At 41.1% G+C, this 121,896-nt stretch overlaps 2 protein-coding genes across 2 annotated transcripts; one reads left to right on the top strand and one right to left on the bottom strand.

The window, feature by feature from the left end:
* Positions 1–8,592: 8,592 nt before the first annotated feature.
* Positions 8,593–17,584, bottom strand: RWDD4 (RWD domain containing 4). The gene is made up of 6 exons (XM_089669637.1): positions 17,425–17,584; positions 12,690–12,770; positions 11,863–11,972; positions 11,626–11,776; positions 10,255–10,372; positions 8,593–8,733 (listed from the first exon to the last, which is right to left on the bottom strand). The coding sequence occupies exons 1-6, from the start codon at positions 17,446–17,448 to the stop codon at positions 8,672–8,674; spliced, it is 546 nt and encodes a 181-aa protein (XP_089525763.1). The 5' UTR covers positions 17,449–17,584; the 3' UTR covers positions 8,593–8,671.
* Positions 17,585–17,888: 304 nt separating this feature from the next.
* TRAPPC11 (trafficking protein particle complex subunit 11) lies at positions 17,889–74,047 on the top strand. Its single transcript, XM_089669635.1, has 30 exons — positions 17,889–18,044; positions 23,584–23,808; positions 23,881–24,050; positions 25,808–25,878; positions 28,063–28,177; positions 28,431–28,530; positions 31,166–31,239; positions 31,893–31,989; positions 32,081–32,214; positions 33,124–33,271; positions 34,225–34,318; positions 35,921–36,000; positions 37,194–37,272; positions 39,723–39,777; positions 40,026–40,171; positions 40,833–40,894; positions 40,979–41,111; positions 42,917–43,047; positions 44,839–44,994; positions 46,941–47,128; positions 47,219–47,367; positions 50,329–50,450; positions 56,235–56,354; positions 57,289–57,354; positions 61,859–62,015; positions 64,464–64,575; positions 66,711–66,802; positions 67,862–67,995; positions 68,172–68,339; positions 72,905–74,047. The coding sequence occupies exons 2-30, from the start codon at positions 23,605–23,607 to the stop codon at positions 72,947–72,949; spliced, it is 3,402 nt and encodes a 1,133-aa protein (XP_089525761.1). The 5' UTR covers positions 17,889–18,044; positions 23,584–23,604; the 3' UTR covers positions 72,950–74,047.
* Positions 74,048–121,896: the final 47,849 nt, after the last annotated feature.

Genomic DNA, 121,896 nt, shown 5'->3' with positions numbered 1-121,896 from the left:
CGTGGGAAAAAAAAAAAAAAAAAAGACAACAGTACATGAAATTATCCATAGGCAACAGTTTAAGTCTTTACAGGTTATCAGTTTAGAGCTGCACAAGAAGCCTGGCAATAGAATTATTGCTCTAGCTCTGACATTTATGGTGATACCTCACGTGTGGTGCAATTTCCATTTACTTATGCGTGTGTACTTCACTAGCATGGTGAGATGGATTCTGTAAAGGGACTACAGACCGTGACCGAGTTTCATGTTACACCCTTGCTTCCAGACCACGATCCCGCTCATTACCCATTACCTTAGCTTGCTTCCTGACCACACCTCTGCCTTCCATTCTGCCTAATACCTGCCCTCTTAGTTTTCAGCCTCTGTCCACATCAGACCCTGTCTCCAGGCTTTTGTGAGTTCTGGTGTTTCTTTGTCAGCTCTTGTTACATTCTGCCCCTCTATTATATCTTTACCTGGTTCTCCAATGATCTCCTCAGCAGTCATCTACCAGAAGTGATCAACTGTGGACCAGACTCTTGGGACACATACCCCATTGTACCTTTTCACTTCCTCTCACCATTCATGACGTGTTTGGCCCAGACCTGTAAGGAATACCCTTTCATCACTCTTAAAGGATAAGTTTACCTTTTGCAGGGGAAAAAAAAATGTGCATTTATTATTATTTTTGTTTGCAGGAGCCTGTAAAGCATTGTACCAGCAGATAGCTGGTGCCATGCAGGTCTCCTGCAGACTTGTCAGTATATTGACTTGCCTGTACGGGATGTAAGCGCATGCAAATATAATGACAGGAAGAATCAATGAACTACCACAGCACTCACAATCATTTAATAAACATACACCTTGTGTTTCAATTGGAATAATACATTTTGGCTGCCGCTGTTCTCTCTAGCTCTGATATCTTGTAATGTTTCCACCATTTTTCAGGAAAGCTGAGATGCCTTCTGTGTAGATGGCCTTGTACCTACATGTGATGGAAATTCCCAAGTACTAGAAGCATTTAGCTTCCTTTTGGAAATGGAAAGAAGTGAAGACACCATTTCTTTTGGTTGATATTGAGGGCTTTCTTTTTTGTAGTGATTAATGTGTAACAGTGTACTGTTCAGTAGGCAGATCAAACTGGGCAATGGTCTTATTGGATTTGTAGAGAAGAGAATGGTCAGCTTGGACATTTTATAGTTGCATCCCAAGACTACTAGAGCCCTTAACATTTAGATTTTGACAAATTGCTATTTTCAAAGGTTAAACAGCAAGTGCAAAAAGGAGAGGTAACATTAGGCAAACTTGGCACATTCTGCTTGTGATGGAAAACCTTTAAAGACTGGAAAACTGCATTGATGGTTAGAGGCTTTGGAAGTAGAGTGCCAACATTCTCAGGACCAGAACCACATTTTTCTAGGATAAATAATTGTAAGGCCACCTAAGGCTATGGAAGCCTTTTGTCCAGGGATAGCAAAAGGTTTGATATCTTCTAGCGAAATGGATGAGATGGAGTCGTGGACGTATATTGGCCACAGATAGTTTGTTGGGCATTACAAACCTACCAAGTCTTTTCTAATGATTACACGTGTATCTTTAAGAGGATCTGTTATGTGAAAAGAATCGGAGCTGCGATTGCAGGCCTCTCTTTGAAACTGCTAAATGCATGTGTTTGACTTTAGTTAGTAGGTTTTAGTCACAGTACAGGCAAGCTGTAAATGAGTGATAATTGTAAGAAGAACTTATCTCTATAACTGTTCAGGGACAGTAACTTAGACAACACCAAGGTTAAACATCAGCATGACAGCCAGGGAACTAGCATTCTCAAGAGTTCAGTAATGGTAACCTCCATTAATATCTCATGACAGTGTTCCTTTTAGTCTGGGGGCTAAAATGTTGGCAGCGTTTGAAATCCAGATTGAACAAAAGATATTGGAAGAAAGTTAGAGGAATTAGCCATGTTCGTAAGGGGTGGCAGTAGCATATATACTGAAGCAAATATTTTCTACATTTCATGTCTTCCAACTTCCCAAATTACTTCTCTAGTGCTGCAGAACTTGATTACGTTATTAATTTTATATCATATAGTTGAGCTTTAAAGATACCATGTCACCAATTTACAACATTGCAGGTAAAAGCAAAGAAAATAGAAGAAAAGCAAAAGAAAAAAAAACAAAATCAAAGATTTAAAATGCTTGCTTGAAGCGATTTCCTATCCATATTTTTTTGTTTTGTTTAATCACATGGAATGTGCACTTAAACTTGATAGCAAATTTGACTTCTTCAGTAAGAATCAATTCAGTATCATAATGTCCACACTCCTGGCACATTATAGTCTTCTCCTTTTCTGGGAGTGTTTCAATACTGTGTGGTAACCCAGTATCTCTGGCCCTCCCATCACCTCTCTACATAATCTTTTACTGTATTTAGCAGCTGAGGAGCATAGGGGAATACTATAGAGTGTCACTTGAGGGTTAGCTTTCAAGATAGTGGCACCCAGCAGCATTCTCAGGGTGTTGGGATGTCTACCCATGGGAGGCTTTTACAGAAAAAGAACATGCATAAAATATGTTAAATGTACATATAACAACTTATGGGAAGAACTATAATGGTGTTGGGTAAATTGTAGTTTATAGACACAGTTTTTGAGACATAAACATTTTACACAGGATGTACCCATGACACAGAACTCACAGGACATTTTCTAGAGAGAAGCTTTTTGCTTTTAAACAATTGTCCCCATGAAATTGTGTGAGCTTCATCTAATGAGATTTTTTAAAACAATAGCATTTTTCATCTGGAAGTAAGAGGAAATCAGAAAACACATAAAAAGTAGTTGAGCTCTCCACCTCCTCGTTAGACATAACAATACGAAATATTCATGCATTATGTCATATTTACCTAACTAGGAGGAAGAAAAAATGAGTCAAGTACAAAATTACTTCTTTAACTTTTTACTAAAGTACTCCTCAACTGCCTACTTTTTCTTGTTCAGTGATTCAGAGCATATTAAAGTCACTGGATCAGAAGGGCATCTGTAAAGTAGAGGACACCAATGGCAGTCTAGATATTTCTGTTGTTGTAGGTCTTTTTTTAAAGGATACGTTCACCCATACTCGGGGTGCAACATGTTACATTTGACCCCCCGATCCCCCATTGTGATAGCTAGTGGGGATCTTCTCTCCCACACTCGCTGTCGAGATCTGCCCAGCCGCATCATCCATTCATGGTGTTCTATGAATGAGAAGTTCCCTATACTAGCTGTCAGTATTTGAAGACAGCCCGGCTGTGCGGGGCTTCGCCCGCACAGAAGCGTCATTCATTCACAGAGTTCTGTGAATGAATGAACTACAAGTCCCAAAAGCCTTTGCAGCTTGTAGTTCTCAATGAACTACCTTGGTGCTGTTGAGTACTTATCCCTTAAGAGATCATTAGTAAAAAGCAGCACACTTAACCCATAACACATATTGTTAGGCACGCATTTAACCCCCTGAACGCCCTAGATCAGGAGCTCCAAGCTGTGGCCCGAGGGCTGGATGTAGCCCTTTGCTAGTCTTTATCCGGCACTTGGGGCACTATTCCTCCCACTGACACCACTCCCACTGATATGAAGTAGTATTCCTCCCACTGACACCAATCATGGGGCACTATTGATAATACTTATGTGGTACTATTCCTCCCATTAATACCAATGATGGGGTCTCCTCTTCATCCTACTGACCACCATCCCTGAGGCCATATTTATTCTCAATGATGCTGGTCCCAAAACATTTTCTACCCCCACTGGCCACACTTTGGCCCTCTTAAAGTCTGAAGGACCTTTGTTTGAAACGTTTGGAGACCCCTGTCCTAGATGTTAAACCCTTCTCAGTCAGTGCCATTAGTACAGTGGCAGTGTATAATATCACTGTATTATTGTCACTAGTGATGCCAGTGGCAGTTAGTCAGTTCCCCCCAGTGCCAGTTAGTGTCAGATTGCCTGCAGTACTATCGCTGTCCCATTATATGCCACTGATCACCACAATTAGTATTATAAAAAAAATTCCAGAAAACCAATCAATATACACTTATTGGGATTTTTTTTTTTTATCAAAGACATGTCGCAGAATACATTTTGGCCAAAATTTATGAAGAAATTAGAATTTTTTTTTATTAAATATGTTTTATAGCAGAAATTAAAAAAATATTTTTTTCTTAAAAATTTTCGGTCTTTTTTTGTTTATATTGCAAAAAATAAAAACCCAGTGGTGATCAAAAACCAGTAAAAGAAAGCTGTGTGTGTGAATAAAATTATATAAATTTAATTTGGGTACAGCGCTGCACAATTACCAGTTAAGTAGCGCAGCGTAGTAAAGCAAAAGATGGCCTAGTCATGAAGGCGGTAAAACCTTCCAGAACTCATGAGGTTAAATAAACCTCAGTGTAACCGAAATGTTCCAGTTCTGCATTTTATAAAAGCAAAGGTTTCAAAAGTAGAGAGAGACCTTAGAGAGTCCTTCAAAAAAAGTAATCTGCGTTTTCTAAAAAGATGCTTAAATCCATAATCAAAGCAATATAATAACGCAAAAAAAAAAGTTCTTCACCAAGTGAATGTACAACAAACACAGCACCCTTTATTAAGGAAGCCTACAAAAAGGGACTTCACTTATAAAATGTGGCCTCTTTAATAAATTACTTCAGTAAATAAAAAATATATAGAAGATGAACAGTAACCATGTTGTGAAGCATTAAAATGTTCTTCTTGTTTTTTTATTCATCTTCATTGGAGCCAGTCTTAGCAAGCTGAAAATAGAAAAATACCTCTAGTTAGGAAAGGCTGAACACTTATCACCACTGTTGACCACTGTAAATATAACTAAAAACGGAAATACTTTTTTTAGGTTTTGAAAAAGTGGAGTGGGATTAGATCTGTTGGGTTCATACAGCTGTCAGTGTCTCTGGGTGTTATTGAGATTCACCTCATCTATTTATGTTTAGCGCTATCATTGAGAGTGAAAGTGAAAGATGATCACAAATTTTGAGTTGTCACCAGAGTAGAAATAGAGAACAAATCTTCCAATGATATACAACTAGGGATTCCCTCTTTGGAGGGGCTTCCTCTCATTTCCTGCTTCAACTATGGCACAGGAAGTAAAGGAAAATCAATGGGACACAGCAAACAAAAAAAAAAAAACCCCTGACAGCGGTTACGCTATCCAAGATGAAAACAGATGTTTTGCCTTAAGTTCTACTTTAAGAGAAACCAATATTTTGTTTTCATTTTTCACACAAACGTGCTAAAAACTAATAAAAAGGTGCAAAAATCTGCTGCAAAAAAATGTTTGTTTTTTTTTAGTTTAGGTTAAAGTGGAGGGATTTCCACTCACTTCCTGTTGTGGCTATGAGACAGCAAGTGCATGGAAATCTCCCCAATTGAGAACAGATGGCAGAAACAAACCTGCAAAAGGTTATAACCTTACTCCCTTAGGCTGGCCATACATTATACAATCTTGAGGATTTTGCTTTAGATTTACCAAAAACCATGTAATATGAGGTCAAACCTATACAACACTTTCAGTTGTATCCAATTAGGCAGGCCCTTGCACTATATAGTTGAAGGTAAATCTAAAGGAAATTGGACAGAAAATTTTATAGTGTATGGCCAGCCTTACTCTATCAAAAATGAAGAAAAAAAAAAAAAAAATGTTGGCGTTACTTCCTTAAATCCCCAATACAATATATACCTTCTGAATGCAGAGAACCCCTTGGTAGTCGCAATTATTTATGTTGCACAATAAGTAAGCACCTTTGGGGTTCTGTACAACTATCCTGATTAGGAAAAAACCTCCCACGCTGCCAATAAACACCAATAATAAAATCTAGGGAAGCAGCAAGCACCCAGCTATATAACCAAATAGAAACAGAAAAAAAGGGGCAGTGGGGGTAGAGGGTGCTGCACTACCAAACCTGGAGGGTTCTAAACTAAAAATAATGGAGAGGGTGAAAACCCACAGAGACCATAACGCATGTATAAAGCTACATCAACAACGTAAATGCCACTTGGTGTATCAACAAATGTGACAAAACACAATTATGCACATACTTGGCTATAAACATGTACTCGCTATAAACATGTGCCAAGAGACTCACGGGAGAAAAACAAGTGATCTATGGGTAAATAAATAAATCGGTGTAACAAAAAACAATATCAGGAAAACAAAAAGTGATATATATCAGTGCAAAATGAAAAGTGAATGACAAAAATGTCAAAGGAAACTAATAATGAGTGAACATAGACACAAAAAGATAGATAAACATATGTGGCATGAATAATGACATTGATTGGACTCACTCCACATACACAGCACTAAGAGCAAAAAGGGCGCCATTCTCCTCACACAAGACTACCTTCACATTAGTTGGCTGTGCGGTGCACGCTTTCCGTGAGGGGGATACCACCACTGTTGCTGACGGTCGATGCTTCAGGATTAGTGTGTAAGGCCCCAATGCTGATTTGTTTGGTTTTGAGTGCCCTGAAAGTGCGTTGGCCCCTAGGGGCCGCAATGTGGAGGTGAGGAGGCAATTTAGCTGGTGATGGATTGTTTACCATACAGATCACTCTCACTATCACTGATCCAAGTCTGCCGTGGAGTCTTATTTTTTGGACTTTTCACATATTAATGCTCTGTGGACTATTACACCATTGTTTGGATTTATTCACTATTTGTGGCGTCCTATATGCCATTATAATACGTGGTTTCTGTGTTCATTTAATATTAATTTTTTACTTCCACTATTGTATTATTTGTGGTATTCACAGGTAGTCCCACACTGGGATTTATTCACCCTGCGTTTATCATATATTGATTACTGGTACAGCTTTTCTTCATTATATATCTCACAATTTTTTACTTGCTGCACTTATATACAGTAGTGCACTTATAGAATCGAGGACTGTTTCGTTTCACATATGGCAGTGCACTTGTGACACCCACCGTATTCATAATTTGTGATACCAATTTCTGCCATTATTCATGCCATATATGTTTATCTTTTTGTGTCTATGTTCACTCAGCATTAGTTTTCTTTGACATTTTTGTCATTCACTTTTCATTTTGCACTGATATATACACCACTTTTGGTTTTCCTGATATTGTTTTTCTGTTACACCAGTTTATTTATTTACCCATATATCACTTGTTTTTCTCCCCGATAGTTTCTTGGCCCTTGTTTATAGCGGAGTACGTGCATAATTGTGTTTGTCACATTTGTTGATACACCAAGTGGCATTTACGTTGTTGATGTAGCTTTATACATGCGTTATGGTCTCTGTGGGTTTTCACCCTCTCCATTATTTTTAGTTTAGCTCCCTCCAGGTTTGGTAGCGCAGCACCATCACTTTTTTCTATCCTGATTACTTCTAAATGTAAGCTGGGAACCTTCTCAGTTTTAAAACAAGCTTAAAGCCACTATAATTATATGATAAATACCAAGAGCAAGATTTGCCTAATAAATAAAGCATAAACTTAGAGGCAGAGTCATCGCTCTGTGTAGCTAGCATGAACGGGTGAGCGCTGGTGCACTGACTGCAGGCTGGCAAGGACAAGACATGAACAGCTGGGGTGTGAAATTTAGTGACGTTGCAATTCACAATGTGACATGTTGCGGCTCTGACAGCAAGGCCCCTGCCAATCAAAGGAAGCAAGACCGGAGTAGGGGGCGTGTCAGCCAGGTCTACAGGAACTCCTGACATCCTGTAGCTCCAAACAAAAAGCTGAGGAAGGCAAAGTGACCACACCAGCAAGGATCTGCTTCTGTGGCGTGGTCAGAAAGCAGAAGGAAGAGAACAAGACTCGCAGAATCATTAGATATCTGATGCTTATTCTCAGATTTCCAGAGAAAAAAAAAAAGAAAGTCACGTGAATACTGGTTATTATGGGCAGAGGAAAGCATTTACATAATTTTATTAAGGTTTACATTCACTTTGTTAAAAAAAAAAAACCAGTCCCTGAGCTCCAGTGAAATGACTATCTTGTAAGGTTTTGCTGTGTATCTTAGGAATGATGTACCCTGTTTGGGAAGGATATTTTTAGTCTTCCCTCCCACTATGTGATGAGTTTAGTGTTCGGACAAGTAGAGGATGGAGACTACTATGACAAATTTTTACACTGGCAGGTCAATAGGCAAGATGAGGTAATGGGAACTGAGCTATGTAAGTATATTGGGTTTTTATGTTTGCTGGTCATATTTCAATGAAACAATTGCTGAGTGGTGTGATACAGACAGCCAAAAATATAAGGCGACTGACTGTTTTAATACTAGTCAGGTGTCTTAGCACAGGAAGTATATGCTGACCCTGGATGATGCCTTGACAAAAACTGCACTGGTCTTCTGGCTAGAAAGGAAAATGAAGGCATTTTCTGGAGGAGATCTGTGATCTCTCTGGAAAGTTACAAATAGTTGTGTTACACAATACTTAACATGGAAAATATATCTGCTGTTAAGTTACACCCTGACTTTAAACATGTTAATGACACTCAAAATGTACAAATAATAGGTTTTCTACTTACATGCTGGATTTATATGAATCACGGAACCCATCAATTTGATGGTGAAGACATAAAGAAGGAATGAAAAAAAAAAAAAAAAAAGACTCAGATAAGTACTCAGATACATAAAAGGAAAGCCTCACTTCTCACAGCACCACAAAACCTTAACTTATTACCTTAATAACATCAACCCAGTTCCATCCCCGTGGTAGTTCACCTCTATGATCTAGAAATGCAAAACACACCAGTTATTTTATCACTCGTCAGCAGTCCTACAGACTCTTATAACATTATCACAGCAATATCACATTACATTTATATTCAGTGGGCAGTAGTGTTAAAGGTTATAGTATGAATGCTGCAGAAAGAAAAAAGAATCTGCAGTGCCCATAGCAATGCAGTTTTAATATTTACAATTTGCACACAAAAAAAAAAATTGTGCCAGGCATCTCTAAACTACAGAAAACCAGCTACTTTTCCCCTTGTTTTATTAATTGTCCTCACTGTCAGAACCAAGTCAGGATTGTATATAATTTATATATTTTTATATAGATTTTATATAATGTGAGCTACAACTTTCATTCTGTGGTTGGCTCTGACAGCACAAGTGGCTCAACAGAAGTTGATTTTTCAATAGACATTTGTCAAAGGAGTCAGGTGGAAAATTCTTTACCAAACAATGTCTGGATCTAATTAGATATAATCAAAGTTCGGGTTTTCTGACATCGGCAACTGCAGCTACAGTAAAATGGCCACCACTGCAATTGCTCCCCAGTACAGAGGCCATTGAGGGTGTATTTTAAATCTTTGTGACTACTTAAGAATATATAATCGCTACACACACACACACACACACACACACACACACACACACACACACACACACACACACACACACACACACACACACACACACACACACACACACACACACACACACACACACACACACACACACACACCTAAAATATAAACACATTTTCCTAGAAGATTGGGGATAGTGGAAATATATTAGTGATGGGAAAGAAACCTGTACTTTGCCAGCAGTGAGGCTGTCTAACCATGGCTATACACTGCTCTGTTTAGGTCAAAGCCTAGAAAAATGGGAATGATAAGAAAGGAAATTCCCTGTTAGGCATAATGCATGGATTTTCTATCTGATCATTATTTGTTAAAGCAGAGCTCCACCCAAAAGGGGAAGTACCGCTTTAAGGACTGCTCCCCGCTCCCCATTAAGGATTGGCACCTTTGGGAGGTGGGGAGCGGGTACCCGAATTTGACTGGTACCCGCTCCCACTTCCGATCTGATCGCCTAGGCGATTGGAAGCGGAAGGTGTCCTCCCTCCCTGTAGTCTTTTGGGACACGTGACAGGTCCCAGAAGACTATAGGGCCATTTAAGAAGCACAGCTCTACTCACACATGCACAGGGAGTACCGGCTATAAAGGCACAAGCTGCAAAGCTGGGTGCCCATCACTGAAGATGCTGGCCTCCTGGAATACAGGACGGCCGGTGAAACAGGCTGCGGGGGACACACCGTGGGACAGGTAAGTGGCTGTTTTTTAAAAGTCAGCAGCTACAGTTTTTGTAGCTGCTGACTTTTATTTTTTGAAAGGGTGAGTAGAACTCCGCTTTAAGATATCATCCAGGTGGCATGGGAAAAAAAAAAGTTGTACAGTGACCAGATTACAGCATTTAAGTGGCCATTGTGAGATTTCCCCGCATGATCACATCCAAAAGGTACATACCCGTTTTGTCTGCTAGTTTGCGTTTTTGTGCTTTTGTCAACTGCTCCTTTTTGTCTTTTTTCTTACTAGAAGGAGTTATGTTTGTTGGTTCTAGGGTGCCGTCACTTCCTGCTAATGTCTGGAAAAGAAAATAGGTCATACAAAATGCAACATTATTTCAATCCATTAACAGATTTCAATTAAAAGGAGTCTGGAGGACAGAATTATGCATGATGCCATGACAGATTTGTTCCTAAAGGGTTTTGGGGTCATCACTCTGATTATGGCTTTGCTATAAAGCAAGTATGAACCCCTGTTATGAATACTTGTTCCAGGACAGTGACTCAATTGACAGTGAAGCCAGAATAACAATGAAGGCTCCAATACCTGCACCTAGCATTGTACAAGACATCACACCAGCGTTGTGGTCAAGAAAGCTGAATTCTAATTAATGCACTGTGCATACCATCTTGTTTCATTTTACTACCTTCTTTAAAAGCCTGTGTATTCACAAGGATACATGTTAGTTTGGCCATTTCAGGGAAAGAAATACTCAATGTATGCATCTGGTAGAGAAGGTATAAAATACAAATCTGCTTTTTTAATAGCTGATGACCTCTTGTGGTCAATAACAAAACTAACATTGTAAAAAGGTTTAGAAGGTGATGGTATGTACTTATATATGGATTCAGTCTGAAAAAAAATAAATTCAGTCCATGAACTGATATTCAGGAAAGATGTCAACTATGGCAAGATCACAAAGTATTGTATATCTGATTTTTTTGGTTTACATAAGCTACCACAAGCTGTTCCAGCAAGATTTTCACAATGATTATGGGTAGCTGATTTTCACATCACTACACATTAAAGTGGTGACATAGGGGTCAGCAGTAGGAAACTGTGAGCGCTGGAGGGCTCCTGAAGGATAAAGTAAAGTATATGTAAATCCAACATTTTTTGGGAGAGAGGGAAGATTTATAGACTCAGATTTACAATCTGTTAAATCCAAAATGTACAGTTGTCATTGAAAAGGAAAGTGTCATTGTTCCAGTGACAATATTTCCCCTGAATTCAGAGAGAATTCTTCTTACGTCCTTTAGTGTTTCCAAGACAGGAAAGTAAGAAATAATTTCACCAACTGGACACAGTCAGTGGAAAAACAATTGATGTTTTAACCTTCACCTTCACTATCCAAAACTAAAAGAAAGGCATTTTGGCTTTAGATATACTTTACAAACCATGATACACATACAGGATCCAGTGTCTGGCAATCATTTTGAGCAAAACGTTTTATGCATAGAACACTGTATGAAAACTCTGGGAATCAACATATAGTTATCTCATACTTTTCTTCTTCACCACCAAAACATCATACGTGTGCCAAATACTCACTAAAGAGTTGTTGAATGGCTGGTGACGTTCCATTAATTCCTCCTTATTGTCTTTGGCATACTCAAATAAGGTATAACTCATGGCTGTACCAAGGTTGGCTTCCACCTGTTCTTGTAACTTGTTTGCGATACTCTGTTTGACCAGTGGGGAACTGGAACAGAAACCCCAAAACATTATTAATATTACATAAAATGAGAAAACACAACATATCAAAGGGCTGCAAAAATATACACTTACATCTGATTGTTAAAAAAAGCATTCATGGATATATTTGGTGCAGTTTCTGGATAGGTTTCTGGCCAGGATATTTCAATCAGAAAGGCCTTAGTGTCTCCCACGTCACCAACCTATATGTTACAAAATGGAAAATGATCAGCTGTTTTATACGCACGGTATACAGTATGTGTGCTGGAGCTAATGCAAGTAGTCAAATTAGTGCGTGAATCGCCGTGTCTGTGCTGTGACAGCATGGGGTTTATTTACTAAAGCTGAAGAGTCCAAAATCAGACTCCCTTCTGCATAGAAACCAATCAGCTTCTAACCTCAGCTTGTTCAATGAAGCTTTGGCAATGAAACCTGGAAGCTGATTGGTTTCTATGCAGAAGTGCGTCTGATTTTGCACTCTCCAGCTTTAGTAAATAAACCCCCATGGGTCTGGTGCAGAGGCACTTCCTTTCGGTTCACGAGATCCAGCCGTCTGACATGCAGGGCCGCAATGATGTCACTACTGCGCATCCACGCAGGGGTCCCAGGCCACGGCACAGTACTGTGAAGGAATGTTCCTTCAGAGCGCATGCGCCGGCTCTAAAAAAAAAAAAAAAAAAAAAAAAAAAAGAGACAATATCTTCTAAACGTTTAGGAGATACTCATTTTACCTACAGGTAAGCTTTATTATAAGATTACCTGTAGATAAAAGTTAAAAAAAGGAGTTTATTACCACTTTAATATACAGTATGTATTGTCTGTACACACTGTATTAAACAAAACAAACAAAAAAACCCCAAAAAAAACAACAAAAAAAAACCAAAAAAACAAAAAAAAAACCACAGAAAATCTAGTTTTACCCGATACTGGAAGGCGGTGGGCCCAAGCTCCTTAAAACTTTCATCACCTTCATAGATAGACCTTAGAGCTTCCAACTCCATCTAAAGAAAAGCAAATAGTGACAAGATGGTTATGGGAATTTCAGTGCATTGTCAGAAAACTGTAGATTATAGGCAGAACATTAGCAAAGGGCAGCAATTATGTCACTGGCTATCTACAAACCAGATAAGCATTTAAAGTGGTTGTAAACCTCAGACATGAAATATGAGCAAAGCATATCCCGCTATAGTGTGTACTTCTCAATTAAAAGCATTAGGTGTGATATCTGTTTGCTGCTTCATTCCTCTGCTATCATCATGAATCACTTCTGACAAGTTTTCCTGACACCAAGAGAAAAAAGGTGACAGGGCAGGGAGCTACAGCACGCAGCCTGTGACTGTCAGTGGTGTGTCCCTTCCCTCCAATCAGGTCTTCTCACTGAGTGTAATTTCAGCTCCCCACTTCCTGCTATCTGAAACCACTTTACGGAGGAGAGGCAGCACAGCACTGTGAACATCTAAAGAGGGTGAACCTCATTTTCAGGAATATACAGGAATAAAATGAGCTTTTAAAGAAGAATTCCAGGTATGGCATGTTTTACATAGTTATATTGGTCCAGCTTGGACCAATGGAACTATGCATATACCATACCTGTGAGATCTCTCTAGAAGCTGGAAATCACTGAAGTAGACACGGCTACTCTAGTGACCTCCATTTGCATCCAGGTCTGGTGCTGAGCAGCTGCCCTGCTGTATTCTAAACTCAGGAAATTGGACACTTGGCACGGTCGCCATTCAGAGATCACTTGCATTTTCGCAATTGATAGATGCGATGAGGAGGAAGGGGGGCGATGTCATGCTCTCCAAATTGTCCAATTGGAGAATGCTTTGGACACACTAAGACAGGGCTCTGAATCTAGGAACCAGCTAAAAAAGTTAGGAGCCAGTTTTGTTAGCATAGCGTGGGTTGTCAGCTCCCGGGCAAGCAACTTTTGGGCAACAAGCTTCATTCAATGCGATTTGCCGCAAGACAATCACACCAAATCCACACTATGTTTTAGGAACTATTGAAAATAATGGCACCTGAACTTGCCTTTACAGTGATTCTGCCGTGATCCCAAAATGCCCAAGTGTAAATGCAGCCACCCTGGTTCACACATATGCGATTCTGGGTAAGTTTTCAAACTCACAGATTTGCATGACAGGCTAGATATGACGTGTTTCTATTGAGGTGGTTCATACAGATGCTATCCACAAGCATTTGAGTGCCATTATGAAAAGGGTCCTATGCGAGTTTGTAACGGCGCGTTCCAGACTCATACGTGATATAGTAGAGTGGCATGTGGAGATAAGTGTTCACATGGGATTGCTATTGACAAGAGTTTTTGCACTGAAGTCAATAGGGGACGCAGTTTGGCACTGAAGTCAATAGGGGATGCAGTTTGGCACTGAAGTCAGTGGGACGCAGTTTGGCACTGAAGTCAGTGGGACGCAGTTTGGCACTGAAGTCAGTGGGACGCAGTTTGGCACTGAAGTCAGTGGGACGCAGTTTGGCACTGAAGTCAGTGGGACGCAGTTTGGCACTGAAGTCAGTGGGACGCAGTTTGGCACTGAAGTCAGTGGGATGCATTTCTGCATTGAACTCAATGGGATATAGTAGAGTGGCATGTGGAGATAAGAAGTCAATAGGGGGCGATTTTGCACTGAAGTCAATGGAAGGCAATGTGTGAACCCAGGCACCAGTACTCAATTTCTTGTCACCATGGCAACATGGTGCCTGGGAGTTGTCAAGAAAATGCAAAGTGATCTCTAAATGGCACCTGTGCCCAGAGGCCGACCTCCTGTGCTCAGAATACAGCAGGGCAGCTGCTTGGCAAAGGAACCAGAAGCTAGTGGAGGTCACTGAAGTAGCCAGGTCTACTTTAGTGATTTTCAGATTCTAGAGGGATCCCACAGATATGATATACAGTATGCATAGCTACATTGGTTCAAGTTGGAATCCATTTTTTAAGAAGCATTTCTTACTAAGGAAGTTCATTCTATTCTGTGACTGTCAGTTCAATAAACTGAGATTCACCCTTCTCTAACGCAAAAAGTGCTCTGTCTTCAGTCTTTACTTCTAACACAATGTCAATGCACTTCAAACCACTTTCAGAGGTGTCTACTGCCAACATGTCCAAGAAATGGCTCCTAATAGGGAACTACAGAGAGCCTGGGATAGTCTCAAGCTGACCATACACAATGACATTTTAAGGCAATTTCAAACATGTTTAATCAGCTTTAAAAGTAAAAAAAAAGAAAAAAGAAATTGAAACAGATGACGGTGATAGTATTGATTGTTTCGTGGATCTGATTAATCCTACTGGTAGCGGATTACGTTTTTGACATTTGCAACTGATGCTGACTGTAAATGCCAAGTGCTTGTCACAAAATAAAACTGGCCACAGTGACCCAGGAGGTTGTAGGTAGAGCTTATAGGAGGCGAAATTCAAAAGACATATTTTCCGTCAATGTGCAGAAAATCTAATGCACGTCCTATTGAAAGCAAGTAATCAGGCTTTCTTGATAAGGCACCCCCACCCACTGAGCTGTGGGTCCAAGCCCTGGGTAAGCTTTTTGTCAGTGGTGATTTGTTACTCTGGCCTGAGCACTGCATCCTCAGAGGTCACATGCTCCCCAGATACCTGGAAGTTCTGGCTGAATAGGGTTGGGCAGCATAGTTAGCACTTCCACATGGCAGTACTAGGATCATTGGTTTGAATCCCAAACAAGGCACCACTTGCCTGGAGTTTGCATGTTCTCCCTGTGCCTACGTGGGTTTCCTTCGGGTACTCCTGTTTCCTCCCACACTCCAAAGACATGCTGGTAGGTTAAAGTGGAGCTCCACCCAAAAGGGGAAGTTCTGCTTTAAGGGCTGGTCCCCTGCTGACAGGTACCTGCTCCCACTTCCACTGTGAATGCTTAGGTGATCGGAAACAGAAGTTGTCTTCCCTGTAGTCTTCTGGGACATGTGACAGGTCCCAGAAGACTACGGGACCATTCACAAAGCACAGTACTACTCGCGCATGCGCAGTGGGCACCCAGCTGTGAAGCCACAAGCTGTCCTGTCAGAGCCGGGTGCCCACAATGAAGGTGCTGGTGCCGGGAACACAGGGTGGCGGTGAAACTGGCTGCGGGGGGGGCGGCAAACTGCAGAACTGAAGCACAGGTAAGTGTCCATTTTGTAAAAGTCAGCAGCTACAAAAACTATTTTTTCACTGGAACTCCACTTTCTAAATTGATCCTTTCTAAATTGACCCTAGTATGTGTATGTATGAATATGAGTTAGGGACCTTAGATTGTACACCCCTTGAGGGTTATGGAATGATGGGAATGTACAATATAGATATCTGTGTAAAGCACTGCATAAAATTCATGGCGTTATACAAGTATCTGAAATAAATAAATATCAAGGTGTGTAGGTTGATGGCAGAGATCCTGTCACTGACCTAAATGAGAAATGTAACATTTTCTAGGTAACTATACACGATTGCATGAAGAAAAAAAAAAACAAAAACCGCTGCAACGCATTGTGTCAATTAGGACTCACGCTCACTGCCGCTCTTAAACTCACGCTTTTGGCGTTTTTGCTAAAGCCCCTGAACTCAACTCAAATGCCTACGTGCCCATGTACACACAGACTTTTACCAGAGTTCAGGAGCAGCAGAGTTTAGAGACAGTAAAACGCTCCTCTCCTGAACACAGAAGAATTGCACTTAGGAGGAGTGTTTTGGAAAAAAAAAGCCAACACATCAAAACGTGTGTTAAAGCTTGGCGCATTTAGTGCTTGGGTGTTTTTTCATTTCAAAGGCCAGGATACATTTAACAGCAACAATCTTTTCTTTTTTTTTTTGCTGCCAGAAGAAATATGTCAAGGGCAGTTATCAGCATCTAGTGTGCACATACCCCTTAACAAGAACAGCTGGAGACACAAGACTGCTGAAGTAAGAAGAAGGTAACAGCATATATGCAGCAGTACCAGAAGCATAGTACCAGAAGCAGGTGCAGGCTTTGCCAGGCGGCGGTAGCCAAAGACACGGCCAGCTGCCACCACCGGATGTGGCCACCTGCTGCCGCACGTAGCCACCTGCCACCGCACGTAGCCACCTGCCACAGCTGCCGCCACTGGACAAAGCCAACTGCCACAGCTTCCACCGCTGGACGTGGCCACCTGCCACAGCTGCTGCCACTGGACGTAGCCACCTGCCACCGCACGTAGCCACCTGCCACAGCTGCCGCCGCTGGACGTAGCCACCTGCCACAGCTGCCGCCACTGGACAAAGCCAACTGCCACAGCTTCCGCCGCTGGACGAAGCCAACTGCCACAGCTTCCGCCGCTGGACGTAGCCACCTGCCACAGCTGCCGCCGCTGGACGTGGCCACCTGCCACAGCTGCCGCCGCTGGACGTGGCCACCTGCCACAGCTGCCGCCGCTGGACGTGGCCACCTGCCACAGCTGCCGCCGCTGGACGTGGCCACCTGCCACCGCTGGACGTAGGCAGCTGCCACTTACTGCATACATGCAGCTGTAGTAGCAGAAGCATTTGGACAATTGTCAGCATCAGGCTACGTCCAGCAATGGCAGCAGCAGGTTATGTGGAGTATGGGAGGTTTGGGGAGTTTATTACTAGTAACACTGCAGTCTATTGAAGTTGTAAGGACACAATGTGGGACTCACCTCTTGGTCCTCATTAGCAGTCATGGTGTAAGCAGAGCGGCTGCTACTATTCCCAGATAACAGCGCTGATCCCCTAGCTCATGGGTGACAGCTCACGGACTTCTACCATACACAACGCCAGCCATTGCTCCCACTCCACACTTCTCTACACTGCGCATGCCCGTTGCCGCACGTCTTGTGTCATGGCGTCTCTCGTCAAAACCCTACGTTCTGTAGGGCAGCCATTTTTATTAGGGGAAAAATGCTTTAAAACATGTATGCATAGTATATATATACTACTTATAAGAGTGACTTTCTTCTTAACTTCCATTCGCTTAAATACAAATATATGATCACAGTGTAGGCATGTTATAAATTCAGAAGGGGGGGACGGACACTGTGAAGTTTATTGTAGTTGAGGGATGTATGGATGGAATGGCGAGTTGCCCAAAGTGAACATGGAGGCGGCAACGGCGGATGTCCCGGCGGGCAGTGCGGTGTGTCAGCTGACTGCCGGTGTGAGGTGGAGGAGGAGAAGGGTGCACAGGCCGAATGAGAGGAGCTGTGTATGGGGGAGTTGTGTGGTGACAGGCCGCACACTGGAGTCATGTACAGAGGAGAGGACACTGCCCTCTGACCAGGTAATAGAGACGAGCCATCACGGTGCTGCCATCATGTCTACACGCCATTATTCATCGTGAACTCCAGAAGCCACAACCCACACCAATGCAGCGGTGTGCTCCTATATAGACACTGACGAGTGTTTTCTATAGAACTGTCGTAGGTTCTGGAGTCAGCCATGATCCCCCCTTGTCCTCTTCCACAGGGAGAGGGGTCACTGGAAGCCAATCAGATTCTGCCTCATACACATGTGCTAACAGAGCAGCATGGATGATATCAGAGGGGGGCACAAGTCTATTCCTGGTTTTTTTTTCTGGTACAATAATTTGTACTGTTGCAGCAACAACCTATCATACAGGAGATGACCCTTGTAGGGGAAATGCAACAAAGAAACGCGTCACGTAGGCATGAGTGAAATGTGCGCAACAGTTATTTTAGCATTCAATATACTAATTGGCAACCGCATGGAGGGAGCCGGCGATCTACATGTGTTCCCTGAGTCTTCTGGTCCAGGGACATGCCAGGAAAACAAAATGTGATGAGAAGGGGGAGGGTAGTGAACTGATTTGCTGGTCCTAGAAGGGAGGAGAGTAAAAGAGGGGGGGGGGCTTCCTACAGGCTTTGGTGGTGGTAGTATGAGCAGTCAAAGGTTGCCCAGGCTGGTCGGATGCAGAGTGGGAAGGGCATACGACCAACAGAAATTCTATTCTGTAATGCAGTGCTTTTCACCTGGAAGATAATAGAGGGCCTCAAGTGCCACTTCCAGAGAGCCACACAGGAGCAGCACATTTCTGCACCTCAACCCCCAAAAACTCTGGTCCAGCTGCATGTTTTATTAGTGTATTGCAATGCACATTGAAGAAACTGAAATACAGTAACCAACAGCATTGGTGTCATTGGATGAAATAACTCCCAGCATTGCTGTCAGTAGATGTAATAATAACCCCCAGCATTGCCGTCAGTGGACGCAATAATAACCCCCAGCATTGCCGTCAGTGGACGTAATAATGACCCCCAGCATTGCTGTCAGTAGACGTAATAATGACCCCCATCATTGCTGTCAGTAAATGTAATAATACCCCCCAGCATTGCTGTCAGTAGATGTAATAATACCCCCCAGCATTGCTGTCAGTAGATGTAATAATGACCCCCAGCATTGCTGTCAGTAGATGTAATAATGACCCCCAGCATTGCTGTCAGTAGATGTAATAATGACCCCCAGCATTGCTGTCAGTAGATGTAATAATGACCCCCAGCATTGCTGTCAGTAGACGTAATAATGACCCCCAGCATTGCTGTCAGTAGACGTAATAATGACCCCCAGCATTGCTGTCAGTAGACGTAAAAATAACCCCCAGAATTGCTGTCAGTAGATGTAAAAATAACCCCCAGCATTGCTGTCAGTAGACGCAATAATGACCCCCAGCATTGCTGTCAGTGGACGCAATAATGACCCCCAGCATTGCTGTCAGTGGACGCAATAATGACCCCCAGCATTGCTGTCAGTGGACGCAATAATGACCCCCAGCATTGCTGTCAGTGGACGCAATAATGACCCCCAGCATTGCTGTCAGTGGACGCAATAATGACCCCCAGCATTGCTGTCAATGGACGCAATAATGACCCCCAGCATTGCTGTCAGTGGACGCAATAATGACCCCCAGCATTGCTGTCAGTGGACGCAATAATGACCCCCAGCATTGCTGTCAGTGGACGCAATAATGACCCCCAGCATTGCGGTCAGTGGACGCAATAATGACCCCCAGCATTGGGGTCAGTGGACGCCATATTGACCCCCAGCATTGGTGTCAGTGGACGCCATATTGACCCCCAGCATTGGGGTCAGTGGACGCCATATTGACCCCCAGCATTGGGGTCAGTGGACGCCATATTGACCCCCAGCATTGGGGTCAGTGGACGCCATATTGACCCCCAGCATTGGGGTCAGTGGACGCCATATTGACCCCCAGCATTGGGGTCAGTGGACGCCATATTGACCCCCAGCATTGGGGTCAGTGGACGCCATATTGACCCCCAGCATTGGGGTCAGTGGACGCCATATTGACCCCCAGCATTGGGGTCAGTGGACGCCATATTGACCCCCAGCATTGGGGTCAGTGGACGCCATATTGACCCCCAGCATTGGGGTCAGTGGACGCCATATTGACCCCCAGCATTGGGGTCAGTGGACGCCATATTGACCCCCAGCATTGGGGTCAGTGGACGCCATATTGACCCCCAGCATTGGGGTCAGTGGACGCCATATTGACCCCCAGCATTGGGGTCAGTGGACGCCATATTGACCCCCAGCATTGGGGTCAGTGGACGCCATATTGACCCCCAGCATTGGGGTCAGTGGACGCCATATTGACCCCCAGCATTGGGGTCAGTGGACGCCATATTGACCCCCAGCATTGGGGTCAGTGGACGCCATATTGACCCCAGCATTGCTGTCAGTGGACGCAATAATGACCCCCAGCATTGCGGTCAGTGGACGCCATATTGACCCCCAGCATTGGGGTCAGTGGACGCCATATTGACCCCCAGCATTGGGGTCAGTGGACGCCATATTGACCCCCAGCATTGGGGTCAGTGGACGCCATATTGACCCCCAGCATTGGGGTCAGTGGACGCCATATTGACCCCCAGCATTGGGGTCAGTGGACGCCATATTGACCCCCAGCATTGGGGTCAGTGGACGCCATATTGACCCCCAGCATTGGGGTCAGTGGACGCCATATTGACCCCCAGCATTGGGGTCAGTGGACGCCATATTGACCCCCAGCATTGGGGTCAGTGGACGCCATATTGACCCCCAGCATTGGGGTCAGTGGACGCCATATTGACCCCCAGCATTGGGGTCAGTGGACGCCATATTGACCCCCAGCATTGGGGTCAGTGGACGCCATATTGACCCCCAGCATTGGGGTCAGTGGACGCCATATTGACCCCCAGCATTGGGGTCAGTGGACGCCATATTGACCCCCAGCATTGGGGTCAGTGGACGCCATATTGACCCTCAGCATTGGGGTCAGTGGACGCCATATTAGCCCCCAGCATTGGGGTCAGTGGGCGCCATATTAACCCCCAGCATTGGTGTCAGTGGACGCCATATTAGCCCCCAGCATTGGTGTCAGTGGACGCCATATTAGCCCCCAGCATTGGGGTCAGTGGGCGCCATAATAACCCCCAGCATTGGGGTCAGTGGATGCAATAATATTAACTCCCAGCATTGGTATCAGTACTATTAACATTAATACACATTGGTGGTCAGTGGCAGTGAAATTTACCCCACCCACCCTGCATTGATAGTGGCAGTGAAATGTTAGCCTCCCTCACATTGCCCCTGTATTGGTGCTCAATGTAGTAATAGTTTACCCCCTCCTCATTTGTAATGGCTGTGAAAATGTTAACCTCCCTTCCATCCTCCTGTATTGTGGTCATGCCAGTGAGATTGTTAAACCTCTCATTCTTCCCCCCTGCACTGGCAGTGAAAGTGTTAACCAACCTCGGTGATCACGTACCCATCATACATTCCCATGCTGCTGTTTCCTTAGGCTGGGAATGTACTGGTACTGTGGATGGAGATAACTCTGCCCACAGTACACACTCTCTTTCAGTTGCAGGTGTTGAAACAAACAGAGTGTTCTTGTACCTGGCACCTCGCTACTACTCTGCAATATGATTGGTGCCCAAGAGCCCCCAGGCTGCATGCAGAGGGTTGGTGGGCCGCATGTTAGCCACCAAGGCTTTAAAGACTCATTCACACTTTGCGCATGCTAAAAGACTGTATTTTAGTATGCAGATTGCTGTTCCTTTGGAGTCCAGTGAGGGGCGTTGTGATGCTCTCTTTCAGCTTATTGCACTATCTACATTTTTTTTTCAACTTTTTTGAAGCGTCTTAAATAACAACTCACTCAGATCTGTACACCGCAGTGTGTGATAAGCGGTGCAATGCAATCTGCTGTGGGAAAATGTTACATGTCTGCATTTTTTTCACAGGGCACCGCACATCACCACTCGTGGTGTGGATGGGGCACTTAGGAAGCCGTTGTTTTCTATGTATCCTTTCTCAAGTGTGAACTTAGCTTTACTGTGAGATGAATTTCAGTTTCCCCTCTCTGGAGAGCTGTTATGTGACAAAATGAGGTTTCCATTGTTCCAGGACGTTGTTAAGACACTCCCAGCCGATGTTAAAAATAAATAAAGGCTGGCTGAAGGTGTCTTAGCAACGTCCTAGCAACAAGGTAGGATGGGATAATGTAATCTCTAGGAGCTTTCAGTCAAGCTTTGGGAGGTACATAAAAGGCCTACACCTATAGCAGGGGCATTATCCAACTTTAGTCACAGCCACACAGTTTTTTTTTTTTTATCTACAAGCGCCCCCTACCTGCATAAGGTGTTTTGGTAAAGGTGAACTAACCCTCTAAGTTTAACCAGTTGCCGACTGCAGATAGCCGAATGACGGCTTCACTGCGGCTGGCCAGTTCTGGGAGGGTGTTGTATGACTCTCCTGCGCACCCCCTGATTGTTGTCCTATGGACACAGTTGATCATGTGACATGGTAAAAGGCCAATCACCAAAGGCCTTTTACCACGTGATCAGCCGTGTCCAATGACACACTGTTTACCGGGAAATGCAATTGCTGGTTATCGGCTGCACTTTCCTCACGCTATCACAGCAGTTGTCAGAGGAGGGATCGGCACCGATCATCAGGGCACTGATGATCAGTGCCACCCACCAGTGCTGCCCGCAAGTGCCCAGCAGTGCCACCCACCGGTGCAGCCCAGCAGTGTCACCTGTCAGTGCCGACTATCCATGCCCATCAGTGCTGCCTATCAGTGCAGCCTCATCAACGCACATCAGTGAAGGAGAAAAATTATCTGTTTGAAAAAAAAAGTTTTTCTTTGTTTCTATTATAACATTTTGCAAATTTTTTGCTCTTTTTTTTTTTGTCTACAGCGCAAAAAAATAAAACATCCAGCGGCGATTAAATATCACCAAAAGAAAGCTCTATTTGTGTGAAAATAATAACAATTTTATATGGGTACAATGTTGCATGACCGCGCAATTGTCATTCAAAATGCGACAGCACTGAAAATTGGCCTGAGCAGGAAGGGGGTATAAGTGCCCTGTAGGCAAGCGGTTAATTAAATGGATTCATGTAAGCTCCAAGGAGCAGGGCCCTCCTTTCCCTCTTGTATTGAACTATATTGTTGCTGTATTGTAAAGCGCTGAGCAAACTTGGCGCCATATAAATCCTGTATAATAATAATGTACACTGAGCTGTGAACTGTTCGGAGTGTAGTACTAATGTGTGTGAAATTGGGTTACATTTGTGAGAATGTTCGGGGTGTAGTGAATAAAGTACAAATGCACCAACAGCAAAATTGTAGAAGCATTATTTCCTATTGTACTTATTGGTTTTACAATATTTTTTTTATATTGAGCTGATGTGTAATTTACAATGATAGGGGGGAAAAAACTGAAGTGGACCGTAGGTGAGTTGTACTTCTACATTTAGAGTTCTTAACTTGTATTTGTTTTTTCTTTTTTAAGGTTTGCACCCCTATTTTAAAAATGGGTCCCACGCAGTGGGATTTCCCTGTGGAGCTATGCTGTCGTCCAATGGCCTTCGTGACCCTCACTGGGCTAGATGTGACATACAATGCTGTCCACAGAGCGATTTGGGATGCATTTTGCGCCAACAGAAGAGCAGACCGGGTGCCCATCTCATTTAAGGTCCTTCCTGGTGATCACGAGTATCCAAAATGTAGGACAAAGGTAAGCATATTCTGTGACTTTACACAACTCTTTAAATCTTGTGGATAAATAGTAATTGTATTACTTCTTCAGAGAACATCATATGAATGGTACATTCCTAAAGGCATCCTCAAGACCGGATGGATGAATAAACATTTGAACCTGGTACCTGCTCTGGTTGTTGTGTTTTATGAGCTGGATTGGGACGAGGCCCAGTGGAAAGAGAAGCAGTCGGAATGTGCAACTAGGGTGGAAATTGTAAGGTACAGAACCCAGACTATTTCTGTCTACAAACGTTTTAGGGTCTATAATCTTAATGTTGCATATATTTGGTAATGGTACATTCCACTCAAAAAGGCAATATTAAATTCTTCGTGACCAGAGGTTACAGTGGTAAAAGCCCCAAAACAAAAAATTATTAAATTGCTGCTCACCAATTGTTAAATGTGGTGACTGCATTAGCTTTGTTATTTAGGCTTTTTTTTCTTTATTTTCACCTGTGTTTCAGCCAGTAAAGCTGGGTACACATAGCCAGCTTTTTTTTTTTTTGTTTAACCAGGCTGCTGAACAGAAAAAACTGACCGCTCCCCTCATCAACCTAAGCTCCCCTTCCCCACCAGAATACAGTGATCATTGCTCAGAGCCATTGGCTACAATCTCTGATCAAATGCTGGTTTTCCAGCATGCCCGTTTGACAGAAGCTGTTCATTAGGTCTGGCAGCTGTGCACACTGACAGAAAGTCGTCTAGTTCCTGCTAAACCAGCCTATTTTCGGCCCGTATGTTTTGGACTTTAGTCTGTTATTTATGAAATTATTTTAACAGACCAAGCTGTCCAGGCAAAATGGCAGTTAGAGGGTTGAGACAAAAGGGTTTAACACTGAGCCTGGGTTCACACTGATGCGGTGCGGCACGTCACATGTGATTCGCACAGGAACTGCACTGCATTCCTGTGCGAATCACATGGGATTTCTTTGCGTTGCAATTTCAAATTGCATTGCATGTGCACCAAAAAAGTCTGCACCAGAATCGGATCGCATGGGTTTTCAAACCCAGTGTGATCCGATTCTGCATATTGCACCGCGTTTTGCAAAATTATTTTGGGGTGTCGTTAACCTAAAATACACACCCAGAGGGTTCATATGAACGGGGTGCGATTATGATGCGGTGCGGAAATCGCACAGAAACCGGTGCGAATTCTGCACTGCATCGGTGTGAACCCAGGCTGAAGGGTGCTTACAATGGTCTGCTTTTCTTTATGTACATCCTTTATTCCAAAAGGGGGAAAAAGCTACTGCTGTAACTGCTCATAAAGATTTAGCTGGAGCCCAGCTTCAATTTTAGTGAAGTCTATCTAAATCTGCTAGTCTAACACTACCCCCACTTCTGGAAAATGCTGCTGTCAAAAGGTGTCTGCTTTACTACACCCAGAATGGAGAGACCCTTAGATGGGAAGTGTGTTACTGGCTGGATTACAAGGTGAAAAGCCGAAAACGAATGCAGTCACATCATCTACAGATTAGTAAACTGCAATATATTACATTTTTGTTTTGGGGTTTATTACAGCTTTAATGAAGCCTAAGTGCCTAGGGAAAATTTAGTAGCGTCAGTTTAGTGAAAAATGCTAAAGGGGTGCTTATAGCTAGGGGGGGGAACTTTAGCCACAGCTGTATAAAACTACAGACTACTATCAGATTTGCATGGATTATGCATTACAAAAGTGGTCAGGAGGCCTGCTTATGAAACCCTGGAAGCTGCCATTGCCAAGTTCTTGAAAGCAGTGTCAGATCCAGGGTGGACGTACAATAGTGTGATGCTGCCGAAGCCTGCACTACCCTAGGGCTGTCTCCATTTTCAGGTAAGGCAATGGGATCCTTACCTGTAAACGCCTTCTTAACAGGTTCAGAAGAAAGATTTATAATCTGCAATGTATGTCTCATACATATAATAGCCTTGTATTAGCACCATGGGTGATTGAAGGTGAATGTGCCATGCATTATAACACCCTTTTCCTCCTTTAGGCAAAGCTTGCAAGGAAGGAATACAAAGGTTGCTGTGGTTTTAATTCAGAAGAAAACACCATTACCACCAGGTACCTTTATGTGTTGTATAGTAATATTGGACTGAAACAATATTTATATGCCTCACTTACACCTCCTGTAATGTAAGGACACGTACTGTATATTTCAGTAGTTGTATACTTAGCTAATGTTCCACTGATACATACCTTATTGGACAACTGAGGAAAAGTAATTTTATTGAGTATTAGTTTTCCTTATTCCTTCCTCTGTAAATTAAATCTGTAAGATCTGTAGGTAATATGGTAAACATCGCAGCTGAATGTAAAAGAAAGAATTGCTGGCAATTAAAAAATAAAAAAACGGTGTGTGGTCCCCCCCTTTGGGTCTGGTATGGATTTTGAGGGGAACCCCCACGCCGTTTAGCAAGATTCTGCCCCCCCCCCCCTCCTCCTATGTGAATGAGTATGGGATACATGGTACCACTACCCATTCACAAAAAAAACTGTAGTGTGAAAAAAGACAGGAGACAACGTCAATCACGATGCCCGCCGCCAACCCAAAAAAAGAATGCTCTGCTCCCAACGCTGGCTCCCGGCCGTTTGATTTCTCCGCTGGCTTGACAGTTCTTAAATATGTAAGGGACAGGGTCACCTGGTACATCACCTGCGTAACCCCACCCCCGTGTGACATCGACTGGGGCATGCTGGTTCAATGATGTCACACGGGGCAGGGGTCACATATGTGATGGTCCCGCCCTTTACATGCTAAACGGGGCTTCCAGATTCCGATAAGCTCCCCGCCTGCAGACCCCCACAACCACAGCCCAGGGTTTTGGGGAAGAGGCCCTTGTCCCCATCAACATAGGGACAAGGTACTTTCGGGGGGGGAAGGCTCGCCAGGCTGCATGCTCTGAAAAGGATGTGGTATGTATTTTTGGGGGGGGGGGACCCCACGCCATTTTTATTTATTTTTTTTGGCATGGGAGGGAACCCCACCCCATTTTTTTAATTGCTGGAAATTCTTTTTTTAAATTCAGCTGTTAGTGGGGAACTCCGCTGACAGCTGAAACAGCCTTACAGACCTTCCTGCATGTGCGGTGCGTTTTTGGAGCGTTTTTGAGTTGGTAACCATTCATTTAATTGGGAAGAGGTATTTTTTTTTAACTCCCCAAACATGCCTCAAAGATGCTGCAAGCAGGAGTTTTTATACTGCACCGCAAGCGCAACGCCTCAGTGTGAAAACATACATAGATACACATTCACATACACAGGGAAGCAGTTTTCTTGAACTTTTCAGGCATTTTTTTTTAACGCAAAAACGCTTCAAATGATCCTCAGTGGGAAAGCAGCCTTAAGCATTTTTTCTTCTGCCTGTGTTGTTGGTGGATAGGTTCCTTCACTTCTTATTTAGGGAAAAGTTGCCCCCAGCACAGTTAATGGGGGAAGATCTCTTTAAAGCTGACCATACACTGATTGAATTTAGATCAGTTTGTATGGTGTCCACACTCAACAAAACTCGATCAATTGTTTGATTTCTATTGAAGGGATATTCTGGAAAATTTTGCTTGATCAGCAGTTGCAACCAGTCAGCCGCAGCAACCGATCAGGATGTTTTGATAGTGGCAGGTGCTGCTGTCAGAATATAATATCCTGGTGGGGGATTTGGTCAGCTATCTCCATCATTCCACTGGCTGAAGGAAAAGAAACTAAATTGGGTATGGCCAGCTTAACAAAGCCCCAGATAACAGCAAAACATGATTTTGTTCTGATCTTTTCCCTCTCTATCTGAACCAGAAAAAAATAGCCAATATGTTTTTTTTATTTTTTTTTATTTTAAACTTTTGAATAGAGAATAAAATGGTTAGAACCTCTGACAGATTTCTTTTTTTGTTGTGGTTTGTGTCCCATCAGGGTGATTTCCCTTCATTCCCTGTTTCAAAGACACTGCAAGAAGTAAGGGGAGATCTCTCCAAAGTCAGGGGATATCCCTTGTTAGACAGCTGCCACCAGGTTTCTCTATTAGAAGCATCCCCTTCACCTCCTGTTACCATGAGAACTCAGATCTTTTACTTTCTGCCTCGAAGACAGTGGTCACCAGGACTAATAGTGAGGGGGACACAAAAAGCAATAAAGACCTGACAGAGGTTCTAACCCTTCCACATTCTATCCAAAACTGTGATGGAGTCCCCTGTTCATTGTGTGTGGATGTGTGTTATTCTACCAGTTCTCATTTCTGTTATTCTGCCTTTCATTCAGGTGAAGATCTGATTGCTTCAGAAAGAGCTGCCGCTCTTTGCAATGCCTGTGATCTTTCAGGAAAATCTCTATTTGTGCTCCCACACACTGATCACTTGGTGGGCTACATTATTAGGTATGCCGTTTTCTGTTCACATCAGAAATTTATAAAAATCTGAGGGAATCTTGGAGCCAATTGGATCTCAAGTACCATGTTCTATTACAGGCTACAACAAAAAATGACTTAACATTTTGCTGCTGTCACTTTTAATCGAGTTCATTGTATAAACCTGAGCATGCATATCTATTTTACACGGATGTAATTGAGTTTAGCACATTCTTTTATGATCAGATTCTGTACACTCATTATTATTATTATCTCCCTCTAGGTTAGAGAATGCATTTTATGAGCATGCGCAGACCTATTACTACACTGAAATCAGAAGGATAAAGTCCCACAAGGAGTTCTTAAATAAAACCACTCATCAGGTACAGTGATGACTGGTGATGTAAATAATGTACATATAGTAGATGAGTTTGCTGATTTAGTTAAAATTCTGTCATTTTATATTTTATCTTTTTTTTTTTTTTTTTTTTTTATTTAATATACTGTACATAGAATGATTTAAATTGAGGAACCCATATACCTGACCAGTTTAGCTATTTTCAGTTGGATTGGGTGATCCAGTCATGTTTGTAGGTCCTGGCTGACATCTCCTGGGGGCACAATTAAATGGACAGGTTAGAAATCCTGTTCTGTTTACTATTGTTTGCCTGGGAGATAAGCAGTGTCAACAAAATCTAGCCTGTTTGTACTTCTCCTATCTGCTTCATTGACACTTGGCTGAGAGGCATATTTATATAGCACTCTGCAGACAAGTTAGGTTGAGGAAAGTCCTCAAACATTGGATGAGACTATGGGACCAAAAAAACGCATTTGGAGCGATCATCAGATAATCTGATCGTTAGTACACAGCTTTTGAGAGCCGATCATGACAGTTCATCCGTAGGGACAATTATTACTTGTATAGCGCCGTCAATATATGCAGCACTTTACAAATGTATTATACATTCACATCAGTCACTGCCTTCAAGGAGCTTACAATCTAAGGTCCCTAACTCACATTATTACACATACTAGGGCCAATTTATACAGGAGCCAAGAACCTACCAGCAGTGTGAGAGGAAACCGAATTACCTGGAGGAAACCCACACGGGCACATGAAAAACTCCAGGCAGGTAGTGCCAGGGTTGGGATTCGAACCGATGACCCTAGTGCTGCCAGGCAGAAGTGCTAACCACTTAGCCACTGTGCTGCCATGTAATTGGTATAGTATTTATACATAAATAAATTGAGTGGCCAAGAGCACGCATGCTCATAAACTAAAGAATACAATACAGTAGAATACATCACATCACTCTTGATGTTGTATTCTCTCTAAGACTTTTCGTAACCTATTTCTTTTTTATTTAAGACTAGCATGCCAATAAAATGGTTGATCATTCATCTGATTTTCTCATCATGTTTACTAGGCTTAAGAGTGATATCTATTTGGGTAAGCCAGCCATACACTGATGAAATTTGCCTGGTCTAGCAGGGACAAACTGAAGACCAAATTTCGATCAGTATGTAGGCTCCGCTGTTTTGTTTAATTTACTTCTGTTGAATAGACACATTGGAAAATTTTCCATTGATGAGAGGCTGCAGTCAGTTAGCTGCAACTGCTGATCTGTGAACTTTGACAGTAGTGGGTAAATGTCCTGACAGGGGAGATTCCTCCATTCACCTTGTTTGGGTGGATGGAAGAATCCGTTCGTTTTTCAGCTAGCTGTACAAGAAAAAACATTTTATGGCTAGCTTAAGCCTTTGTTCACACTAGTGCAGTGGCAGCATGATGCATTTTTCAGTGCAGTGAAGCCTGGCTTAGAGGCTAGTGGTCACCTGCTTTTTATTGTGCTAATGTTTAACTGCTTCAGCTCCACTCCATAGCAGAAATACTGCTACAGGGCTGCAGCTGTGTGCAAAATCGAGCGTGTGTGTGTGATAGATATATGTGTGTATATATATATATATGTGTGTGTGTGTGTGTATATGTATATATATATATATGTGTGTATATATATATATATATATATAATTTTGCATTTCCAGGTTGGGGTGCCGCCATTCACGGCCGCGGCTTTCAATCACCGGGTTCCGGCCGGTGATTACTCGTCGGCACCTGGTGCTTGCCAAGGATCTCCAACGTAGGGGGAGAACTGTAAATTAAACAGTTCTCCTCCCTGTCAGCTCGTGCACACTGCTTTGCATGACTGTGCACAGCTATGCAAAGCAGTGTGCTTACAGTGAAGCAGAAACACAGAACATTGTGTAAAACAGCACACAGTTAACCCTTTGATCGTCCCAGATGTTAACCCCTTTATGCCCAGTGGCATTCGTACAGTGACCGTGCTTTTCATTAGCATTGATCACTGTATTGGTGTCACTGGGAATGTCAGTGACACCAAGTCAGTTCCCCCCAGTGTGAGAATGCCCGCTGCAGTCCCGCTATAAGTCGCTGATCGCCATCATTACTAGTAGAATTTAAAAAAAAAAAAAAGCACCCAGTATATACACTGCCATTTGTAAACACTATAACTTTCCTGTAAACCAATTCATTTACATGTATTGGTATTTTTTTTTAACAAAGACATGTAGCAGAATACATTTTGGCCTAAATCTATGAGGAAATTAGATTTTTTTTTTTTTAATTTGTTTTACTGGAATTTTATAGCAAAAAGTAAAAAAAAATTGTTTTTTCCTCAAAATTGTTGGTCCTTTTTTTTTTTTCTTTTTTTTTTTATAGCACAAAAAATAAAAACTGCACAGGCGATAAAATACTACCAAAAGAAAGCTCTATTCATAGGAAAAAAAGGATGTAAATTTCATTTGGGTGCAGCGTTGCATGACCGTGCAATTGTCAATTAAAGTAACGCAGCGCCTTAACATAAAAATTGGCCTGGTCAGGAAGGGGGCTAAATCCTCTGGAGGGCAAGTGGTTAAAGATTGAAAACTGAAAGTTACTGCAAATTATATTCAGTGTTATTAAAGTGTACTTATGAAACTTTTTTTTCTTTATCATAGCTGCTGTTTGTAAGGCATCAGTTTAAGATTGCTTTCTTCAGTGAACTGAAACAGGATACACAGAATGCCTTGAAGTGAGTACTACATGTTTTATATACAGCATTATAGAGTTATCATGGGATGTGGTGGCGTTAATTTCAGGTGGCTTTTTGGTTGTAAAAAAGATATAAACGACATGCCGATAAATATCTTCAGCATGGTCTTATTGCCTGAGACCCTCCAATAGTGACATTTGCTACACCCAGAGGAGGAAATGGAGAAAGTCACAATCTTCTCATATCTGAATGTAACCCAGACATTATGAAATTTTCAAAGTACATGTATTTGTTCTAGTGTTGTGTTTTTTTTGTAAGCCCCTAGTATTTAGCTTGTTATTGTTTATTACTACAATGCTTCCTGACACCTGCAGCCTATCTACTTTGTCATAGTGTGCTCATCCCAGTGCCTGCTGCCCACCCACCTTACAGAAATCCCATGGTCTTGCCCCCTTATATCAGTATGACATGATGGACATCTTCCAAACTGTCAGCTGCAGCATCAGTATTAGCACCATTGGAGCTGGGAATATGGTTTGCTCATTTAGAAGACATTTCAAGCAATGAAAAATATTTTTAAAAGAAAACATAAATAGAGAATTAATGAGTAGTATAATGTAAATGGCACATGTGAAATGAATTTCTCATATTTATTACTTTCTTTAAATGATGTGTCGTTTTTCGTACGTTAGGAATTACCGGACAGCTTATAACCTGGTACATGAACTGAGGGCTCATGAAACAAACATGCTGGAGATAAAAACTATGGCTGGCTTTATAAACTATAAGGTGAGATAGCACAGTTCGGATTTTAGGTAGTGTTTTATTTAACACTCTATTACTTCTAATTTTTTTTTTTTTTTTTTTTTTTTAATTGCAGATCTGTCGCCTATGTTTCCAACACAACACTCCTCTAGATGCCATTGCTCAGTTCAGAAAGCACATCGATTTGTGCAAGAAGAAAATAGGCAGTGCTGAGCTGTCCTTTGAGCATGCTGCCTGGATGTCTAAACAGTATGAAAAACTCTACTATGGGGGAAAGGGGGTCAATAAAGCAAAAATACTTTTATGTTGGTATGGCTCCTTTAACATGGCCTGCACCTAATTCATGAAAGTTGTGTTTCAGTACCAATACCAACATGTACATCCGGTTCAGGCACCTCTTACTACAGCAATGACTGGGACAGATGCTAAAAGAATTATTTCCAACTTGCAGTGTCTACCACACTCCTTATCAATTTCCCTGTATATGTCTGTGCGCTAGTTACACTTGTGGGCTGCATCTGCTTAGCATTTTACATTCTTACCTTATCTTTCTGAAAGAAGTATCCATCTTCTATATTGTAGATGAAGTTACTGGTAGACTGTCCATGAACTGGCATAAAGTATGGCCACGCAGCTGTTGTGTACCTTTCTGACAAGCAATTTCTTGTCATGGAGTAGAATTTTTGATTGGTCCTGAGAGGTCACAAGGTTTTGTCATCCGCAGATAATTACGTTGAGATAGCAGAAGGATAAACTAACATATATTGGTATATATCACAATGGGTTACTTTTAAATTCTGGCAGTATTATAAATGGGATTTTTATTTTAGTCCTACATTTATGACTCCCTAAACCGAACATAGCATCAAATTTATCATTTTTGAATGCTTGATAGTAACATGTTTTTGTAACACTTACAAGTATTATGAAATGTAATTATTTAGACAGGTTACCGTGCAATGCCTGTATATAGCTTTCATCACGGTAGTCTAGAAATGAACCAATTCTGTTTCCAAGCCTAGTTTACTCGTGTATTTCTTGCCTCATGCAGTGTGGTCTTGACCACAAAAAACATCTACCATATAGCTCGCCATAAAAAAAAAACCATTTAATACATTTTGGTTCTGGCTGTTTCTTTAATCATTTTTCCCATTAAAGGTTCCAGGCTTTTGGGGATTTGTTTGATGAAGCTATTAAGTTGGGGTTGACTGCCATTCAGACCCAAAATCCCGGCTTCTACTACCAGCAGGCTGCATATTACGCACAGGAGCGCAAGCATCAAGCAGCTCTTCTATGTAATCACAACGTAAGTTGGTTTCCAGTTGCAGCATAGTGTCAGTCTTTTTTTTAACTCTTATCCTTATCTGCTTTTAAATTTGTTTTCAAACCCATTTGATAATTCATGTGTGTGTATGTACGTTTTTATATATAAGATTTTTTCCTCTTTCTGACCAAATGACAAATTAGAATTTTTAGATTTTTTTTTTTCAGTACAGATATAGAGTGTGGATCTCCCTAGTTGGGAAAACAAAAAAAAAAAAAGATCTTTCCCCACTCTATCCATAATGGAAAAATGAATAACATATTAAAGCCGAACTCTACTCTACCTTTCCTTTAACTTTAAATAGTTAGTTTGGGCCAAGCTGGCCCAAATAAACTATTACATCTAATTATTGCTGTGGCAACTGTCGGTGCTATATAAACTGTACAGTATGTAGCATCAGCATGGAGCACTATATTACAGCAGTGGTAAAGGGACTTCCCATCTACTGTGAGAATGCTGAGCCATTTGCAGGCAGCCTTGTGTTTTTTTTGTTTTAATCAGTGAATACAAGGCTTCATCTGATTGGCTGAGAGGGAGATTGTGATGTTTTTCACTTGCCTCTCCACCCCAGCTTGACTTGATGCTACATACAGTTTTTACAGCACTGACAGCAACTGCAGCAATTAGTAAAGGAAATAGGTTATTTGGGCCAGCTTTGCCTAAACAAACTACATTTAGAGTGAAAGCAAAGATGGAGGTAGGCTGGCCATAGCTGGGTAGAATTTTGAATGAAAATTCTTAGGAAAAGAATGAGAATAAGAAAGTTAATTCATCAAAAATGTTGGACATCTTAAGTCCCGTGAACCTCTTCATAAATCATCGTACATCTTATAATTAGGCTTATTATGTGAACCCTCTTTAAATTTGTCTGATTAAACTGATAAACGTACCACTTTATGTACATTTGTGATATTTCTATTTCTATTTTTATCTAGCCCTCTGTGGTATATCCTAACCCAGACCCTCTGGAGACACCTAATGGAGCTCTGGATTTCTATGGACAGAGGGCGTGGAGGCAGGGAATACTAAGTAAGTAACTTGTCCATCATTTAATGTTGTGTTAAAGGATAAATTCACCTTTGAAACTTGATACATGCTCCACCTGTTTTTAGGGTGGAACATGTAACATATTCCAACATCTGCACCCTAACACCCCCCACCCCCCCCCCCCCCCCCCGATTTTCCCCCCCTCCCTGTGACAGCAGGTGGGGGATCCTGTCCTCACACCCACTGTCACAATTTTAAAACCGCGTGACCATGCGGGGCTCTGCCCAAACGGCTGTGTCATTAATTCACAGTTTCCTGTCAATGGATAGACTACAAGTACTGTCAGCCATTGCGACTGATGACTTGAAGTTTCCAATGAACTACAAGAACACTAGTGAGCTCTCTGCTTGATCTTCCTGCTCTCAGGTAACTACCTGCCTGTATAAGGTACGAACAGACAGCTATCCTGAGAGTCTGCATGAGCCTGAGATTGCACCCGTGATTTGCTGATCGTGAGTGCAGTGCTCTGCAGATCCTTAGAGAAAAAAAATAAATGCGCGTTTTGTTTACCTGCAAAAAATGTGCATTTATGTATTTTTCAAAAGTTGAACCTAAAACATGATTGAGTTCCAGGCAGGAATACGTAGAAGAGATCAGTAGTTTTGCATTTCTAGGTTTGACTATGTAATACCTCCATTACCAGGAGGGTCTAACTTTGCCTGTTGTATTTGTAATTCATCTTGGAGGTTTTCTGCTTAAAGCAAAGGGACTGTTGTGCTGGGTCATTGAAGAGCACTTTACTCTAAAGTGGATTCATACTTTCTGTAGTCAGGCTTGCACTTTCTGAATCCTTAATCCAACTCTTCACTCATGTAGTTTCCTCTGCATTATTTTGGCAGCAACTTAATTCCATAATGATGCCAAAAGGAATTGGAAAGACCAGTTTGATACTTTATTTTATACGTTTTAATTATTCAGAAAAAGAATACAAAAATATACGTGGTTTTGGTCTGTGTGTGATTTTGTAGCATTCTGTACTTGCATTGTTACCATGGTGATGCAATTGCCATGTAACTGGATGTAGTTAGATAGTTAAGATCCTTTACATATAGATGACTGATGTTTTTGCTTATTGCCGAGCTATGTATTTTTTACAATTCTGCTGGTCAGCTGTGATTCTTCATTAGCTGCATTTATATTTCTGTCCAACATTGTCACAGCACAATAATGAATCTGTGGGCTTGTATTTGGTGAGGGGCACCTCTCACAGACGCTCTGTGTGCAATCCTGATATTTGATATGCTTATAGTGGCAGTAATGGACAAGGAAAATACTGTTTTCATGGGAGCAGTAAATACAGTGATTTTTCACTGAATAAAAAAATGTGATAGTTTTTACTTCTGGTTGTCCAGTATTAGCTTATGCAGATGAATGACAGGAGAGCTGCACATCCCACTTTCACCCTCAGTACCAGAATAAAAATGGCTGCTATTGAATTGAGTGAGCTGTTAAAACCTTTTAGAACGTTATTGCTGTTTTGTTCCAGAGTAACTGAAAAGGTCATTTGATCACACCAGTTACAGCAGTCTTCCCTATTAGCATAATGCACCTTGTTAATAAACTGATTTTATGTATTATTTACAGGCTTTGATCTCTCTGATCCAGAGAAGGAGAAAGCAGGGATTCTTGCTCTGCAGCTTAAAGAAAGAGATGTCATTCACTCAGTAAGCAGCTTTTTAGTTTTGCCTTCTTCATGCCAATAAATGTATCTTGCATATCATTGTGTATGCATCTGGTGAATGCACATTCTTCAAATATGTTGTGGTAGATGTTGCTCTGAAGAATCAAGCCTTTAGACTAGGGATGCACCGAAATTACGGCCAAAAACACCCCTTTTGGCCGTTGGCCAAAATAAAAAAAAAAAAGCATCGATACAGGTGCCGAAAAAACCCCACCACTGCTGCCACCGCTCGGTAGTTCTCAGCCTTACCTGAGAAACCATCAATCCCGGCTCTGGGCATAGAGATGAGTGAAGGAAAGATGGCCACCACTCATCTCTATGCCCTTGGAGGACCAGAGCGATGTCACGTCCCGTTCCAGCCATTTTTTTTTTTATTTTTTTTTTTTAAAGCACTAGATCAATGCTTTTTTTTTTTTTTTTTTTTTATCCAAAGCTTTACATTGTAGAGGAGAAGTGTGGGGTCTTATTGACCCCATATCTCTCCATAAAGAGGACCTGTCACTAATTATTTCTATCACAAGGAATGCATGCATTTCTTGTGATAAGAATAAAAGTGATTAAAATTTTTTTTAAAGGGACAGTGCAAAAAAAATAACATAAAAAATTTAAATTAAAAAAAAAAGGTTAAAGTGCCCCTGTTCTCCCCCCCCCGTGCTCACACGTAGTGGTGAACGCATACATATGCCATGCCCACATATGTAAATGGTGTTCAATCGCCATGAACGTCCGAGCAAGAGCAATAATTCTAGTACTAGACCTCCTCTGTAACTTTACACTGCTAACCTGTAGAAATTTTTAAAACATCACCCATGGAGATTTTTAAGTACCGCAGTTTCACGCCATTCCATGATTGTGCACAATTTTAAAGCATGACATGTTGGATATCTATTTACTCGCTGTTCCATCCTATTTTATATTTTACAAAAAAATTGGGGTATATATTTTGTTTTTGTTTTTTTTTAATCAGTGTATTTTTAAATATATATTCATTTTTAAAAACTGCATTTCGTTTTTCGGCCAAGTGCATTTTGAATTTTCAGTTTTGGCACCAGAATATTCATTTCGGTGCACCACTACTTTAGACTGCAATGCTCAGCCCACAGAGTTTCCCATTTCTTTCTTTTGTTGACTTATTGCTTTGTGTTCTGCTTGTTGTGCTTGTATTTCCTGTATTAGGAGCTCATTATCAGCCTTCTGAGCAGTGCTGTAGCTCAGTTCAAGAAATACAAGTGTCCCCGAATGAAAAGCCACTTAAGTAAGTACTTTTAATTTAATTAATTAGTGAAAAGTAAATTGAGATTTAAAATTAATCATTAAATCAAGCTTTCCGGCTGACAAACAGCAATGTAAGAAACCTCCCATTGTAACAACTCGTTATTCATTTTTTAAAGGCCAAGGTCACCTTTTCCAGAAGATAGCCAATACAGTCAAGAGGCCTCAGTAGATACAAAACTGCAGCTTTTTAAAATGCTCATTAGTTTTATTGTCATACAAGTAGTCCCTTTGAGCTCCTCTCCCCCTCCAGAAGCCTGTCTGGGAAAAACTCCATGTTGGCAATTCCCACATCCTGTTTTTTAATATCCTTCTTTTAACTATTTTCCTGCTGATTTTTTTTTTCTGTTATTTTAACCAATAATCTGTATTTATCTTTTTTTACCCAAGTTGTTGGTTAACCACTTTCCGTCTGCCCTATAGCAGATTTACTGCTACAGGGAGGATGTTCTGTGCAAAATCACGTATAGAAACGGTATTTAGCACTTCCGCTGTAGGCGGCGCATGTGCGCCACTTCTGTTGTGATTGGAAACAGCAGAAGCTGATCAATAGGTGCTGGCCAATGGATATGCTTCGGCACCCATAGAGGAGAGTGACAGGACGCATCTCTAGCTATATAAACAATGCAGAGCTGTGTTCTGTCTGCAGCGATCTGCTAGATTTTCTTTCCCTACAAAGTGGGCAATACAACCTAGCAGATTGCCTAGTGAAAACAGCACTCTGTGTACACAAAACATACCTAGCCACACCGTTAACCCTTTGATTGCCCTAGATGTTTAACCCCTTCCCTGTCAGTGTCATAAATACAGTGATAGTGTATATTTTTAGCACTGATCACTGTATTGGTTTCACTGGTTCTCACAAAGTGTCAGTTAGTGTCAGACTGTCCACCACAATATCGCAGTCCTGCTATAAGTCGCTGATCGCCGCCCTTACTAGCATTAAAAAAAAATGCCAGTATATATACCATAGTTTGTAGACTCTATAACTTTTGCGCAAGCCAACCAATATACGCTTATTGGGATTTTTTTTTTTTACAAAAATATGCTCTATGGGAAAAAAATTCTACAAATTTTAATTTATGTACAGCGTTGCATGACTTATATAGTCAGTTAAATTAATGCAGCACTGTATAACAAAAAATAGCCTGGTCATGAAGGGGCGTAAATCTTCTGGAGCTGAAGTGGTTAATGTTTTTAGTATAGCATTAAAAAAAGCAAAAAGTTGAAAAAATATTTCTAGATAACTTTGCAATTCCTTGTACCAAAATCATAATAGTGTCATTTTAAACAGGACAAGTTATAGAATATGATGTATACTTTTCTTTACAAGATAATACCAGTGGTCAAAAAAAATTTTTTTGTCTATGGATTGCATATAAATACAATTTTTTGCAAGACCATATTGCTGAATTAATTATTTATGCATTACTTTGTTACCATAAAGCGGAACTTTACCCATAACAACTTGATAAAAAAATAATGCTCTTTAGCAAGCAACATATATACCACATTAATATTTGTTCTACTAAAATAAATGTTTGCTGCAAATTGCCTCCAGCATTGCTCCTGTTTCTTCTTGCTGGAGGCTGTCATTTTGCTTAAACCCAGAGCCCCTGAACAGCAGTAAATCATAAAGCAGATCTAAACCCATCTGTTTAACAATTTCAAAAAACAATTACATTCCTGGAATGCCAGGATAGCTAACTGTCACATTTGCTTATGTCCTGAACCAAACTGTCAAACCATCAAATGGCTGGTGTCATAAATAATCACTTGTGCAGCACCATGGCAGTTCAAACAGAAGCAGCTTCCTTGGCTGTAGAGCATTGGAGGGTTTAATTCTGCTTTAAGACTGTCAGCAGACCGGCCTCTACAAATTCAGCAGTGCCTAAAATGGAGAGCAACTGAGCATGTGCAGAGCAGGGTGAGACTGTGTATTACTGGATTGTAAACAGTATAGACACTTATTTTAACGTTTTACATAGCTATACCTGCAAAATGGGCCAGCCTGAAGAGACCTAGCAGGACTTGATTTTCTGACTAAAGTTTCACTTTAAGTAATGACAGTTATTTTTGAATAAACAAGCCCATAGCGGAAATGTAAAAGTCACTCTAGTCCATGGAGGAGGGGAAGGGGGTTAAATCTAGGAGTCTTGCTCTTCTTGTATGGTTGTTTTGAAGCTCCTCCCATCATCCTCCTCCATTAGCTGTTGCTGCTTTTCCCATCTTCCAGAATAATGCCTATTGGGTTCTTCCTTAAAACCGAGATACATGGAAAGTAAAGCAATGGAGAAGGTCTATAGCACTGAATATAAAATAATTCCACTGCAAACTATACAGTCGGCTTCCATTGCTCTCAACCCATAGGTCAATCATCTTTGAGAGCAGTATCTTGGTCTTTTTACATATAATTATTTTCTTCTTCAACAGTGGTGCAGATGGGAGAAGAGTATTACTTCTCAAAAGACTACACTAAGGCCTTGAAGTAAGTGTTAATTTGGAAATTATCTGTTTTTAATTACCTGCTATGGCATACAGAACACAATATTATTGTACTCTCACTTTCACAAATAAGAAAAACATTGATCTTATCTGCATATTATGTTCCCAAAGCATATTGGGAAATGTAGGTCTATACATCATAGATTGTTAGCATTTGTGTTCAAATAATTTAAACTTACTTTTGTATACTTTGTTGTGCAAGCTCTATCCTCTGCTGTCTTGTTTTCACAGGTTGCTGGATTATGTCATGTGTGACTATCGCAGTGAGAGGTGGTGGACTCTCCTGACTTCTATATTAACCACAGCACTGAAATGTGCTTATCTCATGGCGCAACTAAAAGACTATATCACCTATTCACTGGAGCTGCTTGGAAGAGGTACTTTGTCTTACCTTTCTTCAGTCGGAATCAACAGGGGTCATCTGTTCAGTTGAAATAAAATACAGAATTCATAATGGACATGCTGCCTATCAGTGCCCATTAGTGCTGCCCATTAGTGCTGCCTATCAGTGCAGCCTTAACGCACATCAGTGAAAGAGAAAAATTACCTGTTTGCAAAATTTTATAATAGAAACAAAGAAAAACGTTTTTTTTTTTTTCCTTTTTTGTTTATATCGCAAAAAATAAACTCCCTGTGGCAATTAAATACCACCAAAAGAAAGCTCTATTTGTGTGAAAAAAATGATACATATTTCAGATGGGTACAGTGTTGCATGACTGTGCAATTGTCATTCAAATTGCGACAGGTCTGAAAGCTGAAAATTGGCCTGGGCAGGAAGGGGGTTTAAGTGCCCGGTAGGCAAGTGGTTAATTTATCTTGCAAATTACAGATTTAACACAGGTGGACATCATTTACTATGATTCCCTTTAAGTAAACCATTTCTATTCCTTCAATAAATCAACCTTCATATCCTAATATGTCTTTTACTCCAGGCCACTATAGATGTTAACATGATATTGCATAACTGAGAATTAAAATGGCTGTATATACAAGTGCAATTTACCAGATTGTATGATTGAATCTCAATTCTGCAAACAGCTTCAACACTGAAAGATGATCAGAAGTCTAGGATTGAGAAGAACTTGATTAATGTGCTAATGGTGAGTTCATCACAGGAGATAAGTGAAGAATGTTTTTGATATAGACATGTTTGTGGCTTACTGTGTCATCTCCTTTCTTTGCAGAATGAAAATCCTGAGCCAGAGCCAGATTGTGATGCCTCCATGGTAAAAACAGCACAACGACTGTGGGTAGACAGAGTTTCTCTGGCAGGTAGCAATGTGTTTACCATTGAGGTTCAGGACTTTGTACCATTTGGTATGTATCACCTGAAGTTAAAACATATTGCTACCCAGTATACTATACTTAGTTGTTAGTTTTACACAATCTTTTAAAGTTTTAAACCTTTTATTTATCACTTAGGGGTTTATTTACTAAAGCTGGAGATTACAAAATCAGGCTCACCTCTGCATAGAAACCAATCCGCTTCCAGGTTTTATTGCCAAAGCTTAATTGAACAAGCTGAGGTTAGAAGTTGATTGGTTTCTTTGCAGAAGTGAGCCTGATTTTGCACTTTCCAGATTTAGTAGATAAACCCCTTAGTGTCAGGCATCTCCAATAAAAAGTAAATTGTGTTGATACAATAGTTTTGGGGAATGACACATTATTGAGAGTGTTTTTGTAGAGTGCATAAGTGTAAATCTAAAGCTTTCCTCCATCTTGAGTGTTTTAGTAGAAAACCAAATTATGCCTGAGATAGCAAAATTGATTGTAGCAACTATGTTGTTCTAGTGTACTATGCCTGCCTGGTAGTTGGGCAATGGTCTGGCATATGACCATTGACCATATGACATTCTCCCAATCCTCTTCTGGATCATCCAAATGCTCTCTAGCAAACTTTAGACGGGCCCGGACATGTACGGGATTAAGCAGGGGGACGCGTCTGGCACTGCAGGATCTGAGTCCCTGGCGGCGTAGTGTGTTACTGATGGTAGCCTTTGTTACGTTGGTCCCAGCTCTCTGCAGGTCATTCACTAGGTCCCCCCCCGTGTGGTCCTGGGATTTTTGCTCACCGTTCTTGTGATCAATTTGACCCCACGGGGTGAGATCTTGCGTGGAGCCCCAGATCGAGGGAGATTATCAGTGGCCTTTTATGTCTTCCATTTTCTAATTATTTCTCCCACAGTTGATTTGTTCACACCAAGCTGCTTGCCTATTGCAGATTCAGTCTTCCCAGCCTGGTGCAGGTCTACAATTTTGTTTCTGGTGTCCTTCGACAGCTCTTTGGTCTTCACCATAGTGGAGTTTGGAGTGTGACTGTTTGAGGTTGTGGACAGGTGTCTTTTATACTGATAACAAGTTCAAACAGGTGCCATTGATACAGGTAATGAGTGCAGGACAGAGGAGCCTCTTAAAGAAGAAGGTACAGGTCTGTGAGAGCCAGTAATCTTGCTTGTTTGTAGGTGACCAAATACTTATTTTCCACCATAATTTGCAAATAAATTCTTTCCAAATCAGCCAATGTGATTGTCTGGATTTTTTTTCTCATTTTGTCTCTCATAGTTGAGGTCTACCTATGATGCCAATTACAGGCCTCTCTCATTTTTTTAAGTGGGAGAACTTGCACAATTGGTGGCTGACTAAATACTTTTTTGCGCCACTGTATCTCACTGCCTGTTGTTTTCAGTGAGGTGCCTGCTTGCTGTTTGGCTAGATTAAGACCTTTAAAGGGTAGTCAGCATTGGTTAAACTAAAAGGAAGGCATTCTATAAAAGAAGCCTATTTATACTTGGCTGTCTGGCAAATGGTGTGTGAATATTTTCCTCATTTGAAGAGCTCACTTCTGGGTGTTACAGATAGTGTCCCCTTCCCAGTTTGTGAGTGGCATGATAGTTGATTTTTACAAATTGGCTTGTAATCCATGATATTTATCAAATTACTTAAAGGTTTGATAGGATTACAGAAAAGAGCTATCATTTAGCTAAACATACCTTACCACATGAAGTCCTAATGTATTGTACATTACAAACTGGTATCCATTTCTGCACTTCTTGCATTCTGTAGATTTTTAATAAACCTGCCATTTGTGGTTCTCTACCATCTTGTGTCTGTTCCTTTTTCAGTACAATGCAAAGCCAAGTTCCTGGCCCCAAGTTTTCATGTTGATACTCCAGTTGAGCTGTATGTATATCTGAAAACAGATTGTCCACATCCAATCCGCTTCTCCAAGCTCTGTGTTGGATTTAGTAACCAGGTAATGTACACCAGAGTTATCCTTCTCATGATTCCTTTGTGCAGTGGGTGCTTTAGAGACAACCATGATGGAATTACTAAACATTGTCAAACCTTGAGAATAAAGTGTGTGTGTGTAAACGTTTTTCTTTTTAGAAATAGCCATCCCTTTAAAGATTTCAAACTAAAAGTCATGAATATGAGCATTTCAAGGTTTCTCCAAACTGCAGGGAACCCAAAGTATAATACTCTCACTAGGGTTTTGACTGAAGCCCAGTCCACTCCTCAACCCACAATAGGAATAGATGACCAGTAACAAAAAATACATTGATTGTGAGGTTTAGCCATAGGGGCACAATGTATCTCTAAAATTGGAGCCACTAATGGCAAGGGCAGCATTTAGTTATTAAGTAAGGCTGGCTATAGATGATTCCTTTTTTTTTTTTTTTTTTTTTTTTTTTTCCCGATCAGCCTTGGCCATAGATAATTCCTTTTTTTTTTTTTTTTGTTTTTTTTTTGTTTTTTTTTTGGATCAGCCCTCTGGCTGAACAGATTCACACATCAACACAAGTGGGGTGCATAGAGGAATCCTCCCTGCTGTGCTATTGTATTCTGACAGTGAAGACTCCTCCTCTATCTGTATACACTGATTAGTGCTGCGGCTGCAGATTGAATGAAAGTTTTCCAACAGTCCATTTGAGAGCAGTCCACGTTTCCATATTCTTCTGTCGAGCGGAAACAGCCATAGATTGATTGAAATTTTGATCCATCTATGGCCAGCTTTAACAAAAGTTGACAATTTGCCTTCAAGCTGGGAGTTTGGTGCAACTTCCTGCATAGTAAATAACAGAGCCTTAGTTGGGTGAAAGGGCTGCAGGTTGGGCACCAGGAGATTGAGGCAAACTTGATGAATATAGACGTTTCCATTATTTTCTTGACTTCAAGTAATTGTAAAGCCAAATTTTTGTTAAAATAACAAACATGATATACTTCCCTTCTCTGTGCAATTGAATTGCACAGAGTGACCCTGATCCTTCTCTTATGGGGTCCCCCCGCTGGCGCTGCTGGCTCCTCCTTTTCTTAGCATGCCACCATAGGAAGCCTCTTCCTATGGTGGCACACCTGTGGGCTCAATCCCAAGCCACACTGCCTGAGTCCAAGGACACATAGTTGCTTGGCCCTGCCCTCTTCTCCCGCCTCACAGGATTTGACTGCAGGGAATGCATTAAAGTAAAGAACGTTTAGGCTTTAGAACCGCTTTCAATACTTTGACTGACAAGCATGCAGATCAGCAATTCTAATTTTTAGAGAGGCACTGCTGATACCTTACTAGATGGTACACTCGTGAAGAATAAGAAATTTCCCTACAACTACAAACTTTGCTGTTATCACACTAATATTATTACAAGCCATAGGACAGCAGGCTAGATGTCTAACACTGTGCCTGTAGGTAGTGGTGATCAAATTAGGAGAAGCCCCAATCTACTATTTTTTTTTTTTTTTTTTAACTACTAAATGTTTGCATGAAGAACTACAGGAAATTGTAGTTTAGAAATCCAGGCAGTCATCATTCCTGCATTATGGCTTTTCACAATAAACAATTGTGCATTCATTAGAATAAAAATGTTTGCATTTGCTGACTTGGCTGGTATTCTGACTGGTTCACTCATCACTACCTGTTCACTCATCACTGCCTTCCAGAATGATTGTTTACTGCCAGAGTAGGACCCAGACTACCTGACTAAAAACTTTGCTTTGTCTCATATATATGATGCATCAGTTCAAACATGTTTTTGATGTTATGTTACAACAGGAATATAACCAGTTCTGTGTGGTAGAAGAGCAGTACCAAGCCAGCGATATACTGGAGCAGTCAGTACAGGGGACAATGTGCCTGGTGCCAGGAAAGACCAGAAAATTCACATTTAAATTTGTGGCCAAAACTGAAGATGTTGGAAAGAAAATTGAGGTCAGTGACAATACTCTATTAATTTACATAAAATTGTGAATTGTATGTGGATAGGGGGTTGCATGGATATTAACCGCCTCCAGCCTGCCATATAAGGAAATGACGGGTGCAAGGCGGTTCTCTCGTCCTGGTAGAATGTCATATGACATCCTCCCACTCTAACCCAGAGCGCGGCTCTGGAGGCGCACAGCGCTGCGATCGGTGGTGCGCTGTGTCCCTTAGACACGTGATCAGGTGTGTCCAATCACAGCTGATTGCATGTAAATATGGAAATGCCGGTTATCAGCATTTCTCTCCTCACGAGCAGTCACGCTCGAGCGGAGAGGAGAGCCGATGATCGGCATTCCTCAGATGGGACATGTACAGTGTGCCCTGATGATCAGTGTAACCCCAGCATTACCACCTGTCAGTGCTCATCAGTGCCAGCTGTCAGCGCTCATCAATGCCACCTGCCAGTGCCCATCAATGCCACATATCAGTGCCCATCTGAGCTGCCTTTCAGTGCCGCCAATCATTGCTGCCTAACAGTGCCAGTCAATGCCGCCTATCAGTGCCATATGAGTGCCGCCTTTCAGTGCCCATCAGTGATGCCTGTCAATGCCCATCACTGCCACCTACCAGTGCCTCCTCATCAGTGCCACCTATCATTGCAGCCTATCAGTGCCCATCACTGCAGCCTCATTAGAGCACATCAGTGAAGGAGAAAAATCACTTATTTACAAAATTTTATAACAAAAACTAAGAAAAACATTTTTTTTTTCAAAATTTTCAGTTGTTTTTGGTTTGTTTAGCAAAAAATAAAAAACCCAGAGGTGATTAAATTCCACCAAAAAAAAGCTCTATTTGTCTAAAAAAAAATGATAATTTTATTTGAGTACAGTGTTGCATGACCGCGCAATTGTCATTCAAAGTGTGACAGCGCTGAAAGCTGAAAATTGGCCTGGGGAGGAAGGGGGTATAAGTGCCCTGTAGGCAAGTGGTTAAAGTGAATATTACTATATTCTAATGTGGATGTACATTATTTATTAGAAGATCAAAATTCATTTTATGTAGAGAAAATATGGATTGTTTTTTTTTTTTTATGTCCAATCTCTTTCTCAAGGTCTTTCCACCATCTTATTTTGACCAAAAATGCACTAATAATTTACATGCCCAATCCTGGCATACACATTTATTTCTCGTGCATTGAAGAAGTTATTCTGGGGCCTATAGGTGGATGGAACACTCTCAAACAAAAAAAAAAAGTACATGGCATAACCCCTTCTGCTACCAGCTTGGCTCCGTATTTTTGCAAGTGTCCTAGGAGGATAGACATCTTTTCTTCAGCATTGCTGTTGTAAAAATTAAGTAGTGATTCATCTAGCAATTTTTTCTTTCACTTTTTCTTCAGTCAAGACTCTTTTCTGCATTGTTGACAGAGGTTTCCTCTTTGCCTTACAGCTGTTGGTATGGTCATGCTCATGTTGTCTGGAGCACATTCTGGTGACCCTCATTGCTGAGCATTGGCCCAGGTGGCTTTGTTATGCTTACCTGGTAAGACTTCTAAAAGACGCACCATGGGCTCTGCCAGATTGTCCAAATCTGCTGTCCCAAGGCCCAATTTTCCATTCTGCTGCTTGGTCTCTGGATTTAACTGTATAGCTGTTAAAGCCCTGGTTTAAAGGGGCAAGGGCACCTCCAAGTCTATAATTCCCAAGATGCTTCACGCTAAGAGGTAAATTTCCCACAATTGTGCCAAATCAGAGTTGCAGCAGATTATGTAAAACTCTAATTCAGATAAACAAAGTAGACTTTCCAACTTTATCATATTTTGATTGTGGAATTAGTAATCCATTCATTGCTTTCTCGATCTGGAGTTATTCTTAAACCATTGGATGAATATTTGAGATCTTATTGTTGTCAGGGAGTATGATGATATATTGTTTGATATATTGACATTTTGTCAGATTACATCAGTGGATCTAATCCTGGGTAGTGAAACAGGTCGTTGTGTGATTCTGAACTGGCGAGGGGGTGGAGGAGATGCAGCGTCGGCTCAAGAGGCAGTGCAGGCGTCGCGCTCTTTTAAGCGCAGACCGAAACTACCAGAAGCTGAAGTACATTGGGACAGTATCACAATCCAAGCCAGCACTATGTGAGCAATATTTAAGCATATATCTATCCTAACATTAAATGTTACATCTAGTGGTGACTTGCCATCTGGATTTTTTTTTTCTATTCCTAGGATTATATCTAGAACACCTAAATTGTCTGTCCTGTTGCGTCATGAGCCACCTGCACTAAATAATGAAATTTACTGCCTGATGATATCAATACAATCCCAAGAAGAGACAGTTATCAAGGATGTAAAGCTGACCGCAGGACTTAAACCAGGTGCGTTTATAGTTCTAGCCTCTATGTTTAAAAAAAAAAAAAAAATGGAAAATGAAAAAAACTAAAGCTGAAGTACTTCAAAAGCTGGCCACAGCCGTACTGAAATTTGTGTGGTTGAGCAGGGATTGGTTGAATTTTGATCCATCTATGGCCGTTCCCGTACATAAAAAGTTTGATCTAATGATAGACTTCTGAAGAACAGGTTTGTTGGAAAAGTTTGCTTTGATCAGTACATGCAGCCAATTGGCTGCAGGCATTGATCAGTGTAATCTGATGGCAGGGTAGAACTGCTGTCAGAATACAAAGACACAGTGGGGAGGATTCCCGCATCCCCATCAAATGTGGGCTGAACGAAAACAACTGAACTGTTTCCCCCATGCACACATTTGGTACAGATGTGGGAATCCTCCCCACTGTGCCTTGCATTACCATTCGGCTGAAAGAAAACAACTGCACCTATTTTCCCCATCCAGACATTTGGTGTGGATGCGGTAATCATCCCAATTGTGTCTTGCATTCTAATTTGCTTTTTTGGTCTGTTTTTAATCAGTTTGTCCCTATTCTGTGACTATAAAGACAGTAGGAGTGGTTAAAGTAGTTTAGCAAAAGACACAGTGGGAAGGACTGACACCACTCTTGTCAGCCCACAATTGAGATCTGAGGGTATTAGGCAGATCAGCAGGTATTTTTCTGTACTTGCAGGGTCTCTAAAGGAATAAAACATTGGCGAATGTCATGTATTGAATATATGCATGCTTAAATTTTCCTTGGGATGTGCTTAACCTGTTAATTACCAGAGGCATGAAACCCTAGTTGCCTAGACCGAATTTAGCTGTATCAGTATGTGTTCGTTACTGTGACATAACCTCTACAACTAATTTGACTACATAAACCATTTTACAGTATTTAAAGACCTGTTGGGCTTTTATTTGATGCACTCTTTAATGAAATACTTTGCTCAAGTACTTTTATTGAAACCTGACAAAACAAACTTAAAATAGTGTTTTAGGGTACTTGCACATTGTACTGATGTTTACACAACAGTATTCCTGGCTGAAATTTCAGGTGTTTATTTTGCACGTATGTGAACATATGAGTAAAATTCTAACTTCCTCAAATTAACAATGTTTACTTTCAATAAAACTTAAAATACTGATTGTCAGCTCATATTTCTGCATTTTGTCTCCCTCATTTATATGTAGCGCATGATTACACGCATGAGTGTACAGGCATATTGAAAACAATGGCTGCATTTAGGTCAATAAAAACAAAACCTGTATGCCTGAAAATGCTCAGTATTTTGGCAGCAGTATGCAAGAGGCCTTAAGTTATTTTAAGTATAATTTCTATCAGACTATTTAACTTGATGACTTGCTGGTTTGTTTGTAAACCAACTCCATGGTATTACCATGATTGGCTGTCATGGGAAACCACACTGGTGGAAGACCTAAGGACTGGTTTACACCTAATTTTTATGTGCATTTTGGCACACACAAAGGCATGTACCAATAAAAATACATTGAATCTAAAGAAGTTGTTCACCTCTGTGCAGTGCGTTTCACTGGTTTGGTAAAAATGAGGGATGTCTGACTTCTGTGCATTGTCATGTGATGCGATTCCTAACAGAACAATGAAAACATTCATACAACGCACATAAAAAAAACAAATTAATCACACAAAAGGCCTGTGGCTGTCGAGGACAGTGTAGTGGTATTTGTCAGGTGTGACAGAATAGGTAAATCAACCCCCCCATCCCAAGATGCAGGTAAGTAAGGTATTAATAAAAATACATTTTCTATAGGTGTGAGGAAGTGGGTTGTTTTTTCCTTTTTTTTATCCTTTTTTTCTTTTTTTTTTTTTTTTATTATTGCTGTCTTTATTTTCCCTCACTTCCTATCCAGGTGACAGGTGTGAGAGAAAATAGGAAGATTTGATTTCAGACTTTATTTAAAATCAGACAACAGACTTTCTTCATTAAGGTTATCGACCTCATTTAAAACATGACAGGGTTTTAACCTTTTCCCTCTCTATCCACAATCGCAAATAGGGTGTTCTGGCTGGAGTTGGTTATTAAATATTGCCAATATAAGCAACAATAACTATATGTGGTATGTTAAAGGATAGGTACATATTCCAAAATGGAATACAAATCTGTTTAGAGTTCTTCCACCATATCCAATACATTTCTGCAGTTCCACATTAAATTATACATTAACAGCTGTATTAATCAAAAATGTTATGTGTTGCAGCTTACCAATAATTAGATACGGTGACTGCATTAGTTTCTTTTTTAGGTTTTTTTTTTTCCCCTTGTTTTTACCTGGTGATCTGGACAGTAACACACCTCCTGTATTAAAGAGACCCCACTCTGGATGAAGACGCACAAGGGGCACATTTAGAAAGCAAAATTTTCAGTCTGGGGGGGAGGGGGTGTTAAATATACTAGGAGATTTAGATACTATAACAATTTGAAGACAAACTCCAGCTAATACTTTATAATCCGTTACAGCAAACCATTTTTTCCTTTTTGGGATAAAGGTTTTACATAAATAAAATTTGAATATTTTAAACACCCCTGTCAGTGTTAAATGCTTTGTCTCATCCCTGCAAATGCAAGAAGGCTTGTTCTGTTGAAAAACAACAGATTTACTGGCTAGATCACCAGATGAAAATAGAAGAAAGAGCGTTAAAAATGAAACTAATACAGTCATCACATCTAAGAATTGGTAAGCTGCAATATGGTAAGCAACAATAAATGTTTTGCTTTTGGGTTTAATACTGTTTTAGAGGTTTACTAATAAATTTGTATACCTGTGTTGATTAACTGTAGTGATTATATTCAGTTTATGGTAAAAGCAACACTGTTGTAGCCATAGTGTTAAATAGTGCTTGGATCACCTGAGCTGACCCTCAGCAAAGTATGTATTGTGTCATAACCCAGGAAAACAATGTCTCTCACAGGGCAGGATGCCAATCTGACACAGAAGACTCTGGTTACGCTTCAGGGAGCAGAAATGTGCGATGACTCAAGCCCAGCTTTGCTCACTGACGTCCCCATAGGAAACCTGCAGCCTGGAGAAAAGGTGCTACTCTGACCTTACTAGCATCAATTAGTTTACGCCTGTGTGCATTCTGTGTGTGCGGGCAGCTGTACTAAAGGAAGACAAACAACATTTTCCTTTTTTTTTTTTAAAGGATATGTTCATCTTTTTGGGAAAAAATGATAAATGCACATATTTTTGCAGGAAAAATATACAGGCTAAAGAGCCTGGAAATGTACAGGCTAAAGACAGCGCTGAGCAAACTATTGGCGCTATATAAATCCTGTATAATAATAAAAAAGAGCCTGGAAAGCATTGCACCCATGATCAGTTGATCAGGGGTGCAATGCCAGACTCCTGCAAACAAGCCCTGCAGCTTTCCGCCCATACCTTCATACGGTCTGACTATTTACAAGCTGTAGGGCTTGTGAATGAACGAATAGGCCGCTCATCAGCAACATCACAGTTCATTCAGGTCTACAAGTTATCAGCCGCAATGGCTTACTGTAGTTGTAGTTCATGCATTCACAGAAAATTGTAAATGAATGGTGCGGATGTGTGGGCGGAGATCCCCAGCCCGCTGTCACAATGAGGGGAAGATCGGGGGAATCGGCTGTCGAAGCTAGAACACGTTACATGTTCCAGAAGGTGAACTTATCCTTTACTATTATTAAACAGGATTTATATAGTGCCAGTTTATTGCAGGTAAACATACTGTGGGCTACTAGCTATGTTAACACTATAATTTAATTGTGAAATTGTATGGCATCCCCTCTGTGTGCTGTGCATACAAAGGATTCAGAGTGGATCATACAAAAATATAGCAATTATCTACACCTTTTCTAGTAGAAAAATTAATAGTTTTCTGTTTGTATTGCTTTCATAACTGACTTCAACTTCTGAGATGTCCCTTATTTAGCCAAGTCCTTCTGACCGTTTTTCCCCTCATCTGTTGGCCCTTATATTGGTATGATGTGTAAAATATGATTTCATTATCAAAAGTGTTATTTTGCTCTACAGATTGAAACACACCTTAGCGGTCAGATACACTGAGACAACTCATGTATTACTGCAACACATGTTAACACACATTATGTGCATTAGTGTGTTTGCTGTGCCACTCCAGGCAGTGAAGCTATGATACACATGCATTGCACCACAACACCTAGTAACTCACTACTATGTGTTTTTACACTCTGTCAGTGTGTGTACATAGAAAGTAAATTCCTTATAAGCCCCCCCACACCCACAATTCATCAGAGTATATATGTCTTTATTAAAGGATTTCTATGATCACAGCTTACATTTTCATTTTATAACATCACTATTCTTTTTTTTTTTTTTTTAATATTTTATTGTTTTCAAATCACCATATTAAATGTACAAAAGCTAATAAAACAGACAGTATACATTACACATTTCTGTCATAACACTCCCCAGAAATAACCTTAATCTCTGTGACCTTTTACCCCTCCCCTTACCTATTCCCCCCCCCACCACCCTTTGACTGTGCATAACATCACTATTCTAATAGCAATACAAAAGCTAGTTATTTTTGACAATTTAGTATAAGCTTACTTAAAAAATCTTCTTTCATGTTGAGAGTTCTGCTAGTCATTTCTTTCCACAACTTCCTGGATACCCTGCATGCTTTGCTGCTTCTCCACTGCTGTTTACTTTTCATTTACTGTACAATTACCATGGTACCTTGCTGCCTGCCTCCTCTTCTCAGCCCCTCTGTAGGTCAGAAGGTAGGCTCTGTGAAATGTGTGACACAGCATGTCACAGAATTCAAAGGAGTAAGGCCTCATGCACACTGGACGTGTTCTGAAAGTGGTTGTACAGTCTGAAGGTTTTTTTACCTTCATGCATTCAATGCATTAAGGCAAAAAACCTTCAGTGTGCTGCTCCCCCCACAGCCCCCTAATACTCGCCAGAGCCCCCTTCAATCCAGCGATGTGCGTGGAGCCTTGGCTGTCTGGGTATCTTGCTCCTTATTGACACAGCAGTGAGAGCCATTTGCTCCCACTCAAATCTTTTATTCTGACTAGTAAAATGAATTAATACTCAAGTCCTAAATGCACCTAGCGTTAATGCACGTTTACACACGTCAAAAAAAAATTCTGCCAAAACTCTGCTGCTGGATTCCCTGGCAGTGGGGGTTTTTTTTCCTGCCTCTAAACTCTCCTGCCACTAAACACTTCTAAGGCCTAATGCACACTGGACTTTTTACAGCTGATGTTTTTGGTATCAGGCTTTTTTTTTCTACAGCCAGTAAACTCCCCAGCATGTTATCCTATGTGTCCATACACACATAGGCTTTTATCAGCATTTTTTGGCAGGGGTGTTTTCAGGCTGGAAAAAACCCAGAACTATGTAATTTTGAAGAGAAGTTTTTCAGCTGTAAAAACACTCTAATGCTGCAAAACGCATTAAAAATATGGATATCCAGCGTTTATAAGCGTTTTTGAGCCTCACGCTAAAAAATGCAACAAAACTCACATTTTTAACGCAGCATTCTACAGCTGACGCTACTGTCATTTCTCTAATGTCCAGTGTGCATGAGGCCTAAAAGTTTGTGTGCATGGAGACACAGGCTAACATGCAAGGGTGTTTTGAGCCAGAAAAAAAAAAAAAGACTCCCCTAGGAACAGCTGTAAAAACGCCCAGTGTGCATGAGGCCTAAATGTGTGGGAATCTTCACAAAGTAAGTTTGCAAGATCAAGAGTAATAGGAGTAGGCTAGAAATAATCGCAATACAATGTGGCAATAAATATATGAATAAATATATATAGTGTGGCGCTCAAAATAAATAAATAACAATGTGTAATCAATTACTGATTAATATAATAAATATTCCATAAAAATAACAATAATACCTCAAGTGATCACACTCTAAAATATCAAAGTGTCTCAAATAAATAGGTGCATCAATAAATAACTCAAGTGTTCACACTCTAAAAATGTATCAGGTGACTAAAATAAATCACATGCTTGTAATTAATAAAAAGTCAATACCAACTTATTACAAAGTGTAAAAGTGCCAAATAATAGTGCCAAAGAATATATAAATGTCCGTTCCTTCAAAATCAATTTAAAGTAATGTTCTTCACGTGATAAATTAATTCATGCAATAAATGGTGATAATCAATAAGTGATTTGTGCCAAAAATCTTCTCCAAACAATAGCTGAAATGCCTCCTCACCTCCTCCCTGCGACCCCTAAGGGCCAACAGGCTTGTAGGATCAACCTGGATCCTAGAATCAAAGAAAGCCAACAACTTTTTCTTCCTTCTTTGTCTTTCCTGGTGGGCCTCCTATTTCCCTTATGCAGCCCAGGTGCCTTAAAGAACAATAGCTCACCAATCCAGTGAGCCAAAGAAGAAAACACCCTCTAAGTGTAGTATTAACGACTCCTTTTATTTCAAATATGCAAAGTAGCAGAACTCACATATCTCAGCAGTCCTCCCTCCTCACCGATGTGTGGGTACACTGCATGTGAACTGGGACTTCCTGGTGTAGCAAGATGGCGTTACACGCCGGAAGTGCGTCACCGCGCACCGGAGACTGCGTACTCGTAAACCTACGCGTTACGTCACTTACAAGTCGTGACTTCCTCGGGGTAACAGATATCGGACGCAGTTCCTCCCTATATACTGGACCAATCAACCCTCATTGGTCGCGGCCCGCCTCTCACATAATCGGCGGTACCCGCGCCATTTTTCAGAAGACTAGTTTCATTCTGACCGCGGCCATTTTATTGGTGTCATTCTACACAGACATTTATATGGGGACATAATTAAAACGCCTTGTAATTCACATAAAAAAAAAACTACATCGAATGACGTGCTTTTTAAGGAGCCCTAATGGATAATTCATAAAATATTAAAAAATTATTATAAAAAATTATTAAAAAAAGGGGGAAAATGACAACCTTTATTATATAATCATCTAATCCCTTAAAACATATACCAAAAATCTATATAGAAATAAAAATAAAAAGTTATGACAAAAGTCCATACGGAAAAAATGTATAAATCCAGGAATAACCTATGAAATCATTATTCATTAAAAATTGATCATTAAAAATACCTAAATAACATTTAGGCTTAAATGTAGGTGAAAATATCCCTTCTAACATGTAATCTACCCACACATTTACAGAATAAAATCTACCTCCATAATATAATATAGCATAATGTACACTGTCATTGATATCCATCAATGCAGAATAATTCATAAAAATATGAAACATTAAAATATATTTAAAAAATGTAAAAAATTTCGAAATGCCAGCAAATACTATTTCAATATACCAATATACATGCTCATACAAATGTCAAACAACAGTAATATTACTATAACCTCAAAAATCACTTATAAAGCAATTCAAGTCAAATTCGACATTTAACCCTTTAGGGACCTGGGTGTTCATGTAATAAATCCACCTGGACTCGGCCTTGCTTAGGGATTTTATTTTATTGTTCCCTCTCCATTGCCTCTTAAATTTCTCGATCCCCCAAAATTTTAATGTACTGGGGTCCTTGTTATGATAATTGGCAAAATGCCTAGAGACACTATGTTTCGGGAATCCCTTGATGATGTTCTGAACAAGCTCCCTAAGTCTTTTCCACAGGGGCCTCTTAGTTCTGCCTACGTATTGGAGTCCACAATCACACTCCAGGCAATACACAACTCCCTCTGTTTTACATGTTATAAATTCATTAATCTGATAAAATTGACCAGTAGCAGTAGCAGTAAAATTATTCCTTCTTTTATTCCCTCTTTTTGTAGCGACACAGGTAAAACAATTTCTACATGGAAAAAAACCTTTTTCATCGAGGAAAGTGATGTGACTAGTTTTGGGGGGGTCTAATATACTCCTGACCACCTTTGACCTAATATTAGGTGCTTTTCTATATATGAATCTGGGACCATCCGGTAGCAACCCTCCTATGACAGGATCCAATTTGAGAATACTCCAATGCTTCTTGTAAATACTTTCTATTTTTTTGTAATGCGTATCACTTATTGATTATCACCATTTATTGCATGAATTAATTTATCACGTGAAGAACATTACTTTAAATTGATTTTGAAGGAACGGACATTTATATATTCTTTGGCACTATTATTTGGCACTTTTACACTTTGTAATAAGTTGGTATTGACTTTTTATTAATTACAAGCATGTGATTTATTTTAGTCACCTGATACATTTTTAGAGTGTGAACACTTGAGTTATTTATTGATGCACCTATTTATTTGAGACACTTTGATATTTTAGAGTGTGATCACTTGAGGTATTATTGTTATTTTTATGGAATATTTATTATATTAATCAGTAATTGATTACACATTGTTATTTATTTATTTTGAGCGCCACACTATATATATTTATTCATGTTTGTACACTACACTAGGTATTAGTAGGAGAGTGTTGGCAGCTGTATTAGTTGTTCACCATTTGTTAGCGCAAGAGGATTTCCTGCACTATCCTTTAGATTTTAATAAATATATGATTTACATTTTGACCATAGGTACACTTTAATAATTGTTCCTAGAAAGTTAAATATATATTCCTATGTGGGTGATATCCTTTTGTAATTCAGCATGTGCTGAAAAGGCAGTCACTCTGTATGACAAACCGCAGCACGTTTTCCTGTTTGTGCCCATTCAAATTATCTCTCTTCCAGCTCAGTTCAGAAACTGAAAGTACAGGATGTTTTGGCAATGCCTCTGGTTTTCTTTTAGATAATATTTTGTTATGCCTTTGCATTTATATACGACAGTTCAGTAGCTTTGGTGGTTTGTTTGTTTTTTACAGCTGGATATGCCTCTATACATTCGCTGCGGTACAGTTGGCACACGTGTTTTCCTGGTTTATGTTTCATACCTGATAGACACATCTGTAGAGGGCAAGGATATTGTCTGCAGATGTCACCGGGTAAGATGCTCCTCTCATTTAGAACTGTCTACAGTGTGTAACTGCTCAGGGGCCATCTGTAATTACTGACTTCTCTACACTGGTGGTATTTGGTATAGTTAACATATACGTGAACAGTTGTGCCTACGAAAGGATTTCTATTTCTAATCAACAATTTACACACTGCATAACCAGGGAATTAGTTATATATATATATATATATATATATATATATATATATATATATATATATATATATATATATGTCTCTGCATTTAATTCAGCCCCATGTCCTTTCCTTATTGATGAATTAATATACCTAGCACAGGTGATGGAAGGGATATGTCTGTTGAGACTTCAGAAAAGTTTCTTAGGCAGATTCCAGTGCAATCACTTCTTACAAAATTTGCCTTGGGACAGCACATAAACACTTGTGAAAAATAAAAATAATTATATTTGTTTATTTTTTAAACCGTTATAGGATCTTGTGCTAAAAGGGAAAGTACATTGTAGGCCTGGTTCACAGCTATGCGTTTTTTGGGGTGGGGGTTTCCAGAAAAAAACTACAGTCCATTTAACATGGTTTCCTATGAGACACATTCACATCTATGCTTTTTTTTTCAGCTGCTGCGTTTTTGGAAAGGGCCAGGGACTTTTTTAAACGCAAAACAGTGCATTTTTTATTTAATAGAGACGCTACAGAAAAGCATGTAGTGAGGTTTTTTTTTTTTATGCTTTTTTGTCGCAATTTGTGCTTTTTAATCTGCCCAACAACAAATTGGACAAAAAAAGCATAAATAAATGCAAAATGTGTCACAAATGCATGTGAAAAAATGCACTGCAGAAGTAGATCAAAAGGAAACTGCATAGGTGTGAACCAGGTGGTTTATAACCAGTTTTATTTTAGGCTGTGTTCTCAGTGTTTCCACATTATTTTTTTTTTTTTTCTGTAAAGGATGAAACGGTCACCATTGAAACTGTGTATCCATTTGATGTTGCTGTGAAATTTATATCCATAAAGGTCAGTATTGCTTATTTCATTGAAACTGTTTACCCACTTGAGCTCCTGAGGATTTACCCCCCTTAATGACCAGGCCTCTTTTTGCTACTCGGCGCTGCACTAATTCAACTGATAATTGCGCGGTCATGCAATGCTGCACCCAAACGAAATTTACGTCCTTTTTTTCACACAAATAGAGCTTTCTTTCGGTGTAATTTGATCACCTGTGCGCTTTTTATTTTTCACGCTATAAACAATATTTGAAGAAAAACAATATTTTTTACTTTCAGCTATAAAAAATATATAGTAAACTCAAAGTTGGTTATAAATTTAGGCCAAAATGTATTCTGCTACATGTTTTCGGTAAAAATCCCAATAAGTGTATATTGATTGCTTTGTGTGGAAGTTATAGCGTCTAGAAACTATGGTATAAATACTGCAATTTACGCCATTTTTCTGCTATACAGCGCTGCGCTAGTTTAACGGACAATTGCGCGGTCATGCAATACGGTACATAAATGAAACTTACATCCTTTTTTTCCCCACAAATTGAGCTTTCTTTCGGTGGTATTTGATCGTCTGTGCGGTTTTTATTTTTTGCGCTATAAAAAAAAGGCTGACAATTTTGAGGGAAAAAAAATATTTTGGAGTGTTTTACTAGGGGGCAGGGGTGTGTACTGGATGGGACAAGGCTGATCGAGAAAGAGAAACTGTTCTTTCTCGATCAGCTCATCCTCGAGCTGACAGGGAAGTGACAGACAGCACAGCTACTGCAGCTGTGCTGTCTGACACTATTTGCCGCCGATCGCCGGGAAACAGCCGACTCACATCTGCGGCAGTGATGGGCGGGACAGATAGGGCGGCGGCGCGCCCCCTATTTGTTTACAGAACACACGTTTTAAAACGTGGTTTTGCCTGCGAGTGCCGCCCTGCCGCCATATATCTACAGTGGCTGGGCGGCAAATGGTTAAAAAAATAAGGCTTTTTTTTTTTTTGTATTCAAGGTTAATTCATATCACGAACAGGATATGACAGTAATACATAGATATTGAATAGGCTTAAAATCATAGACATGAAGATTTGTAGTTAGATTGATATATTGTTTATGGTATAGTGTTATTAAAGTGATTCTAAAGGATTATTTTTTTTTTAAAGAAAATATAACAAATATACCTATACTTACCTGCTGTGTGCAGTGGTTTGCACACAGCAGCCCAGATCCTCTTCTTCTCAGGTCCCCTGCAGGCTCTCCTGGCCCCTCCTTCCTGTCAGGTGCCCACACAGCAAGCAGCTTGATATGGGGGGCACCCACTGCTCCGTGTGTCCATTCACACACGGAGCCACAACTTGGCCCTGTCCCCTTTCTCTTCTCATTGGCTCACTGGCTGTGATTGACAGCAGTTCAGTTGGGTCTTTTATTAGTACCCCCAGCACCAAAGACAAATCCACCCAGGTCCAGCCATCCCCAGCGAGCTGCTCCCCAGAGCAGATGTACCTCCAAATCAGGTACACAAAGGGGCACAAGTGGAGCATCTGGATTCAGTGCTCACAGCCTAGAGGTGTGAGATCCAGGTAAAGCAAAATGGGTAAAAAAAAAAAAAAAACTCTCATGCTATCTCAAGGCCATACCAACAAGCATGCCAGCATGAGAAAGAAATGGCAGATAACCACAGTCACCCGCACAGCAAAACAACAAACATAGCGATGTGTTCACCTGAAAGGTCAGAAACACAATAACAACTGAGGATGAGGAGGAAGAAGGGACTTTTTAAACTGTTTCTGTAGTGTTTCCAATAGAGGCAGAGCCAGTGTCTCTCTCATGTAGCCATTCTGAAATACTTGTTCTCTATGAGCCCTGTTCACATCACAACACTAGTATCACGTGCAGATTTTTTTCTGCGCAGGAATCTGCAATGTGTATAGAAACCTATTTTGGTGCTCATGTAAACTGATGTCTCTGCAGGTGAAATCTGGACATCCATTTCCATCAAGACCTAAATGATGCCTAAAGTGGTTGAGGGAGTGGGGGTGTATTTTTTACAGACACTAACACTAATTGGGCCAAGAAAAAGTCTCTTTAACCACTTGCTGACCATGCTATTGCTGAATGGCGCATACAGTGCTACAGGGCATAATATGGCGTCCTTCCGGAACTGCGCCCGCTGCAGCGCATACCCGGCGTGCCCTGTGATCACAGATCACGGTACAGGAATCACAGCGGCCCTTTACCATGTGGTCAGCTGTGTCCAATCACAGCTAATAAGGATGTAAACGCAGTTGCTCGTTATCGGCATCACTTTCCTCACACTGTCACAAAGTAAGCAGAGGAGAGCTGGTAATCGGCAACTACAGTCAGGACACAGGCACAATTTTTTGTTTTTGTTTTTCAGGTATTTACCAAAACATAGTTTATATAATGGATATGGACTAAAAGTGCACACTCTAAGGTTTAAATTTGAGGGAAGTACATCCAAATTGGAGGAAGGGTTTAGGAATTCCAGCTCTTAAGAGTAGCCATCCCTCCTTTTTTAGGGACCAAAAGTAATTGGACAATTGAATCAAAAGCTGTTTCATGGCCAGGTGTGGGCTACTCTTTCGGTATTTCTTCATCAGTTAAGCCGGTAAAAGGTCTGGAGTTGATTCTAAGTGTGGTATTTGCATTTGGAATCTATTGCTGTGAACCTACATCATGCGTTCAAATCAGCTGTCCATGCAAGTGAAACAGGCCATTGTAAGGCTTCAAAAAACGAAACAAATCCGTTAGAGAGATAGAAGCAACATTAGGAGTGGCCAAATCAATTCTGAAGAAAGAAGAACGCACTGGTGAGCTCAGCAACATAAAAAACAATGACGTCCACGGAAGACAACAGTGGTGGATGATCGCAGAATCCTCTCTATGGTAAAGAAAAACCCATTCACAACATCCAGACACACAGTGAAAGACACTCTTCAGGATGTGGGCGTATCATTGTCAAAGCCTAAATTCAAGAGAAGACTTCACAAGAGCAAATACAAAGGGTTCACCACAAGGTGCAAACCATTCATAAGCCAGAAGAATAGAAAAGCCAAATTAGACTTTTCCAAAAAGCATCTAAAAAAAATGCCAGACCAGTTCTGGAAAAGCATTCTTTGGATGGATGAAACTAAGATTAATCTGTACCAGAATGATGAGAAGAAAAAAGTGTGGAGAAGGCTTGGAACAGCTCATGATCCAAAGCACACATCATCTGTAAAACATCATGGAGGCAGTGTGATGGCATGGGCATGCATGGCTTCGAGTGGCACTGGGTCATTGGTGTTTGTTGATGATGTGACAGAAGACAGAAGCAGCCGGATGAGTTCTGCAGTGTTTAGAGATATACGGTCAGCCCAGATTCAGCCAAATACAGCAAAGTTGATTGGACGGCGCTTCACAGTACAGATGGACAATGATCCAAAACACACTGCAAAAGCTACCCAGGAGCTTTTGAAGGAAAAGAAGTGGAATATTCTGCAATGGCCGAGTCAATCACCTGATCTCATCCCAAATGAGCATGCATTTCACTTGCTGAAGGCAAAACTAAAGGCAGAAAGACCCACAAACAAAGAACAACTGAAGACAGCAGCAGTTAGAGCCTGGCAAAGCATCAGAAAGGAGGAAACCCAGTCTTTGATCCATGGGTTCCAGACTTAAAACAGTCAGTGCCAGTAAAGGATTCTCAAAAAAATATTAAAAATGAACATTTTATTTATGATTACATTCATTTGTCCAATTTCATTTGAGCCCCTGAAAATGGAGGGACCATGTATAAAAATGGTTGCAGTTCTTAAAATTTGTACTTGATATTTATATTCAGCCCCTTGAATTAAAGCTGAAAGTCTGCACTTCAAATTCATTTGAATTGTTTCATTTTAATTTATTCTGGTGGCATACAGAGCCAAAATTATGAAAATTGTGCCTGTGTCCAAATATATATATATGGACCTAACTGTATGAAAGGGGACATTTACACTGATCAGTATTTTGATTATCAGTGCAGCCCGAACAGTGTCCATCCATACTGCCAGTTAGTTCAGCCTATCAGTGACATTCAGTGCTGCCTCATCAGTGCAGCTTCAACACACATCAGTGAAGGAGAAAAATTACTTGTTTGCAAAATTTTATAACAGAAACTAACAAAAACATTTTTTTTTTTAAAGTTTTGGTCTTTTTTCATTTGTTTAGCAAAAATAAAAAACTCAGCGGTGATTAAATACCACCAAGAAAGCTCTATCTGTCTCAAAAAAATAAAACTTTTATTTGGGTACAGTGTTGGATGAACGCACAATTGTCATTCAAGGTGTGACAGCGCTGAAAGCTGCAAATTAGCCTGGGCAGCAAGGGGGGGTGAAAGTGGCCAGTAGGCAAGTAGTTGAGCTTGATTTAGTAAACTGTGCCTAGGAAGGAATTTATAGCACCAGGACAGAATCCACATCACACCTTTTAATGTATTTTCTATTGGTGTATTTGACATAAGTGTCTGATGGATAGTTTGTGTCTTTGCAGTTTGAACATTTAGATCGTGTCTATGCTGATATACCCTTCTTGCTAATGACGGATATCTTGAGTGCTTCCCCATGGGGCCTCACTATCCTGTCCAGCCAGCTACAGCTCTCATCATCTGTCGCACCTGTGGACCAGCTGGAATCCCACATGGAAAACGGTTAGTATGTAAAAGCAGAATTGTAAAGGAAAGTGAATCTTCTGTCCACAGCAACCACTCAGGGGGCAGGATAGTGCAGGTTAGGGAAAAAAAATATAAATATATGTCCCCTTTGAAGTGATGTCCGAGCATTAGGGGAACCCATTGTTGAGGTGAGCCCCATCTGCCATCATTGTAAGCCCTGCACACCGTCAAATAGCCACTCCCTTTTAGTAGCCTTTTGTCACAAGTTACTTAAAGCAGACCTTTCCGCACACAAAAATAAAAGTTCCCCTTAGAAACCTTCTTCCCATCCTTTAACAAAAATGTATTTTTCGGTAGTACCTGAACCCACATTCGTCACCTCAGAAAGCTTCCCCTCCAACTTTAGTGGACCAATGAAAGGAGCCATCTCATGCGTGTGTGGTAGAAGGCCATGTTTGAATCAAAAGGATGTGATAGTGGGCTCCTGCAGTCAAGATGGTGGTGGGGAAAAGGAGCTGCCCTGTGAATCAATGGTTGCGTGGAATACAGCGCTGAACTGCATGAGCTGGTATTAGTTTCTTAAAAGTCAGCAGCTACAGAACTGGTAGATATTAAAAAGAAAAAGTTACTGAGGTGTAAAATGCAGCCACCTGTAGGTACCAGCACATGTATAGAAATAATAAAAACAAAAATGGGATCCACTGCAAAAAGAATAAATACATGTATATTGTTATGCCGACTCACCCAAGTTGAAGGTGGTGTCCTCAGGACCAAAGTGATAGGTTACAAAAAACAAGCTTGTGAGTAAAGAACCCACAAGGAAAGGAGTCCCCGAGAGAACAAGGCTGCGGATCGAAAACAATTGTATTTATTGAAAAATATGTACCAAATATCAAAAGGCAAAACCCCCCAACCACTCTACACAATAAAACAATATGACAACTTTGCCATGTACAGCGTTGTCATATTGTTTTATTGTGGAGGTGGGTTTGCCTTTGATATTTGGTAAATATTGTTCAATAAATACAATTGTTTTCAAGTCGCAAACTTGTTCTCTTGAGGGGGACGCCTTTCCTTGTGGGTTCTTTACTCACAAGCTCGTTTTTTGTAAGGTACCAGCACATGACCTGCAGCAGCCTCGATAACTTTGTCATTATGAACAAATCCCAGTCAGCTTTGATAGGCAAAGCTCAGACACTTGTGGCAGGGTTAGAGCCTACTAATACCACCTCCCTCCCATGCTTTTCTTTTGGCCCATTGTAGGGATGGCAGCCTTGTTGGCCATAGGAAGTGTGCAGGAGGCAGAAAGCGATGGTCAAATTCCCTGTCAGGAACTGTCAGTGCTCAACCTGTCACAAGTCTCTTTAAACTTTTACTAGAGTGTCTGGCCTAATTCTACTTTTAGGTTTAGCATGGTGTATTGTTAGCGAGTTTGAATCAGTGTTTGGCAGTCTTTTTTTTTTTTTTTTTTTTTTCTTTTTCATTTTATGCAGTACCCTAACTTGTGAAAAAGACAAAAGTATATTAGGATTTACAGCAAACTTTTCAAATGCTGGTATGCATTTTTGTGGTTAATGGCACTATTAGTAATCTGCGATAGGGGTTTCAGGGTCCTTTTCAAATTTCATCGATGGACCTGTTGATTTGGCAATACCCTTTGTAAGAAAGAGACGCATATCTTTTTTTTTTTTTTTTTTTTTTTTAAAGATTTTTTTGGTGGGATTGTCTTTCAAGGTTTTTATTTGAAAGGCAAAAAGTAAAACATTTAGAAAATGCACAGGTTTTCTGGTTTGACCAGTGAGCAGTTTTAAAACCATTTTAAAAACAATTTAAAATAATTGTATACTGTAACACCCAAATTACACTTCTGGCACAATGCATGGCAAACTTAAAAACAAGTGAAATGAAAGCTCTTTAAAAATGTGAACCATTTTAACTGCTTATCTACAAATACAGACAAAGCACATGATCCATTCTTGTATAAACATAAAATATAATTCAAAACTGAAAAAAAGCAGCGATATGAGGAATTGTGCGTGTCTGTCTCTATAGAGAGAGACAGAGAGAGAGACTGACTCACAACCTGTGAGTAAAAAGGCTGTTTGATCCTGTTTTCTCTGATCCTCCCCTTCTACTTTTATTTTTTTGGTGGGGGGGGGGTGCATGTGATCAGTACAGGGCCAATCAGCAGACAGGTCAGGGGTTATGCAGCCTCATAGGACAGTCAGAGCAGAATTAAGACTTTTCCTGCAAGTTTCAACTAGTGCTCACACTGATAGAAGTCACAAGACTTCTGTATACTGCTGGTGAGAAAAGGTATTTAGCAGTTTATATTTACTAACATAATTTTATTTCCAAGTTATGTGTACTGTGGGAGACCAGATATAGTGAATGCAGGGTCATGGGGTTAGTAACTAATACAAACATAGTGGTAAGTACAACATACTTCTAGACACTGGATTCTAATTGCTTTTCTGCTTACAGTTGTCTTACAGACTGGAGAGAGTGCTAGTGAATGTTTCTGCCTCCAATGTCCTCCGGTAGCAAACCCCCAGAATGGTGTGGCCACTGGCAGCTATATTATATCTTGGAAAAGGTAAGTGGGTATAGGATATGAACTTGGAAATGGTCTCTTTTTGTTTAAGACACAAACTGAGAAATATTCTGCATCCCTTTCAGTGACTTGCTGTTAATATTACAGAAAGCTGGTAAACTGACTGAGTACTTTCACTCTTTCCTAATGCATTGACAGACTACTTCTCCCAGTACTAGATCAGACAGAGCAGAGCCCTACAAAGAACATGAGGAACCTTTTGGTTTTAAAAAACTACACAGCCAAAACTGGCATGAAAATGATTGGATAAGGATTATAGGTGTTAGAAAATATTATATGACCAAGTAATGCATTGTTATTCTGCATCTATAAATCCATTGGCTGCACACACTGCATTGATCATTTAGTGGTCTGATTTGATAGAATTTTCTTCCACTAAAGCACACACTGTGGCTTAACCTCCCTGGCGGTATTCCCGAGTGTAGCTCGGGGTAAAGTTTCAGCACCACAAGCTGTAACCCTGAGCTACACTAGGGAATACCTCACAGCGTTGCTCCGGGATCTCTTCTCACTTACCGTGTCCTTTGCTTCCGATATGTCCCTCCTGCAGTGTCCCCTGCAATGTCCTCCGGCCGATGCCGGCATCCGTCTTCTGGGTTCCGTTCCCTGCGACGTCAGGACGTACGGGGACGAAATGGCGGGAAATTTAAAAATGTGAAAGTGACATTCACTAAATACTCTAAAATCACATAGTATAACATTACTGTATCAAAGCATTTCACATACATTTTGTCCCTAGTGCTTTGTCCTGTGCCCTGCCTGCATTTTTACTGTTCTTTCTGCCTGTAAATGTTCATGGTGTCCAAACAGCGTCCCTTTAGGTCAAAAGCTGTTTTAGACCAGCTAGAGAACAGCGATAGTAAATCAGAACTACTTGCAGAATTGAGTGATAATGATTCGTGGGGAAATTCGTCATCAGACACTGAAAACGATTTTACGACTTTGCTCAGTGATGTGCGAACTTGGCGCTATATTTCAAATTTCAGTGTTTTTGGTTTGATTATATTATTGAATTAAATTTTTTATTATTATTATTATATTATAATTTTTTATGATTATTTATTAAAATATAATTTATGATTTCGTGTTTCAAGTTTTATCCTACCCGGGATGTTTACTAGACTCTTGTTCGGACCGATTTCACTGAGTTATTCCTAAAAATTATAGGCCTAAAATAAAAAAAATACATATTTCCATGCAAAAAAAATGTACCGCTTTGAGCACAGAAATACTGACATAATCAGACCGCTAGGGAGGCTACACAGACATCGGTGTTGCTCTTTAAAGTGAAGGTATACCATTTTCCATACATTTCTTTCTGTAATCCGAATTTAAAATGTGTTTTCTTTTAATCATCTAAAAATCTGTACATACCCCTTCTAGCCACTCGATGAGTGACCTATGCATTTTCATTTAGCTGGTTTACTACTGTTCTCAGAATAGAAACCTAGATGGCAGAATCACACACAAATGAATGACTCAGAAATGGGACACGTATACCTTCCCCTTTCAAGGTATAGATGGTGTTGTCTAGACTGCCAGTCTGCAGAAGAAGCCAAAATGCACAAAGAACTGCATACATTGGAAAAAGGAAGCACCTAATAATAAATGTTTATTAGTATAAGACTTTTTTTTTTCTTGATAAAAACTGTTTTCAAATACAATTTTATATACTTGCAAATATTATTTTTTAATCAGGACTGACCAAAAATGTCTATAGTTTTACTTTTAAGGAAACCCATCAAGTAGAAATGATTAATATTATGTAGTTACAAGCTTGATTTCCCAGTAACAAACATCTGCCTTGGCCAGTCTATAAGCCACATGGTTGCCAGACTAGCCTTATGGAAAGTTGATATCTGCCCATATACAGTATGTGGACATGAATGAAATTATTTTTTTTCCTGGCGTGATATGGAATGCAGCTAATGTGAATGAAGCCGAGATCATATGGCCTTGTTTTTTAAAATATCAATTTCCATTCTTTGTCCAGTCCTTGTCAGCCGAGATCCCATAGCACCATTGTTAAGAAGCCGAGTCATTGAGCTTTTGAACCTTTGTTAAGATATTTTTTAAATAATCGTTCTTTGTGTAATGGTTGAATATTTATTTTATAGGAGCTCAGCTGGAGAAAATGTACCAGTTGTCAACACCTTGGTAACACTGCCACATGTGATGGTAGAAAGCATTCCACTCCATATTAAAGCAGGTAACTTGCACAATAACATCTACTGCAGATCATCTCTGTCCTGTCCTCTGTTCTGTGTTTGCATTAGCAACAATTTTAGTCTTTTTTTTTTTTTTTTTCTCTAAAATATTATTGTAGATCAGATGTACAGTAAGATACCTATTATTCCCAATAAACGTGCTATTAATGAAGTATGTAACTAAAACGGAAAAAAAATGTATGTCGTGCAGGTAATAAAAACCTTTAGTAACAAAAAAGTGCCTGGGGTCCTGCCCAGGTGCACAGACAAGGGTTGTGATACACGGCTTTTAGATTAAGGGCTTGATCACACCAGAACGTGGTGCGGGGAAACCTACGTTCTATGCATGTTTCCTGCACCACGCTCAAAACACATTGGATGCGTGATCTGTTGCTGGCGTCAGTGTAATCCTAATGACACCCAAAATGCAGATGGCAAACACGGTGCATTTGCCTTCACCAAATCACATGAAAATGCAGTACCATGCGATCCAGTTACAGTGCATAAAATTTAGTCAGTCATTTTATTTTTTACAACTCTGAACGCATTGCTGCATTACAGATCTGTATGCAGTTGTGTTCACTGTTCCATAGACAACACTGCAAAAAACTTGGGGGTTTCTTCAACCATGTGCAAGAGGCGTTTAGGTGTGCGGAAGGGTGAAAGCTTCCTTTTACATTTTGTGTTTCACCCTGCAAACCTTGCAGCCTATTGCAATGACTGGGTTTCTCAACCAGGGTTCCATGGAACCCTAGGTTTCCTCCAGAGGTTGCCAGGGGTTCCCTGAGAAATGAGAAATTTTTGCCTGTCAGGTAAGTTCCCACTGACACCATTGATCTTTTTAGCAATCTGTAAGTGGGTAATTCTTGCCAATGACCACAATTGTAAGGAGCATTTTTGCCTCTGACCATCACACTAATGTATCATGAATTATAGATAAAGCCATTTTTAGCAGGGGTTCCCTGAGACTGGAAAGTTACGTCAAGGGTTCCTTTGCATTGAAAGGTTGAGAGGCTGATTTAATGTGTGTGACTAAAGGGTGACTTGTTATTCTTGCCTAGATCTCCCTTCTTTTGGAAGAGTAAGAGAGTCTCTGCCAGTAAAGTATCATCTACAGAACAAGACAGGGCTAGTTCAGGATATCGAAATTTCAGTGGAGCCAAGCGACGCCTTCATGTTTTCTGGACTCAAACAAGTAGGTCTTGTCATTTCATGTTTGTTAATGAACATATTCATTCACATTTATTTCAGCTACTAAAAACATTTTTTCAAGTTTATGATATAATAGTTAATTATGCTTTATGGCTAGACGCGGCATATTTGATGTCATGATCATTTGGCTTCCGACTTAGCATAAATCATGTTTTCTAGATTCGACTCCAAATCCTTCCTGGCTCTGAGCAGGAGATGCTGTACAATTTCTACCCACTAATGGCAGGATACCAACCACTGCCATCTCTTAACATCAATCTTCTGAGGTTTTCAAACTATACCAGTCATATGCTGAAGCGTTTCCTACCAACTCATATATTTGTGAAGGTGAGTTCAGCCATGTTAAACTGAATCTTCACTCTCCCAATCAACATTGACTATTTTTAATCCTTATATTGCTAGCATTAATAGATAGGAAAGTATCATATTTACTTGTTTTAAACTTTTTGTTTGTTTGTTTACACTTCTTTAGTTACTTTCTAGTTTCCATGCCTAGGCAAATGATGTCATACATCCCAAAAGTCTTCAGGATGGGAGGAGGCATTTTCTCAGCTAAGCATACCCTCCTGCCTGCATGCCTTAGCTAAGGGCAGATTGGTTCAAGGAAGTAAATGCTGCATGAACCATTTGCCCTTACTCAAGATGGCCATGGCCAGAAATGCTAGGAGGTGTTTTTCTAAGTGATTTCTAAATAAAATAAAACATGGAGACATGAGTGGACGGGTGACTTTGACTTTGCTTTGAATATTAAAGATAAATTAAAAAGCACTTTTAGTTTGTGGTGCTCAGATACAGTGTAGTTTCACTTTAGGATATCCTTCTGTTGCCAATTTGTATACTGTCTTTGCAGAAGTGACAGTAGGCAAAAATTATTATAGCATAAACAGTCTGAACCATACTGAATTTGCCTTTTAATTTTGACCGTTTCTACTAACAGACAAAGTAAGAACCTTTTCTTTTGTTGTGACTAATGATAAATATCAACACACAATACATGCACAGAGACAGATGCTGTTAAAATAATGACATTGGAGATAACAATGTCCCATCATACATATACTGATAACTGACCATGCCATATGTCGGAGGACCCATCCCACATCCTTGCATATGTAGTAGACCGCATGAGACTCATGCTTTAACATCTGACACTCCATGCCTACTGCTAATGTTGATGTTGGTGAACAATTTAGGGATGCAGAAACTACACCTGTGTTTAGAGAGTCAGGTGTGGGTGAAGTACTGTAGGGGTGTATACTTGTGGTGACCACTTTTCAACAACAAATTGTTTAGATAATTATTCTGCACTACAAGATCATGTGTGTATAGCAATCATCCTCAGTGCACTACCTGACTACCCTGAAATAACCTGACTTCTGAGAAATGAAAATAGTTATCATATATCCTCTTCACCATCTCACAATGCAGTGCTCTGTGTCTGAGTATCCTGTCGTCAGGCGAAGCACTGTCATCCAGAGAGCCGAGTGGAGCTCATCTGTGTCTGCACAAATACCAATTTGTAGAAAAGCTGGGCTTCACTGAGCTCCAGCAGTGCCTTTAGTGTGTTTACTGTAAACCCTCTTACATGATATGGCACCTTATTGTGCTTTTTGATAGAGGCTTTATAGTGCTTTTTGATGTAGAGGTGTGCCGTAAAGTGTGCCCGATGTTTTCGAGCATTATTTTCTGCAAAGAAAGGGTGGAGGTTGATCTTGGCTTTTAGAAAGGTGTTGGCAGGGAGACCTGCCATGAGAGAAATTTACAGGCTACCATTATTGATCTCTGCTCCAAATGCTTCTTGCCTGGCCGACCTTTAGTACTTTGAACCATTGATTAAAAACAAATGTGAAAATAAGACATTTGGACTTTTCTCTGACTTTCTTGATCTGCATAATCAGGTCAGTAACTGAGAAACAAATGACTCCACAAAGCAGCCAAGCATCTAGAATGTTCAGATTAGGTCAGCTATGACAATCCCCCATATTTCTCTTTTGATAGGTTTACTTTAAGCCCCACTTTATTTGCCACAGTGCTTTGCCTTTTCTGTTTTACTCCCATCTTTTACACCATGATACACCTGTATTTAGGATGTAACCCGATGACAGGCAGACTTGTAAGTAATTCTCAGTGGATTACTGTACTCTTAGTCCATTGACACATTCCTGCAGCTGGCAGAAGAGTCTCTACAGGAGTCTGGCATTGCACTTGCAATCCACTGATTGATTGAGTGCGCAATTCTTTGCATACTCTAGTGGAAAAAAAGAATAAACTCACATTTTATTTGATGCAAAAATATGTGCATTTATTTTAAGGTGGACTTAGCCTTTAAGTCACTTCCCTCTATCTCCTTTGTGTTACTATTACTAGCTATCAGGAGATTGGGTTTTGAAAACCTTGATGGTAAATAACCTATTTTATGTTTTTTATGAAGTATAACAGTTTTGCAGGTAAAAAAAATGTGCATCTATTATTTTTTGGTTGTGGAGCCTCTGAAGCATTGCATCAGCGATCAGCAGATCACTGGTGCCATGTAGGTCTTCCCCTGACCTGTCAGTATATCTTGAAATAAAAATGTAGTATTGCGCTCACAACCTTCCAATCTATATATATAGACAAATAAAAATGTGTATATGATATACATAAATAACTGAATAAGTGAATCTGTAGAAATCAACTCACATAAGCAAAATATAAAACAGTGAAAAAAAACTAAAAGAAAATAATATAATAATATTGTATAATATTAATGTCCCACAAAAAATATAAGTGACTTTGTGCTAAAAAATCTTCAATATCTTTTAAATGGGTGACTGCTTGTGCCTCCTCCCTCAAGTGAAGATGTGCGCTCACCTCATAGATAGCCTGCAATTAGGCTATTAAAGCTTGCGGTTCACCTCCTTGGAACCTACTTGTTTAGGAATTGATGTTGATAAGATAACCATGAAATGCGACATGTGCTGTAGAAAAGTATCCTCTCACTGGGTGCTACTCCACTGTCTTATTTCCATGCGATCCTCCATATATAAGAAAAATCCTGACATGGTGCTTTATCGTTTTAAAAGCTTTTAATGTGAAGCTGACAGGTGGCACTCACATAAATCGTATAGTGGTAGTACAACTGATTCAAATATCCACTGGCTGTCGGAGCTGTGCGCTCGTGGTCCGATATCCGGACTGACTCCCTCCGAGTGACGTGAACAGTCCCACCCCTACGCGTTACGCCACTAGTCACGTGGCTTCATCAGGGGGATTTGATTCCCCCTGATGAAGCCACGTGACTAGTGGCGTAACGCGTAGGGGTGGGACTGTTCACGTCACTCGGAGGGAGTCAGTCCGGATATCGGACCACGAGCGCACAGCTCCGACAGCCAGTGGATATTTGAATCAGTTGTACTACCACTATACGATTTATGTGAGTGCCACCTGTCAGCTTCACATTAAAAGCTTTTAAAACGATAAAGCACCATGTCAGGATTTTTCTTATATATGGAGGATCGCATGGAAATAAGAAGACAGTGGAGTAGCACCCAATGAGAGGATACTTTTCTACAGCACATGTCGCATTTCATGGTTATCTTATCAACATCAATTCCTAAACAAGTAGGTTCCAAGGAGGTGAACCGCAAGCTTTAATAGCCTAATTGCAGGCTATCTATGAGGTGAGCGCACATCTTCACTTGAGGGAGGAGGCACAAGCAGTCACCCATTTAAAAGATATTGAAGATTTTTTAGCACAAAGTCACTTATATTTTTTGTGGGACATTAATATTATACAATATTATTATATTATTTTCTTTTAGTTTTTTTTCACTGTTTTATATTTTGCTTATGTGAGTTGATTTCTACAGATTCACTTATTCAGTTATTTATGTATATCATATACACATTTTTATTTGTCTATATATATAGATTGGAAGGTTGTGAGCGCAATACTACATTTTTATTTCACGCTTTTTCACATTGGTAGTTATGTGCTAGAAGTTTGCGATCCAACAATAGGAATTTTATTACTTGGCTCGCAAGGTCTTTTCAAATAATTGAGACTCTGTCAGTATATCTGCTTGCTCGTACATCCTGTACGGACAAGCAGATACTTACTGACAGGAAGGCTCAATGAACTACCACGGCGTTGTGGAGCAACATATAGTTAATTGAAAACTACAAGCCAACAGCTGCAAAGGCTGCCGGGACTTGTAGTTTACCCATTCACAGAATACTGTGAATGAGTAATGCGGCCGGAGCCCCGCACAGCCACGTCCTTTCTTTTTTTTTTTTTTTTTTATAATTTGACAGCTAGCAAGGGGGGAGAATATCCCCCGCTAGCTGTCACAATGGGGATCGTGGCAGTGTGGGGGCCAGTCCGATCGTAACATGTTACACCCTGAATATGGGTGTAACATGTTACGAAAGGTGAACTTATCCTTTGAACCCTTCCCTAAGAAGATTTCATCTGCATTAGAAAATAAAGAGGAATGGTAACAATTTAAATGAACGAATATGAACCTGCATTTTCTTATTTTATTTTTTTGTGACTGATGTTCTAAAGACATCACTTTTACATGTACCCTGAATCATAGGGGTGTGAACTATAGGCTATAGCAAAGAATGACAGTTACACTATACATTCTGTGGGGTCCAAAACAATGGCAAAGTGGGTATTTGAGGTCCCAGAACAATGCTAGACACAACACCTAGTTGAAACTGATGCCATATGCATACCTGTAATTCTTTGTATTGCTTGTTTGCCTTCTGGTTATATTTTTCTTATTATCTGTGTTATTAACAAAAATTAGTATAAAAGGGTAGGGCATGGCTGTCCTGAATATATGTACAAAAATGAAAACATGGCCATAAGGAATAGACTTACGAGTAATTCCTGTTTGTTGTTGCAGCCACAAGGTCGTCGTGTGGATGAGGACTCCATAGAGGCCGCATAAGGAGACAAATCCAGTGTTTTCTTCTCTTTCATATCTGTTCATCTCGAGGTTTACTTCTGGCTTATAATGCTTTCTTAAAGTTGAAAACAACTTTTTTTATTCTTGGAACTTTGGATCTTTTACAAGATGTATTTGTTATTTTAACAGTATCAGAATTTGGGGAAAGCACTACTCCTAAAACAATTGTGGCAGTCGGTATATGATTACATAGGTTTCTGCAACTTACTGCTTGGCTACCAGAGCCTTGTATGTTATTTCCAGTCACCATTTCTATTTAGAAAGCTAGGATTGTGCTGTGTACTGCATGCACATCTCAGTACTATCTTGGCATTCAGATATACATGCAGCAACATAACTATAATTTTCATTTTGTGTCACCTGCCAAGCAGCCAGTCTTTGTAGGAACTTCGGCTTCTTGTATTTATTGGCTGTTTATGGCAGTTCAACATTGGCTAAAATGCATATCTCCTGATTCATTACAAGACTAAAGAACTCCCTGTGTACATGTTCCTATTTGTGAATGATGTGACTCAAAAGTAATATCTTATTAGAGATAGAAAAATGTCTGTGCTGTATACCAGTGTGGCTAAGCAGATGATAAGCTGTATGTAAAGGGCATGAAGTGATGTCATTGAGTCAGTCATACAGAAAAAGCTGCTCTATAGACTGAAATTGATGGTCAAGTGGTTGCAGGTGAAACAAACCTACAGAAGGGCTTCTGGAAAGCTGAGAAACAGGTGGATCTGACATGTGAAGTAAAGGCACCACATGCACGCCTGTTTGGTAATTATTTGTGTTTTCACCTGTCTGAGCATTCTAACAATGCTGATGAAGCAATGACTTGTATTATCTGCTCAAAATGGATGGGGCTCTTTACTTTGTTTAAAAATGTGTCACTCTAAATATGAATTAAATTATACAGAGTTTATTAAAAATAATTAATGCTTTACTTTTTTTAAATGCTATATATATCATGTAAACACATTGTACCACATAGCAACGATGGCAGCAATAAGTGCACGTGTCAGAATGTGAAGCAAAATAAATAAAAATACATTTGAATAAAAAATTTATTAAATAAAAAAAAACTTTACAGAATGGATCTCCGGTTTCTGAATGAAGTTGGGCAGTGCTCAATCGATGAGTTTTCAGTACCTAATAGCCTAACGTGAAGACGTGGTGACCCCACCCCACATACACCATTCTGCAAGCAGAATGGTGTATGTAGTTGACTTACACTGACTTCTAGTAAAAGTGATATAACATGTTAAGCTGGCCATAAAGGCATTTAATTACAACCAATTCATGCTGAATAGGCAGAAATTCGCTCAGTGGATGGCCCTGTCGGCAACACTAAGATCAAAAAAAGTACATTTTTCAATACTCTTATGGAAGGAGGTGGGAAAATAGTTGGCTGAACAGCACCTGTATTTATTCAGTTGCAGGCACTGTTCAAGTATTCTGACAGCCCATAACACTGTCTGCCAGAATGCCGTAGACTGCAGCGTAGATTCGTCTATTTGCCCTGTCTAGCACAGACTCAGTGAGAAATCTCTGTGTTTGTCTAGCTTCAGCCATAGTAGCAAGAAAGTGTGAAAAAAAAACAATACTTTGTCTTGGCTAATTTCTATCATTTGTAGTACAAGTTTATAAGAATTCTCAGATTATTAGGCATGGTTTTAATTTACCAGAAGTGGAGAGTGCAAAATCTCGTGCAGCTGTGCATGTTAGCCCATCAGCTTCTAACTTCAGCATGTTTAATTAGGGTTTGGCAAAAAAAACGGGAAGCTGACTGGTTTCTATGCAGAGCTGCACCAGATTTTGCCTTCTCCATTTTAGTAAATCAACCCCATAGTGTCCCATTAGTTAAAGCTGGGCTCCAGTTACAGTATAAAAAAATAAAAGTCAGCAACTATAAAAACAGTAGCTGCTGACTTTTAAAAAACAGACACTCACCTGTCCCTCGATCCTGCGGTGTCCTCATCGCAGCCGTTTCACTGGCCATCCTCTCTCCCCGGCGCCAGCATCTTCGGTGTGGGCACCTGGCTGTAACAGTTTGCTGCTTTACAGCCGGGTGCCCACTGCACATGCACGAATAGCTCTGCACTTTTTGAATGGTCCCATAGTCTTCTCACATTTCCCAGAAGACTATGGGGAGGGAGGGTAGGAGGACAACTTCCGCTTCTGATCGCCTAGGTGATCGCAACAGAAGTGGGAGCGGGTACCTATCAAAATCTGGTATCTGCTCTCCAAAAGAATTTGACTGGAGCTCCGCTTTAAGGTCCATTCTGCAGTTCTCAGTAGCAATTTGTTGCAAGTTCATCCACTAAAGAAGTTTGGTCAGGGACTGGAATATATCTTGTAGTCTGTACTCATTAGTTGGTGTTTTCTTCTTTTGCACGGCATCCCTAGCTGCAGGGGATAGGTGACCACCAAGGAAATGTGGGCGTTCTGCTGGGTGGCTGAGATTGCAAAAGACTTTTCGTGAGAATCAATGCTGCCTTTTCACCTAAAGCTCTGTTGACTTTGCACTGTATCCATGTTATATAAATTAATTCCAGAGATCCAGCATGTGTTTATGACATATTTTGAGAGAAAGTAGTGACTGAGCTTAGCCAATATGTCTGTTGAGTTTGTTTTATATAGATTTCACTAATACTGAAAAGTCAGTATCTCCACTGTTTAGAGACCACTGGCTGATACAGGAGAGTCAATGATGGAAAGTTACAGCATTCTGTTTGTTTTTCTCAGCCATTTCATCACAGTATCTGAATAGTAGAAGACAAATTAGCTGTCTGTTTTGTAACTAAAGTAAAAAGGGAATGATAATGTCTACCTGATTATAATACAAAAAGCTACAATCATAATTGTTTTTCTACAAATATAAAAGTCAGGGCAAAAAAATCTGATGGAATGTGGGCTGTCCAACGCATTCAATAGCATCTCTTTTACTCCTAATGGCAGCTACATGCCTCTAAACACTTCCATGCCCTACCTTAAAAACACTTCCATGACCTACCTTTAAAAACTACAAGGATCTCTCTAAGCTGCTTATGCTAAGTGAATAATATCACCAACAAAATACCAACAAAATACTTTGTAACTACCATTATTACACTAAATATACACAGTAGTTTAAAAGTGCCAAGTAAACACATTCTTAGCAGAAACTAATTGTAATAAAACCGTGCACAATGTTGATCAGAGCCTGGATTGTGGATAACATGGAGATTACAATTTACTGTATATTTTAATTTACTGTTCATTTTTGTGTAAAAGAAAAAATATATATTTATTGACTTTTTTTCTTATGTAATGTAAAGTTTGTGAAACATGGACCTCATTTCCATTCTTTTTACATTGATAAGGAATGTCTGCAAAACCTTTGTTCAGCAACAGGTGGCAGCATCGGTATGTGAATTCCTATGCAGTAGAGTGTGTATAACTAGCATAGTTACCATGTTTTATTTCATATGGTGTTATTTGTTATAATGTATTAAAAAAACTGCAGTGACAAATATGTTGGCTGACTATTCTTTTGAAAATATTTGTTGACTGACTGTCACACTGATCCAGTGGCTCCAATGCTCGCTGAACTTCTCACCTAGAACAAGTGTGCAGGTTAGGAGTTGTGGCTTTGCTCTGACATTACTTGGTACATGCTTGTTCCTGATCAATGACCTAAATTATTAAAGCCACAGGATCAGTGGTATAGCCAGGCAACTTAACATTTTCTTGTTCAATATGTTTCTTAAATTCAAGTGCAAAAGTATGAAATACAATGAGGAAGTGAGAGACCCAGAGTTCCCAGAGCCGGTGAAATTTAGTTTGTCATTTGGTTGTAGGTTGTCTTTCTTTTATCAACACCTACTGCATATGGGATTTAACTTCAGATACAGGCAGGGTGTCAATTGACCAGGTTTTGGCTATTGTCTGTTGTCAGGACATGGGTCACCAAAGTGAATTGGTGCTTAGTGATCTCACCAGGTTGTAGATGAAGAAGTGCTTCTTGTGGTATCATAGGAATTGAAGCAGTCTCACGGTGTCCTATACTTGGGTCCAGAAGGTACGTGCCGCTGGGCAGGATTACTATTTTTCAAAAGAAAAAGTCAGCAGTTACAGCCCCCTATCTTTCTACAGTGGCGCTCTTATGTACTGCTATCATTTTTTGGCCTGCTTTTCCTTACTCCTCTGCTATGTCATTGTCCATTTTGCCTCTGGTTTGCTGTGTGTACTGACTTGTTTGTATGTCTGTATAAATGGAATGCCTATACAGCAGTACAAGATAAGCCTTTGCAGAAAAGAATATCACAGCTGAAACGGAAAAAATTAGGTACAAGTGTACTTATTGTAGTCACCCCATCTTGAAAGGAATTTCAGTTTTAGGTATGTTATGAATTTATTAATTTCAATTTGTTTCCTATACATTATGTAAATGTGTATATAGACCGCACTGCCCAAAAAATGTGAATCAAGATCATTAAACAGTTTGCCACATTTAAAAGTGCAAACTATAAATAACACCAGAAAATACAACTAATGTCCAATGTATTAATAAGTCCCATGTCCCATTCAAATAATAGTTGCTTAACCACTTGTCCTCCAGAGGATTTACCCCCTCCCCTTCCTGACCAGGCCTTTTTTTTATGTTACGGCGCTGCTGTACTTTAGCGGATAGTTGCGCAGTTACGCAACGCTGCACCCAAATGAAATTTACGTTTTTTCTCACAAAGAGCTTTCTTTTGGTGGTGTTTGATTGCCTGTGCAGTTTTTATTTTTTGCACTATAAAAAAAAAAAAGATTTTTGAGGGAAAAAAAAACAATATTTTTGACTTTTGCTAATAAACATGTGCAGTAAAAAAATCAAATTTAGGCCAAAATGTATTCTGCAACATGTATTTGCTAAAAAAAAAACGTGTAAATGAATTGGTTTACATGAAAGTTATAGCTTTTACAAATTGCAGTGTATAAATTGGGCTTTTTTGTTGTGTTTTGTTTTTTTTTTTACTAGTAATGGCAGCGATCAGTGACTTATAGCGGGACTGCGGCGGACATTCTGACACTGGGGGGGAACTGACTTGGTGTCACTGCCATCCCCAGTGATACCAATACAGTGATCAGTGCTAATAAAAAGCACTGACACTGTACTAATGGCACTGGGCAGGAAGGGATTAACATCTGGGGCGATCAAACTGTGTGCCGTGTCTAACTGTGTGCTGCGTTTGTGCTTCACTGTAATTACACTGCTTTTCATGGCTGTGCATTTACTGCACTTTTACTGTTTAGTAATCTTGATTTATGACAGCGTGGTCTATATACACATTTATAGGGTTCAGAAATTAGACACATTTTCAAGACTGCAGCAGCCATAGTCACATTCATCTCTATTTATTTCTTTTTTTAATTTTTGGTTTTGCCTGTGGTGCAGAGTTTTCATTTGTAGATTATATAGATTCTTCTAAAATAGACTCAAAGTGTATATATTACCAAACCGTGATGTCACGCAAACAGAGCAAAGCCTGCACACAGTTCCTCATTTACTTAGTGATTAGTGTTACTGTAACAGTATTGTGATAAGCATGACCCACCCATGGTTGGCTTGAATGGAAGATGCATGGAACGTTTGTATACAAACACAGCCTACTGCCTGGCAGCATGGTGAAAGCAGGTAACACTGACAGATTTGCGCCCTCACCTTACTGCTGAAATAAAGGTTTCTGCCAGCCATTGTTTATATACCGTTTTGGCATTGACTTAGCTGTTGATCATCTGAGTTAGTGTTCTGATTTAGTTAGAATCTTGTGATTTACAAACCTTTGCTTCCACGCTTAAAGTGGAACTTCACCCCAAAGGAGAAGTTCCGCTTCATGTCCTCCTCCCCCCTCCTCTGCCACATTTGGCATGTTATAATTTTTTTGGACAGTGGGTACCTTGTTTTGATAGCTACCCAGCTCCTACTTCTGCTCAGATGGCATGGGCAATTCGAACAGAAGTTCAATCCCCCCTCTCTTTGCCTGCTGCATTCTGAGACACGTCACAGATATAAGGAGACCTTTCACCATGCGCAGTGCGAAGCCTCAAGTAGTCATAGCCTGCTTCCCACAGGTAACATGCTGGCACCAGGGTCCCGAAGACCAGTGAAGAACCAGCCCAGGTGAGGACAGCGCTGGATCCCTGAACAGGTAAGCATCTACTTTTTTTTTCTTTTTGGAGCAAGGATCCTCTTTAAATCCTGAATGAGTGAACTATACGTGGTATGGTAACATCCAGTTATATTATGTGCATTTAGGAATGCAGCCAGCTTTTTATTTTAACAAAAAAAGAGCAGGCAACAACTAGTTCTGGAGGAAGTCTAATTAATGTTTTTACAGCTTACTGTGAAGAAGCCTTTCTGTCTGAATATGGCCTTTAAGCCAGATTTCCAGCCATTTGCAGACTGAATGTTTGATGCTCATAGACCTTAACTTGGGTATACATTAGCCATCTGTGGGGAACCTTGTCAATTGTTTTTGAAAAGTCCACTCCTGTTTTTGATTACTTCCTTATAAAAAGAAAGTACATTGTCTGACAACCTCAGTCTTTTGGGAGTCATTTTCCAGCAAAACTTTTCAATATGGTCTTTTATCAAATACGTATATATCATCTCAAACACAGAAGTTATTCTTGCAGGTTGTAGTTACTCAGTAACCCACTGTGGGGTCCTTGCACCAATCCATTCAAGAAAAATACCTAAAAATTAGAAACCATGGCTTCCAAATAAGAGATGAACTCTTTGAGAAGATGTGCATTTGTAAACCATTGGGTCCAGGTGATTTATTAACTTTTATTTTGTCTAGCTGTTTTTGGACCAAAATAGTTTTGAGCCATTGTGGTTCATATGAAGCTGTGGCAAACCAGGGCTTTTTTTTTTCTTTCTGAGACTAGGTGCAGGTACTTTCCCCATCTGAGTCACCCCTTGTTTCCACCCCCCTACCCACCTTCAAGCACTGTTCCTTAGTTCCACCCACTTCCCAATACCGCCCCTTTTAGAGCATACAGAATCAAGTATTATTTTGTGATGTTAAGTAATTTGTATGGATTTTTGTTAATGATAACAAAGCAGGCTGTAAAATGGATCCCCTGCCTCCAGCAATGATAGATTCCCTCCAGCAACAATAGAACCCCCAAGCATTAGTAGATCTATCCCCCAGCAACATTAGATCTCCCTGCAGCCAGCATCTGTAGATGCCTCCCTCAAAAGTGCATCCCTCCCAGCAACAATAGATCCACCCCCCACATGCAGCACATGATCCTTCAGCACCCCTTGCCAAATACATTCAGTAATGTAGATGTCAGAACTGTTTTACCACTGAAAAAAGTCCTGTGCAATACTATCCCAATTATGGATTTGAGCTCCACCCTTTTCCTTTATATGCACACAGCCAAAGTGGGTATTTCATAGATTTGTCTTATGTTTGTCTTCTAGTCGCCAATGCTGGGTTATTGCATGGGGGCGCATATTCTCTTTGCAACCTGTTTGGTATGAATTTTTGTAGTCTTGTGTGTGTGTGTGTATATATAATATTCTTTGTAACTATCAAATGATAAAAAAGTAATTGTGTTGTATTTTCAAATGTTTTTTATTCTTAAAGTGATTCTAACCTCTGTCTCCTCGTCCTCTAACGCCTACCCCTCCAAATGTCATACTACTACCAGCCGTAACCTCCGCAACCTGAACCCTGCCCCCCTCCAATCTGCAGCTGATCAACTCCATGACAGCATCCTCCCCCTGTCCTGCCTGACCTAGCTATGACTGCCTATAACAACGCGCTGTCAACAGCCCTTGACTCACTAGCGCCTTTAACCACACGAAACATCAGACCCCGACCGCTCCAGCCATGGCAGACTGATCACACCAAAGCTCTCAAACGACACAGTTGTGCCCTGGAGCGACTATGGCGCAAAACCAAATCCCAACAAGCATTCACCCGCTATAAATCTGCCTTCCACACCTACACCTCACTTCAAAAACAAGATTGACACAATTTGCAAGGACATCGCCGCAGCTCACACTCCCTCCAAACCCGTCCCTTCTCACACAACTACCCGCTCATCACCCCTCTCCCTCGACACAATCCGCAGGGACTTCGTCGCTGCTCAAACTCCCTTCAACCCTGTCCCCTCTCACACAGCCACCCCCTCATCACCCCTCTCCCACGGCCCCACCACTGCTCTGACCTCCACCCCACCCAACATTCCTCACACTGAAGCCCCCTCAACACTCCACACCTTCGGCCTTACTACCAACGAGGAGGTCTCCAAGGTCTTCTCTGATGCCGCCTCACCACCTGCCCCCTTGACCCTATCCCCTCACAACTCCTACGAACCCCCTTCACCCCATCCTACGCTCCCTCACCCACATCTTTAATCTCTCTTCCGGCGCATTCCCCTCCCCTCTGAAGCATGCACACATCACCTCCATACTTAAAAAGCCCTCCCTGGACCCCAATGACCCGAACAACCTCAGACCCATCTCCCTGCTCCCATTTACATCCAAACTCCTCGAGCGCCTAGTCTACACCCGCCTAAGCTCTCACCTCAACGACGACAACCTCCTCGATCCCCCTACAGTCTGGCTTCCGTCCCCTACACTCCACCGAAACTGCCTTACTCAAACTATCCAATGACCTGCTAACCTCCAAAGCTAATGGCCACTATTCAGTGCTCCTACTCCTTGACCCCTCCGCGGCCTTCGACACAGTCGACCACCCCCTCCTCCTCAAAAAACTACACTCCCTCGGCCTCAGAGATTCTGCTCTCTCCTGGCTCTCATCCTACCTGTCGCAATGCTCTTTCAACGTTACCTATAATGCTACCACCTCCCCCTCACTCCTCCTCTCTGTTGGGGTCCCTCAAGGCTCCGTCCTCGGCCCCCTCCTCTTCTCCATCTACACCTCCTCCCTTGGCCAACTCATACACTCTCACGGCTTCAACTACCACCTCTATGTGGACGACACCCAAATCTTTCTCTCAACCCCCCACCTCACCCCCTCTGTCTTCAGGGAAGCCTACCCCACCCCCTGCTAACTTGCCGACCTCCTCCACTCTTCCTACCACTCCATCCCCCACAGCTATCTCCTCCTGTACCACTATCCCCTCCCTCCTAGATTGTAAGCTCGAAAGAGCAGGGCCCTCAAACCCCTTGTGTTTTGCATTGTATTGTTGCTGTACTGTCGCATGTTCTGTCCCCCTTTGTAATGTACAGTGCTGAGCGAACTGTTGGCGCTTTATAAATACTGTATAATAATAATAATTCTAAAGGTTTTTGGTTAAAAATAACAAACATGTCTACACTTACGTGCTGTGTGCAGTGCTTTTGCACAGCAGCTCAGATCTTCCTCTTCTCAGGTCCCCCGCCAGTGCTCCTGGCCCCTCCCTTCCTTTTTTGCTATGGGGGCACCTGCTGCTCCATGCGTCCATTCACACACGGAGCCACTGCTCAGCCCCAACCCCTCTCTCTTCTCCTTGGCTCACTGGCTGTGATTGATAGCAGTGGCTCCCACTTCTGTCTCAGCCAATGAGAAGAGGTAGTCCTGAGATAGCCGAGACTCCAGTGCACATCGCTGGATTGAGAGGGAGCTTAGGTGAGTATTAGGAGGGCTGGGGGGGGGGGGGGATGCTGCACGCAAGTTTTTTTTTTTTTACCTTCATGCATAAAAAATGCAACAAATGTGCCGCGGACAAATGCGGAATGGAAAAAAACTGAGACAAATGCAATGTGAAAATGTGACATTGAAAAATGTGACAAATGCAACGTGGAAAATGCAAAAATTGTGAGGTGGACACGTGTGGCATGGAAAAATGCAAAAATTGTGACGTGGAACAAATAAAACAGCGACAAATTTGACGTGGAAAAATGAGACATGCGTGACAAATGTGACATGCAAGAAAATGCAATGTGGAACAAATGTGACGTGGAAAAATGTGACATGCAACAAATGCGACATTGAAAAATGTGGCATGCAACAAATGCGGCATGGAAAAGTGACAAATGTGGCATGCCTCCCATCAGTTCTGCCCACCTGTGCCCAGAAGTGCCACCAGTCAGTGCACAGAAGTGCTGCCACATCAACGCACATCAGTGAAAGGAGAAAAATTACCTGTTTGTTTATATTATAAAATTTTGTAAAGAAATTTTTTCAAATTTTTTGATCTTTTTTTGTTTATAGCGCAAAAAATAACACCCAGTGGCAAGTAAATACCACCACAAGAAATCTCTATTTGTGAGAAAAAAAATTAAACAATTTCATATGGGTATAACGTTGCATGACCGCACAATTGTCATTCAAAGTGCGACCGCGCTGAAAGCTGAGAATTAGCCTGGTAAGGAAGGGGGTATAAGTGCAAGTGGTTAAACACATTCTAACAGAGCAGGACCTGCAAAAGAAGAGTTTATACTTTGGTGACCTTCTCTCTGAATTTTCACATTTGACACTTCCAGAAGAGTCTGATGTCTGTGTCCCCCACTTCCATACTGTGGCTTCTTCCCTGACCCCTACATCACATCTGTGTCCTATGGTAAGAGAGGACAGCAAAAGGCATTGCAGCATGCCATGTGGTACCAGGCATCCAGCACATGGAGAACCTTGTTAATTGTGAAGAAGCAATTGCTCTGTAGGAGAGCAAAGACTTGGTGAAATGGGTAGCAGGACAGGTGAATATAAACCCTCTTTTACATCTAGTGCTTTATTACTTTTTTTTCCACCAATGACAGTTACAATGTTTTGTGGATTTTTACTAACGTTCAGATTCCATTACTGTCAAACACATTCATGAAAGTGTCCTTAAGCTGGGGACATTTATTGTGCTAAAGCTGGCCTCAGATGATGCGATTTTCTTTCCTGAAAATTGTTCGGTTCCCCCATCAACACAGTCATTGCTGATGGGGGAATCCCTCCAACAGAGCTATTGTGTTCTGCCAGTGGGGGGAGGCAATAATCACATGAAAAAGCTGACAGGCTCCTTGTACCCAAATCATGTGTACCATCAACTTGCCCATAAATGGTTAGAATCTCATCTGGTCCCTGCTAAATCTATGGCAGGCTTAAAGCAGGCCATACATAGGTCTAATTCCGAATGATTTTTTTTTTGATCAAAAACACTGTTCTTTCTGTAGTCCGATGGTGCCACCAATGATTTTGAAAATTGGTTGTTTTTCACAAATTTTCCAGCATGCCCGATAAATGAAATAAGGAGGAACCAGGAAAGTTGCCCGGTGCCATTGCCCCACTAACAGCGAAAATCGGCCGATTATTCTTGGCCGGCCTAAGAATGATATTAGTAACAGCTCCTTGCACAATTTATTGAATACACCCATTAGTCTATGTATACAAGGGATCTAAATTAAGACACAATTCATGTACTTCTGGATTTGTGAAGAATAATAAACATTAGGGCAGTAGGTGTGGGCCATGAGAGAGAAGTATTGACAATAAACAGGGCCAGTATGGTGACAAGGTACACACCTTCTGCATTAAGAGAGCCTCAAGGGTCTAAAACCTACTAATAAGATAATAGTGAAAGCAGAAACACTAGGCAGAACTTGTTCAACAAATCACACTTCAAAGACCAGCTGCAGAGGAACATTGCAAATAGGTCTTCAAGACAGGATTTTTAAACTTTTTGAATAAGATGTAATTTTAACAAAACAAATGACTGTAGGGTGCCACTGTTATGATTAGAAAACAAAAAGGTGATCACGGCGAGGCTGGGTGAATCTTATGTGAAATAATAATTACCCCATAGACTCAATTTGGGTCTAAACTACAAGTCCCAGCATGCTGCAATAGTTGCATTTCTCCTGTCTCTGTAGAACTAAAGTGTGAAACATTTATGCATGTTATGAGTTAATATATTTCTTTTTTTACTCTAAAAATGTATCACTCCCCATGGAATATTATATGCTGTTTATCTTTACTCAAATGCCTACTGTATCTTTTAAAATGGAATCCCCAGCCCAACCTGTTCATTGTTTATAGCGTGGGAAAGGGTTAAATGATTTGTCAGGGTTTTATAGCTGTGTGTGAACACCCAAACCCAGATCTCAAGTCGCACATTTTTTATTGCCCAACTCAAACCTTGAAATTTAGTGAACTATAAAAATCCCTACTTTAAAAGGTTTTAAGTGTGTTTTAGTTTAAAGTCCCTAACGCTATACTTTAATACCTGCTGAATCTATTGCTGACTAAAATCTTCAACCCTTATGCCCTGTAAACTATAAACAGACCCTTTAACCACTTGCCTACCGGGCACTTATACCCCCTTATTTACCAGGCCAATTCTCAGCTTTCAGCGCTGTCGCACTTTGACAATTGCGCAGTCATGCAAGATTGTACCCTTATGAAATTTTTATCATTTTTTTCTCACAAATAGAGCTTTCTTTTGGTGGTATTTAATTGCCGCTGGGCGCTTTACTTTTTGTGCTATAAGCAAAAAACGTGCAAAAAATTTTGAAAAAAAAAAAAAGTTTTTTGTTTCTATTATAAAATTTTTCAAACAGGTAGTTGTTCTCCTTCACTGATGTGTGTTGATGAGGCAACGCTGATGGGCACTTATAGGCGGCACTGATAGGCAGCACTGAAGGGCACTGATAGGCGGCACTAATGAGGTGGCACGGATAGGCGGCACTAATGAGGTGTCACGGATAGGTGGCACTGATATGCGGCACTGATTGGTGGCACTGATAGGCGACACTGATAATGGGTACTGATAGACAGCACTGATAGGTAGCACTGACTGACATCACTGCTGGGCACGCACTGGTGGCACTGCTGGGCACTGACTGGCCCAACCGCTGGGCACTGACTGGCAGCACTGCTGGGCTGCACTGGTGGGTGGCACTGATGGGCACAGGTGGGTGGCACTACTGGGCACAGGTAGGTGACACTGCTGGGTGGCACAGGTGGGCGCACTGCTGGGCAGCGGTCGGTGCATTGCTGGGCACAGGTGGGCGCACTGCTGGGCACAGGTGGGTGCATTGCTGGGCACAGGTGGACGCACTGCTGGGCACAGGTGGGCGGAATTTGTGTGTGGCACTGCTGGGCACCGATGATCAGGGCACTGGTGATCAGTGACCCTGATGATCGGTGCCAATCCTTGCTCTGACAACTGCCGGTTTTCGGCAGTACTTTCCTCACGATCTGACAGCATGAGGAAAGTGCAGCTGAGAACCGGCATTTGCATTTTCCCGGTGATCAGCGTGTCATTGGACACGGCTGATCACGTGGTAAAAGGCCGCTGTGATTGGCCTTTTACCACGTCACATGATCAGCTGTGTCCGTAGGACACAACGATCACGGAGATCGTCGGGTGCGCGCCCCGGGAGGCGAGCAGGAGAGCCAGGTCTGGGAGGACGTCATATGACGCCCACGCAGAACTGGCCGACCGCAGTGCAGCCGTCATTCGCCTATCTGCGGTCGGCAGTTAGTTAAATTAAACCCCAGACCTCAAAAAGCCCCCAGACCTAAAGCATTCAATACTAAATACTTGAAAATTAAAGCCCCCAATCCTTGAAACACATAAAACTAAAGCACCTAGTCCTAATCTACAGCCCCTTAAAGTATATGACCCATGAATCAGCCTAAACTATATTTATTAACTCATATTCCCTGTAAGCTAAAGCTTCTGACAACAATCTCACCTGTACCAAAGCCTTAAATCATTTACAGTGTACTTAAAACTATTTTTCCTTTTTTTGGATAGGCTAGTAAATGGCTAAAACTTCTGTCATTCAAGTTATCACAGGAGTAGGTGTTCCCTATTATAACATTGTTACTTGGAAATTATGAAGGTTACAGGAATCTGTTCAGAGGAAAAAAACAGAACTCTGGCCTGACAAGTAGATCCTCCACCATGACAATGCTCCTGCACATGATGTGTTAAGTGTTCCTGGCTGTCAGGGATACCACAGGCATCCAGCAAGGATGACCAGACCAGTGGGCTGTACCTTAGGAAATCAGGAAGCAGGCTGCATAAGGTCAAAATGAAGTTTATTAATATGAATATCACTCTTACAATACCAATAAACCTAAACAATGTAAAGTGACAAAATAAACATGATGTGTACCAAACAACCACCTAACTATATATAAATGGAGGGAGCACACACAAGCAGGGCAAGATCAAGACTAAGGAGCAGGAAGCAAGGTACCGGGAGAGCTGGATGCAGGGAGCAGGTCACAGGAACAGGTCTCAGGGTCAGGGGCATTACAGGAACAAGGCTCAGGCAGGGATATGGCTTGCAGGAGGAATACTGAAGCAATTAACCTCAGTTATTGGTGGGCTTATAACAGGTAAATTGCTTCAGTATTCCTCCTGCAAGTATTCCTCCATTCTACCTTTAGCCCGAAAGTCCATGTGGGTGCAGGATAAGTCCAAAAAGGTTTCCCTTCAGTGTCTGAAGACTCTTAAACCCTTCAAGCCCAAGTCTTTCAACCAGCTGGCTGGCATGCTACCTGAGTTTAGTAGCTGATCATGCACCCCACTGCCAGGGTCTGCTTACCCCGCTGCTAGGGCCCAAAAGCTGTCTGGGTTCCCCACAGGTCAGATCCCTAAAGAGGCGCAACATCTGAAAACCTGCACGTCACAAATGAAGCATATATCCCAAAGTTGGGACTCCAAAGGCCAGCTGAAGATGTAACACCAGTATCCCTGGTCCATACTGTTACCCTGATGCCAGGGTGTCCCATCACAAATGGACCTACAACATCTTGGTTGCCAGAAACTGCTCTACACTCAGTCACGCAGATCTTCCCAAGACCTTGGTCACTCAGCAAGGGTTCCCCTAATGCCCCTGGGATTGTAGCAATACCACCTAGGTCAGGATGAGGCTTGGATGCAACTCTGCTCTTTCCAAGAAGGCCTCTATTACTGAGGCTGAACAGGAGAAAGCAGCTTTTACTTCCAATGTAGGTATCTGGGCTATAAGGCATTGGTGCAACAGAAACAAATGGCTGCAAGAGGGACCTTAGGAGAAGCAGCAATCGGGATCTTGGACCAAAAGGGTAGCCCATGACAGGCATGAAACAAATTTGGAAGCGCAGCAAAATTAGACCTAAGAGCGAATTGGACCCTGATACCAAAGACTAGCTGGGCAGTGGGCAAAAAAACTGTCAAAGGCAGGCTGGGCAGCAGGCAGAGGAGCATCCGAGGCAGGCTGGGCAGCAGGCAGAGGACCATCAGGCTGAGTAGCAAGTACAAGACCAGCATGGTCAGGCAGATAATCAGGTTGAGGTCCATCAGAGGCAGGCAGGCTGTTGGGCACAGGACCACTAGAGGCAAACAGATCATCAGGCACAGAACCCTCAGAGGCAGGCAGGTAGTTGGGCACAGGACTGTGAAAGGCATGTGGGTCACCAGGCACAGGACTATCAGAAGGAAGCAGGTCATCGGGCATGGAGCCCTCTAGTTGAACATCATAGACAGGAACACCAGGCTCGACATCAGGAGCAGGACCCTCAGGCTGAGCAACAGGCAAAGGAATTTGATAGACAAGCTTGGCAGAGGACAGCAATCACACCAGAGGCAGATTTGGCAGTGGACAGCAGGGCACCAGGGGCAGACTGAACCCCACTGGCGAGCATAGAGGAACATTGAGCTCCATCAGCAGGAGGCATAGAGGGGGTCTGAACCCCATTAATAGTCAGCATGCCATCGGACTGGGCAATGGTCAGGGGATCAGGAAGGCTCATGCTGAGTTGCTGGAACACAGGCTGGATGCAGGGTGATTTGGAGAAAAGGATGAGGCCCCCACTTGACTGAATGAGGCAGCTCGTCCAAAGGATGGATGGAACTCCTAAGACAGGATTGAGCAGATGTAATTGCCGTCGGGTGAGGCCTGGTTGCTGAGAGTCCCAAATATGAAAAGGCAGACGGAGGACTGAGGATAAATCAGGAGTAGACTGGCCCATGGTTGAGGTAGTGACAGACATGGCGGCATTCTTGACTGGAGCAACTGGCATGGTGGCAGGCTTGACCAGAGCAGGTGGTGTCTTGGCAGGCTGGACCAGAGCAAGAGAAGTTGTGGCAGGCTGGACCAGAGCAATAGACGTTGTGGCAGGCTGGACCAGAGCAGCTGGCGTTGTGGCAGGCTGGTGTTGTGGCAGGCTGGAACAGAGCAGCTGGCGTTGTGGCAGGCTAGAACAGAGCAGCTGGCGTTGTGGCAGGCTAAAACAGAGCAGCTGGCATTGTGGCAGGCGGGAACAGAGCAGCTGGCACTGTGGCAGGCTGGACCAGAGCTGCTGGCGTTGTGGCAGGCTGGAACAGAACAGCTGGCGTTGTGGCAGGCTGGAACAGAGCAGATGGCGTTGTGGTAGGCGGGAACAGAGCAGCTGGCGTTGTGGCAGGCGGGAACAGAGCAGCTGGCGTTGTGGCAGGCGGGAACAGAGCAGCTGGCGTTGTGGCAGGCGGGAACAGAGCAGCTGGCGTTGTGGCAGGCGGGAACAGAGCAGCTGGCGTTGTGGCAGGCGGGAACAGAGCAGCTGGCGTTGTGGCAGGCGGGAACAGAGCAGCTGGCACTGTGGCAGGCTGGAACAGAGCAGCTGGCGTTGTGGCAGGCGGGAACAGAGCAGCTGGCGTTGTGGCAGGCTGGAACAGAGCAGCTGGCGTTGTGGCAGGCGGGAACAGAGCAGCTGGCGTTGTGGCAGGCGGGAACAGAGCAGCTGGCGTTGTGGCAGGCTGGAACAGAGCAGCTGGCGTTGTGGCAGGCGGGAACAGAGCAGCTGGCAGTGTGGCAGGCTGGAACAGAGCAGCTGGCGTTGTGGCAGGCGGGAACAGAGCAGCTGGCGTTGTGGCAGGCGGGAACAGAGCAGCTGGCAGTGTGGCAGGCTGGAACAGAGCAGCTGGCGTTGTGGCAGGCTGGAACAGAGCAGCTGGCGTTGTGGCAGGCGGGAACAGAGCAGCTGGCGTTGTGGCAGGCGGGAACAGAGCAGCCGGCGTTGTGGCAGGCTGGAACAGAGCAGCCGGCGTTGTGGCAGGCTGGAACAGAGCAGCTGGCGCTGTGGCAGGCGGGAACAGTGCAGCTGGCGTTGTGGCAGGCGGGAACAGAGCAGATGGCGTTGTAGCAGGCGGGAACAGAGCAGCTGGCGTTGTGGCAGGCGGGAACAGAGCAGATGGCGTTGTGGCAGGCTGGAACAGAGCAGCTGGAGTTGTGGCAGGCTGGAACAGAGCAGATGGCGTTGTGGCAGGCTGGAACAGAGCAGCTGGAGTTGTGGCAGGCTGGAACAGAGCAGATGGCGTTGTGGCAGGCGGGAACAGAGCAGCTGGCGTTGTGGCAGGCGGGAACAGAGCAGCTGGCGTTGTGGCAGGCGGGAACAGAGCAGCTGGCGTTGTGGCAGGCGGGAACAGAGCAGCTGGCGTCATGCCAACCCGGAACAGGGAAACTGGTGTGGAGGCAGGAGAGGACAGAGGTAGAATTGTAAAAAACTCTTTTCTTCTTAGGTCTAGACACAGGAGTCCTGCAAGTGGTTGCAGGGTTATAAACAGATTGTGCAGCAGATGGAGGAGTAGCAACAGTATTGGGAGATGGTAGAAAAGGAGGAGCAGTAGCAGAGGAGGATTTCTGCGGGGTTGCCAGGGATAATAGAGTAAGAGGGAGTTTCCGCAGGATTAAATGCAGGAGATGTGCAGAAAGAGGAGACAGGATAGTGACATACAGCTGAAAGCAAAGTATACTGAACTGCAGCAGTGGTTGCTATGGGCAAGGGAGAGGGGGATCTTTGAGCAAACTGGTGTCTAGAAGTAACGTTCGGCTTGATGTTCGAATCAAACATAAGTTTGACTAGAACATCAGTCATTCGTGTGTTAGGCGAACACATTAACGGTAAGTGCGTTTGGCGGGTCCCACAATGCACTGCGCCCTGACAGTGCCTTGTGATTGGTCAAAGCAATGGCCAAAGGTCAGGTGCAATGCTTTGGCCAATCACAGTGCATGATGACGTCACAAGGGGGCGGGGGTGACCCCACCCTCTTGTTACATCAAAGTATTTAAAAACGGTCAGGCAGCAGCTGTCAGACAGCCAGGAGCCAGTGTTGAGACCAAAGTGTTTTTTTTTTCTTTTTTTCAGGTTGGTGGTGGCACTAGACATCGTGATTGACGTTAGATCTACTTCAGGAAACATTTTTTTAAATTTTTGTTTTTAATTAAGGACTTGTCAAAGACTCTTCTGTAATTTTTTACACACTTTTTTGTGAATGAGTAGTGGTACCATTTATCCCATATTCATTCACATGGGGGGGGTTGGGATCTAGGGGCCACCTTGCAATATTTTCAAGCCCCCAGACCCTCAACCACTGGCCAGGGTTATGGGGAAGAGGCCCAAAATGCCTCAAAGCACCCCCCATGTTGAGGGCACGTGGCCTGGTGTGGTTCGGGGGGAGGGGGGCTCACTCGTCTCCCCCTTTTCCTGACCTGCCGGGCTGCATGCTCGGGATAAGGGTCTGGTATGGATTTTTAGAAAAGTTTGGTGTGGGGGGCTCCCCTCAAAACAGGGGCGGACTGGCCATTTGGAAACTCGGGCACTGCCCGAGGGCCCGGGGTCAGTAGGGGGCCCCATGAGATGCCCCTGGTACCTTTTTCATAGGCTATTTTGAGTTTGGGCAAGGATACAGGGGCCTCATGATCCCCTATTGCCCAGGGGCCCCATGAGTTGTCAGTCTTCCCCTGCCTCAAAATACATACCAGACCTGAAGGGCTTGGTATGGATGGGGGGGCCCTCGGCATTGAGTGAATTGTCCCTGTTTGAACTTTCATTAGGTTTGAATGTTCGACCGTGAACCGAATAGGGTGGTGTTAGGCCCATCACTATCTAGATGCAGAAGTGGAATGGTGCAAGTTAGCTGAAGCTGAGTAGGTTATACTGTAACTGACCAGGCTCGGCCTGAACAAAACTCGATTTACAATTCCTTTGTCTAACTAAAGAGTGTACTGCTTTGATACAATCCAGCAGAGCCTCTTGTGAATATTATGAATAAATGTTCAATGAAATAGGGTTTATCATCTTCCACTAGCCACACCAGAGATTCCACCTGAGACACTAAAAGGGGGAGAATAATCATCACCACTCTTAGAAATGCTAGACAAAGCCAACTCTGCACAGATCTGAATGAGTGGCTGAATTTCTCCCTGATCAACAAGATTGTAAGCCAGACGAATGCATTCCAACAATTGTTCCCTAGTTTGCACTTTCAAAATTTGGTGGCAATATTCCCCGTCCTCTGTTACAAGTGATGCATAATAATACAAAACGAAAGAGAGAGATTGTGTGGGTTTCCTCCGGGTACTCAGGTTTCCTCCCAAACTCCAAAGACATGCTGGTAGGTTAATTGGATCCTGTCTAAATTGGCCCTAATATGTGTATGTATGAATGTAAGTTAGGGACCTTAGATTGTACGCCCCTTGAGGGTTAGGGACTGATGTGAATGTTCAATATACAGCTGTGTTAAAAATAATAGCAGTGTGTTGAAAAAAGTGAATAAAGATCAAAATCCTTCTAATAGCTTTTATTTCCATACACACAAATGCATTGGGAACACTACACATTCTATTCCAAATCAAAACATGAAGGAAAATATATCAAATTTGTGTTCTTCCTCTAAAAAATTGAAGAAAAGTGAATATTAGACTGTTCAAAAAAATAGCAGTGTTTGTATTCTTCTTTACAAACTCAAACATTCACTATATAAACTGAAAAATGTTTGAAGATTTTGCTTTCCTTTGAATCACTTAATTAATATTTAGTTGTATAAGCACTGTTTCTGAGAACTGCTGTACATCTGTGTTGCATGGAGTCAACCAACTTCTGGTACCTGTGAACAGGTATTCCAGCCCAGGATGATTGGACTACATTCCACAGTTCTCTATTTCTTGGGTTTGCCTCAGAAACTGCATTTTTCATGTCACCCCACAAGTTTTCTATTGGATTAAGATCCGGGGATTGGGCTGGCCACTCCATAACGTCAATCTTGTTGGCCTGGAACCAAGATGTTGCACGTTGACTGGTGTGTTTGGGGTCGTTGTCTTGTTGGAACACCCATTTCAAGGGCATTTCCTCTTCAGCATAAGGCAGCATGACCTCTTCAAGTATTCTGATGTATTCAAACTGATCCATGATCCCTGGTATGCGATAAATAGGCCCAACACCGTAGTATGAGAAACCTCCCCATATCATGATGCTTGCGCAACCATGCTTCACTGTCTTCACAGTGTACTGTGGCTTGAATTCAGTGTTTGGGGGTCGTCTGACAAACTGTCTCCGGCCACTAGACCCAAAAAGAACAATCTTACTTTCATCAGTCCACAAAATGTTGCGCCATTTCTCTTTAGGCCAGTCAATGTGCTCTTGGGCAAATTGTAACCTCTTCAGCACATGTCTTTTTTTCAACAGTGGGACTTTGCGGGGGCTTCTTGCAGATAGCTTGGCTTCACATAGGTGTCTTCTAATTGTAACAGTACTCACAGGTAACTTTACACCTTCTTTGATCTTCCTGGAGCTGATTGTTGGCTGAGTCCTTGCCATTTTGGCTATTCTTCTATCCATTCAAATGGTAGTTTTTTGCTTTCTTCCACGTCTTTCAGGTTTTGGTTGCCATTTTAAAGCATTTGCGATCATTTTAGCTGAGCAGCCTATCATTTTCTGCACTTCTTTATATGTTTTCCCCTCTCCGATCAACTTTTTAATCAAGGTACGCTGTTCTTCTGAACAATGTCTGGAACAACCCATTTTCCTCAGAATTTCACAAATTCTTTAAAAATCATACAATGTGATTTTCTGAATTTTTTTTCTTAATTCTGTCTCTCAGAGTGGGACTGCACCTACAATATGCATTTCAGACCCCTCCATGATTTCTAAGTGGGAGAACTTGCAAAATCGCAGGGTGTTCAAATACTTCTGTTCCTCACTGTATATAGTGCTGTCAATTTACGCAGCACTTTACACATATACAGTTGTGTTCACAATAATAGCAGTCAGACATCACTAACCTGATCAGTCACTGTTTTTGGTAGAAATGATATTTCTACATGGCAAATAATTTACTAGCAGGTGTAGTAGAGTAATAGAAATCCAACAGACCCAACAGTCATGACATGCATGCAGCTGACTCTGTTTAATTGAATCACTAATTGAAAGGGGCATGTTCAAAATAATAGCAGTGTGGCGTTCTATTAGTGAGGTCATTCATTCTTTGAAAAATAGGTGGCAATTATTGCCCTTATTTAAGGAAGGAAGGCAGCAAATATTGTACATGCTGATTACAGTGCATTTCTCTCTGAAATTCTGAGGAAAATGGGTCGTTCCAGACATTGTTCAGAAGAACAGCGTACCTTGATTAAAAAGTTGTAAGCTCGAAAGAGCAGGGCCCTTGAATCCCTCGTGTTCTGTTTTGTTACTGTATTGTCTCATGTACTGTCCCCCACTATAATGTACAGCACTGTGCAAACCTTTTAGCGCTATATAAATACTGTATAATAATAAGGCAAACTGGAGGACTGAGGTTGAGAACCACTGCAATCGACCAACTTGGTCCATTGCTGCCTTGACCTGGAATTTCTAAGAAATGTTCAAATCATCTGAGGAGGAAGTTCAGTAACCATAGGTTGTGTAGAATATATTCTGTTCTGCAAATTACTTCTTGTCTGGCTCGGCCCAGTCATCCTAAAAATTCTGACAGATCTCATACATGAGTGGGAAGGAAAGCTGTTCTTTTGTGTAATATTTCCTGGGTTTCTTTGGATAGGATGTATTATCTTCCCACCAAATTGCCTCCCTAAAAGAATTAACAAAATGGGCCTGTAAGAAAAAAATCCTTAATTATTTCTTCTTCTTCTGGAATCACATAACAGGTCTTTTTTTCTAGACCAGTCCATAGCTGATGAAGCAGATTCCTGGCTTCTAGAAGTAGAACTGCACACTGTCCACCACGGTTTGTTGAATTATAATAATTTTATCAGCACAAGCCTATATCCCTTTGGTTCATGCAGTGTTTTCAAGGTACGATTAGCATACTAATTTTATTTTCAATGCCACAGCCACACAGATCTAACACTTTCCCAGCTTAGGGTCTCTCTGAGACTGCAACTGGAAAAATTCTAACATCTGACACAATGCTTGGACACACTTTAGTTGTGGAATGATGTCAAGCAGGTGGTTGACAGGCCATGGATGGATCAGGTGTGTCAATACTTGAAGAATCATCTGACTAGTCTAGTGCTCTCCTTCTCGTAGGACCTCATTTTATGCCAGACTAAAAACTGACCTGCACCAGGGGCATCCAACTTTTACTGGGGTTACTGGCAATATGGGACCTTCTGGCCAGAAGAGGCTGAACCTGGGAGGGACATTCTAACATGTAGAGAGCAGAGGTAGGAGCTTGTTAGACTGGTGATGCTCCTTTTCTGCCAAACACAGGATGGTGGCTGTGCTTTATTACTTAACTGCAAAAGAGAACAAGAGAGGTCACCAAGCTGACTGTGCTGTCTGGCAGGGCTATATACAGAGCATCCAGAAAGAATTCACAACGCTTACATTTTGCCACGTTTTGTTATGTTACAGCCTTATTCCAAAATGAATAAATTCATTTTTTTCCTCAGCATTCTACAAACAATACCCCATAATGACAATGTAAAAGAAATTTGTTTTGAAATCTTTGCAATTTATTAAAATTAAAAAATGAAAAAAACCACATGTACAGAAGTATTCACAGCCTTTGCTCAATACTTTGTTGAAGCACCTTTAGCACCAATTACAGCTTCAAGTTGTTTTGAGTATGATGCTACAAGCTTGGCACACCTATTTTTGGGCAATTTCTCCGGTTCTTCTTTGCAGTACCTCTCAAGCTCCATCAGGTTGGATGGGGAGCGTCGGTGCACAGCCATTTTCAGATCTCTCCAGGGATGTTCAATCGGGTTCAAGTCTGGCTGGGCCACTACAGGACATTCACAGGGTTGGCCCTTAGTCACTCTTTTGTTATGTGGGCTGTGTGCTTATGGTCGTTGTCCTGTTAAAAGATGAACCGTCGATCAAGTCTAAGGTCCAGAGCGCTGGAACAGGTTTTCATCAAGAATGTCTCTGTGCATTGCTGCATTCATCTTTCCTTTGATCCTGACTAGTCTCCCAGTTCCTGCCACTGAAAAACATCCCCACAGCTTGATGCTGCCAACACCATGCTTCACTGTAGGGATGGTATTGGCCAGGTGGTGAGGGGTGCCTGGCTTCCTTCAGACATGATGCTTGGCACTCAGGCCAAAGAGTTCAATCTTTGTTTCATCAGACCAGAGAGTTTTGTTTCTCATGGTCTGAGAGTCCCTTTCATCTGGCCACTCTACCATACAGACCTGATTGGTGGAGTGCTGCAGAGATGGTTGTTCTTTTGGAAGGTTTTCCTCTCTCCGAGAAACGCTGGAGCTCTTTAAAGAGTGACCATCGGGTGCTTTGTTATCTCCCTGGCTAAGGCTCTTCTCCCTCAATAGCTCATTTTGGCCAGGCGGCCTACTCTAGGAAGATTCCTGGTGGTTCCAAACTTCTTCCATTTACGGTGATGGAAGCCACTGTGCTCAATGGGACCCTCAATGCTGCAGAATTTTTTCTGCACCCTTCCCCAGATCTGTGCCTTGATACAATCCTGTCTCGGAAGTCTAAGAACAATTCCTTGGACTTCATGGCTTGGTTTGGGCTCTGACATGCACTACTAACTGTGGGACCTTATATAGACAGATTTATGCCTTTCCTAATTATGTCCAATCAGCTGCATTTCCCACAGGTGGACTCCAATCAAGGTGTCCGTTCATGAACCAGCGGTAATAGATCGCTGCTCAGTTCTCCGGCATTCTCGGAGAACACAGTTCTCCTGTGAATGCAGTTTATGAAGCAGTTCTCCGAACGAAGGGAGAACGGTCTCCAAACGCTGGAGAACGGTCTACAAACTCTGAAAAACAGCTCATTTTACTATAATCTCGCCAGATTACAGTAAAAGATCAGTTTACTAAACAGAGGTAAATTATCGCTGCTTAGTTTTCGGTCCCTCTGATTCTCCAGCTCTGGGCTGGAGAATCTGGAGGGAGAACACAGATCTCCAGAGAAGGGCTGACATGATCTCCTGATTGTCATAAACTGTGAATGACCAGAGAATAGCTGAGATCTGTTGAATCGCAGCTATTCTCTGTGTCATAAACGGACACCTAAGTTGTGGAAACATCTCAAGGATGATCAGTGGGAACAGGATGCACCAGAGCTCAATTTTGAGTGTCTTGGCAAAGTATGTGAAAACTTATGTACATGTGTTTCTGTTTTTCGGTTTTAATTTTTAATAAATTGCAAAGATTTCAAAACAAACTTCTTTCATTTTTTCATTATGGGGTATTGTTTGTAGAATGTTGAGGAAAAAAATAACGTAATCCATTTTGCAATAAGGCTGTAACATAACAAAATGTGGCAAAAGTTAAGCGCTGTGAATACTTTCTGGATGCACTGTACATCTAGGGACTGAATGATAGGAATAGCAAATCTTTTGGCAGGTTCAACAGACCCCATATATGTACTATATTCATCTGTGTAATTAGATGTTGCCAAAAACCCTCCTGGCATTCACCTTTATATATCAGTATATATCACATTAACTGCACTGTAGGCTGTACAAAAGAAAAAAAAAAATGATAATGTTAACGTTGATTGTGTGGATCAGGGCAACCACCATACTATATGTAGTTGTCGGTGGTGCCATAATCAACGTGCCTTGGAAGGCAAATATCTGAAATCCAATTCTCATTGTAAATCAATTGCTGAGTTTGTTATAGTATCCGTATTTTGAAAATAAAGCCTCCTATTTACTCACCCGATGTCCAAATATGAATGGATCTTTTCTCCTGATTTAAGCAGACCAATATAATTCTGTTTATTTTCTCTTTTTTTCAGCAGAAAGAATATATAGTATATGCTGTTAAATTAAATAACTGAAATAAGAAATACCTTCATCAATATTCTCTGGTTACTTCTGACAAATATGCATTCTGTGGTTACAGCTGTGGTTACAAACCCAGTGGGAAAAAGTTACAATGTTTCCTCTGCAATTACTACAAGTCTGTGTCATCTCAGCATCTATTACTCCCTTGGGCACTCGGCCACTTAAAAAGAGCTGACAGCTAATAAGATTGGAATCATGTTAGTTGTCCTAACTCTGCTGGAAAGATGTTTGACAGGTGCGTGGGGGTGGGAAAGCTGATGGAAAGCACTACTCAACACTTGTCATCTGGAGGGCCCCTTTAGCAGAGAGTCAGTGTAACTGTCAGTTACTACAGCAAAAAAAAATTAACATGTATTCTAGAAAAATCATTCTAACCTACTTGAACCCTTCAGGAGAAATGCAGAGACAGCACATCATCCACACTTTCCACACAGTGGTTGTGCCCAGCCCAAGTTAAGATATTAAAGTGGAATTCCAGGTTTTTCCTAAACTTAAAACTGCTCCCACTCACCTAATTCTGATTCTAACTACCCTGTGAAATGAAGAAGCTTACACTTACTTTTTTTCTGAAGGTCTAGCCACGTGATCAGCTCCTATAGACAGCTTCAGTTTAGAGGAGAGCCCACCAAAAACAGATGCCTAATGACAAGCCTATGGGTGACGTCACCGCACAGGCATTGCAGCCATTGTCAGCGTTCTCTCTTCTCCCCTGAAACCGGCTGCTGGGGAGATCACATGACCTGCCCAGAGTGCCCCGAGAATAGTAAGTATATGCACACGGTAGTTAGTATAGGATTTATAAGGAGGTGGAAGCAGGTGTACGCTTAGTTAGGAAATTCCACTTTATTCAAGATTTTTTAAGGTAAAAATATTGGGACACAGAAAATATGCACACATATTTAATGTTTTATGCTGCAAATAAATAAAAGTGTTAAATAACAATTTGTTATTTGTTGCAAGGTAGTGGTGTGCTGTCTGTCCATTTACATCCACCATTCCTCTCCCTCCTCCAGTGGTGATCATCGTTGTCCTCCCTCATCACTGCAGCATTTACGCCACTGTGGTAATGGTGTACATTTTAGAACATTTTTAAATAAATTCTTTAATTAGAGATAAGTGAAATTGCAAGAGTACATGACCTAAAGGTTAAAAAACAGTAGGTATTACAAAGCCTTCATATTCTTCATATACAGTAACTGTGAAAGCCTTCATATTCTTCATATACAGTAACTGTGAAAGCCTTCATATTCTTCATATACAGTAACTGTCTGTTATTGTTAGTAGAAATAGTTGTGAATAACAAAGCTAAGGGTAATTGAATTATCAATAAAGTTCCTGATGAAATGAATCTGACTTTGTGAGCAAATGCATGGTCTCAAGGTTTTGCTAAATTTTTAAATAATTATGAGGAAAGGTAAACAGCAGGAAATGGGAAATAATTGCAGGTAACAGAAGGAGAAAAGAGACATAAATGAATGAAGAAAGGATGCATAGATTAAGTGGTGAAGGGAAGGGACATCAGGGAAGATGTTGGTCCGACCCTACCAAACCAGGGATGAATCAATTCAGAGCTTATGGGTCATCTCCAAGATAGGGGGTATATTCCTCCTTGAATGTGAATTCAACCATTGTTCATGTCTTTTTCTGTACCTTTCATGGTGGCCGTAAGGACGCATGATCAGGCTGCATTATTTACTGTAGATGAATGAGTACTGATCTCTTGTAGATCCTCCTTGGGATCCTGTTGTGATGGAGTAGGAATAAGCCTGGGTCAGTAGGGACTGTAAGTAGAACACGTTTCACCTTAGAGCATTGATGCAGGTAATTGATCATTTTGACGCACGCTATCACCCAATAATAGAAGCACTCCCGTGTCACTTTTAAATTGATTTGACATGAACCCATAGAACTTGTGTAATGATGTTAATTTGGCACACACAAATGCTACAATATCTACACTATAAAGAAGTAATTCCCTTTTTTAATCCATCCCTTTGTATCTTACGTTTTATTTTATTTATTTATTTTACGTATTTACTTGTATAATAAGCTCTTCACACATTCAAATATGCCAGATTATATTTGCTGTCTATGCACACCACTCTGGCCTATGACATTTTACAACATAAGGTTAGCTGGTGTGCTCTCTGGTTGCTGAAATTATACTACCCTACCGTGCCATTAAATCAGATTGCTGGAGGAGAATCTAATGAAGCTAATGTTGGATTTTCAGTTCAATTAAACGGATCCCAACTGCACTATAGCCGAAGGATGGCTACAGTGTGGTTGTGTAATTCTGGGACAACGTCCATAGACGTCATTCCAGAACACGCCCCCCTGCACACCCCCAGAGGTGCACACCCGGCACCGGCAGTAACTGCTGTGTCCTGCGGACACAGCTGATCATGGGGTACTGTAAATGATGGCAGCCTTTTACCACGTGATCAGCTGTGTCCAACAACATGGTGATCACCAGGTAAATACAGTTGCCGGTTACAGCATGAGGAAAGTACTGCAGAGAACCGGCAATTGTCAGCGAAGGGATCAGTACTGATGATTAGTGCCCAGCAGTGCCACCCACCTGTACCCAGCTGTGCTGCCCACTTGTGCCCATCAGTGCCGCCCAGCTGTGCCCATCCGTGCCACCCACCTGTGCCCTGCAGTTCCACCCACCTGTGCCCATCAGTGCCACCCACCTGTGCCACTCAGCAGTGCCACCCATCAGTACTGCCCATCAGTGCTGCCTATCAAGGCCACCTATCAGTGCCCATTAGTGCTGTCTATCCGTGCCACCTCATCAGTGCCCATCAGTGCTGCCTATCCATGCCCATCAGTGCTGCCTATCAGTGCAGCCTCATCAATGCACATCAGTGAAGGAGAAAAATTACCTGTTTGCAAAATTTTATAATAGATACAAAGAAAAACTTTTTTTTTCAAATTTTTTGCTCTCTCTTTGTTTATAGCACAAAAAATAAAACATCCAGTGGCGATTAAATACCACCAAAATAAAACTCTATTTACGTGAAAAAAATGATAAAAATTTCATATGGGTACAGTGTTGCATGACCGTGCAATTGTCATTCAAAGTCCAACAGCGCTGAAAACTGAAAATTGACCTGGGCAGGGGGGTATAAGTGCCCAGTAGCCAAGTGGTTAAATATTCTTGTCAGGACGTGGGTTTTGGCTTTAGGGTTTGAGCATACAGTATAAATTACATATGTATACTGCAGCAATGGAAGAGTGCTTCTCAGACCAGAACAATTCTAGAATCAGTGGAGGTACAAAGAAATTCAGAGCATTCGCAGCCATGATCAGACGCAGAGGATAAAATAGTTTAAGGTGCACTTTGCTTTATTAACACAACAAAAATATGCTAATACATTTGTATGTCTTCTTTATATAAATATATAACACAACTGCTGGTGCTGCTGCCTGATATATCAAATGGTCTATATCATCAGATAAGTGCTAACATAAAACTTGTAATATTTTTAAATACGTAACTTTAGACAGCTTTAGATTATTTTGTTTTAATGTGTTTTTCTGGAAGGTGCAATCTGAATTTAAAAATTGCAAAGGATTACACTATATGAGATTTGTATAGTAGTGATATTTGTATCTGTTATATTTATGCTCTCAGGGCCTTTGATCATCTAGAGCAGCCTTTCTCAACCTTTTCATCACAGGGGAACCGCTGAAATAACCTTCTGGTCTCGGAACTCCTGCAAAAAATTACTATGTCTAAAACTCATGATACAATAGTGTGATGGTCAGTGAGAAGAATGCTCCTTACACTTGTGTCATTGGAAAAAATACCCCCTTACAGATAGCTAAAAGATCAATGGTATCAGTAGAAATGTATCTAAGAGTCAGACGTTTCTCATTACTCAAGGAACCCCTAGCAACCTCTGGAGGAACCCTAGTTGAGAAACCCTGATCTAGAGTCACAGCTATAGGTGGATCTTCTGCATCCATATCAAAACCTGATAAATGGGAAAATAATTCTAATAATAAGAGTTTTGATGATTAAATTAATAATCCTAAAGAAAGCAATCTTTATTTATACCTCTTTTGAATTATTATTGCACTGTGTTTTGACCTTGTTTTCTGTCTGTAGGAACTGAATGCAAAGTTACTATTATCATGCCAGATTTGGTAATCTTTTTGATCCATTGCACATTCTGTGTTATAGGTTGGATTCTTCAAGGTGCATCATGAGAGGAGCATCTGGTCTTCATCATGAACCCTTGCAAAGGGTATAAATTTGCAAGAGGTCCCGAGGTTGTAAACCATGGTTTGCCTTGCTCTAGGTACAGTTTGTTTGGAACAAGAGGAATGAAAACCAGGACAAAAACTGTGGATAAGGTCAAGAAAAAAATCATACAGGGGACAAGACAGAGATAGGTGACAAGTCAAAGTAAAGTGGTAGGCAACATGGTGGCTAAAGCTGGGTGTAGATGGTTAGTTCTTTTTTTCATTCAGCCAGGGGGCTGAACAAAGCCAGCCACCATCGGAGCCTTCTTTTAATTTGAAGGGCTTCTGGCCTGCATGTGATAAGTAGGAGCCAGATGTTCCTTACATGGCAAATGAAAAGAATGTCAGTATTGTATTATATTGGAGGTGTATGATGCTGGGAAGCTACATTCTTTCAGTTCACTGCACAAAACATCCCTGGTATGCTTCTGTAAACAGCAAACTAAAAATGACTATTTCAAAAATAAAAATGTGTACAACATTAAAGAGACCCTGTTGTCAGCATTTGCCTGTAGCTTTATTAATAATGCTTGTTATTTGATCTTCGGCTTTGAAGGAAAATGTATTCCACTATCCAGGCTATAATGGATGCATGCCTGTGTCAAAGCTCAAACATTCCTTTTCAGTGTTGATGGAAGTTTGCTGCATTCAAAGGTCAGAGTACCTGAAGACCTGAACATCTGAAGAACTACTGGATGAAGACATTTGAAATGATTGTTCTTACAATTGCTGTCTGAATGTTCAAATGCACAGGCCTCAACATTCTCCTACGTGTAACATCTGTCACATTTGCAGTAACTCAAATTATTTCATGAATATAGAAGAGTGCCCTATTGTTAAAGAAACCCTGTCACTGAAGTATTTAACAAAATATTACCCAAATATTACCCATATTTGAAGCTTGTTATTTACCTGTAGAATTCTCCCTTGTGAAGACATCTAAAAACGCTGAGACTGTGTCACCATCTTGAATGTTATCGCAGCTACATATTCATTTATGGAAAGGAAAAACAAGTAAGCATTTAAACCGTTTGATTTTCCCGTGTTTTTACCTGCAATTGGTTTAGGTTGTTGCCAGTGATTTAGTTATGGAGTGTCATCCTCTGAGTGCAGAACTGCAATTTAAAAGCCAACAATTCTGAAATATTCTAAGGGCTCATCTGCATCAGAAGCATTATCATGCATTTTTGTATATTACAGCACAGGCTGAAGGACTTTTACACATGGTATTGTATTATCTAAATATTGAATGCTAGTTTATAGAGAAGTCATTTCATTTCAAATATTTACAAAGAAATTACTAAACTTTTAAAATTGTTGAGACCTTTTTTAAAACTCTACACATGGCATTAAAGAAATAGCTGCAAGATACTCCCAGGTTGCTGCTGTTATTTGTGGTCTCCTGAAGTTGGTAATGACTCAGCTTCAGTTCTTTCAAGGGTGCATTCAGACTGAGGCTAGTGAAACTGAACCATGCCTGAATTCCATGCTCCCCCTTCCCCCTCCCACACTGGTCTGCATTCACACTGGACTAATCAGAGGTGTCCCCAGGAACATTTACAAGTGTTTTTGGGCATTTTCCTCTGCTAACCACAATAGAGATAGGAAGGCCTGGAAAAAATGAAAACAATTGGGGGAAAAAAAAAATTTTTCCATTTTTTTCAAAGCTGCTTTTTTGTTTTGTTTTTTTTCTGTAAAAATTGGAAAAATAGAAAGAAATGTGGAATATGTTCTTTTACAATGATAAATAATATCTCTCTGACATGCTATTTATCTACTTCAATACCGGGCACTTTTACCCCCTTGCTGCCCAGGCCAATGTTCAGCTTTCAGCACTCTCACTGTTTGAATGACAATTGTGAGGTCGTGCAACACTGTACCCATACTAAATTTGTATTATTTTTTTCTAGAGCTTTCTTTTGGTGGTTTTTAATCACCACTGGATTTTTATATTTTTGTTAAATAAATTAAAAAAGAACATTTTAGAAAAAAAAAAATCTTTTCTTCATTTCTTTTAAAATGCTGCAAATAAACAATTGTTCGTTATAGATTTAGGCCAAAATATATACTGCCACATTTCTTTGGTGAAAATAACCCAACTTATTGTATATTATATAGTCTGTAGGAAAGTTATAGAGTTCACAAACTATGATATACGTATATCTGACAATCAATCAGTCCTGCTGTACTTACAGCCTCATCATTTCCTGTGGCCCAAAAATGTCAGGACAGTATAAATGACCTCTTTTTGGAAAGTAGACAGTCTGCGATATTTAGTAAGAGGCATGGCGAGTTTTTCAATGTCAAATTTTGTTGCATTTGTCATATCACATTTTCATGTCACATTTTTTGCATCACATTTTTCATGTTGCATATCTCATATCACATTTTCATGTCACATTTTTTGTATCACATTTTTCATGCTGCTTTTCATGGCGCATTTGTCTAATTATTTGTGTCAAAATTTTCCATGTTGCATTTCTTCAGGTCCCATTTTGACACATTTCTCATGTCTTGCTATTTTACAGGTTGCATTTGTCACACAATGTTGCAATTATTTCAGTTTACAATGTCGCATTTGTTGCTATTTCCCATGTTGTGTTTGTCGTAAAAATGCGACAAGGAAAATGCAATAAATGCGGCATAGAAAACCCGCAACAAACGTGACATTGAAAGATTTGATAAGAAAAGTTTGTCACGTTTCTCTTGTCACATCTTTCAATGTCACATTTGCTGCATTTTGCTGTCAAAATCATCACATTTTCCATGTCGCATTTTCTGCGGTTGTCGTAAAAATGTGACATGGAAAATGTTATAATGTGACATAGAAAAATGCAACAAATCTGAAATTGAAAGATGCAACAAGAAAAGTTTGTTGCATTTTTCTTGTCACATCTTTCAATGTCACATTTGTTGCATTTTTCTATGTCACATTTATCACATTTTTCCATGTCACATTTTCACACATTTGTTGCATTTTTATGTCATAACTGTCCATTTTCATGTCACATTTTCTACGTTGCAGTTGTCATATTTATCGCATTTTCTATGTCACCTTTTTCCATTTCGCATTTTGATGCATTTGTTGCATTCCCTGTTGCATTTTTTCAGGTCGCATTTGATGTTACTTTTTCCCATGTCACAATTTTCCATGTCACATGTTTCACATTTTTTATGTACCACATTTGTCGTGATGTCGGATTTTTTACACCTTTTGTCACATTTTTCCATGTTTCTTTTTCCATGTTGCGTTGGTTGCATTTTTCCATGTCGAATTATGTTGCATTTTTATGTTGCATTTGTCTCGTTTTCTATTCCGCAGTTCTTCATATTACATTTATCGCATTTTCCGTGTCGCCTTTTTTCACGTCACATTTGTCCATGTTGAATCTTGTGGCATTTTTCATGTCACATTTGTTGCACTTTCTATCACATTTGTTGCATTTTCTATGTTGCATTTATCACATTTTCCATGTTGCATTTTTACACGTCACATTTTTACATGTCCTATTTTTCCATATTGCATTTGTAACATTTTTCTATGTCACATTTTCACGCATTTGTTGCATTTGTATGTCATATTTGTCCGGTTTTATGTTGCAGTTGTCGCATTTGTGTCATATTTTCAACGTTGCATTTTGATGCATTTGTCGCATTCTCTGTAGCATATTTCCAGGTCACATTTTGATGTATTTGTCACATTTTTCAAGGTTGCATTTTATGTCACTTTTCCCATGTTACATTTGTCGCATTTTTCATGTCACATATTTATGTCACATTTGTCCATGCTACTTTATTCATGTTGCATTTGTTGCAATTTTGCGTGTCAAATTTTGTTGCATTTGTCATGTCATATTTGTTGCATCGCATGTTACAAATTGCATTTTTCCAATGTCGCTTTTATAATAGTTTTCCATATCACATTTTCACGCATTTGTTGCATTTTTGTCATATTTGTCTGTTTTCATGTCACATTTTCTATGTTGCAGTTGTCGCATTTGTCGCAATTTCCACAACACATTTTCCATGTTGCATTTTCAGTTTCTTGCATGTGATGCATTTTGGTCACCGTTTTCATTGTTGCATTTTACCATGTCCATTTCTTGCATTTGTTGCATTTTGGTCACCGTTTTAATTGTCGCACTTTCTATGTCGCATTTTTCCACATTGCATTTGTCACATTTTCTTTGTCACGTTTCCATGTTGCATTTATCACATTTTTGCATGTCGCATTTGTCACATTTATGTTGCTTTTTTACATTTAGCATTTTTTAATGCCGCATTTGTTGCATTTTTCCATGTCACGTTTTTCCCATTTTTATGTCACATTTTTTCCATGTTACTTTTTCCATGTCGCATTTATCACATTTTTCCATGTCTAATTTTTATGCATTTTTCATGTTGCATTTTCTATGTCACATTTATTGCATTTTCCATGTCGCATCTTTTGTGTTGAATTTTTCTGTGTCACATTTTCCATGTCACATTCAACACATTTCTCATGCCTATCAATTTTACATTGCATTTGCATTTTTCACACAATGTCGCATTTATCTATGTCGCATTTATCACATTTTCCATGTCACATTTTTACACATCACATTTTTCCAGGTCACATTTTCACGCATTTGTCATATTATCTATGTTGCAGTTGCCATATTTTCTATTACACATTTTTCCATGCTGCATTTTGACGTATTTGTTGCATTCTCTGTTGCAGTTTTCCATGTCACATTTTTGCATTTGTCACATTTTTCCATGTCACATCTTGTCATATTTGACTCATTTTTCAATATCGCTTTTGATGTCACTTTTTCCCATGTCGTATATGTTGCATTTTCCCATGTCAGTTTCTTGCATTTTTGTTACCATTTGCATTGTCACATTTTCTATGTTGCATTTTACCACATCACATTTTTCCATGTCGCATTTGTCGCATTTTATGTCACTTTTTTACATTTAGTATTTTTTATATACCACATTTGTCGTGGTTTTCCATGTCGGATTTTTGACACTTTTTGTCACATTTTTCCATGTTTCTTTTTCCATGTTGCGTTGGTTGCATTTTTCCATGTCGAATTATGTTGCATTTTTATGTTGCATTTGTCTCATTTTCTATGCTGCAGTTCTTCATATTACATTTGTCACATTGCATTTATCGAGTTTTTTGTGTCGCATTTTTTCACGTCACATTTGTCCATGTTGAATTTTGTGGCATTTTTCATGTCACATTTGTTGCATTTTCTGTCACATTTGTTGCATTTTCTATGTTGCATTTATCACATTTTCCATGTTGCATTTTTACACGTCACATTTTTACATGTCCTATTTTTCCATATTGCATTTTTCTATGTCACATTTTCACGCATTTGTTACATTTGTATGTCATATTTGTCCGTATTTATGTTGCAGTTGTCGCATTTTCCGTCACATTTTCAGTGTTGCATTTTGATGCATTTGTCGCATTCTCTGTAGCATATTTCCAGGTCACATTTTGATGCATTTGTCACATTTTTCAAGGTTGCATTTTATGTCACTTTTCCCATGTTACATTTGTTGCATTTTTCATGTCACATTTTTCACATATTTATGTCACATTTGTCCATGTTACTTTATTCATGTTGTATTTGCTGCATTTTTCCATGTCAAATTTTGTTGCCTTTTTCATGTCGCATTTGGTGCATCACATGTTGCATTTGTCGCATTTTCTATCTCACAGGTTTTTCATGTCACATTTGTCACATTTTCTATGTCACATTTATCACATTTTCCATGTTGCATTTGTACATGTCACAATTTTTATAGTGTATTTCTCCATGTTGCCTTTGTAACATTTTTCCGTGGCACATTTCCATGCATTTGTTTCTTTTATGTAATATTTTCTGGTTTCATGTTGCATTTGTTGCATTTTCTATGTTGCAGTTGTTGCGTTTTTTTGTCACATTTTTCCATGTCGTATTTTGATGCATTTGTCGCATTCTCTGTTGCATATTTTCTGGTCACATTTTGTTACTTTTGTTGTATTTTTTCACATATTTATGTCACATTTGTCCATATTACTTTTGTATTTGTATGTTGTATTTGTCGCATTTTTCCATGTCGAATTTTGATGCATTTTTCATGTCGCAATTTCATGTCGCATTTGGTGCATCACATGTTGTATTTGTCACATTTTCTATCTCACAGTTTTTCATGTCACATTTGTTGCATTTTCTATGTCGCATTTATCGCATTTTCCATGTTGCATTTTTACACGTCACATTTTTACGTCACATTTTTCCATGTTGCATTCATAACATTTTTCCATTTCACATTTTCATGCATTTGTTGCATTTGTATGTCATATTTGGCCATTTTTATGTTGCATTTTCTATGTTGCAGTTGTTGCATTTTGTCGCAGTCTATGTTTAATTTTTCCATGTCACATTTGTCACATTTTTCCATGTCCCATTTTGTCCTGTTTGACTAATTTTTCAATGTCGCACTTGATGTCACTTTTGTCCATGTCACATTTGTTGCATTTATTCATGTCACAGTTTCTTGCATTGGTTCCATATTTGTCGCATTTTTCCATGCCACATTTTTTCCATGTCATATCTGTCACAATTTTCCATGTCGAATTTGTTTCATTTTTGCATGTCACATTTTTACATGTTGCACTTGTTGCATTTCTCAATGGCACATTTTTACATGTAGCATTTGTTTGATTATTCCATGTTGCATTTTTCCATGTCACATTTTTCTCATTTGGCATGTCACCTTTTTCCATGTCGCATTTTTTTTCATGTCACATTTGTCGCATTATCCTTGTTGCATTTGTCACATTTTATATCACATTTCCCATGTCACATTTTGTCACATTTTTCCATGTCACATTTTGTCACATTTTCTATGTCGCCTTTTTCCATTTTGCATTTGTTGCATTTTTCATGTGGCATTTGTCACATTTTCAGGATTTTTCATTTTCTGTCAGTGCTTGAAGAGTGTACATAGTAGGTAAGTGCCAGTATACTGCACATACAGTATCTCACAGAAGTGAGTACACCCCTCACATTTTTGTAAATATTTGATTTTATCTTTTCATGTGACAACACTGAAGAAATGACACTTTGCTACAATGTAAAGAAGTGAGTAGAGAGCCATTAAGGCCTAAACCGCTGGTAACAAAAGTGAGTACACCCCTAAGTGAAAATGTCCAAATTGGGCCCAATTAGCCACTTTCCCTCCCCGGTGTCATGTGACTCTTTAGTGTTACAAGGTCTCAGGTGTGATTGGGGAGCAGGTGTGTTAAATTTGGTGTTATCACTCTCACTCTCTCATACTGGTCACTGGAAGTTCAACACGGCACCTCATAGCAAAGAACTGTCTGAGGATCTGAAAAAAAGAATTGTTGTTCTACATAAAGATGGCCTAGGCTATAAGAAGATTGCCAAGACCCTGAAACTGAGCTACAGCATGGTGGCCAAGAGCATACAGTGGTTTAAGGGGACAGGTTCCACTCAGAACAGTCCTCACCATGGTCAACCAAAGAAGTTGAGTGCACGTGCTCAGCGTCATATCCAGAGGTTGTCTTTGGGAAATAGATGTATGAGTGCTGCCAGCATTGCTGCAGAGGCTGAAAGGGTGGGGGGTCAGCCTGTCAGTGCTCAGACCATACGCCACACACTGCATCAAATTGGTCTGCATGGCTGTCATCCCAGAAGGAAGCCTCTTCTAAAGATTATGCACAAGAACAGTTTGCTGAAGACAAGCAGACTAAGGACATGGATTACTGGAACTGTCCTGTGTTCTGATGAGACCAAGATAAACTGATTTGGTTCAGATGGTGTCAAGCGTGTGTGGCGGCAACCAGGTGAGGAGTACAAAGACAAGTGTGTCTTGCCTACAGTCAAGCATGGTGGTGGGAATGTCATGGTCTGGGGCTGCATGAGTGCTGCCGGCACTGGGGAGCTACAGTTCATTGAGGGAACCATGAATGCCAACATGTACAGTGACATACTGAAGCAGAGCATGATCCCCTCACTTCTCAGACTGGGCCACAGGGCAGTATTCCAACATGATAACGACCCCAAACACACCTCCGAGATGACCACTGCCTTGCTAAAGAAGCTGAGAGTAAAGTTGATGGACTGGCCAAGCATGTCTCCAGACCTAAATCCTATTGAGCATCTGTGGGGCATCCTCAAATGGAAGGTAGAGGAGCACAAGGTCTCTAACATCCACCAGCTCCGTGATGTCATCATGGAGGAATGGAAGAGGACTCCAGTGGCAACCTGTGAAGCTCTGGTGAACTCCATGCCCAAGAGGGTTAAGTCAGTGCTGGAAAATAATGGTGGCCACACAAAATATTGACACTTTGGGCCCAATTTGGACATTGTCACTTAGGGGTGTACTCACTTTTTCTGCCAGTGGTTTAGACATTAATGGCTGTGTGTTGAGTTATTTTGAGGGGACAGCAAATTTACACTGTTATACAAGCTGTATACTCACTACGTCACATTGTAGCAAAGTGTCATTTCTTCAGTGTTGTCACATGAAAGAATAAAATATGTACAAAAATGTGAGGGGTGTACTCACTTCTGGGAGATACTGCAGCTGCCCATCAGAGCCTCTCCGAACCACACACACATACACACACAAATTGAGTAAAGTTCCACTTTGAGAGGGACTCAAGCTAAGTCCATTTTTGATGGAGGTTGCTAGTGTCTGACCCACAAATGGCACCCAAAACTGCTGACTTAGAACTAGTGTACAGATGGCATGTCTGACAATGGCAACCTTTACTAAAAGGCACATATCTTAAAGTAGAAGTATAGCCAAACATTTTGTTTACTTTTGGATAGAGTAGGAAATGTTGGATCCTTTATTGGATTTGTAAAGCTTACTGTGTCTCCACAGAGAGCTTTCTCTTCACTTTCCCAGTAATTGATGCCATGTGGAAGTGAAGGGAAATTTCCTCTCCCAGAGACCAAAGTTCTAATTATTCCCAACTATCCAACATTTTGGCTAGACCTCAGATTTCAATGAAGACAAACAGAGGAAACAGGACAAAATTTGTATGTTTTTCAATACACATAGAATAGTGTGCTTAACAAGGTAATAGCTACTGTATTAGATTTCTGACAGTTTGTTTTAGAGACTCTGTGTAATCCTAGGTTCACACCTAAGCGTTTTCCGCAGTGTTTTGCAGAAACGCATTACAGTACATTTAACATGATTTCCTATGGGACATGTTCACATCTCCATGTTTTCACCCAGTGTGTTTTTTGGAAAGGGTCAGGGACTTTTTTGAATGCAAAAAGTTGCGTTTTTGGTTCTGTAGACTTCAATGGAAATGCTACAGAAAAGCATATAGTGTGTTTTTGCTGCGTTTTTGTTGCATTTTAAATCCGCCTAGCAACAATAAAAAAAACACAAAATGAATAAATGCTGCAAAAATGCATGTGCAAAAACGCAATGCAAAATGCACTGCAGAAATGGATCAAATGCAAACTGCAGTTTGTGTTTGATCCATTTCTGCAGTGCATTTTGCACATGCGTTTTGCTTTTTTTTCTTGTTGCTAGGCAGATTTAAAATGCAAAACGCATCAACAATGCAGCAAAAACGTACTACATGCTTTCCTGCAGCATTTCCATTGACGTCTACAGAACAAAAAACGCAACTTTTTGCATTTAAAAAAGTCCCTGACCCTTTCCAAAAACCGTACCAGGTGAAAACGCAGAGATGTGAAAGTGTCACATTAGGAAATCATGTTAAATGGACTGTAAAACACAAAACGCTGCGGAAAACGCTTAGGTGTGAACCTGGGGTAAATGCAATGAGAGCAGAGGGACACTATCATTTGGAGAATAGCTGGAAGCAATCAGTTAAACAGAATAATGGTGATCCATAAGCAGCAGTGCACCCATTGCTAAATTGTCACAGGTCAGTTAGGTATTACTGAACATTTTCAGGTTTCCTGCATCATGTTTATAACATTTGACACAATTATTAGGCGTAGCAGCTGCATTTCATGGGAGATTAAGCTCAGTAACATCTGGTCTGTCAGATATTGTCTGTTCATGATCTATACAGTTGACATGCTAAACCAGTCATCCACTTTAACAAGAGTAGTAGTAAATGATCACTGCTGTGACTCTCATGTTAATCCTTTTAGGCAGTACCTGGACCTGGTGTGGTGAGGGGAACATTTCTGGGACTGTGTATGTTCGCTCCTCTCTTTGGAACTATCAGCTGCCTGTATCCTTCAAGGACTGACCTACTGATTCTGGGAATATGTATGGGACAGGAGTATGTCATTTGACTTACCTCTGACAAGAGGAATAGTATTTACAGTGATTGTTAGAGGAAATTACAATTTGTTTTGGGTTATTTCATATTAATTTTTTTCTATTGTTACCAAAGTCAATTTGTTTAATTAAAGTAACAAACCTCTTCTACTTACCTGCTCTGTGCAATGGTTTTGCACAAAGCAGCCTAGAACCTCCTCTTCTGGGGTCCCCCACCAGTGATCTTGGATCCTCCTTTTCTTGCAAGGAATGCATTAAGGTAAAACAAATATCTCCTAGATTGTAAGCTCCAAGGAGCAGGAGCACTGAGCAAACTGTTGGAGCCATATAAATACTGTACAATAATAATAATAATAATTTCAGCATTAGTATCACTTTAATTTAAAAGGGAAATAGTCTCAAGGCATGAGGTGTAAAATATTTGTTTTTTTATTTTTAAATAACATGGCTGTGCTTAAGGTCATATAGAGTGCCTTGAAAAAGTATTCATACCCCTTGAAACCTTACACATTTTGTCATGTCACAACCAAAAACGTAAATGTATTTTATTGAGATTTTATGTGATAAACCAACACAAAGTGGCATATAATTGTGAAGTGGAAAGAAAATGATAAATGGTTTTCAATTTTTTTTATTAATAAATATCTGCAATGTTTGTTATTGTAACATGACAAAATGTGGAAAATTTCAAGGGGTATGAATACCTTTTCAAGGCACTGTAATATCATGATTAACAATATTTGGAGGTGCATTTGTGTACATGTGAGTTATTTGATTATACAAATTGTCTTTTAAAAACTAGGTCCATCTATAAAGACCTATCATTGAGAAGTACATTTATCCTTGGCAAATGTCTAGTTTAAAGATACGGGAGAAATTTCTGACACATCAGGCTGGCTGTTTTTTTTCATTCAGCATATTTTCATTTTGTACATATTCTGTTCAAATTTTGTACTACTGTTGTGTTTTTTATACTTACTGTCTTCTTACTATTATGTGCCATATCCCTTTCTTCAGGGCAAGGAGCTCCCATGCTTTTCTGATTCTGTTTATTTTGTTATGTGGGTTACTGATGATTCAATGTTTATGTGGAGGTGATACTGCATCATTACTACACCCATCATAAATTCATGTACTAATCCTACAACTGTGTTCTTATTGGGTATGAGAATCATAAATTAACCATTCCCATCATTATGAGAAAAAAAAAATCACAACAAAACATTATGCCTCTGATTCACTGTAGAAGTTGTATGGATCAGCATCTTGTAAAGAGTGAAAACAAAGGGAGAAAACAAGCATCTGGATAAGTATAAGTGAATAATTTTTTCTACATATGTGGATTTACCTACAGTATTTTCAGTGCCTTACTGTACATGAACAGATTTTGAATGAGCTTCCAATACACAACAATAGACCTAATTGGGCAGCACAGTGGCTAAATGGTTAGCACTTGTGCATGGCAGTACTAGGGTCATTGGTTTGAATCCCAACCACGGCACCACTTGCATGGAGTTTGCATGTTCTCAATGTGCCTGCGTGTGTTTCCTTGGGGTACTCCTGTTTCCTCCCACACTCCAAAAACATGCTGGTAGGTTAAATGGATCCTGTCTAAATTGGCCCTAGAATGTGTGTGTGATTGTAAGTTAGGGTCCTTAGATTGTACGCCCCATGAGGGTTAGGGACTGATGTGAATGTACAATATATATGTAAAGCACTGTGTAAATTGATGGTGCTATATACCGGTAAGTACCTGTAATATATAAGTAATTGTCAGACCTATACACCACAACAGGCAGAATGATCGCATCTATTTGTTGTGATGCATTAAGGCATAATTCAGAATGAATGGTGTTGCATTATCGTGCCCAGGACTGCAGCAGAAGTAGATGAATCTGCAGTGTCTTGTGTTGAAGTTTCTAAGTAACATTTTTTTTTTTATCCCAGCATAAAACACATTTGGGCTTGACAGCTGAAATGTAGAATTCAGTAGCTCAATGAGAGTTTCACTCTTGTCTTTCAGCCAGATGGCCAGGGGGCAGAATAAAACAGGCAGCTGAATGGCGGTTTTACAGCCCCCCCTGGCTGCCAACCCAATTTGTAACAATACGGTTAGACATGGCTGTACACATTCCAGGGCCACAATGCTTTGTTTCACAGCTGCTCCATGTTTTACTTGAGGTGCAGTTTGACAGGCAGCACTACCTGCCAAACCTGCCCACTGAGTTCAATGGGGCCACACCGCAACCATGAGCTGAACGCTTAGCTCGTAGTTGCAGCATGGTACTGCAATGTAAGTTTGTCATTTTACAATTTAAAAAATAAAAGTACAGGATGTGGCCATAGATGTGGAAGTAGTACGTCCTGAATGCCTGTAAGCCGCTGCTATGCTGCCCTTTGAAAAGTGATCCACCACTGTAAGCAATACTGCACGTCTGAAACAAGCCTTAAACCAGAGAAAAAGAAAACTGATCACGAGGCCTCATTGTATGTTAGACATTGAAATTCCTGAATGTATGGCAAAATGTCAGCATTTGCCGTACATATAAAGTTGCTATCTTCTAATCAGAGATTTCCCTCAGTGAGAATCATTTCAAAACTAAGAAGAGCCCAGTATACAGGAACCTCAAGTTATATTCAAATCACAAATTTTCTTGTGAAAGAAAAGGCTACCTTTTGGTTATTGTGGTCATCTAACACATTAAAGGATTAATAGGGTGCCTATATTTCTAGAGGCTCCAATTGTTCTGACATGATTTCACGAATATGTGTTTATGTAAATTTAAAGCCCTCCATAAATGCATCCTCATTACCCACAGGAGCTCTCTCTGGGATTATCACGGTGCTACCTAAAGAGGACAAAGATCATACTAAATGCCAAAATTATAGACCTATTTCCCTTATAATCAGGACACCAAAATACTTACTAAAATTGTAGCCAATATGAAGTAGGGAGTATGGCACCCGTATTCCCTACTGTAGTCCACCCAGATCAAACCTAATTCCTAATGCATAGGGACAGTAGAGATAACTGCCTACACACTCTTAATATTATCCATTGGATGTACAAATATTGCCAATCATCCCCCTGTCTATTGCTTTCCACAGATACTGAAAGAGCTTTTATTAGGGTGAACTTGTTATTTCAGTAAGGGCCTAGGCCTGAATATGTTGTTATGGATTTTGGCCTTCTGTGCAACTCATGCTGCTAGAGTAAAGATTAATGGTACCTTGACTCCCAGTTTCTCTATTCAACAGGCGTGTCCCCTTTCATACCTTTTATTTGCTTTGGAGTGTTTTCTCTGTAATGTTGGAATAAATGCAGTGATTTCTGGCATACATATTGTTTCTACAGAACATAAGCTCTTCGCCTGTGAGGATGACATCTTACCATCTTAGAATCTTACATGTGCTTCAAATGATACCTCTCACATAGCTGTATGAACAGCTATAAAAAAGAGTATTATTTAATTACTAAAACTGCTACACTGCACAAGAACTTTCATTCAACCTCTGCATCTTTGCATTTGTAATTATCAAAAACCAGTATATTGTCGGTGGTCTGCGTAACTGGGGACATGCCAAGGGTATGTCCATTGCCAGCATGTTTTGTTCTAAAATGAGTCCCTCTTTCTAAGAAAAATAGGAGGGATGCCTATCAGGCTTCTGAAGTAGTATTTTCCTACCTGCATAAATCTTTTCTGCAGTACATTAAATTTATGACCCAAGAGAAACCTCAGATTCTGAATACTCTGAGGCATAACTTTGAACAGTTTCCAATGGATCATTGCAGATATACACAACTGATTAATTTTGTTACTACTCATCAATGAGATCCATAAACTCCTTGTCTCTCTTTGAGACCCACACACTTCCCACCTTTGTTGGAGAGGTTGTAGTCAGAAGGGCACATTTCATCATGTTTGGTGGGAATGTTCTGTTCTAACTGCAGTTTTTATAACAGGATCATAGCACACATATTCCAAAGTAAAAAATGTACACCTAGGTTGATTTCCCCTGGACGTAGACCAACGGTGCTCCAAAGCTCACAGTGTCTTCCTGGCACTTTAAACAGCATAAGGTGAAGAGCCGGCAACTCATTCTTCTGATAAAAGTACTTTATTCATTAAGTGTACAGTGTGCAAGTTACAGCAGCTTACGCGTTTCGGTAAACAACCTTATTCATAACCAACTACAGTATACCTTATACTCTTCTAACATATATTCCAAAGTCCTCCATACACACCTCCTAGACAAGCCCTCAGTTCACATAATCCAAAATACATCTCGACTCATAAAACCGTAGAAGTGTATTACTCCAGCCTTTTGGAAGAGATCCCAACGACCGACCATTGTTGAATGGATTAGAAGGGTCAAAAGCATTAAAGAGGCTGAATGCTGTTGCTTCTCTCTGAAGGAAAAATATGACACATTTTAAGAGGTTTGGGCATCCTGGATACAACCATCAAAAGGCAATACATTAGTAGCCACCAAATTATCCTTAGTTAAAGTGGAAGATGAACCTACAGTTGTGTCCAAAATTATTCAACCCCCACTGAAATTGAGTGTTTTGGCCAGTTTGACATTGCTTTTGATCATTCAGTCATCTTGCTTACATTTACATTAAAGAGGCACTTGTAGGTCAGACAAATATAACATAACAGTTATAATGAAATAACCACAAATGTCTTTTCTGTGCTCACAGCATTATCAGTTTTATTCAACCCCCAAGTGACATTCAATCTTAGTACTTAGTACAGCATCCTTTTACAGTTATAACAGCTTTTAAACGTGAAGCATAGCTTGACACAAGTGTCTTGCAGCGATCTACGGGTATCTTCGCCCATTCTTCATGGGCAAAGGCCTCCAGTTCAGTCACATTCTTAGGCTTGCGCACTGCAACTGCTTTCTTTAAGTCCCACCAGAGGTTCTCAATCGGATTTAAGTCTGGTGACTGCGATGGCCACTCCAAAATGTTCCAGCCTTTCCTCTGCAACCATGCTCTAGTGGACTTGGAGGTATGCTTGGGATCATTGTCCTGTTGAAAGGTCCAACGTCTCCCAAGCCTCAGGTGTGTGACGGACTGCATCACGTTTCCATCCAATATCTCCTGGTACTGAAGAGAATTCATGGTACCTTGCACACGCTGAAGCTTCCCTGTACCTGCAGAAGCAAAACAGCCCCAAAGCATGATTGACCCTCCACCATGCTTCACAGTAGGCAAGGTGTTCTTTTCATCATAGGCCTTGTTCTTCCTCCTCCAAACATAGCGTTGATCCATGGGCCCAAACAGTTCTAATTTTGTTTCATCAGTCCACAGAACACTATCCCACAACTTTTGTGGTTTGTCCACATGGCTTTTGGCATACTGCAGTCGACTCTTCTTATTCTTTGGAGACAGCAAGGGGGTACGCCTGGGAGTTCTGGCACGGAGGCCTTCATTACGCAGTGTGCGTCTTATTGTCTGGGCTGAAACTTCTGTACCCACATCTGACAAATCTTTTCTCAGTTCCTCAGCAGTCACACGGGGACTTCTCTCCACTCTACGCTTCAGGTAGCGCACAGCAGTCGAAGTCAGCATCTTCTTTCTGCCACGACCAGGTAGCGTTTCAACAGTGCCCTTTGCCTTGAATTTGCGAATGATGCTTCCTAAGGTGTCTCTTGGTATGTTTAACATCTTTGCAATCTTCTTATAGCCATTGCCCTTCCTGTGAAGAGAAATCACCTCTTCTCTTGTCTTCCTGGACCATTCTCTTGCCTTCACCATGTTTGTAACCACACCAGTAAATGTCTAGAAGGAGCTGAGTATCACAGTCATTTTAAAGCTGCCTAATTGGTGCTTATTATGCTTGATTGCTGCTCGGTGACATCCACAGGTGTTTTCAATACCTGATGGAAAGCACCTGTATGAACCTCTGTTCTTCAGAGTGGTAGTCTTTAAGGGGTTGAATAATTGTGGCAATGAAGAAACCACATAAGAACCATTTACTACTGTATTACATAAACAATTGATGTCATTTTAGTTGCATTTGGGTAGTTACAACGTCCTTGTAGGATTTGATTCTGAATACAATTCCAAATGTACACTATAGTCCCTAAACCCCTTTACAGCATTGGGGGTTGAATAATTTTGGACACAACTGTAAGTCTAACTATTCTTAAAATTGTTCCCTCCCTCCTCCTCCTACCTATCCTGTATAAATAAGATCTGTGTACTTACCTATTTTATATCTGTTTCTTTTTGGTCATATTGATCCTGCAGCTCCCTGTAAGGGACTGCTTGACAACTGCTGTGAATTCAAGGGGCCATGACATCACCTATAGGGCTCCCATGGCCCAGCTGTTGTTGGTGCTCCCTCCTCTCCCCTGCAGCAGATGTTCATTGACACAGGCAAGCTGAAGCTGAGGTAGGATATGTAGGAGGAGGAAGGAGGTGATGAAAGATTTATAAGAATAGTTATACTTATGCTAGGTACATACAATACGTTTTTTCATTCGAGAGATAGCGTTACTAACTAAGCGTTATTAGTGCAGCAATCTCCCTCCCTGAGCTAATGAGAGAGAGGGATTGCCCCCTGCCAGAACACACTGATCAGTGCTCACATTGGCTGCCAGTGCTGAGTGGGTGCTGGTTTTCCAGCATGCCCGTTTGACAGAAGATGGACATTTAGACCAGCTTCTGTCAGACTGCTATACACACTGGCTGAATGTCAGCTGGTTTCTGTTGATTCAGCTGATATTGCTGACATTCGTCCTGTGTGCACTAGTCTTTAGTCTTTTTTTCCACTTTATTGAAAAAATTAGGGGAGCATAACCTCCAGACCACATTACTGTTCTGACCATCTCCCTCTTTGCTTCCACTTCTTCCTACCCCATAGTCATCCTCCCTAAACCCTTTATAATCCACCTTCATCCCTAATAACCTTTCTTTTTTTCTTTTTTTTTTTTAGAATGTTACACCTACATACTGTATGTAAAATGCTCTTCATCAACGTCTGTACTGCACAAGTCAATTGTTAATGTCAACTGTCAACTGTACTATAATAAAATATAGCTGGATGCATTCCTATAACTGGATACTGACATTTACAGGTAATAACATCAGTGTTATTTGATCTAGGGAATATCCTATAGCCTCATGGAGGATCAGTAAGGATTTCTTTCTTCTGCTGGAACAAATTGTATCATGCTTTATTTGTTTTTTTTAGCCTTCCTTTGGATCAACTGTGGGTATAGGATTGTGCATACTGAGGTTTTCCATTAGTTTTTTCTATTGGTTGAACTAAATAGATTTTAGTTCAGCCTAACTATGTAACTATGTACTTTATCCATTATCAGATTACTGTGTAAGTACTGCTAGCTGTATTTCAATAACGTAGCAATAAAGATTATATAACAAAAGTATATGTGACGGAAGCATAGGCGGGACAGAACGCACATGGAGGATGATAAACACACAAAGTTTTATTAAAATAGGTAAGGCTCTCAATCAGGGCAACAAGGGTAGCGTCCGGGTACCCAAGCAGGGGGGAGGAGAGGGAGGAGTCCAAACAGGGACACAGGGACCCTCGCAGCAGTCAGCTTTCCAGGGACAGCAGCGATCAGTGGACAGGGACCCTCACAGCAGTCCGCTTTCCAGGGACAACAGCAATCAGCAGACAGGGACCCTCACAGCAGTCAGCTTTCCAGGGACAACAGAAATCAGCAGACAGGGACCCTCACAGCAGTCAGCTTTCCAGGGACAGCAGTGATCAGCACACAGGGACCCTCACAGCGGTCAGCTTTCCAGGAACAGCATCGTCAGCGGACAGGGACCCTCACAGCAGTCAGCTTTCCAGGGACAACCAGCAATCAGCAGACAGGGACCATCACAGCGGTCAGCTTCCCAGGGACAACAGTGATCAGCAGACAGGGACCCTCACAACAGTCAGCTTTCCAGGGACAACAGCAATCAGCAGACAGGGACCCTCACAGCAGTCAGCTTTCCAGGGACAGCAGCGATCAGCAGACAGGGACCCTCACAGCAGTCAGCTTTCCAGAGACAACCAGCAGGCCTACAGGGACTCAGTGGAGGTCCTGGCTGTGGGGTCTGGCCTCAGCTCAGACCCCACACAGCGCTTCTCTCAAGAGCAGGGGACCAACAGGGAAGCTGGGTCCTGCTCCGGTCTTTTTTCACTGGAGCAGGACGCTTCCTGGTTGCCCCGGAAATGGCCAGCCCGGCATTGGGTTTCCGGGGCAACGAGACACGCCCCCCCCACTCCAGCTCCGCCCAGGGAGCGCGGCCTTTGTCTCCAGCGAGTGCAGAGCGCGGGAACCTCAGGGCAGCTCTGTGCCCGCCGAGACAAGGGGAGGGGGGCGCGCAGAGACACCCAGGTGGCCAGCACTTGGAAAATCCACAAGCAGGCACAGCGGGGTGTCAGACTCCTCTGTGTCTGGCCAAGGAGAGGTGCGAGCTGCACAACAGGGGGCAAGTCCCTGGCATCCAGCACACCACTTTGATGTGGGCTTATGCAGGCGCAGGGACATGTAATGAGGAAGGGAGGGGGGAAGTGAGGGAGTGGGAGGGGGGACCGTGACAGTTTATCTAAAGCCAAAAGTTTATTTTTATTTTGGATAGCGAAAGAGAGGGCTAAAATGGCAGTCAGAATTTTGAATTTAGCCTCACTTTCATTCCTGGTAACACTGGTAATCAGGACGATTGAATCCTGGGGACACAGACAACAATGAAAACATTACCACTCTATCCAAATCTAAAAATAAAGAAATGTTTTCCCTTTAGGTATACTGTAACATTTACAGTATTTATGCATGTTTTCATCATATGTTCTTTCTAAATCCAGGGCTGCTGTTAGAAACCATGGGGCCCCATACAGCCAACCTGACAAAAAAAAAACACAGTTTACTATGCTTAGGTTATGAATGAACACAGTGAGTGATCCGTACCGAGCACTCATTGTGTTCATCCAGGAAAGAAAGGGGCTGGTAAAATGTGACATAATTACCAGACCCCCTTCCCCCACTCTCCATCCTGAAGGATCCTATTGTGTGCTTGCAGCTGCTGGTAGGAAAGAGAGGAGGATAGCTGGAGCCGCGGCAGGGGGAAACATATGGTGCACAGGGAGGGTGATAAGGTGTGACAGGGGGGCAGTTACTGGAACCAATCCCCTGTATGGCTCTCTCTGCAGCAGCTGAAAGCAAGTGGGAAGGAGAGGAGAAGAAGCCAGCTTACAGCTGCTGCAGAGAGAGCCATACAGGGGATCGGTTCCAGTGATTGCCCCCCACTGTGCCGATCACCCTCCCTGCCCACATCCAATTCACCCACCTGCCTGGGCCCCCCTGCTGGCCTGGGCCCCATACAGGAGGACTGGTGGTACCCCCTTATCCACGGCCCTGTCTAAATCTCCAGGCTC

This window comes from Staurois parvus, unplaced genomic scaffold, assembly GCF_062004578.1.
Source record: "Staurois parvus isolate SC_StPar_1 unplaced genomic scaffold, SC_StPar_1.0 ptg000080l, whole genome shotgun sequence".
Taxonomy (NCBI): Eukaryota; Metazoa; Chordata; class Amphibia; order Anura; family Ranidae; genus Staurois; species Staurois parvus.
This window is presented reverse-complemented; position numbering and strand designations above follow the sequence as displayed.

Bases quoted from the DNA above. Each gene is read 5' to 3' on its own strand.
- RWDD4 (XM_089669637.1), bottom strand. From the start codon at position 17,448: ATGACTGCTAATGAGGACCAAGAG. The intron at 12,771-17,424 runs GTGAGTCCCACA...GCTTTTCTTTAG, and splicing joins CTGCTAATGAGGACCAAGAG to ATGGAGTTGGAAGCTCTAAG. The intron at 8,734-10,254 runs GTATGTACCTTT...TTGCATTTCTAG, and splicing joins CAAACTAGCAGACAAAACGG to ATCATAGAGGTGAACTACCA.
- TRAPPC11 (XM_089669635.1), top strand. From the start codon at position 23,605: ATGGGTCCCACGCAGTGGGATTTCCCTGTGGAGCTATGCTGTCGTCCA. The intron at 24,051-25,807 runs GTACAGAACCCA...TTCCTCCTTTAG, and splicing joins ACTAGGGTGGAAATTGTAAG to GCAAAGCTTGCAAGGAAGGA. The intron at 50,451-56,234 runs GTGCTACTCTGA...TGTTTTTTACAG, and splicing joins ACCTGCAGCCTGGAGAAAAG to CTGGATATGCCTCTATACAT.